This window comes from Falco rusticolus, chromosome 4 (genome assembly GCF_015220075.1).
Source record: "Falco rusticolus isolate bFalRus1 chromosome 4, bFalRus1.pri, whole genome shotgun sequence".
In the NCBI taxonomy this organism is placed as follows: domain Eukaryota; kingdom Metazoa; phylum Chordata; class Aves; order Falconiformes; family Falconidae; genus Falco; species Falco rusticolus.
Window position 1 is genome coordinate 81,184,622 of NC_051190.1, and position 144,179 is coordinate 81,328,800.

The 144,179-nt window shown below is 38.3% G+C and overlaps 1 protein-coding gene across 4 annotated transcripts; it reads right to left on the bottom strand.

The window, feature by feature from the left end:
• Window positions 1–46,103: 46,103 nt before the first annotated feature.
• ETV1 (ETS variant transcription factor 1) lies at window positions 46,104–112,889 on the bottom strand. 4 transcript variants are annotated; one of them, XM_037385849.1, is made up of 13 exons: window positions 112,732–112,889; window positions 112,044–112,177; window positions 111,149–111,236; window positions 109,316–109,363; window positions 99,353–99,406; window positions 78,599–78,728; window positions 76,874–77,062; window positions 72,804–73,051; window positions 60,636–60,704; window positions 58,138–58,206; window positions 54,911–55,080; window positions 51,213–51,314; window positions 46,104–48,647 (listed from the first exon to the last, which is right to left on the bottom strand). In XM_037385849.1, the coding sequence occupies exons 2-13, from the start codon at window positions 112,086–112,088 to the stop codon at window positions 48,426–48,428; spliced, it is 1,434 nt and encodes a 477-aa protein (XP_037241746.1). In that variant the 5' UTR covers window positions 112,089–112,177; window positions 112,732–112,889; the 3' UTR covers window positions 46,104–48,425. The 4 variants fall into 4 exon arrangements, with proteins under 4 accessions (XP_037241746.1, XP_037241747.1, XP_037241748.1 ...); XM_037385850.1 differs by lacking the exon at window positions 112,732–112,889 and adding an exon at window positions 112,371–112,558; XM_037385851.1 differs by lacking the exon at window positions 60,636–60,704.
• Window positions 112,890–144,179: the final 31,290 nt, after the last annotated feature.

The window sequence follows — 144,179 nt, forward strand, 5'->3', positions numbered from 1 at the left end:
ATTTGCAATGAAGCCCTTGAAAGGGCTTTCCCATCCTGGAACCAAAAGATGCTAATTTTCGATTCAATAACAAAAAAATGCACCTTGCTGACATAGCAGAATGGACTTTTCCAAGCTCCTTTTTCCAATCATGTGTGGAAAGTTACTGATAACATTAGGCATGCTTTCTACACTATCTTCTACCAAAGTGGTCAAAATGCTTCCCAAATAGTATAGAGGCTCAGTGCATTTAGACAAAATAGATTGTCTTATCACAACCTCTTTCGGTATAAAACGTGGATAGCGAGTAAGATTGTCATTGTCAGTCAATGGTTTCTTTAGCAGAGGGCATATACTACCAGCAAGCCAGCAGCATTTAGTTATCTAGAGAAATGATGACCACTCAGACTTCTTGATGTTCTTTGTGCTTATGCCTTTGAAACTACATTGCAAGGTGCATTGTAATTCATCAAATTTCTTCCCTATGTCACTGAATATTCCGTTTGCATTTTCAAAATGTTACTCCTATTGGAAACATAGTTTAACCCACACAGAATAAGTACTCCTGCTGTCATCAATTTTAAGTAGAGCTATTGAAAAGATTTTTTTCTGGATGGTGGACAAAACCACCTTTTTCTTTTTTTTTACTTCATGCATAGTCATGGCATGATATTTTAAAATTAGCTTTATGACCCAGTCATGAAGAATAATTCTGAAAAGTTTTTGGTACCGTTCTAGTCATTCTTCATAAAATAAGAATGCAAGAAGTGTTGCAATTCTCAACATTTTGTTAGGATTTATAATTGAGCAATAGACATGGAAGAACCAGAGTCATTTCGGGCTTTATTTTGCTTGATTTTTTTTTTTTTTTTTTAATTATTAAAAACAATAATAACTGTCATCAGCTGAAATCAGATAAATACAGAGGAAGGACTCAAGTCTATGTTCAACATCTGAGCTGCCAAAGTTGGGGCTCTATGAATACAGATCTGTTCCCTGGGGGCAGCTCTCTTAATGAAAAATATAAAAATATTTTAGTTTGGGAAGTATATTCTGGATTGAAGATCAAGTCTTAGCATAGCAATTATGTTTTACATAGGTAAATCAGTTGTCCTTATATTGTCAAAAGATTTTCAAATTTTAATTGTATGATTTTTCAAATCTACCTGCGAGAGTTCAGTAGATAACCTAAGTTGTTCTCATCTTCTGAAAATCTCCCCAATATCCTGGCTAGTAGCCTCGACCTACAACACAGTTAACAACAATAAATAGGGCAAGGAACGACTAGTCCTACCATGCCTGCTTAGAGCAACAGGAAACAGTTCCTAAGTGGTTTCCCATATCTCTCATAAGAAAGGAAAGAGGAAAGCATGAGACTAGTCACCATTAACCGCTACACTTATTCATGTCTGTGGTCTAACAATTTCGTTAATAAAAGCTGGAGAGGGATTCTCAGGGAAGAGGATGAAGTTTCTGGGTATATCATGCCTTCATTTAATGGCAGGGAAACAGCTGTAAAAAAAGAAGAAAGAGCAATTACATTTAAAAAAAAAAGAACTTTTACATTTCAATTACTGTGTAAAATAATATTACATATATAACTTGCATGTTCTTTACAATAATATATGATACAATGTAATAATATATTAATATAATAATATAATGTATACTACCATATAGTAATTATGCTAACTCATACTAGATGTTCTGTATTGTAACTTATAAAACTAACAAATGCTTCATGAGTCAAAAACCATACTATAACAGTGAAACATCAAATCCTTGCTTACAGTGGAACATGATATCCTTGCTGAGAATCTGAGAAGATAATGTCTTTTTGTGTGTTAATTATGCAGTGGGCAGATTATCAGAATGAAAATTAACAAGCTTCTACTGTATCATATACTTGTCTTAGTATTTCAGACTTTAGTCAAGTGAAGAGCTCCATCTGGCCCTTATAGATTTAGTAGCACTAACCATACAATAATTGTCTTTTATTTAAAAAAAAAAAAAAAAAAAAAAAAAAAAGAAAAAGTAAGAGTAAGAGTTAGAAATACCACTACATTATATGGTATGGTTGGTCTGTCCTTAGTCCTTCAAAAGATGACTGAATCTTAATTAATTTTAAATAATTAAAATTGTTATTACAATGATATTTTTGAAAGTATCTGCCCTAGTTCAATATACAACTCAACTTGTTTTCTCCTCTTTTTTTTTTTAATATCTTCCCAATGCCCTTGCATATAATTGTTTTGTTATTTACAATAACCCAATATAGCAAGAGATGACTAATCCTACCATGTCCCCTTAGGACAGTGAGAAATAAATCTCTGTGCCTCAAGAAAGAAAAGAACAGTAAGATACATTCATATGGCTGGACGTTCCCGTTACAAATTATGGCAGAGGCTGGAAAAATGGGAGCAGTTTTGATAAACATTATCTCTTTAGTGCTCACAACAGGACAGTGGAGGAAAACTTATTGCTGAAGTGAGAAGACCCCTTGGCTTTTTCTCATCTCCTGGGGAAAAAAGGCGGGTAATTTGACATGGTTTGGATCACAGTTCTTATCTCTGTTTGCTCCTCTGCCACTGTTATGCCTAAACCAGACACATTTGTAAAACACTTTAAAAATTGTTAGAAAGGTGGATCTGACACCTAGGATAGTGTGCAACAGAACTGAGGGTAACAACGAGGACCTTGTAGCTTCTGAGTCAGGAAGAACCATCCTCAAAGATGGCCATAACTTTAGTACAATCTCCATGACCAGAAAAAAGAATTCATCCCTGCATCAGTTTTCTATTCATCATTTTATTTTATTATTCTGAAAAGAACTTCTGGATTGAGTGAGCCACGCCTCTTTTTCTGTCATTAGTAACCAAAAGAAAGGTAAGAAAATAAAACCATTTTTAAGCTGAGAGTATAAATCTTGACATTTTAGCAATGATAGATGAATTTTCTTTATATTCACAGAGAAAACTGTTATTGCTACTTCATGTATTAGCCTAAGTTATAGAATATGCCTTCTACATCTGCTTAGGAAACATGTAAATCAAGTTCCTGTGTTAAGCAGAATAACAGTCAACTTCAATTATGCTTAGGTTTCTTTGAGAGTTATCTGCACTCCATCCTTCCCCAGAACTGAACACCTTTCCTGCTAGGCAGTCCTCCAAAGATCTGAAACAGTTGGGAGAGTGACAGAGTAGTAGAATGCATTATCATAAAACATAGCTGACTTCATTAGTTAATTATTAAGTTAATTAGCCATGGACACAAATATATTAATTTCCTTTTTTTTTTTTTCCCCTCAGTAAAGGTGATATCATACAACCTTCAGTTCAGCACATGACACTGCTGATGTTTTTTTATCATACTAACTTCTGTAGATGTTAAAATTAATTGCACCCCAGGGTTATCATGTTATGCATGAATAGGCACCCAAATGAGAGAGAAGGAAAGAAAAGAGGTTTAGATGTATTCCAAATGATTTCTGCCAGTAACATGATAACTGACTTGATACCTCTGCTGGTTCTGGCTGGGGCAGAGTTAATTTTCTAAATTACAGGATTTCTAATCAAGGATATCAGAGTGAGCAGGTTTTGTCTGTCTAGCTTTTCTTACATTTTTGTGCTTCTGCAAGTTCTTCCATAGTAAAAAGGTTATTTTTCAAAGGTTTTTTTGTAAGAGTATCTGGGTCAGCATCGCAAAAGGTGATCTGAAATTTGAATTTTTTAATCAGAAATGTTAATACAAAAATAAAGATTGAATTAGTTAAGACTGTGGAGGATTCCACAATTAAGCACATTGTGCTGCAAACATCAGACTGATACAGAGATACCTTTATGTAGCTTAAGGCAATCTGGCTCAAACACCAGGTAAACTAGGCAAGTTATGTTAACCTAAGACTGTTATGGCTACACAGTTTCCAGCAGCAAGATGAAAAATTATTCTAGGGCTTAGCTTTCTAGACCCCAGCTGAAACATAGAGGTAGCCTCAGGTTTAACACCAAGTGGTGCTGAAGACCAATAATAAATAAAATGTAGGCCAGCTAAGAAGATGCTCCCTCAGCCCAGGAGGGTAAGCAAGCCAGAGTACGTATGCGGCTGCCCACCACCCTGTATTGTTTGTGGAGACAGGCAGGTAGTTTACGAGGCAGGGAACTACACTTCTGCAAACTCAGTAGAGAGCCAAGACCTGGTGCAAGGGTACAGCTCAAACTGGCTAGGTTTTATTTCTGAACCTTTCAAGATCAAGAGGCCAGGCCCCTCTGAGTTACAGCAGCCCTCGGAACTGCCCTTCTGGTTAATACAAAATTACCGAGCAGTTTGTTCCCTGTCACAGCACATCTTTTTCATAACAGTCCTGCCTGTAAGTCAACAAAATTGTGTTTCAGTTCCCTCAGCAGTCTTTGAGGGGTTCAAGTATACATCTGCACCTCCAGAGGGAAGACTCCATGCAGAACAGAAGAGTCCCAAAGGTGCTGGGACCACCACAGCAGCTGTGCCACCACGGTGGGGGCATGCAGCCCTTCAGCAGTCTTTAGTGGTCTCAGGCAGCGCCTACCCGAGCAGAAGACCAGGGCCTGCTCTCACAGTCCAGTCTCATTTGTCTGTTTGTTTGTTATTCACCCAGACCATTGAATGTAACAAGGCATAAACAGTCCAGTGAACACAGATCAAAATCCAGATCTTGCATGCGTTGTGCTGGTGTCCTGAATCAATAAGCTAAAGATTTGCTGTCCCAGTTATCTGTTTTCATTCTGGCCATCAAGAGTTAGGCAGTGATGGAAAGTAGACTGACTCCCTCTTTTGAATTTAGATATCTACATTTTATCAGACAAAGTGGCCTTGTCTGTACAAATGCCATTAACTGTCCCTGTTCACTGGGAGCTATGATTTCTGTATAGGCCAATGATGCATAGCATCAATGATAGGGTCCCTGAAAATTCGGTCTGGCTGGGGTGGGTGTGGGTTGGCTGCTAGGAGACCTGCCTGGCTCCAGGTGCAGGCAAGAGCACTTCTACCTTCCAAGTACAAAACCATTTATTTGGAAAGAGTAAGGAGTGAAAATATGCTTGGATTTTGTTGTTAATGCTCCTACTTCTGTGAAAGTATCATGGGACTTATTTAAGTGGCCAAGTCTGTTTTATAAAATATATATATATATATACACACACACTTTGTCTAAAGGAAAATATTCCTTCTCCAGTACTTCTACAGTATTTACTGTATTAATTTATGCCTTCCTTATAAACACATTAACTTTATAACAAATACTGGAAGACAAAGAAGTCAGAGCAACAAAGTGAACTTCCTGCCGTGTTACAGACGTGATTTAGATCCCATCTGATCAGTACGTATTAGAAGTAGCTCCTCAGAAGTCCAGGAAGTCACACAGGCATAAAACTGGTGCAAGGCTTCTGGCTGGAGACTCTTACACAAGAAAGTAGTTTTGGTCCTCTGGCTGGTTTACATCAGTGCTGTGTATTAAGGAGAGGTCAGAAATTTATGAAGTCAGTGACTGCCATGTAGAGTTCAGTTGTCAGGGTAAGAACAACCTGACACTGTCTAATAATAAAGCTAAAAGTTCCCTGTATGTTAATGTCCTCTACCTGAGACCTTTGAAGAGAGTCACATTTTATCAGATCCGAGATAGTTAATAAATCAAAGTGAAGGTAGAGAGCATGACGTGGTCAAGAATCTGTTGCTACTACTCCCAGTTTTGTTAGCGCCAGGCACCTCTAACCCTCAGCTGGAGTCCCAAGACCTGTGGTAGACATCATGACCTCTCAGAGCCACTTAGGTGAAAAATTAGGCACCTTGAAAAGATGCTCCCAAAAAGAATCATATAATGAAAGGAAGCTTCCTACGGAGCTGGGAATCTCCTATGTCTAGCTAATAGGAAATGCCAATCTTGTCTGCAATCCCTCCTCTCCTCTGGAATTTCGATTCCCAGGTCTGGGCTGTGAGCAGACAGACACTCCCTTTTCACTGGGGATCCTCAGCCCCAAATCTTCTCCTGAGGAAAGCTTTAGCAATTGCTCTTTGAGCAGACCTCATTGTTTTATTTCAAAAATATACCCAAAGGAGGAACCACATGTAATAGCTTAGAGGCTAGAGGTGCTCCCCGAGGAGAGTGAGGGAGGACCAGGCCCTCCTCAGCCTGAGGGGGCATCAAATTAGCAGCTCCAGGAGCTGCTCCAGCCCCCGAGCCCGAGGGGTGCTGGCTGCCTCCCACCCCCTCAACGCTGCACACAGCTGAGCAGCATGTGGCTGAGGGCAAAGCAAACACAGCTCTTACGGCCAGGACTGAACAGCAGGTTGTAACCAACGAAAAGGGTGACTGCCCACAATTTGTACTACCTTCTTGTTTCGACTTCCTCAGGAGATTTTCTAATACACCATAGTCCTACCTGCTATACTGCAGCAAGGATCCCTGCAAATATATTTCTTATAGCAACAACCAAACCTGATTTATACAGCTGCACTGTGAAGGAAAATGTGGAAATATTAACATCTCCAAAACTGACAACATCTGAACAGTAGCACCCAGCTGCTGCTAATCATTGCTACTGTGTCAGTACCAGCTTTGTAATATTGACATTCTTTTTACCTTTTGCCAAAATTATTTTGCCCTTCTACCCTCTTCACTTATGTAAGAGCTCTTTTAAGGTGCATCAGCATCTTAAATATTTCTCACACCATGCTGCAATAGAGAGAAACAATAATGCCCCACTGTACTGTAAAACAATTGACAATTCACCAAACCAAACTAGCTAGGAAAGCAAACCTCACTGGTTTGTGTATAACAGCATCTAGTGTTTTGCAATTAAATTAATATTAGTATTTTTTTAAAAAAAAAAGGTAGTAATCTGTCAAGATTATTCATATAATCCTTTTTATTTATGTGCTGTGTATCTGAGCACTCCAAAGACCTATCTAGCCACATTTCATCATGTTCTCTATATTCATTCACTATGCATTATGTCACATCAAAGGTCAGAATAACTTTTTTTCCTACTCAAGAACAGTAGATTCTAATATCAAATAACTGTTCAAAGAAAAAGTGGATAGGATAAGCAGAAGATTTTATCTCCAGAGAATTCACTCCTCACAGATCTCTAATTAAACCAGAAGAAACTGCATGATGTGCATATGCTGTTAAGCGTTAGCACAAGCAAACCTTGAAGAGGGCTGGTACAAAGTGATACAGGATATTTTATTTGCTTGTTTCTCAACACTTCACACAGACAAGACCTCTACTTTCGCTTCAGCTGTTAATCAGCTTGTCTGGTAACCAGGATGGTTTTTGTTGGCATTATTAGTAATTATTTGCGTTGCCTTCGTACTTAGGAGACCTATTTACAAACTGAAACTATGCTAGTCCTGCCAAAAAAACCAGGCTCTTCTTCAGTGAGCTTACAGTTTAAGGACACGTCTATACTGTACATGAGACTACTGCCCATGACAAAACCATTTCATTTGAAGTTATTTTAGGTATTTTGTCTCTATTCTGCAGCTAGCTTTGTAAATATTATGGAGACGTACCTGAAGTGCATGATAAGGGAGAATAGCTACATACAGACATATGGGGGAATACAAGGGGAAAAAAAGAGACAATATTGGTCACTAAGATTGATAGGGGTCAAAGCAGATTCACATCATAATTGTTGTCAGCTGTTTGCTAAGATTTATGGCCCCAAAGAAAAGGTTTTTAAGGAGGGAGTGAAAGGAGGATGATAAAGTAGCTGTGTAGCTACAAGGAGTTTTTCCCCAGCATGAAGAGCGGAGGGAGAGAAAGCACAAAGGTGACTGAAGATACAAGAAGTGAATAGTGAAGACTCACCTGTGAATAGGAAGGATATGGAGGGCTGGAGACAAGCTCTGGAGAACCTTAAGGGTGAAGGCAAGCAGTGCAGAGCTCCCATAACAAACATGGGAAAAGATGCAGAGAAAGGACAAATGTGATCCTTTAAAGGACTGAAGAAATGAGTTAAGGAAATGATCATAACAGCATTTTGCATGACACCCATGACACCTGACTGTGTTGCCAAAATTGGATTAAGACATGCTGTCATTAAAGTCTTAGATGGCTAGTGCTTGTTATGCAAGTGGGAGTGGTGGGCAGCAGGCAGAGGTGTTATCTCCTGCTTGTCTAGGACAGCTGAACTTTCCTACAGTATGTCATTGTTGGTGGTTATTAAATATCCACAGGAGTTAGATTTGCAGTGACCTTAAAGCTATAAAGTTATATTAAGGCAGTGGCCAAAGCTACTTCTACAGACAGAGGAGTAAGATTGGCAGTTCAAGAAGGTAATTCATCTTCTCCTCTAAGACAGCTGCTGTGAATCTCCTTTCTACTAATAGACACAATCAAAATCTTTCTAAGCACATTTTCAAATGACTGTGTTGAGTTACTTTTTTTTTTTTTTTTTTCATTTTTTAATGCACTGTCTCTGTTACATCCAGGCTTCCTGTCTCTTCCTGTTCTCTAAAGGTTATGAAGTTAATTTATCAAAGTGGTTTTAAACATGAAGTGGTAATGAATATTTACACACGCTATGTCTCTCTTTGATGAGATAAAATGTGAGGATTTATTAAACAATTTTCCAATTAAAGATAGTCTGCAAAGAACAAAAAAATTCAGCATTGGGCAAAGCACAACAGCACACGTGGAGATATTAAAAGCATATGAATTTAGGGAGCATTGACCTGCAATAGTACACTATTCCTGAAAAATCCAGCACTATTTATTCAGATGCTACTAACTTTTGATATAACTTGCCCTTTCTGTGAGTCTTGGTGGTTTTGTATCCTGTGGTGCAAATTTCTTAGGATGCTTCCAAGCCAAACATCTGTTGTAACCTATGGATGATTTTTCACATCAAAATGTACTTTCTTGCTGATCAGAAGATATAGCATGCAACAGGAGGACAAGCAGAAAAACATTATTACTTTACCTGTGTTTCAGAGGAAGAGTGTTTTCTTGTGGTGGTGATAGTGGTGGCCATGCATAGAGATGTCAAGAGCTGAGTAAACAGTTTAAATTCAAAACAACTTGTTTTACTGGTTATATAACATCTGAAAAATGGTACTGTGAAGTTCTATATTATGTCTGGTTTATATTGAACAAAAATACCTATGTACACACAAATATATAGGCCTTTTGGTTCATTCCAGTTTTTATAAGGAAACTTGTATAATGTCAGTGTTCCTGAAAAACAGTGGGCAAGTTCACAGAACCACTGTCAAGTTGACGAGTTCACCAGTCTTTTCCTTCCATTATTCCACGTATCCTGAATACGAAGGATCTCTCATTTCCAGCTTACTATAACGTTTAGCTCAGCTGGTGGTAGGAACAGGGGAACTGAGCCCATATTCCTCTGTTTGAACTCAAAATTACACTCATATGCAAGAAATCTTTCAACTTATACATTTATCAGCTTTACCCAGCTCTAAAGCATTTTTGTAACTCTATAACAAATGGTGAAAAAATGTGGTTTTTTGGTCCTGTTTCACATGCGACACTATTCTTATTACTAAGAGGGCTGCAAGTGCTAGCTCACATTCCTGAGCCATTAAAATAAATCAGGCAAGTACAGTGAAAATGAGTTATTTGTCAAACATCACTGACAAATACATATAAGGGTCAAAAGGCATACAGATCTTTTCAGTTTGGAAAAAAAAAAGATACCCGCTTACTATTTAAATACAATAAGCTGTAAATATAATCAAACTAGGTTCAAATAGTCCAACTTATCTGTAGGCACTTTAAGCAGCAAAGCATGTAACCTCATATGGTAGCCTTCTCGCTGATGGGTAAGCTACCACCCACATGTGAAGGTATAAGAATATACATAGCTGCGAAGTTATTAGGCATTGCCAATGTATTACACATTGCTGCTCTAACTCAACCCCCAGTAAAGCAGTATTATAGTTTTTATACTTCAATATCAATATCAAGACATGCTGTGTCTTCTCAAAATATGATATGGCATGTCAAAAAACAAAGTCAAGAACTGTCTTACAAATGAAGCAAGAATTTTCTTCAGCAAAATGAACACCATCCAGTTAGGATTTCTCTAAAATCTACTGGTGGAGGGGGTGGGGGGTGTTAACTTTTTTTTCACCTGTCTGTTTTCAATCAGGAAAGGCAAAATCTCAGTGTCAGCTTCACACATACCGTCTGAAGCTGATGCAAATGAAACTGGTTATTAGCTTGGGATAAAGGAAATGCATATCTTGACAAATAAGGTTTTTTGTCAACTGTGTACAAAAACTTTGACTGATACATATTCACAACTGGGCTTGAAACTAAACGCAATTTTCTCCTTAAGCACAGGTGGTAGAGCACAAAATTTAACAGAATGAATAACTGATGTGATTTTACCTTCCAAAATACGAGGGTGATATCAGGCATTTGGCTTAATCTGGTCAAAAGAAGTAAGTAAAATTCTACTGTTCTTGTCAATGAGAAGCCAGTTGTCAGCCTATGTTTGTATTAATGTGGTTATTAGTGCATAGATCCTGGCATGAATTTCTGCATTCAGAAATCACATATTGAGCAGGACTGATCCGTGCAGTAGTCTGAATAAAAGAAAATATATGTTAAACTGTGATTCAGTATCGTTCTGATGTTTCAGACTGAACACGTCCAGTCTGGGAAAGTGTCAACTAGGGCTTAGAGCCTGGTACATAGTGATAGAGATTGCTAGCATTTTGCATCAGGCAAGACTCTGAAATCTGTTGTGTGACAGCTTTTCAGCTATGGGATAATTTCATGTTGCATCTATCATTGCAAGTTTCTACCGTATATTTAAGAGGCAGATGGGCATCATCTTTTTCAATTATATGTGGGCCTCAAAATATTTCACTGCCACTTTCTTTAACAGAATGCCTTTAATACATGAATACACTCACAAAATAATAGAAACATTATTTAACGTTATTAATGAATGCTAATCAATTAATGAAGTCATAAACAGGTATAATAGTAAAAATGTGATTAATGCAGAGTATAGCTACTGATAAATACTTTGTAGTTTTTCATAAATATTAAACAAATGGGAATCATAACACATTTTAGCAAAAAAGATTGGCAAGTAAATTCAAGAAGGGATTGCCTGCAATTTTACTCACTTCTGGCATTTTGGAAATTATCTCTACTAATTATGTCACAATCTCTCAGGTTCTCCATGGAGATCCTAGTTGGCAGCAGCAAGATAAATATGTACCAGATAATATTAGTCTAAATTAAAACTGCTGTCATTGTAATTGAAGGAAATGTGAACATAGGCAAATTCAGCTCCCTGAAATTTAGAGCCATCACCTATTCAAGTCAATGGGTCAGCATTAAATTAAATTTAGGCCTGTATTGCAATAGATAATGAAATTTTAGAAAGCAGCAAAGAAACAGATTACATGGTTAAAGTTTTAAACCCAAACAGATATATATATCAAGTCCAATCTCACACAATCCCAGCTCCCCCTCCCAACTCTGTCCACGTTCTCCTAGAAGCATATACTCACTTTCTGCTGCTGCTGGTGCCAATACCCTGGCAACTGGCTGGTCTTTGCACATAGTCCCTCCCAAGACATGGATGCTCCCCAGTTCAGGCCAGTCCATAGCAACTGCTGGCAAGACTCAACCCCAGGAGCTCCTGAACAGAAGCCGACATCCCACAGCACCTTGAATGAACTGAAGAATAATCTCTTTCCTACCCTCAGGACTACTTTTTTGTACTTACAAGCTCCCATTCAGCTTCACACACACACTTCCACCCTCACTTTAAGGGAAAAAAGTAATCAGTTCAGTTAACCTTAAATTGATTGTGAGACCAGCTATTGGAAAACATTAACTGTCCTAGTCATCACTATGTTGTTCAGAAAATTCTCATATCTCGAAAGGGTACAAGCAAGATCACTTCAAAACTTGGCCCCAGATGAACGACCCAAATGCTGTTTGGTGAACCTACATGCACAAAAGTGTGACTAGGGTGGGGAGGATGGTGTCCTTTTCTTAACCCACAACAAGGATCCTTAGCTAGCCTAAAGCTGGCATTACATACAAAGGACAGGAATAAGGCTCCAGTCACCCTGATACAGCAGTATTTTGCCCCGATTTCTAGCTCTGCCACAGACCTCCAGTGGGAGTGTGGACAAATTCATGGCCCAAACTCTGCCTCAGTAGTCTGTTTTTAGACCAGAGGCTGTGCTTCCTTGCATCTGCAGGAGTAAATCATTCTCAGCCATGCTATAGCTGTAGGAGAGCTGGATTAGATATCCCTCATTTACTTTTCAGAGCAAAATAAATTAGACAGGATGCAACTTGAAGAAATTGCAGCTGGACTGCTCCTAATTCCTCCTTTAGAGGTAGCTCAGTTATCTCTACAACATGCTTTATATTCACAGGCATTGCTACACAGGCTGGTGAAAAACATCAGACTTACTCTCCTACTAACAGCTTATCTCTGCTGGGCTGTTTGCTTTTTCCAGCATACATGACACCCATGTGTTTAGGTTGGTGCAGGGAGGGCTGACCCCCAAGCAGAAACAGTGCAGTCAAATCCAGTGAGTTCAATGGAAATATTGCTGTTTAGGTCAGTGAACACAGGGTCAGACTCTCTTACACCAAAATAAACAATTAACAGGCAAAGAATAAACTGACACGTGTTCCTGAAGGCTTCAAGGAGAAGAATGAGAAGGAAGCATCTCTTACAGCTCAATTATCAAAGGTTAAAAGCTTAGGACATCTGATTGCAGGACTTCTAAGCCTCATTGATCTAGGACATACCTGCGCATTAAGCAATGAGAAATCTTTTAATTGATCATCCCGATTAGACATGAAGCGTAAGGCTGAGCCAGCTGGGCATTGAGCTCTGCCCAAGCTGAAAATCAGATTTAACGGGTTTTTTTCCTAGTGCATTTTACTTTCATATTCTGTGTTTATCCCTATCTGCCAAAAGTCTTAGCTCCTCTGCACACTAACAGCTAGATCTCAATATCAGACATTCCAAACACAGACAATGCAAAATCAATTTTGTGTCCAACACTTGCCAAGTCCACAGACTATGGTTGTGTCAGCTTTTTAAGTCATCTGACTTTTTCCCCCATTGCCCTGTGTACAACAGTGAGGGGCTCAGCATTTTTTTTAGGCAGGATTTTTTTTTTTATTTTGTGCTAGTACAATGTCTTTGATGCAGACATCCTCAAATGTCTTATAACCATGCAGTTGCCTTATTCATGACAAAGGGGTTTTGTATACATTTTCCTACATTTATATACATTATATATAATCCATATAGCACATACAGATATATGCACATACGTAAAATAATACAAATAGTAGTATACTTTAGTATTATGTGATCATACAACTCTACATGTGAATGCCAACTAGACATATGTAATCCTTCAGGGTAGTTGTGAAGCAAGATAAATGCATGGTTGTAAAATATGTGAACATTTCTGAGTCAAAGGTCCTGTATACACAAAATCATAGTGATTGTTCCTACTCATATCTGGATAAACTATAGTACATAGTAACTTTGTCAAGATTGTTTATCAAATCATAAGCACAATTGGGAATAGGCAAACCCAGCCAGGAGGTACACTTTCTGTGCTGTATATTGCAAAATGGAGGGAATTAGAGAGGGTACTGATACACCATTATGAAACAAGTTTCTTTCTTTCTTTCTTTCTTTCTTTCCCTGATTTCCTCATTTTTGGCAGAAGCACTTTTTTTTTTTTTTTTTTTTTTTTTTTTTATAACGCTTATATTCTCCCTGTAATATAGTGCTTCAAAACAAGCATGTTGGGAAGTTAAAGTGCAGGAAGATCAATGAAGCTTTTTAAATGGTTTCTAAAAATGTGATAAATCTTTCTTCTAGTTTCTTCTATAATAAGCACAATATTTAGCAAAGTAGTTAAAGCAATTTTGGGCTCCTGTAAATCTGACTTAAGCTGTTCTAGCATTAATATGGAGAGGAACATTAAAGACTTAGAAGCATATGTCTCAGCAACTCTGACTCTATAGCTGAATTATTCTCAACCAATAAGCATATTCTAAGGCATTCAAGGTAGCTCCTTTTTGTCTGATTAAGCCTCAGTTGAGAAAATATACCGTTAAATAGTTGTAGCCTGTGATTCATAATCATTGTTTAGTAAGGTAGCACAGAGATTCCTAATGGCAAGCCAGTTACACAGAATACTTGCTTAAGAGAATGTTAGTGTGCATTTTTTTTAAAAAAGGGGTTATAGGTTGACAGCTAGCAATTCACCAGTCTTCTGCATTACCTATGCTTCACTATGTTAGCACCGCAGCTTTGCAGCTGTTCAGCTCTTTTGGTTGCTACATGCACCGATGCTTTTAAATACAGTTAAATTAGCACTACCTTGCAGTCTGTATTACATGGTCTCCATAACATCAGATCACCTAAGTAGTATGAATTGGTTAACATATTTTATGACTGAGCCATGTTAATGAATATTAAATGCATTTTAATATTTGTTTTTAAAAAAAGCACCTCAACATTTTGGAAACTAAAATGATTTTCTGTGCTTGAAAACAGAGTCATCTGCTTGTTTGTAACTGTGTGAATATGAATATTCTGATGAAACTGGTGTAGCTGTTGCTTTCTGTTGCTCTCTGTTACTCAGTGTTTTCGGAGCTTGGGAAACAGATGGTGCACCACCTGACTCTGCACACTTTAATGTAAGATTCATTGTGCTTCACAGGAAATCAAAGATCAAGCAACATTGCAGAAGGTGAAGCAGCACCTCAGCAACCAGCAACACAGTACGATACAGTCAAGTGGTGGAGCGAGAAAGTAGGGAGAGAAGGGGAGAAAGAGAAAATAGAAGCCAGAAAGACTTTGCTTGGTTTCTCAGGTTTATTTTGCTTTCTTTCTCCTTTTATTTTCTGCTTTTTCTTTTTATTTTTTTCGGGTTTTTTCTTTAGCTTGAGTTTATTTTTCTATTCTTCGGGAAACAGATCAGCTGGTTCCAAAGAGGAAACCTTAATCTTTAGGTTGTCAGAAGTTCAGACCTGCCAATCAATGTTTAGAAGCAACAGTTATTTGAATTATTTGTTTCAATTTCACTGCAACAAATGCCTGTTTGTAACATTAATAGCTTTACAAATGTTTAAAAGTCCATTCAAAATTTCAGATGGTTTTATAGTTGTAAAGAATTGCAGTTACTAGACTGCTGTCTCTCTCTCCACTTGCTGGCCACTCACAGTATGTTACCTATCCTTCCCTGACTTTCTCTGCCTGGGCAGCACACTGACCCCTGGGCCACTCCTTTAAGGAAGCCCAGAGTTAACAGATACTTTTTGCATGTGATAAAGCAAACCCTCTTCCCTAGCCCCCAGGTTATATGAAACCAACTGTAGGAATTAAACACTGAATTGAAGGGTCCTTCCTTCAAAATACTTGCCATCCCTAAATCTCTTGGATGAAAGCTGGGAGCTCTTGTCTTGGGCACCTCCACTGATGTGAAGTGATACAATTGCAAGTGACACTGAGTGCCATCCTGAAACATCCTACATGCACATATTCAGGAACTGAAAACACCGCCTAACCCAGCCGGCATTTTCAGGTAGCCAGTACAACACCACACAGAACACGAAAATCTTTCACATCACTCATAAGAGGCAGGTAACTGTCTGAAAGGATCATCCCCTACTTTCTCATTACTAAAATGCAGGAATTTGCATAACTTTATATCCTTAAAATATATATCTGCCCTGCCCCAGCATCTAGGCCTAACCTAAATCTGAGTGAGGTCAGTAGGAAAACTGTTTTGTGCTCAATTTGAAGTTCACCAGAACAGAACTTACAGTAAAATATCCTAAGGGTGTCTGTTTCAAATGGCTAAACACTGCAGCATAACACATAGCTGAAGCCTGAAGTAGGGAAAGGCAGGGATCACAGCAAAGGAAACATGCACTCAGTCCTCAAACCTATTTGTGTGCCCAGCCTGCATCTAGGTATCTAATGCTCATTGAATTAAAAGTGAGGTGGCACATAAATCCCTTAGAGCATCTGGCCAAGGAGACTAGCAAGTCAGCAAAACGATCAAAGGCATTCAAGAAATACGAAAAAGGTGTGATTACAGAACTCTGATGTTATAAAGAAGATCAGATCTAGGCATAAAACTACAGCAACAGACTAGAGAAGCCATGACTCCATCTTTTGCTTATGCCAATTACCAAGGAAGACAGGCTTGTCCCTGCCACTTAGAAAGAGTTTGGAGTGTACGGGTTGTGACTTCTAGAGTGGAGGGATCCCCAGGAAGCATAAGTCCCCACCCTATCCTCTTATTCCTCCAGAAACGTCACAAGAAGCTAGTCCATTTTTCCATAGACTTGTTAGATTTCCCCTTTGGCTCTTCTAGCAGGAGAGTCCTGAACCTTGTCAGGTCCCTGCTCCTCATCCTTGGCACAACCAAGGAAGGAGGTAAATACCAACTTTGTTTATGAAGGTTTACAACAGCTCTATTTAAGTCCTATGATGTCTGAACAGTGGTATGAAGAAGTGCTAAAGAAAAAAATAAGCTAAAGGAAAAGATTATCCTATAGAAAGGAAATGCATGTGAAGCTCAGCACATTTCAGTAACATACAAACACAAGTTACACAAATCTTTTTAAAGACAATTTAACATCACAGAAGACAAAGAACACATAAAATGTGTTGCATCAGTGTTTCACTGTGCTGCATGGACAGGTAATGAAAGGACCAAATCTTACACTCCTCCTATGGCATTCACTTTTCAAACGGCCTGATTGCCCCTATAAATATGCTTTCCAGTTGCATGTGTCATCTTTCACGCATACACCTCTCTTACACTTCTAACAGCCCCCATATTTACAGGAATGATGCATGAAGTGGTGCTTACCTCCAGCTACAGCAGTTCAGCACTTGTGCAGGACTGAGCACATCTGATGCACTGTCAGCTTCAGTTCACTGCAGGTTGTACCTGAGGCGGTTATAATGGTATAGCTAAAGAGATTAGTGTAATTATTCTGCCTGTTTTCCATACATGAATAAGGTGGTACGTAGTTGCCTTGGTCAGACACACAGTGAACAACAGCTTGGATGATTAAGCCTTGGGATTTATAAAGTATCTGGTAATACAGGGGGATGAAAATACAGGTGTGCTGCTGGTATGCTAGTCATGACAAGAAATTTCATTGGTTTCATCAGTTCAAAATGGCTCCTTTACCCCAGGCATAATAATAATAATAATAATAATAATAATAATAATTAATAATAATAATAATAATAATGATGATGTTTCAAATTTTATTTTTATTATCAGTTTTTTTATGAAACCTTCACATACCTTAAGACACAGCTTAAAGCAAAAACTTATTTGCAAGTGTATCATTGTTCTTTGACTACAGTGCCTGAAACGATATTTTTTTGCTACAAAGACAGCAGGCTTGACACTCTGCATGTAGAACCAATTTGAAATTACCAGGATACATTACATTACTGTAAGCTTTTCTTTTTTCTTCTTACTTTTCTTTTTTTTTTTTCCTTCAGGCAATTATATTGTAAGCTTTTCAAGTAATCCTTCACAAATCACTGCCCATGTAGGGCTCCACATTGTACAGTTATGTGGTTGAAATAACAATGTTTCTATTAAAAAAATAAAAGGTGGGAAAAAAGTTAGAATATACATGGCACGAGAGAAAAGATACATAAATTTCTTCTGATAAAATCCAAACCAGCTGAAACAGCAAACTCAACAATCACTTCGGTCTAATCCATTTTTATATTCTTACAATGTTTGCTCACTTACGTTAATAACATAATTTGTTACTTCTGAAGTCACTGGGTTTGACTCTTGTAGATGAGCATGACATGGAATGAGAGAAAATACTTTAGCTTTAATTTGTCCATGATTTATGAAGAAAAATACTTAACCTCTTACAATAAAAAACCTAAGGGTATAAACCAAAGAAGATAGTAAGTTTGGATAGGAAAGACATGGTTATCAATATGATTTCCATCATTATTTATACTGTGTTCTACCTTACCCTGCAATAGCAATAGACTATTTTTAAAATTCAGTAAAGATACATGAATATAAACCTTGTTTAGATGCCAAAGGCACTTTGTGGACTGAAAGAGGAATCAGCTCTTCATCAACATGTACCGAGATGAGAATAATCTGTATTTCATCTTTTTCCATAGCATTTCAATTCTCCCTATTATATCAAATGTATGAGACTGTTAAGTCATATTCAAACTACCACAGCTCTGTCTCCCCCTCATCTCTGCCCCAGCCATACGGTTGCACTCCTTCTCATCTATGCTGCTGTTTCTGTGATCTGACAGTGAGCTAGTTCATGGAGCTGAGCCAGCAGAAGACTGCTTTCTTCTTAAAGGCTGCGGGGGGGAAATACGCAGCCCTATGGCCTTGGCTTGCTGTGTACTGCTGTGAAACAACACCCTGAGTGATGGGGTAAATACATGCTCACACCAAAGCTTTTCAGTCTACTTGTGAGTTCCCAGTGATTTGTTGCACACGTTAGTGTACAGCCTGCTGCTTCAGTAACGGTTATGAAGGGGAATGGGAGGAGCATTTTCAGAAATGCAGAAGTTAGATTTTAAATATAATTAAATATTTTCATTATTGGAGATATTCAAAAGCTGTTTGGACAAGGTCCTGGGCAACTGGCAGTAGGTGGGCCCACTTGAGCAGGGAGGTTGAACCAAATGACCTCGGGGGGTCCTTTCCAACCTCAGCCATTCTGATTCTGTGAAAATTGCCCCTACGCTGATATTGAACTGTTTTCCAAACGTGGTGCTCATAGCACCTTGTTTCATTCCAGCTATACATCTAAGCTCATGCCTGTTGGGACGGCTTATTCATAAGTATATGTTCTTTAATTAGGCTCATTAAAAACCTAGGGATACAGTATCTTAAAGATTGAGTCATGGGTCCTGAATTACCTTCCTAGAAGCAACAGAATTTAGAAAGTTACTGTATAGGCCTGCACTGTTCATCACCAACCTCAACTTTCAAGAGGGAATTAATTTACTTTTCCCCCTTTTACCAGGAATATATTTATTACCACTGCAAAGCAATTTGCACACATCGGCTTTGAAATGAATACATAGAGGACTGGCCTTGCCAGGAAGAAGCTGGGTGATTGTCACAAGCAGGGCTATGTATTCAGTCCAGAGAGGTCCTTCTGCATTACCTTTCTTTGTACACCTAGTAAAGCTGAAGCACAGGGTTAATAGATTCCACTTTTAAAAAATCTAAACTGTACACTGACAAAAAGATAAAAATGCCAATATAACTAAAGTGGTTTTCTTGCCACAGGTATATAGTAAATATTTCATCTAACCTTGGTGCCAGAGAACTGACTTACTTTAGTTATACAGTTCTTTCTTAAGGTGCCTCTGTACAGGGTGCAGTTATCAAAGTAATGAAGAATTTATAATCAAAGGATTTCAGAAGTTTTAGTAAGAAAAAGTATCTGGTTCTCCTAATGTAAAAATATTATGTCCTCTCTACAACAACATGGCTAAAAGCCAGTATAAGAATGAGTGGGTCAAACCCCAGACTTTCTGTATTTCCCAGTGTCTTCAAAAAATCATATTCCTTTGAAACAGCAATGTGAAAATTCATCTCTAAATGGCTTCTCTGGAAAAAAAACCCCAAAACATTATTGGAGTCATGCCTATCTTTTCATCAAATATTTTGCAGGAAGATAGCTTGATCAGCCACAGGAATGCCTTCCTTCTCTGGCCGATATTACCTTTTTACTCCCAATGGAGTTAAAAAAACTGGAGACTCGTGAGTCTTCACTTCCCTTCTCTATAAAGACTTCCACGTCTACTCTTCCCTCCCACTATTTTATCATCTCTGCCCTCCCAACTGTCAATGGGTAACCGCTTTTCTCCCACTTTCCCTGGCCTACCCACCTGTCCTGCATGACTTACACAGATTTCCTATCTTCTTTCGTACATAACTCATCATCTGCACCCTATTTGTCTTTCTCAGACAAATATCTCACGCCAAATATTTGCCTTTCATTTTATCAGGACTAAATAGCCTTTCTGTTATCCTGTCCAAACCCAGACAACAACAGTAACAACACACCACTATTCTCATTCACAAACCGGGTTGAGCCCTGTAGGTGTCCACCCCTGCTTCATGTCACCATCAGATTAGCTCTGTAGGCCATACCAGATCTGCTCCTGTCAGGTTTTATCAGCTCTGTGTAGCTATTGCTTCTTCCTTCCCAAAACATCAACCAAAGAGACGGCACACAGCTTCAGGACTGGTTTTACACCAGACCCCCAAGAGTTTTGGTGCCACCTAGACACTATCAGTGAGAAGGAATCTCTGCTCCCTGGGAGGAAGCTGGGATCCTAGGCACTCCTCGTTATGGTATCTTTGTGTTGGTCTTCATAGTAAAATGCCAAATAAACGTAACCATGTTGCCAGATATAGATGGGGAATATCTGTCACTAATGGCTCACATAGTCTTTATTGCTTGAACCAGGACAGAGGAAGGTGAGGATTTCAGAAGACTGTTCTGTGCATTTTATTTACTTATGTATTCATTTTGCAGATGGTACTGTCTCTCTTCCACATTTTCCCTCCCAGGAAGAAATTATGGTAATTGAATACAGGGGCTGTCTGCCAACAACAAGCAGACCAATGTTTCAGGAGCTACCGGAATATACTTAATCTATCTACATATGAATGTATACAGATTGAGGCCTCAAAACAAGAAGACAGTAAACATGGAGGAGCTGCCAGTTTCTCTGGCTCAAGATTTCTCGACAGACAACTTGGAAGCTCTGTCTTTGTGAAGGTGAGGAGAGCGAGGGGCTGAATTTTATCCAAAGAGAATTAATAGCAATTGCAAAACCAAAAAAGCAAAGGAAGTAATACCTTCACCTCCTTGAGAAAATGTGAGCCTCTTCAGGATATATCCAGATCTTAGATTCTTGATCCAGCCTCTTCTCTTTCTGACGTGTTAACAGCTTTTGCAACTTTCTATTATTCAAGAACAAAATTGTTCCACAAGGAACTTCTGCTTTGTGCACCCCAGGACGTAGTAGTACTACGAGCCTGACTTGCGTTTAGATTTCAGACAGATTGTTGGAGCTACGAACAGATATTATAACACAAACTTATAGGTCATGGCAACTTGTTAGTGTTGTTGCTGTTATTTTATAAGTCTTTTTCATACTGTCCTTGAAAGTTACAAAAAGAAAACACTAACCAAGAAGACATATTGCTGGAAGCTTTTGTGCTTTGAAAATCATGATTTAAGCCTTGACTTTTCTTGTTATGTTGTCACTGTTCTCAGAGCAGGGTGGTGACTTGCCAACTTTGCTTCTTGGAGAATAATGAAGTAAAGTAGCTGAACATCAGAAACAGAGCTCATGATGAGCTTGTCATTTGAGTTTAACAGCAGGGGCCCTGCACTTGGTAATCATTACTACTGCCTAATCTACTGCATGTTTTCTTAGTCAGTAGAGATTAGAGCAATGGTGCTTCAGACATCTATTGGGAATAGAGCTAAAAAGGAATCATGAAAATTATGTGTAAAAATAAGAACATATATACACACACTAATGTTTCTTTGCTGAATGTTGTTGGCCTAGTAAAAATGCTGCTTGCTGCTATGCTGGAGTCCCACCTTTGGGAGTTAACCGTAGACTCTAACAACAAAACATAGAGTCTATGGGCTTTTGAGGCTTCTATAAATTTAGAAACTCATTGAGAACAGTTGTCCACACAGGGGGAAGTTTTCTAAGTTACGTGCTTGGGATTAGGCTGCGTGATTGCCAACAATGTTAATGGGAGTTATTCTTGCCTCTGAAAATATCAGCCTAACTCTGTAATAAAGTAATTTCCTCCACTATTGGTTTAAGTGTTTCATGCCAAATTTCTGACCTCAGTTACTTATTTGAAATCCAAGGTTATTTTTTGGATTGGGATGTAATGAATCAGTGCCTGCAGGCAAGAGAAACAATTGCTCAATAAAACTCAGAGGCAACTAGCACGTCTAGGACTAATATTGTCTGCTTCTAATACATATTTTTGTACCACTATACTCCACAAATAAACCACCAGTAGGGGACATTACATGCATTATAAATAGAAAGCCTGGGAAATAACTTCACAGACCAAAAAAAAAAAAAAAAAAAAAAAAAAGAATTATCAGCTAAAGGAACAGCCAGATGAATGAATCCAATGGTTAATCAAGGTTAGTTTCTGGCCCTTCTCCTTGGGGCTGGCAGAGCTGTTCAGCAGAACATAAAAGAAGGAGGCTAAAATGACAAATGCCAGCTTTGCATTTCAGAAAGTCCGGTAACTCTCGGGATGTTGTGGCTTACCACCGCATTGCAGTGAACCAGACGCTGGCCCACCACAGCAATCCAAATGGGCTGTGGGAGGCCGTTTTGCTGTTTTAGAAAATGTTCACTAAGATGCAATGGCTCTGACAGGCCAGGAAGAAAAGGTTTTGAAAGCTAAGTAGGAGTGAGATGCTGCATAGGCAATAGCCATATGTCAACATTTATCACGATTCCAAATCAGGGTGACAACTTGGAAGAGAACTATTCATACAGTACAGTGGGAAAACATTTCTGTCATGGTACTAAAGGTGAAGCAATTTGCTTCTGGTCATTTCAGCACCACACTTAATTTCATTATGATAATTCATTGTAACGAATAGAAGTGAAGCTGGCAAACATTTTTTCTTCTACGAAACTGTCTAGTCTAATAATGTGTCACAAAGCCATGTAATACTGCTCTACTTTTTCTGGGTTTCCAAAGATGCTGTAAGCAACTGGTATAAATGGAATTCCACTTTCCAACATAGACAAGACAACACTCTAAACCACCCAGGCCGTGCAAAAATTAGTTTCTTGAACTATTGCTCCCATAAAGTTAAAACACAAACTGCTATTTAATATTAAACTTAACTGAAAAGAAATTAGTTTGATTTAGTTTAACAAAATCAAATGTTGTTGAGAGATTATGATTTATCATACCATAATGATATATGTAGTTTTGATTTTTTCCTTCAGCAAAAAAATTACTTTTTTTTTGGTGATGTCTGCATTTTTTCACAGATTTAATAGTTAATGGAAAATAATGTAACCAGATCTAATTTAAATGCTACAAGAGCTTTGGGTTTGCATAGCACTGAGCATCTTGGCTTTGGTCCAGTAAAGTACATAAGCATATCTGACTTTAAACTCAAGAACAATCAAGCATGTATACTGCACCTGCATAGTTTGCAATTCGCTGAGGTCTCCAACTGACCCTTTCCCACCAGTGGAAACACACTCCGTAGGCCACCACATATCCTGGTCTTCTGATTATTTACACCAAAGGAATCTGTTGGAGTCACAGATGCTTTTATATTGCCTATATATCAGTATTTCTTTACAAAGAAGGGACCACACCTGTATCCCATCCTGACACATAGTCAGAAGTATGTTGACTAAGGCAAAAGCTTAGGAAGGAGTGCAGTTTGCACCTCAGAGAACATTCACGCTATAGCATAAGACATCTATAATGTAAAGACATTTTACAAACATCTTTAGCATGGCTTTGTGGTAAACTACACTAGCATAGGTGTCCTGTTAGATTAGGAGAAGAAATAATAGAGACTGTCCACGTTACAGTTTGGTGCATACTGACAAAGTTGTCCCAGGTGTTGGGCCAGGAGTTGGGGGGGCTGGGGACGACACGACGACACGGACACACGACACGGGACAGACGGGACAGGGAGCAAAGACAAAACCCTACACTGTTCTAGTCATAATGCCACAATCAAAACTCCGAGGTAAGAGTAACACAGCTACATAGCAGTGGAAGAGACAGAGATGGGCTTTTAGGCAATGCGGCAGATACACTGCAGCCACTAATGCCATTGCAGTGTTAGATTATCACTATTTTTAAAGTGTTGCCTCACTTCCATTAATATTTTGCAGCAGAGACATATTCAAATAAACATCATTTTTCCCATCAAAGTGTTTTTTAGTCTTTCAGTCTGTGCACATGTGTGTGTGCACTATTCATCTCTCTTTTCAAAACTAGAAGACAAGATCAAGAAAAGGAGAAGGAGGCAGAGATGTGTACCCAGAAGGGAAGAAATGGTTAAAGGTGTCGTATGGATTATAGATCAAGCAGGAGAGGTTGTCACGGTGTTCACAGTCTCTGGAAATGGAAAGAAGGTCCCATATTTATTATGCTGTTCAGCAAAATGTCAATTTGAGAAAATTAGATAATTGGCAAGAATTAGAGTTAGTAGCAAGTTAGCAATACTAAATTTGTCTGCTGGGAAATTTGCCTTCTGTCAGTTTCCCAACTGAAAACTGAAAATGCAAGTTGACTAGATAGAGTGAAGAAGAACCAGCATTTCCAAAGGGGGATGTTGCCTTATATCTGCTGATGAAAGACTAGATCTTTGGTCTTCAGTCTTTTTACAGTATGTTATTTATGGTGTTCTCTCATGTCAGTCCTTTTATCTCATCAGGTTTCACATGAATTATTCACTGAAGCTCTGGCTATATGATTTGATTGCTCTTCTAGAATGTATGTTAAATTTAGTTATGCTGCACTTTTCTTAGTGAAGCCTTATTACTGAAACTCACAGTTTAGCAGGATACAATCCCCTCCTCCCACCTTCCAGCTGCGGGTTTTGTTGTGGGTTGGTTTTTTGTTTTTGGTGTTTTGGGCGTTTTTTGGTTGGGTTTTGTTTTGCTGGTTTTTTTTTTTTTGTTTTTTTTTTAACAGAATGCCAAAAGCATAGTGCTAGACAGATCCTCCATTTATACTCTGAGACTGCATTTTCATCTAGGTTTTCACCTCTCAGAAAGGTCTTGAATGTCTTGAACTGTCTTCTATTCAAGTGTATTCCTTGTAGGATGCCAGCTGCTTTCCTGGCATTAGGCATGAACGTCGCTGCTAAATTATTCTCTCTAACACTGTTGCTGACATCTTGAATGCAATCTTTATAACCCTGACCCCCTCTCTGAATTGAAAGGCATGTTGTGGATTATTCTTGTTCTGGCCCATTCTTTCTCACTTTCACTTGTATTGTGTTAGATAACTGAACTAATGGCTGTGACTCAGAAATGTCACAACTTTGCATGTAGGGACTTGTCTTCCTCCCAGACAACAATCATGAATAATGTTGTATCAGCAAGGTTTTGAAATAAGGATGATTTTAAAATATTCTTCCTAACAGTGAAACAAGAAAGTCATTTGGAAGAGATCTCTTCTATTGTCTGCCTAATTAAAATTTTATATCAGCATATAAACCACGTGTATCTCTTACTCCCGATCTTATCAGGACTTGCAAGCCAAGGTCTGAGAAACCTGCTCTATGAAATCAGAAAAGGCTTTTTGCGTAACCACCCATTGAAATAAGGGTGGCCAATAAATCTTTTCTGTATAGCTGATGATTCAGTCAAGTGTCCTCACCCCTGAGATCAGCTGTGTTCTGCACACCCAAATTCTCTGCGCCAGCACAGCTCTGAGCTTTCCTTTCTGACCTGAGCAGTGTGGAGACCATGACTTTCTAGAGCACCCTCACAAGTGAGTGACTTGGAAGAGTGCAGAGTATGACATAGAAAGGAACCAAATAATTTTCATTAATTGCATAAATGCATCAACATTTTGATGAGGCTTGAGTGCAAATGTTTAGACTGTCCAAGATCAGCATTATAAAGAAACATCTAATGTTTGTAACAGGAATGCCACTTGCAACTAACTTTCTTCTAAATGATTTGAGACAACTTTCTTTTGTTTATAATTCTAGTTTGAAATCAAGAACATCTACAACCCCAAGGACCAATGCTCTTCAACATCTAATTTCACAGTTTTCTTAACACATATCTCATGTTATTTATTATAGTCAGTGTCATCCCAACACCTTTGTCTATTCTTGCTACATTTTAAATGGTTTAGCTGGCAAGCCATCAATCATAAATCATGAGACGTATTTTAACTTCAACTAAAATCAGTTTAGAAAGAAAACAAGTCTTGTATGGCCTAATTGGGTACATTACTCACATCTATAAGTGATAAATGCCTGTTCTGGAAAAGAAAGCTGGGGTTTTTTTCAGAGTTTTGATATATATCTATAGACAGAAACAAAATTTTCAGTTTCTTTATGGCCTGGAGCAACATAGCTATTGATAAATCCAGAGCTTTTAATGGGAAAAAAGCCTCTTCAGAACTAAATTTCAGTATTCAGAAATACGTCTATTGTTTCATTAAACACTAACATTTATTTTCCAGTTATAGTTTGGTCACTAGGTAAATGGAGGAATGACATAATTTTAGGAATAACTGAATTTCTAAGGACACAAAGAAGGCAGAATCAACATTTTTATTTACTCAGTGTATTTTAAAGCTTCCCCTGCTATAAGATATCATATACAGACTGGTTCTTCAATTGTTCTTGTCTGACTAGCTTCTGATGTTATACAAAAACAAAGCTATTTTTAAATATGAACCCATATGTGAATTGATCATGTGGTTTTGTCTGCCTGGTGCTAAAGAACATTACAGCAATACGAAACTCACAACATAAAACTGTGGGAAAAAAAAAAACCATTCAGTTTTATAGCACAAAGCAAGCAAGTATTTGGGAAAGATGGCTATAATTTCTAAAATGCAATTTTAAGTCAAAAGAAAATAGGTAATTTTACTTATTCCATCAGGTCAATTGTACTAGCCGCATTAACCAGGTGATGCTCATTTCATTTTGCAGGCAATTTATTGCAACTGCAACACTGACTCTGAGACGGTTCACAAAAATAATTTACCTTAAGTAAACACCATTTGCCACTAATGATGGGGCAAAACAAATTTGCAGAGCATGTATGAACAGTAACATCTCTCTCTTTCAGTACACATTTGCAAACCGATCTCTGTTGTTTGCAGATGAATTAAGCATGGCTTGAAAAATCATTAAAGCCATCTGCTTTGATGAGAGAAAAAACTGCTGTGATCATTTTATTGCACTGACAGAGGCCAGGGACCATTTTACAATATTTTTTAGCATCATTTATCCTAAATTTGACATCCTGTCTAAAAATGAGCAGTATTATCAGTTCTTGTTGTGCCTATTTAGAACTACATTTACAGAGAAAGCAGCTTGTACAGGTAACTTAAGGTATTTGTTTTGCTGGTCTCCAACAGATGGATGAGCCTGGTTTTCAACCATTAAAATTTGTAGTTACAACAAACTAAATGTTTATAGGTTCTGTGGAAAGCTTAATCTTCCTCTGAAATGATAGGAGATAATAAGCATTAAAATATCATCGGTGGTTTAGTTACAAATTAGTTCCCATGGTCTGTTTAAATATAACTTTTTTTTTTAGCCTGGAATACTCTACCGTTATTGAAAGTGTAACAAACTGGTAGGTTAATATTGCTGGGGTTTTACTTTCCAAATACATACTTCTGAGACCAAATCCATCTCATATAGCTAGCAGCAACTTCTAGTAACTTTCAGATTCTCAGTATTCCTCTTTTTAAAATTCTATTTGAACTCCTGTCATTTCAGCAGGTTTTCATCTCAAGCAACTTTCAGCAGTATTTCATTGACTGGATTCCACCACAAATGGCTCAGCTGGAAAACTATACATTGTGCACAATTGCAGCATTCCTCCACCATTAACAACACTGTCCTACTCTGTATTTAGCTTTTATACAACTAAATCTACTGCATATAGGAGAGTTAGTAAAATTTGCTGATGATAAAGCCAAAAGCCTCCTTAACATTAAATGAGTCATATTATGGTGCTTTTTTCAGTTCCACAAGGAGAGTGGCAGATGCACCACCTAGAAAATGTCACTTACACCATCAGCATCCTAAAGAGATACTATGTGCCATATAGGACTAGAGCTAGGAACCGAGGAGCAAGAACTGAGGAGCAATTAGAGGCACTAGCTGCTGCCTAGAACCACAGAAAGTATTTATAGATGCTAATCATATGCCATTTTCTGTAACCACTCATTCAAGTCTTTTGGCACATAACAGGCTCTCCAGTCCTGTGACCAATCTAGAAAAGAACAGGCCCTGAGTATTTTTTTTCTGTACATCCATCACAGTTACAGGTCCTTTTGGAAGTACATAACCAACACATCAAAACACAACGACACTGACGGTTTTCGATTTCTGATGGCGATAACTTCCTTGACCTAGTCTAGAACCATATTTGCTTTTCCATTACCACATCACATCTTCCTGCAGGAGGTATTTATGTGCACAAACTACTGCAAGGCTAGATAGAAATTATTAGTATTCCTTGGTCATGTGTATCTGCCTTTTTCACTTAGGACTTTCTTGTTCTCTTCTCTCCATTCTTAGCCTTTTCTAGATATTCTCCTAACCTCTAGTCCTTCTCCAACAACCCTTATTCTTCCTATGGCTCTAGTCACAGCATGATTCTTTCCTCCTTTTCTTTACTTTCCCTGTCACTCCACTTTCATTTTCCCATTGTTTCCCCCTTAATAATCTCTACGGAAGTATACATGTTCCTCTGTTCCCCTACTTGTCAGTTCTCCACCTTTCCCTTGTGGTCATACACTTAACTTGTGTCCTACGAATGTCAACAACCATGCTCCAAAAATCAGTCAACTGTTTAATAAAAGTTACTGAGCTTTCAGTGCTTCTTGGATGCTTAGATGTTCTTCCCTTGACCACCACTTGAGCCATTTCTGGAAAACCTTAGTCTTCGTAGAAGGCTGAATAATCAATTGCTATACTTACGGCACTGTGGCTCATTCATTTTTTCTAGCTGCCTGTAGTTCATGCGACAAATAGTTGACAACAAATTTTAAGATACTTTCCCCCAATAAACATTAAAGAAAAGTCACCCATCTAAAGTCTTTCATACCAAAGTGAAAATATATAATCTAGGAAGAAATTCCACCGTTAAGTATGAAAACATACTGCATCACTGATAATGTTACACAACCAAAAGAGTTAAACTGACAAGGAACACAGCAAACCAACCACACATGCTCGTGTTTCTGGGTTAAGAATTGAGCCCTTGGGCTCATTCATTTCTCATCTTTTCTCAGATGGTTGACCTGTAATTGCCATCACTCTACCTTCCTGTCAGAGAAACATATCTGCTGATATACACACACAGATCTTTGCAAGGTCCTGCAACCACAATCCAGCTGTATCTCTGACGGTGCCAATGAACTAGAAAGAGATCGCTAGGGATTTCTTTGATTCTGTACAAGATCACATGAAATGTTTGATGACTGCATAAGAAAAGATTTGACGTTTATTTCAGACATGTAATAGTAGCTGTTAAATTCTATGCAGTATCAGCTATACAAACACAACAAATTACCGAGCTGTCATTACCTATTCCATACTACTTCTAAGAATAAATCATCATATTTGCATGGGAATATTTTCTTAGTTACTCAGGATTGTTTTTAAAGGCAGATTTGGAAGTTAAGTAGTGATATATTTTTTTTTTTTAAAGTAGAATAAATATTGTATGAAACAGTCACATAACAGAGCTGGATGAGATAATCCACATACAGTATTTTTCTGTCTCTAATTAATGATTTTTATAAGCTTCTGTGATCAGGCTTCTGTACTCCTTGAGTGACAGAATTATGCAGTTGATCCCTGAACACCTTTACCTGACTGTTAAGATCCACTATTTTAATTAGGTAAAGCTCTTTGGATCTGATTGCTTTTATCCTAAAATGTCAACTTTGTTCTCACATTGCATCTTCTTTTTAAAAACTTCTTGGTTGTGTCATATATGTACACACACACACACACAAACCAGCACCGCAGGCTTTCAAAATAAACTCTGAGGCAGAATGTTCTCATGCAGGGTTTTTATGGGAAAAACCTCATCATCTCTATATTCTTCTGCTGTTCAGCTAGTCTCTATCAAACGAATTTGTGCTTTCATCCCCCCAAAAAACTACTGAAGAATGGAAGCCTTACCAGCATCTTGCACTAGAAATAAAGATTCACATGCTTGGATGAGATAGTAGTTGTTCCCCATGTACAAGATACAAAATATAAAATATACAACATATAGTGTATAAATAAAGAATTTTATATGTATATTAGCTAACCTTATAATTTCTTTTCATCTTCAAACAATTAGTTAATATATTTTCTTTTTTTATTCTGCTATCCTGCAGAATATAAATATTCTGTATCCAAGCTTACAGTCAGAGCCAACTTTTTCCAGCTGGTTAAGAGTTTAAGGAGCACTGCCAATACTCGCTGATTCACAAAGTCGTGTTACTCATTCTCTCTCTGTCTGTCTTCCACATTTTCTCTACTCTTTTCTCTACTTTTCTGATCAGTATTTTACAAAAGAAGCAGTCTTTTCTTTGTTTGCATATTTGTTCTGGAAAAAATAGTGTTGATGGTTCTGATAATGACCAGAGTATGATTTGTCTTGAAATATTCCAGGTTTATATTTCAGTAAAAAAGGACACTTTTTCTGTCCACCCTCACATCTTCAATGCCCTATACAAACAGGCAACTAAATTCAGGTTAATTTAATTTACTTTGAATAGAAGCCATCTTTGTTTCTTAAGAACCATCCAACATTTTCCATCTTCTTATTTCTTTGCTTCTTACATTTCCCAACACTTAAGCATTGAGATTTTCTTGTGTGAATATGCAAGGAGAGTTACAAATAAAAGTTACAGACTAGAAAAAGTTAGAAGCTACAACTGTAGGTTCCACAGTAAAGCTCAGTTTTTGCAAAGTACATTACATCACTGCTATTTTTAGTGCAGCAGCAGTAAAAAAACAGATTCCAGACCCCACTTCACAAAACACTGCATGAATATACAGCTTTTACTTCAGAAATCTTATTAACTCAGATCAACCTACTATGGATGTCAGCAGAAATAGTCATATTAATTTTATTTACCTCCATGTTGATTTGGGCTTAATCTGTAATTTGCATTATAATGGATGCAACTCACATATACACCTCCAGAAAATCCAAAAAGCTTTGTGAGCACTGCTAAGACAAAACAAAAAATAAAGCAGCAGAGAATATTGTCTCTATCTGACTTTGGGTAACTAATTTAGGCATGTGCATTGTTGGTGCTGCTTCTAAATGCCAGATCAGAACAGCAGCGACAGGAGAATTGCACTACCTGTTGGCTCTGGGACAAAACTTCAGTTTCTGTTCCAGGCCTATAATAAGATATATGAAGTAAGAAGGTGAGAATTACAACTACAGGAGGAATGGAAGTAGAAGAGAACGATATCTGGACCGGCATGCAGCTGGGATGCAGGGCTCAGCACTTCGTGGCATGCACCGCAAGCACAGTCATGGCTGAGCAATGGCACCTGCAACAGCCCGGCAATTCCAGCAGTTACTATGGAGTCAAGGAGGGGGCATCACCCACTGCAGTCATGAGAAACTGCAAGTGACCACTTACTGTTTGGAGAAGCTGGGACAACCAGTGCCTTATTTCTGCTAGAGCAGATGTTTCGTTGCAGCCCAACAGGGCTGGCAGGCTGGACGTGAAATTTCAAAGGATTTCCTCACCTTACGGAAAAGCACAATAAAAGTGAACAGAAATTTCCTGACACACCCTTGGAAAATTACTAGTTATCCTATTATTGGAAAGATGTTTTTTAGAAAATCTGTACACGTTATTGTGCATTCCACTATATTCAGACTTTTTTATATTACATTAAAGTCAACAGAAACCTAATGTTTTCAACCCTGCTAAATTCTACAGGAGTTTTCTATACAGAGAACTACTATTGTATTAATAGCAGTATCATATCACTGATCTATGATAAGCCTTGACCATGCCTACATGTATAAGGCAAGAAAATACATGCTCTCTGCAGAGCTTTTTCTGCCCAAATTTGAAAAAGTTAACTAGCTAGTCATTTCTTCTCCATGAATTTTTACTTCAGTAAACGGTAGATGCATGAAATGTCTGAGTAAAGAAACAAAAGAGAAAAACTCTAGGAACGATTTTCTATCCAATGACTCAAATGATTGCAATTAACAGCTTTCACATTTTCATGAGCTTAAGAAAGAATATGACCTTCTTAACTAAGAATCAGAAACTGTGTACCCTTTCTCTTAATCTCTCTCTGAAGCTGAGCTAATTTAATTCCTGGATGGCACTGATTTCTTTGCTATGAGTGCGTAATTTGCCTTTATAACCATATAAAAATTGGGTTTCAGTGTAACTGCATTGGAGATGATTTTATACAGTATCAGCTGATGCTTATTGGAGGCTGAAGGGCTGACCATTTAAAGTTGTGGTATCAGACATATCTTGCTTGTGGGCTTTTGCGACATGACAGCAAGTACAAAGACCATTAAAATCTCTTTGTGAAAACACACAAAAATCAATCCTCTTCCACAAGGAGGTGCCCTCCAGCACAATCAATACAAACTGGTACAACAATATCTTATGACATTTGTCAGCTGCTTTAAACCTTTTGGCTCGGTAAAGCTCACAAAGTGCTGCTGTCTTTCATCTCTGCAGGATTGTGCCAAATGAAGATGTATTTCTAAATGAGTAGCAGGGGCAAATGCTGCCATCAGTTACCCCCCTGCAGATGGCTTGAAATTCAGCAAGGTTGTAGAGGACTGAACTCAACCTGGATTTCATCCAGTAAAGAAGATTAATTTGTTTACTGCTTTGAGACTTTTCTTCCCTTTATTTTAGTTATACTACAGGTTCTCGATGGAAATTTTTGTTCTACATTTTGATTTTTGCATGCTAGAGAGCCCAGAACACCAAACGAATATGAGTAACAACAATCGGCAGGTTCTTTCACCTTTCTTCTATTATTAATCAATTTTATCAGCTCTAATTACAAAGCTGCTTCTTCAAGAGCCATATGCCTTGATCAAGAGCATATCTATCAACTACTTTAACTTTGTTTTGTTGGGGTTGTTGTGTGCTTGTCACCACACTTTTAATGCTTGACTGTGGAAATCTTCCCCAGTGACTTTGTAGCAATCAAATATTTCCCCCAGATAACTATGAACCCAGGACCTGATACGTGAAGCTACTTGGTTCCTACCACCTATCATTCAGTTCAATCAGTTTTATCTTCTGGTACGCATACCTTGAAAATAGACAGCACAAAGACCAGAGTGATAAAGAGTTCTAGGTTAACATAATGTTGCTAAGTGTTAGATGCAGGAAAATACTCCACTAGCCCAGGATAACATAACTGCACACACATTTAAAACAAAAAGACACTTGATAGGCTTGTTTAGTGAAAAATTAAACAGTATTCTCTGTCCTTGTGCTATATTTCTTTGTGCAAAGAGACATCACACACCATGACTGAAACCAAATCCCATAAAATCTTGTCCAAACAAGCCCAGTCAAATCAAATCCCTTTTATGGAAATTAACCTTCTGTGAGAAGAAAAAAAACCTCAACCAAATAGGCAGCTGCATAACACTGTAAATTAGTACATTAGCCTTTTGGCCTTAGGAGAACAGAGTTTAAGTTCTGGCATTAGGTGCAAAAGCAAACAAATTTTGAGGTCTTGTATGAGCCACGCTTATGCTGTTTGTTTGATAGCTCACATTCAAACAAAGGTCATTGTGATTTGGGCAGTTCACACAGCAGATTTTTAGCCCCTGTTTTTATTAACTACTAAATTAATTTATTAGAAGTAAGAGTGAAATACAAAGAATTGTCCTGTGTTCCCCTCCTCTATGAATAAAAGCTATGCAAATGCAACAGATGCTGGTTTGTGAGGCAGGGAATGGTAGTGAAAATGTTACTTGTTCAGTATTGCTCCATCATTCCTTCAACACTACAAAATACCTTAGAGATAGATGGAATTGTACAAGGACACAACAACCTCCTAGTAAATGCAGAGTATATCTGATGTGCAAGCACTCTGTTTGAGCTTGTCTCTTACCAAGGTTATGAAACCTTCAAAATCACCAACTTGATCCTACCCTTTTCAGTTGCGTGGAGCTGCCGTTATGGGTCCTGCTTAGCCGGAGATGCCTGTCTTGACAGCACTCCTTCGGAAATCAGGGATTGGCCCATATGTCAGATGCCAAGACATCTTGTGGGAATTTCAAATAGGAGTAGCACCAAAACATGAGAGTGGAGTACTTGGCTCCCATAACGGCTTGCAGCACACAGTAGCATGAAATTGCTCTCAACCAAAACACAGCACTGGGCTTTCCACAGGACCTGTATCTCTCCCTTCCCACCAAACTCCTGCCAGCTATCTTGACCTCCAGTCTAGGAAAGAATGGCAGTCTGGGAAACCACCTCTGCAGTGCTGCTGGATTCCACAGCAGACAACCAAGGTGGGATTGGGATTCAGTGCAGGAGCTTTGCCTGAATGCACTGCTCCTTACGAGGGTCTCTTAGTCCCCATCAGAAGAATTCCTTAGAGACCCTGTGTGTGAAGTAGGACATTGCACCTGGTGCACAGCCACCAAACTGGATGCAGCTGCATTCAGCTCCAGGTCAAATGAATCCTTGTGGGACCATTCCCCACCCATATCTCAATATATACCTATAAAGCAGGAAATACACTTTCTGATCCCATAATATTGTGAGGAAAAATTATATAGCACTCGGTGCAGTTAGGAAGCTCATGACTGCTTAAGAATATGGAGAACCCCAGGTAACTGCTTATCTTTTTCATAAGGCTGTATCTCCAAAGTAAACAAATGACCTTGACTCAAGTGAGGTCGAGTGACTTTTAGTGAGGTAACGTCCTCTACAGTGACGTTGTACATGGTGGAAGGCTAATCATGTGCTGAAACACATGCTAGGAAAGGAATCGGTTTCTCCCACTGTCTCTGATGCAAACACAGTTTTATACTGCTCCTGCAATCTTCATAATTTATTAGTTGCAAAATAGATACTTAATATTTCCTTAGGGAGCTGCTGTCCAGTAGTACTCTAGGTGTAAGCAGGACACGCTTCAATGACGAAACATTGTTACAGCTCGATCAGCAGGTAAGAAAAAGGTGAGTTGAGTGAGGCTCAGTGAAACTATTTACATACATAAGCTATATACTTCAGTTCTCTCAAACACCATTGCAGGTTGCCTGATATCCAAAAAAAATCTGAGACGTGAAATACAGTGTCAATTTTAGGTCTTTTAGGGTTTTCTTGTTCTAAGAAGAAACTCATGACCCAAAGGTATTAGACAGGACTGAAAATTTGCAGGTTGAACATCAAAGGCTGATACAATCAGTCAATAGCCTTAATTCTTAGCTGCCCCAGAATATTTCTAACTGTAGATCTCAGAGCATTTTACAAGGGCAGGAGAATCCTGTTGGTCGCAAGGGGTAACAGAAAAAGAAGGAGCTTTGCAAAAGGGCATCAGCAGTGCTGTAAACACCAGGCTGTCTGGGTTGCAAGTTGATTACGAACATCCTTCCTCTCGATCTGGTAAACTGAGTAAGGGTTGTAAACAGTTCTGTCCATACGTTTCAGCAAGGAAGATATATTTAATAATGCATCGTATCCTTGTATTGACTTATAGTGGTCTTTATGCTCAAATATTTCATACACTAAGACTAAATATTGTAGATACTTGCATTTCGTATTCTCTGCCACAGTACTCTCTGTAAGATGTGTTAACTCATCTGAATAAGTTGATCTGTCTGCCTTAGCTTCCTGAAAAGGGGATTTTCACAATGAAAGAGTGTAAAACACGGAAGAAAAACCCAAGCCAAGTGAAGTACATGGGAAAAAAAAAAAAAAAAAAAAAAAAAGATTTTTCTCATCTGAAGAGAAGAAACAGCCGTTTACAATGTTCTGGTGGTGACAGAGATACAGAATAAAAATAAGTAGTAGTCTGTTACAGCTTAAAATATACCACAGAGGCGGCAGAACTATTGGATTTGCATGGAGAAGATAGCAAACAACTGGATGCCAAGCCCAGTTCTTTACTTGTTATCTTCATTTGCATTTGTGTTGATTGGTTTGACCTTGCTCAATTCACATCCTTTATACAAGAATAAATGTATAAAGAATATAAATGTATAAAGAAGAGGCAGAGGCAGAATGAATCAGTGTTCTCATAGCAAGTAAACACAAAAAAACCAATAAGGCATACAAGATTAGCTTCATCCATATGAAAATGAGGTAGAGTAAGGATATCTTGGGCCCAGTCCTGTTCAGGGTTCATGTTTTTTCTAAACTGTACAGAAAAATTCGTAGCACCACTGCTGGAGATCTTACCAAGCCATTAAATGGAGTTGCTTTGCCAGCAAATGTTGACAAAAACTGATGCTTCTGATTGTGTTTGGCCCTTGATCTCCATCCCCTCACAGTGCCGGTTTCCACCTGCGCAGAGGATGTTCACACGTTCAGGAAACCAGGTACCACGTGGAGGTATTAAAAAGGCAGAGGGACACCAAGCCTATAGACCTTAAGGCAGACTGAGAAAGCATTTGAAGTGTGTACATTAAAACATTGTGACTAAATATTCCTCTAACTTCTTTTGACAAAGTTAATTATATTTGCAATCCTGAAGTCTCTGCTACCTGTTGTAATTATTATACTTAACCTTAAACTCACTAATTATTGTTTTCTTGAAGTCTTGTGAAGACATGCTGTTTTACAGTTCTCAGGGGAAGCTGAAAGTTGTCTATTGTTATGCAGAAATTTGCAGCAAATAAATGGATTGTCTTATGGCAGTAACAGGAATCTGTTAAATGCTCTTCCCACCAGAACTGCTTCTCAGTCCTTTTCTGATTTCCACATCTATTTTGAAACTGGACAGAGAAGCAAAAAGTTTTGTATTTTTCACTCTGAACATACTATGTACTGATGCAGTTCTTCCCCTGGTCTGTTACTAGAGATCTGACTGTTGTCAGTGTATTTTAAGTTCTCCTTGATCCACTGCCAAATCTTTTCTACATGTCTTACCAAAAATTGGCCCGTGTGCTCCCTTTCCAGGGCAATGAGACTGGTTGCTTTCATACAGTTTAATTAGTAGATTTTATGTACTGGGAACAGTTTACTCCAGCTTTTTTGTCTAATTCTGACAGACCGGAACAAATGAGTGATGGGGATCACAGTAAGTTGTATCTTACAGCTTCAGGATGGCAGGATCATTAATGACATCTCTTAATAGAAGCACTTCTATATTAATAATGTATGCATTAATTACATGGCTATTATATAAAGTGCCTATAGAGTCTGTGTACGTGAACAGTATCCATGTAGTAAATCACAAAACTATATGTCAACTGTAATTATCCATGCATTTTAAACTTTTTCTCCTGCTCCACTGGGCAACCTCACATTCCAGCACCCTGGAAAACTTAAATCTTCCTTTCTTTTCTTTTCTGATAAAGTTTCCCTCCTTTTCCCACAAAATTTGAAGTTTCCTTCCAAAATTACAACAGACTAAAAACCTATATAGACTAATGTGGTTTAAGCTCAGATCCTCCTTTAAAACAGCTTCTCTACATCTAGAAAACCATGCAGAACATGATAACTGACAGCTTAAAATGGATGATGACGGTGCAGTATAAAAAAAGTCTCAAAAGCTCCATTTTTTGCAGGTGGAAGGTTTCTTTCTTCCTGTTGCCTTTCTCTCCATTTCCACAGCCACAACTGAACTGCAAAGGCTTTGGGCAGGCTGGTGGCTGAGGAACCCGTGCATTTCCTCAGACAGCCTGGGCCCAGGGAAACCCACGACAGGAGAGAGCCAAAACAATTTTTGTTGTTTCAACAAAACAGAGCAAGAAAACAGCTTGAGACAGATTCAACCACATTAACTCAGCTTCTGGTAGATTAGACAAGACAGGATCCATCAACATCTCTCTTATAAATGCCTGAAATCATTGATAACTTTTCTTGAAAGAAGCACTTTGAATATGTGCGTGAATACACAAATATTAGCTAACACATCTGTGCTGCTTCTCTGAGACACTCTACCTTGATGTCACTTTCAAATCCTTTGTCAGGACTTGAGACTTTCCATCACAGCCATTAACTTCACAGGCAGACAAATGATGACACCTGTGTCATTAATCAAAAATTCTAAACATTCAAACAATATTTTCTCTCTCTTTTTTTTTTTTTTCTTTTTCTTTTTTTCCCAGCATATAGGGCTCAGAGAGAATAAAAGATGCTTGGGAACGTTCCTATAAAAGCCTTTTTATGGGGGGGGGCGGGAATCTGTAAAGTGTACTTCTGCCTTCGCAAATAAACAGCATGGAAATAACAAGCAGCTCGGGCATGGTAATACCTCTCCTTCACATCCGTGTCAATAAAAACATTATACCATACTGCTCCATGATGTATTCTGTAATTATGGCATAACAACAGCTGCATTCAGTAAAGAGTGGGTTACAGGCTTCAGCTTTAGATCTGAATTTCATCTTTCAACAACAAGAATAAAGAAAAAGATTAGGAAGTTTGATAGCTATTGATTTTTTAAGGGGAAGCTTATTTTTCCATCATAAAGCAGGGTCATGCAAAAAAGGAAGCTACCGGTTTAAACATTAAAAAAACTGAGACATTGGACTGGCTTGCTTTTCTTTGTGTCCTTTTTGCTATGTATATAAGTACCCCTAGATACTTGCTTTAGCAATAGTGGCACTGTCTATGTACTGATTCTCATTTTTTATCTTATTAATATAGAGATGCATTTTTTAACGTGATGGCTTTTTTCTGTAACACGTCTGGTTGAACGTTCTAGTTGGGCTTTTTCTTGGCAAATCTGAGACCACTTCATGTCGTGCAAAAATTCATTGGCTGGAGTCACATCTCCAGATAGAAGGGAGATCCTGGGTGTGCAGTCCGACAGAAGCTGAACTCATCTGATGCCCCAGAATAAAAGGTCTCTGAGCAAGCCATTCCAAGCTAATTTTCACTTCTGAGTTTACAGCTTGCAGTTGCCAATTTGCAGCAAGACTGAGAACTATAATCTTCTTTTCTTATGCTTAACGGTCTCAGGATAGTTTATTTGCTCTTCCCTACTGGATACAGCCATATGTGATACACTGTCCTCCTAATGTATGGAACTGTTGTCTCTCCCATTTAGGGCTTGTATGAGAATTCAGCTCACACTTGCAATGATATTTTAGACTGATACCATTTTGGGACAATGAGTCAGCAGGTCACACCACTGGCTTAATCCTTTTATGTAATTTTTCAGAAATACTGATTTCCCATTACAGCTTATGTACAGGATCATCCCCAAGTAACACAAATCAGCCAAATAAACCTGCCTATTGTCTTCCAACAATATTACTAACTGAAGACCCCCAATAGACAGTATTTCCAGAGCTTTTTCTGTTATTTTACATGACAGATTTAGGTCTTTTGCTGTCTGTGTTTGCCATAATCATCCCATCAAACTCCAGCCCATCTTCTCATAAGAAATCTCTGTGTGGATCCGCACATACTGTCAGAGAGTCAAGATACACTGGTCTGTTGATGCAATTGATACAAATGCATGAAGTCACCAAAGGTTTTAAGCAAGAGTCCAAGTCTGATGAAATTAGGATATGCACTGCTTAATGTTATCTGTTGAGGATGGAACTTAGAGCATTATGGAATATGCTATTGATAGAGTTAGAGGCAATATGAGAAGGGAAAGACATTCATTAGTGTGTTTTTTTCTCTCTCTCCTTATTTTGGGGGGTTATAACTTCTGAGTCCTGCTCCAACCCTGCATGTTACTAAATGGCCTTAGCTTGCTACATGCAAAAATGCCACACAGAGATAAAGCATCATGGTGAAATGTTAGGTGTTAAGTGTAGGGATATGAAATTAATATTACTCACTAATTGGTCAAATTTTGTTCTTGGTGGGGCTTTTTTGTTTGTTTCTTCTTTTTTGAAAGACATGCAGTTCCCAGCTAAACACAAATGGGCCAATGTTTCTCTTCTCCCTTTAAAAATAACTCCAACCCCAATGTCAGCAAGTCGACGATAGCCCTTTGTAAAAGGTGTGTTTGTTACCAAGGAAAACAAATCCTAGAGACAAAGAATTCCAGGTTCAAATTTACAGATTTAGTGTAAAAACACCCAAACTATGTAAACCAGTTTTGTTATAACCTTTTTAGTACAATCACAGGACCCAAACAAAATGAAGGATATACAAGACCACCTTGTGCCACCAGAACTTTCTGCCTTCATTTCAAATAAAACTGACTACTAAGGGATACCCAATTGACCTGTAGGCAAAGGTCCATCCATCCCAGGATAGACCAGCATCAGCGTTCAGAGAGTATGGGAAGAAGGTGACCGCGGCATGTCCTCTGAAGGTCTGACATTCTCTGTGTTAGGGACTCGCTAATGGGGATTTGGAGAATCAAACCTCACCATCATAGCTGAGAATGATTGTTGGCTATTTCTTCCATGGATTTGTCTAAGCAATTTTTCTTAATTTAGGACTTGTGCCATCCAATATAGCTTACATCAATAAATTTCACAAATTAATAGTCATGTTGTGTGATAAAGCGCTTCATGTTCTTTAAATGCCTCAACTGTTTTTTTCCTATTGCCCCCCCAATTCTTGTTATGAGACTCAGTAAATTTTGATTCCCTGCTTTTCTTCTCCAAACAATTCATTATGTTATACTTTGATTTTACTCCTTTTCTCAACTATCTGTCCCAAGTTGAATCCTTTGAAGTTTCTGTTAATATAAATGCCATTTTTAAGCCTTGCTTATTCTTATGGCATCTCCCAGTATCTTTCTAGGTGTCCCATAACCTTAGGTGTAGGGATCAGAACTGCAGAACTGGTTAGAGGGGTGAGAGAAGGTAGACGTGTGGCACTGCTTTCCTGGTATTTAGCTAGCATAAAGCATTAATAAGCCAACCTGAGGTTCAAGGACTGTTTTTCCCATAGCCAAGCTACATCACTTACCCAAGCCTAGATTATCATAGAAACTGCTCAGTTTAATGGATGCAGTTCCAGGAACAGACCTTTCCTGACATGGCTGTGCTTCTTCAGTCATAAAGGCTAGATTCACAAGGAAAGTTTCTATACTATAGAGTATTATAGTATCTAAAAGTTAACTTGTTACTGGGCAGAATATACTCCTAATAAATACGAAATAACAAATTAATGAAAGCTTTAGTGAGTACATGCATGCACTGCATAAAACTATCAGTCCTTTTCTGGGTGTAGGAATCTATTCTGGGCTCCAAGGAAACATCTGACTGCCTCAGCTCCTATGTACTCCCTTCCTGCAGTGTCACACTGAAACTCTAAGATCATAATACAGAGGTGTTTTTCATTTTATTTCTGTGTAGATGTAGATCTAGGTCTTCACTCATTCTGTCTTTCCCACTTTTCATTCCTGCAGGAAGCAAAAAACCCCTGATTCAGCTGACCAGCTTTTGAAAGGTTTTGTGGAGGCCCTTAGATATCCTAAATACTTACAGCTGCGCTCACAGAGACTTGTAATATGAAGCAGAGCACTGGCAGAAAATCCTTTGCAAGTCTAGCCTTTGTGGCTAAATCTGCAATGTACCTGAAATTGGCTAGTCCTGAGATGTCTGAGAGCTTAGTGCACTCCTCAAGACTTGTAATGTCCACATGACCTTCATCAACAGCTGAGAAGGCAGCCTGACCCTCCAAACCCCAGCCACCTTTGCAGAGACCAATGCTGAGCCACTTGTAGCAGGGACTCCAGCATGTACAGTCTGCCAGCACTGGTTACAGAAGACCATTGTAAGGATTAAAGGGTTGCACAGAGCTCCAGCAGAGAGCTTTATACAAAAATGGAATGAGTTGTCTACATCAGTAGAATTCAGAAGACATATTATTTTTTGTTTAATTTCATCTTTTATTATCGGTCTTATGCTACGTCCCAGGTCTTGACCATTTGTTTATCTTTCTGAATAATGTAATAACCAAAAGTGCCCTGTGTATATACCACAATAGGCAGGCATACACTTTACTAAATACAGGCCACAGACTCTGTTAGCATAAAGCTATTTAGCTGACTTCAAGGAAATCCATCTGATTTACACCAACCCACAATCTGACCCATTATCCTGTAAGATATTTTTTTTTTTAAAAAAAAACAACAACACAAACCATAGTGGGACAATAAAGTCACTACTTTTATAGCCCAGAACACTATCTGCATATTCCAATATCTTGTTTGCTTTCTTAACAGCTATGAAACACTGTGCAGATGGTTTTACTAAATTATCAACAATCATTCCAAAGTCAGTTCTGATATTCCCATCTATGGGGATATACTACCAGGGCCAAACACATCCCTTGTGCAGCTCTGTTAGCCTAACACATTTGGCCCACTGACCACAAAGTGCATTGCCTCCAATTACACTCTCTCTCTTGCTCTTATCTCAGTTTACTGACTATACTTATCTTAGTCCTTTCCTTATCTAAAACACTGCAATCTTCCAGGTCCCCTAATGCAGTTCATGATTTGACTCCTGTTGTCCTCATCTAATATTGTTGTCCCTTTCTGTGTTTTACTTTCTCTCTTCCTTTTCCTGAAGCACTCCCACAAGCACCGGGGTCTTAACAAATCACTGCTGTTTACAGAGTTTATTACTTTCCATCATTTCTTATGATTCTACTGCAGTATGTCTTTCAAGTAATTATCTCTGTGATTTACTATATTGGTCATATAACCTCCTCCTTCCTGTACTAATCAGCTCTGGATTAGCTAGCTGGTAGGGCCAGATTGCCCCTGACAGACTTTTCCCCATCTCTGTGTTCACCCAGGCACGCTGGGATCACGTGCTCCCTGGCTTTCTACATGCACTCATAGCTCCTCGCCAGCTCTTCCAGAACAGGCTCACCCCAGCCGGCCAGGCAGCAGCCTTAACTCCTTATTTCAGCAAAAGCCTCAAGCACCGACAAGCTGGCACCTCTGCAAAAACACCTCCTTTTGCCTCTATTTAGGTCACGTAGCCATATGCCACTCCCCAAGCGAGGGTTTGACTGAAAGCCACCACAGAGGGCTCTTTGAGTACACCCAAAACACTCTGTACCTGAGCTTCTATAAAGTGCCACTGTACTAACAAGCAAGCACACTGTTCACTAAAATAACATGGGTGAATAAAGAATTGGCTTAGTCTGTCTTCAAGTAGATCAGCCGGGTCCTATCACAGAGGGGAGGTGGAAACAAAACAGTGAAATCTCCTCTACTCTTCCCCTTTTTAGGGCAGCGCGAAGGAACTGCCACAGCTTGTAGTGTGGATTACACAGAAAAAGTGCTGCTCTGCACCCCAAGCATCTACCTGGTTACCTGGAGTGCGGAAAAAGTACAGAGACATTTCTTCTGAAACAGAACACATCAGAACTACTCGTGAACTAACATAAAAACCCTCCACCAAACCAACTCCAAGAGCCGTAATCACCTCTCTACCATGCAACTAAAAAGTGTGGACATGGGCAGAAATGCTCACTGAGCTTTGCAAGAGCAAAGACAGAATTACGGTTTACCAGGTATAAAAACGTTTGATTGTGACCCTGACTCAGGGCCACCTTCCTGTAACCTTTACTAACAGCAGGGAAGCACACTGAAAAAAACCCAAAATCAAACCTAAAACAAACTGCAGGCTGTGTATTTTTGAGGTCAGTCCAATGGAGTACGCAACAAGGATAATACTGCAGCAGTATTAAAGACGTGATACATTTCTAGGTCAAATAATGCTACAGTTTTGGAGAACACGCTGTATGTATACCTTCTTGGAGTTTATTTACCACTTCTTTTGGTGATGTTGTGTCATTTTCACACAAAAATAGTTCCTTGGGAAAATGTCAAAGACACTCTTCATAGGCATTTTCAGATTATTACATAAGAAGATGGCACAGATATTTCCTTCCCACAGAAATTAAATTGGTGTTCAAGAGGGAAACCACTATTTCAACCTCCTGAAGTAAAAGATGAAGTTAACTTTATCTACCTACGCAGTCACGAAAGCTGGGTGGTAAGGTACAGCACTTTGCTGGTGCATTTATGATTCTTAGGGATGACAGACATCCTGTGGGTAATCGTAGTTTTAAAATGCTATGACCCCTAGCTTCCCATCTCCCTGCCCTGCCAGAGATTACCAGTCCAGTAAGCAGAAGCAACAGGAGACGATGCACTCCGTTCCCTCTTCCGCGGAAGAACATGGAGGTTAGGGCTCCACTATCTACTGCAGATGCTCCAGTTCTCAGCCTGTATCTTAGCAAAATGCAGGGGACTTGGAGTTTCTGAGGTGCAGGCACCTGCTCCCAGCTGCTCCCTCCTTTCCCAGCAGAGTAGCCTCTGCTTTAAAAGAAGCCCAACAAACCACAAAACAAACCACACACAGCAACAACAACAAAATCCCCAATAACCAGCAAAGCAAACTGAGAAATTTATCTCCTAGGCTTTCACAGCTACATCCAAGCGGGGTATTTCAGAGTGATGATTCTTAAGAATGTAAGATACCATGTTAATTAAGACTCCTAAAACATCTTTAAAGATTATTTGGGAAAGTCCTCTGTGCTATTAATTCAAGCACTGAATAGGGCTGTTCATGGGTGCTGTTACCTCTAGTACATGAAATGAAGCTAACGGTCTTCTGAGGAGAAAGTACAGCCATTAACAATTCAAAGATTTCCTTGTAATACCCTTTGCACACACTAATCTATTACCTGCTCTTAAAAAAAAAAAGCAAACAAAAACCCCACAAACAAGGCAAAAATATTTACTAGACAATATTGTCCTGCGAAGATGAACTTGCAGCCCAAACCAGCCAGATGTCAAGGGCAGTAAAATTCTTAAGCACTACTCCCTGGGGTGCCAGGTACCAGAGAGTCCCAAAGATGGACAGATTCTGAGTAAAGGGCTCTTTAGGGGGAATAACTGTAGAAAATGATCCTTAATGTTGTTGTATCCCATTTCCCTTAGTTACCACAGCAGTCAACTGTAAGTAAGCAGGCAGATTTGGTCTGACGACATATGAAACATCAAGATTTGCACTGTAGTTGGTGTGTGGGAAGTTAAGCCTGGTGTGACCTTGGAGAAAAGGCTTAGGCTCTCTGTCATGGAAAGTCATATCCCTACAGCAGAATTTCTGTGTTGCCCTAAGCCTGTAATCTTAACCCTCTCAAATGGATTCTGAGGGGATCTGCCAAGTCCTTATCTAATTTCACCTCCGCTCAGCTACCGGTGCAACTGAGCCGTCACAGCAGAGGAAACCCGAGCACCTACAGCCACAGCCTGTGCATCCCACAGGGATGCCTCCCACATTTGCTTCAGGTTAGCACTACCCTGGGCTGCCCACTGCTCTGGCCAGCAAAAAGACACACAAGCAAACATGCACAAGCTAACTTCATTACAGCTTTTCCTGAAATCAGAGTTGAGGCCTGCGTTTTCTTCCACTTGTGACACACCTTGAAAACAATAAAAAAACCCCACCCATCCACCCAACCAAAAGAAAATATACCACCCCCACCCCAGCCCCAAACACCCCGCATTCAAATTCAGTAGGGTATTAAGATGCCCTGTGAAAACGTGCCAGCGTTTTTAGTTGGAATCAATCTTTCTCTAAATGTACATGGGCCATCCTCCTTCGTCAGTCAAATACGACACTCTGGAAATCTTAACTCCTGGCTACAACTCATATATATGTACACATTAACTGCACACGCTCCTCACTTGTTTTTGTTTGGGTGTTTTGGTTTTTTTTTTCCTAACATTTTGCAGGAAGCCATTCTAAGCACTGGGAACAGACCATCATCTCCTCTTTCAAAAGAAGAAACTTACTGCAGCGGCCTCTCCAGTCCAAATGGTTAGGAATCCAATACACAACAACCTTGCAGAAATCATCTGCCAGATTTATTATTCTACCTGAAAACCCCAAACAAACCAAAACAAAAAACAAAAAAAAGAAAGAAAAAACCCAAAGAACAAAAAAGTAGAATAAAAACAGATTTTAAATAAACTTCTTAGGTACATTTTTAAAAGGGTTAATCAGTTCAGTGAAAGACTTGTATCTTCTGCTGAGAGATCATGTAATGTTGGTCTGATTGCTTGCTTTGTTCAGTGAGTCACTACCATATACAGACATATATATATATTTCTTCTTAAATATTACACATTTGATGCACTTTTTCCTCTCCTTTTTTTTTTTTACTTTTTTTTTTTTTTTTTTTTTTTTTACTTTTTTGTCCAACCCCTTTCCCAAATACCCACATCCTGCCACAGGCAAGAGGCGCTCCATGCTGACATTAAAGAACCAAAACCAATCCAAGAACTTTTGATCAAAGCATGTTTCATTTGAACCTTATTTCAATGGAAACCACATTTTTAAAACAATTTCACTCAACCTTTTCCCTTTCCTTTTTGCCAATTCTGCAATTTTAGACTTCTGATTCTGGGATTACCAAAAATTTAAGTGCCATTGAGACTTACAGATGACAGGTGACATATTAAGGCATATATAAACTCCCATAAAATATGTTGTCTTATGGATCTGAGTAAACTGAATACCTACCCAATTTTTTCTATGCACCTGTGGTTTCTAGTGACCACCGTTTCTTACCTTTGATTAACTGCATATTAAAATATTCATAGCTTAACTACTTTCTTAACTGACAGGATAGAAAATTAACCCACCACCTAGGATTGTCTTTGAAATCCATCCATTATGATGAAAATTCTACTTGTTGTTTTATGTTTATGCACTCATTTTCCTCCTGCTTCTCAGGAATACAGGAAAATGAGGTACTCCATATAGCACCTATTTAAATTTCACTGGGCACAAAAAGAAATCCAGATCTTACCCCCGCTCTTTCCCTTCAAACTAGGAAATACTACATTTCAGAAAAGGTGCTCATAAATATTTAGAACTTTTAGGGTTTTGTCAGGGTTATTTTTTGTTTGTTTGTTTTACATGTAGAATAGCATGTGTGGCTTGTGTTCAAGATTACCCCTCTCAAAAAAGAAAACAATTTGGAAAAATAACAAACCCCCCCAACCCCTCAAAATTTAAATTGTCTTCTGAGCGTATCTGATCACATTTACATTTAGCGTCCACAACAAGTTGATTGGTAACATCAGTGCCAGCACTACAACGTCATACAGCGACTTCATGGTATTCCTTGACAGTTCGTCTAAGTCTCCGTTCCACTGAAAATTACAAAAGGTTCTGCAGAGCTTTCCTCAGCGAGCTGAAGCTTACTAGTCATTTGTGGATGCGCATAAAAGCTGCTTATAGCACAGCTATGGCGTAAGCTATTTTCTAAGCAATAAATGGTTCAAGTCATCTATTTTGTCCTGAAATGCTACCTGTAGTTACAGCATTGCTTATAAATGGTCATAGTAAATTCAGCATCAAAGAGAATATTACAGAAAAAGACAGCAGCAGAAGCATTAGCATTATCTAGTATTTATATATGTTATCAACATAACACAGCAGTAAAAGGTTTAAATGCATATTAATGGGTACCGTGTCTAAAAATTACTAAAGTACCTATTTAGTGTATTGGATATTTTTCTCAAGGAGTGCTTGCTGTGTCTAAACAGCATTATTAGATATGTGACTTAGTACAGTTAATTCCTATTGATTAAATAACTTATTTATGTACCAAAGGAAATGGAAGGATACAAAATGTTTTCTCCCTCCCAATCATGATCCTGTATTTAATGCTGACATGATCATCAGAAAGCCTACCACATGTAATTACTACCCTCAAATGGATCTTGAAAGGTCTAAGCCATAGCATGGGACATATATGCATAGCAACGTGGCACCAGATACAGCATGCAGCTTGCAGTCTGAAGTCTGGGATTTTGCTGCTTGGTCACTGTACTTATGGCCACTCTGTCGCCACTCTGTCATTCAGTAATTAAATAGGATTTTTTTGTAGGCCATACTGAAAGAAAAAAAAAAAAAGACAAGAAGAAAAAAAGGGAAAAACTCTTGTGAGATCTGGTTGTTTTCAGAGGCAAGGTGCAAGGTCTGCCGTGCAAGCTTCTAAATTAAATGCTGTGGTATATGCTTTCTTTCTCCTTTGTAACTGCAGAAAGACAATTAAGAATGGCAAGAAACAAATGCCCTAGGCATGCTGTGCTGATATCATCATCAAGTGGTTATTTTGCACAATAAGAATTAACTGTACTATGGATACCCAGAGAAAATGTACAATATCTTATGCTGATATGAAACAAAACAGACATGATATAGCTTTTTTTGTACTTAAAACCTGTATGTTCCCTTCCCAAACTTAAGTAAAAAGCAAACCCACCCTTTTCCTCCTGTTACACAGAATAACGTTTAGGTTCCAACCCTCCCCTTTCAAATAAAGTGCACTGTCCATGGCAGACCATAGGAGTAATGCAACAGGAAAAGCCCCTTTTAGTGTACTATTTAAAAAACAAACTGAAGTCGGTTCAGCTTTCCTCTGGGTCTTGTGAAAGAGGAGAAGCCCAAGGGAGGGGGAAAACATCCCCTTCACTGTCACTGTTGTTAATAGACATAGCCTTCGTTATAGGGGTGGGTGTTGCAGCAGCCACCGTCCTGCATGTAGACCATGCTCTCATCAAAGTGGGACAGAGGCACAGTGTCCTCCTCATTGATGTGGCGCTCCATGTCAGTCTTCAGTAAGGGACGCTGGTTGTCTGGAAAAGCCATGGAGAAAAGCGCTTCAGGGTCGCAAACAAACTTGTAGACATATCTTTCTCCAGCCACCTTAGGACAACAGAAGGGAGAAAAAGATGCAGCGTAAGGCCTCAAGGTTTTGCAAGCCCACGTTCAACAGTCTTGTGAAGAACTCACCTTTGTTACATAATTAATAATGCAATGGCAGAACTGGTAAGGCAATGACCTAGCCTAGAAAGCAGGAATCTGCAGAAGCAGACTGTGCATAACACCCTTGGTTTTGCCACATGTAATATCCAGTTGGAAGAGGGACTAGGTATTGTACTTCTAAACATTTGTTTGCAATCGTTTCCTACACTTCGCCACAAATGGAGCTGTTCTTACTGGGAAATGGAAATGTAAACAAATTGTCACAACAGTGGCAAAATAAAATGACGAAGTCCAACACTTTATGTGTGACATGGAGGAAAGAATCACATTGCACAATAGAGATCTGAATCTCCCTAAATGCAGATTGATTCATACTTACGTATAAAAGCACTTAAATTAATAGTGCATGCTGATTGTACAGGGACAGCGTAAGCAAATACGTAGGCTAATATGTACTTAGCAATTGCTCATGCAAAGCTGGGACATTTGGATTTGCTTATGGGGGGGCAACCTGTCCAAAGATCCTAATGTTTTTGCTTATTCAGAAATAGCACTGAATGTCTGCTCTTCATCTTCCTAAAAGCTAAAGAATGATAAAACCAATACAGAACTGTTGTTTTACTTAAAAAAAAAAAAAGTCTATGTAGTGTCTTTTCAAGCACCTTATTTAAAAAATTTTGAACTATGTTGCACACTCATGGCTTATTAAAATTATTTTAAAATAAAGACTGGATTGTCTGCTTCTTGTAATGCCAGCTGGCAAGGCACTGGAAGTAAGTCAATGAAGGTGGCAAAAGTGTTGCAAACTTAAGTCTATTCCTATGGATGCAAAATAGTGTGAAGCACCTCCTCAAATTTTCAGCTTATTTATTCTACAAATAATGCAAATTTTTGGTTGAGGGTATATCTGCAGTAGAATTTTTTTTTTCAACAAATTCATGTCAGCTCAGACATGACTGAAGGCTGCATTCAGAAACTGGGCATTTGTATAACCCGTTTTACCATTGCCTAACTTAAAAGGGGAAAAAAATGTGCATACAAACCTTGCAGTAAAGAAACCTGCTATCAATCTACGACCACCACTAGTTTTTCAACATATACTAAATGGCAAGATAGGGTGATCCTAGGGCAAACCTGAAACATTGCTATGTCAGAAAAATAAGCATCCAAACTAGCTTTTAAAATGTGCGTTAAATACAATCTTGTAGTTAATAAGTAGTAGTTTAAGAGGCAGCAAGCTAGCTGTTGATAGTATTTCTAAATTTTCCCTTCTAAATGGATGTGTGGGTTGGGCAGCATTACCAGCCTTATAGAATTCCCATTCTCACCTTTTCAACTTATTTCACTCTGATACTTACTGTTGCCTCCATGCTGCCTTTGAACGGTGCTGCCACAACTGACTATGCAGCTAAGCTGTAACCTGCAACCAGCAACTCCTCTGCCTGAAGCACCACCCAGCAAAATCAAGCACTTCTGCTTCTCCCGGACCAGACCCAATCTACAGTCCACAAAGACTCAATGCACAGTTACATGACACACAGAAATGGATGAGGCACTGTGCTACTCAAGTACCGTGAGCCTATGCTAGCCCAGACTGTTGTCCAAGTTGACTCCTGGATAGTGAAAAGAAGAGAGCACTATAACGATGCCATAATCAAAGCAAGAGAACTTGTTAACAGGCAGCTCTAAACCGAGACTTCACAAAATCTACCAGAAAAGTTGTCCAGTAACTTGAGCCAAGAGCATTGTTTCCATTCATGGAACTGGCAAAAGGCAGGTTTAAACATATTAGTCACCACAGGTCACAAAACTAATGTGAAAAGATATGGAACAAGTTTTACAGCACAAGGTGTTCGTTATGATCTTTGACCACACCTGCCAGTTTTGTAGATGCAGCAGACAGCTCTCTCCTGTTGATTTCTCAGTCTATCTACATAGTACTGCCCAGCAAGACTTAAAAACATACATTTAAATCAGCAAGACACAGTAGAAGGATGGGCTGAATACTGTCAGCAAGACCAGGCTGTTATATATAAATTATTTTTAAATGTTTCTCATAATTCAGCCTATTATAAATTATTAAATTCCACTTAAAATCGTATTACAACACCACTATTGGTAAAATATTAAAGTATTTGGTATGTTAATAGGTATCGTTTTTCTCCCCTGTTGTGTACTTACCAAAGAAGCCAAGCGCTGGGCAGCTAATTTAGATCTACAAAACATTATTCATACTGTACTCTGTTTGCCTTTCCCAGGTACCAGGAAACTCTTTTGGATATTTTTGAATGTTACCTCTTTCCTTACAATGATGACATGCATTGTGTGAACTAATACCACAGGTATTTTTTTACACAGCAAAAAGTATCTTGATGCATATGCTGGACAGGGTAGGTGAAAAAGCTTAGTGTTTGCCTAAGTAGATGAAAAACCTACTTAAGCAATAGAGTTACAAGTACTCCTTGCAATACACTAGTGAAATCTAATACAAAACTAGCTACTCACCTTTTGCATGATTCCCTTTTCATAGTAATAGCGAAGTGATCGGCTAAGTTTATCATAGTTCATAGCTGGCCTATTTTTCTGAATCCCCCAGCGACGTGCCACCTGCCACAAAAATGGATTAGCATTGATTTGTTAAATGCACTTAACAAGCAGATCTTATCATCAGATACTTTATTTGGGGATGGAAGAGAGGGAACCCTGCAGGTGCAATTAATAAACAAGAGAAAATGTTGCCATGACCTGAATTTCCCATGTACTACTATGACTTTTAATTGGACACACAGTCATCCATTAAATTTGAAGCAGACTTAATTATTTAAAAATGCAGTGGAGGGTTAAGGTGTTTTTTTTCTTTCTTCGTTTTTTACTACAGGAAAATAAAGCATACAAAAAGATGACTAATACAGACTGTACATGGAAAGACAGCAACGCTGAGATTATTAGGAGGTACAAGTCAGAAGACAACTCCCAGACTTAAATATCACTTCAGCAAAGAAAAGGAATTATCAGAGGAGGCCAGGTAATTGTTTGGAAGAACTATATGGTAGTATGAAGAATGGGACAGAAAGTTCATGGTTGCAGTTGTATAATCTGCCTTAAAAAATAGTAATAAAAAGGGGAGTTGCAAGCAACTGGTGAAGCTATTCCATAGGTAACAATATGCCTTCTGCTCTGACTTACAATTTCTACTTGCCTTTACGCTTCCCGTTTTATTGCCAAAGGTAGTACTGGATAAAGAGACCTTTTGTTTAAAGAGCTTAACTGCTTATTCCCCACCTGAAATTATAATCAACTGTTGGTGACATTTCAATTACTGGCTGTACAAATGACTATCATGTCACCAGAGGGAAAAAACCTCAGAGCTTATGAACTCTTTAAAGCACATTTCATAAAAATGTTTGAGGTGCATATGCATACAGCTCTGGAAAAGAGAGTAGCCGAGCAGCTTCTCTGCAGAGTGCTCTATGAAACTTTCCCATAGGTGTCTGGAGCCTTTTGATTAAAACCATAGATGACACGCAGCACTGAGAATTGAAGGGGACTAAGTACCAACAGCAAAATCCACTACTTTGATCTCCATCTGGACAATAATTTTTAAGATTTATTTTGAAGGCATTATTTCCTTTCAGTGGTGCAGCTTTACAGGCTTATGTACATTATCATGGCTCTCTAACTTCAGCTGTTTTATAGGTGTATTGAAACATACCTCCAATCATGTAAATTTATTCCAGCTGTAGATCTGGCCTAATGTGTAACCTCGATTCACCTATTTATCTTCGTAACACATGCTCACATCACTCTTTGTTCATTCTTGCCAAGTTTTTTTCTGCATTAATTATTGTCCTAAAAGTCCCCAAGATAACAGGGTTGCGTAACAAATAAATACACAACAGAGATAACAACCAAATAATGGTTGACAATATGCTATATTGTGTAGTATTTTGACATTCCTAAATAAGCAAGCAGCTCCAGAAGAAGTCTTGTTAAGCGAGTCTTCCTGTCCCTGAACTGCACAGGACTTACCAAGTCTTGCTCCGTTGAAGGGATTTAGGCTTCTAGCCTTCCATCCCACCTTCCTGCTTAAGGTTACGGTCCCTCTAACAAGGCAGCATCAATGAGCCTATGCCCAATTCTTAGCTTTGACAGTTCACAGTTACCTACTTTCTGAATGAACTATGGTGCTCAAGGAACTGATATACGTACATTTTTGTTGTCACCCTTTCTACAAGGGCATAAAGCTCCAGAAAGAGATGGGATCTGAAAGTCATGCCATTGACATCCTAATCTGCCACAGCTGAACCAACAAGCTCTCTGACTTCAGTTTAAACTTGGCAACCAACGGAAGTGTGCAATTTCCCATAGGCTATTCTTATTTTAATCGCCAGTTTATGTCAGACCCATGACATTAGTATGAAAACAACTTAGGCTCCTCTGTACTTCCTAAGAGCACACAGGAGCAAGGTAAGTTTTCAGTAGCCTACCTCCTTCAGATCTTGGATGCAGTGTTGCTCAAAAACATAAAGCAACTGCTACAAATTCAGACAAGCAGATGATCTGGTTAAGTTAAATCAGAAAATCCAGTTCTTCAGGGAATTACTCAGTAAGGAAAACTTTAGGGTTTTGTTTTGCTACTTTCCCTTCCTCAGCTAATAAAATCTATAAAGTTTTTGCACCATCTGCTGGAAAGTATTTTTCAATTTCTTCAATTCTGAAAAACTTTGGGCATTCTTTAAAGACAAAACAAGAGGGTAAAAAAACCCACCGAGACTGGAGCAGTGGGAAAAATTAGATACCTCATTCATCAAAATCAAACAAGCCTTTCCAGAGATTTCACTCAGCTCTAGGCTAGATAACACAACTAAGAAGTCCATGTAGCTTGCTGAATCATCAGGCTTGCCAGCAAAGTTTTGGTATCAAGTCCACTAAGACTGTTCTGTGGTCAGATCCTCAGATGCACAATACCAGGATCTGCCACGGTGACTATCAGTAGTAGAGGTAATGCTTGGACAAAGAAGAACCAGCGCACAAATCCTTGAAGCAACCTGTCCCCCAGCCAGACCACGTCAGGAAGGAAAGGGACATCAGTCCTGTCACCATCCCCAAATACTCTGCCATCCCCTTTGGGCTGCTGGCAGACGATGTAACTTAAATGCAAGAAAGCTTTCAGATTGCTTATGCCAGCAGATGGATGGCGAACAGCAGAAATAGCTGGTGGAACGCAGAAGCAGCCTTACACCCCCGAGTCTTCCTACTCAGCCCTAACTCAACTCAGTGGGGACCCTGAGGGAAAATTTGCTGCAGTCTCCTCTATTACCCAAACCTGTCCAAGGGGCAAAAATTAAACAAGAATAATACTGCTTTTTGACAACCTAATCAAATCACCCACATCAGTATTACAATAAAATTCACGCACACCAGATTTTCCCAACAGCTTCCATGGCTGTTTAGAACACACGATAGATTATATAATGTTACCTAGTCCAAAAAAAGTTTACATAATAAAACATTCAATTTATTCCTGTTTATCACACAAGTGAACCAAGTTATGCTTCAGCAAACATTCATGAATACAAGTAATTTTATCTACCCCATGAGTCCTTCAAGGTTCATGAGAGCTGTGCACATGCATGAGTGTTTGCAAACCTAGGATCTAAGTGTGCACTAAACAATCTAATGATACAGGTAAGCAGGAAGACTCTGAAGAAGACTAAAAAGTAGGGGAGTTGTATCATTTTGATGGGATTTTATGGCTTAACAACCTTAATCTCCTCCCCTGCCACCTGTCAGACTTGGGGTCTTTAGCTCTACAGCCTAAAAGTTCCAAGTTCCCACATCTTCATGCTGAAAAATATTTGGTATTGAAAGAATATTCAGGGAAAAGTTTTCAAAGGATTTTGGAACACACCTCTATTCATGAAGTCGTTCTGAAAAATCCAGGCCCCACAATTAATGCAGACTATTTTGTAATTCTAGTACTTGCAGTATTTTTATTATTTTGTGGGACCAGGAATCAAGTCTATGCTTAACCACACCTCTATCCTAACTGAAGCACTTCCCTTGCCAGTCCTTTCTGTCACCCTCCTAAAGGGCTACTGAAGCAAAATACTGAAGGAAAACAAGGCCTAAGTCCAAAGGAACACTATTAAATTTGCAGGACAGGGCAGTAAATGTCAGGGCATGCTGCCTGTCTAACCCACCTCCTCTGGTTCAATCAGCTTGAATTCCATGCCTCGGCCAGTCCATGCTATGAAGTGAGAGTTTGACGGGTCATCAAGAAGAGCTACCAAGAACTGCCACAGCTGAAGCGAGCCTCGCCGTTGATACGTGGGTCCCTCACGGTACATGCCTGGCTCCTGTTTGACGTCACCTGCACAGAATAGTGACAATGTTAGATGAGCAGTGCGTAAACGGCATCATCACTTAGTTTGTTAGATTAACCACGAAAGCAATCATTAGGGCTAATAAAACAGAGAGAAAGAACTGTTACTACCCAGCGACCCACAAATGCAACATTCCCCTGAATGCTGTTAATTGCAAACACTCTTACAATAACATATTAATATACTAAAGAAGTACCTAAATTCAGTCATAATTTATGGAAGCCTCTCTAACCCTATCCCCATTTACTTCTGATCCATGCAAATCTCGCTTGCAAACCATTTTTTAATATCCTCCATTTGCAAGAGCATGAACTATTTTTGTAAGCAACTCTGATGCCTGGAGAACTGCATTTGTGTACTATACTTCGCACAAGCCCCAGTTTTGGAAATGTAATGTACGCTTCATAAAGCTGCAAAACCCTATTGAGTGAAACTTCTTTTGCATGCAAATGCTTCTAAGGAAAATTTGACAAAGTATTTGACTTGGACTTAAACAGCATGTGCTTTATGTATAGGTATGCAAATCCTGCAGATACGCAAGTTCCTCTGTGGCATACTGGACTTGCATATAATCACATATTACTTTTATTCATATCTACATACAGGATTAGTATTCCCCCTGAAAAGCAGTAAGTTAATTTTTCTAAAATTTCAAGTCCAGAGGAAGCTTCTAAAAAACAACAATAATAAATAATAATATTCTGCTAGCTGTTCCACAAACTGCCAATGAAAAAAACATCTTGCTATACCCATACTGTGTCTCTGTTGTTTTTAAATTATATTCATACTAAACAACGCATGCAAACAACAACAGCTGAGAGGTCTGATGCTGAAGCAGAGAGTATTTCTTTCTCCACACTATGACAGCCATCCTTAATATGCTGGTAAAATTCCTCATTTCAACTACCAGAACAGCAATACCCTCCAATAAGCAGCATGACCTGTTAAGTATGGAAAGCCAGGACTTTACATTCAACCACAACATTAGGATGCTCTGATTGCCATTACAGAACGGCTCTGTGTAGTGAAAGTAAGAATAATAATATTAAAAATGGAGCATTTCCTTTTGTAATCAGGAAAGAAAATTGAGTCAATAGCTGTGGAAAACAAATAAATCAACACAAGGCTTTTTAGTTTATGTGAGGTTCAAGTTCCAGTCCTGAAAGGCCTTCTTTTTCAAGGACAGGATTTTTCTTTTAATGATAGCTGAGCAATGTGCAAATACCAAGTACAGTATTAGAGAGGATCAAATTCTTCGCCTGTGCCGATCTTCGATTTCAAATGAAGCAGCTGAGAATCTACTTCTGAAACATCAAGACTAGTCCTGGTCTTACTCCACTTTTGCTTTACTGACCAAAACATGATGACACATCTGCTATTTTTTCCTCAAAAGTCATCATGCTAGCAGTATAAACCCACCTATTTGTATCACAACATCAATCTTCTAGAGTACAAGGTGTTCTCTGAATGGACAGTCATAGAAGATAGCAACAGACTGCAACACAAATATTTCCAAACATTTATTTCTTTTACTTTATTTGTGTTTCTTCTCCATTTTCAATTCCTTCCCTGTACATAACCCAAACAAACAAAAAGGATTTTCAAGAAAGACACAGACAATCCCTACTCCTGAAGAGTTTTAACTTCTTCAGTACAGGGTCTGACCTATTCCAAGAAATGTAAATATGAATTTGCTGGTGGTACTGAAAACAGATCAGGTCCACAGTCATTTTGAGGGAAGAAAAAGCCCTGACATAATGTGCTTTGAAAAAAAAGGGGGGAGTGGGGTGGGGTGGGGTGGGTGGGTTAGTGTACATTCCAAAGCTGGGCATAAAGTAGACTTTAAATAAATCACCCTTTCAGTGAACATGCCAATCCAGTGACAATGCAATACTGGACTGAGCAATCTTCGGTTACATCTATCATTATTTAAAATACTTTTATTTATTTCTTCCTATTCCTTACCAACTCTGAAATGCACATAATACTTCCATTAGGAATGTGTAATACTTTGTCTTACTTTCATTTTAGAGTTTCCCATTTTTCAGCAAACGCAACAAATGATGTGAGGCGTGCAGCAGTTTTATAATCCATGCAAGTGATTCTCAGGGGAGAACAAACAAGAGAAAAAACCTCAAGAGTTCTCCAGCTCTACTTTTAGCTATGGTCAGAAAGCTGTTCACAAGTTTATCAGAAATTATCTACTCTTTCCTGCTAAAATAAATAAAGCTGGAAATACATACACTAACACAGAGAAGCCACTCTAGGAAACGTAAGTAATTGGTGTCCAAATTACTTCCCAAAGTTGCAGGCTATACAGAGTCACTAGCGAGAAATACTGAGTCCATCTACTTTGTCTATAATGAAATAAATCTGATATAAACTGGCTTACACCAGGAAACTGATTTTACATCAGAGTAACTGAGGATAATTTGGGTCATTTATTATAACTGACCTCAGAATCCCTCTTGAAAAAAATCTGTTGCAATGGGTAGTGTTGTGAAAAGATCATTGATTTATCAATCCCACTGAAAAATAAACCACTAGTAAAATGTTTAACCTAGTGCAAATACATTGACACAAACACAAAAATGCCCTATACACTCACTCCCCACTATTCATCACTTCACAGACAGCGAGACAAGAGGCTTAATCCTCAGTAAAACCAAAGCTGCTGCTTTCTCCACCGTTTTGTTAATTATAAGAAGAGCTTTTCATTAAATCTGAAACAAGCAGTGGTATGTGATCATCAGTGCAATGGAAATCCTCCTATTACTTCTCAACAGTACAGGAACTGAGCTCCTCTGCCACAGCTCTGGATACAGCATCTTTCACTGGCAAAAGTTGAACGACATCCTATTGAAGACGAGACTTTGGTTTCAAGAGGCAAAGGTCAGCTTTGGTTGGGCGCACCGCAAATGGTGTGTTAAGGAATCCTAAATTGGAATGTTACCAAGCTTTTTTGATCAGCAACGGAGAAAAGTCCCTCATCTCTTCCTTTTTCATCTCCCCACACAAGAAAAAGAAAGATGTGTCATACATACCGTCAAACTTCTCTGGAACAACGCAAGTGTCATCATAAAACTGCCTAGGTCCCTTTTCATACATACAGCCTGTAAGTTAAAAAGAGAGAGGAGAGGTGTTTATATAAAAGATGCATGGAGAAAGAAGAGATCATAGGCTTAATGCCAGAGGGAACACTAAGTCATAGAGGAATCAGATTAATATCCCACATCCTTTACACACCGCCCAATCACAACATTTTGGCCTCAGTACAGGGGTGTTTAATTAATGTGTGCATTCCCAAAAGACTGTTAATCTCCACCTGCAAAAATGAAAACGCACCCATTTTTCTCTATGATTTATTCCAAAATGTTTGTCTCATTTCCTGTTTGAACTAGCATGGCTTTGACTTTTAACCATTAGTTCCTGCAGGTCTTCTCCCTCTGAGACTAAAAAAGTCCTGCCCGTTTTTCCTCCTCACACTCACAGAAGCCCTTCACCTGATGTTTCCTCCAATTAAGATCATACTGTAGAATTTAATTTTTGTGGTTAAAAGACATTCTCTGCAGTCCTGCATTCTTTCTAGCACTCTCTTCTATACACACTCCCTACTTTTCAGTATTATTTTAATGTTTTGCTTAATCAGAACTGTACTGCATTGCCAGTATCGGCCTCACCAGTGCTTCTTAGCGAGACACAGGATCTCCTCCTCTCCTGCCTCCCTGTGACCCTCCTTTTGACTGTACAAATATTACAGAAGGTCTTTTTGCCATACAGTTGCAATGTTTGGTTGGGCTGGTTTCCCACTGTGAATCTGAAGAGGAGGAGGGCCCATCTCAAAAATCATTTTTTCCAACAAACTCTTTCCCGGTTCCATAGGCCTCGTCTACATTCAGCATATTAAAACCTCATCTGGTTTCACGTGCCCAGATTACCACACAATTCAAGTTGCTCTGTGTGACTGACCTGTCCTGCCTGTTATTTACCACTCTGCCTATCTTTATGCCATAAAGTTATCTATTAACTTCATCCTGTATCTTTAATGAAAATACTGAATAGCAACACTCCTGATATCAATTCTTGCAGAAATATAATAGAAACAATCTATTCAGAGATGACTGCCCAGTGACAGCCACTTTTAGATCTGTCAGTTGGCCAGGTCTTAATGTATTTAATGTGTACTTCATTGACACTACTTTGTGCTAACTTCTTAATCAGAATCTAATGCAGCAGCAAACTGAACATCATAAAAAGCCTAACTATATGATACAAGTACCTTTATCAAGCAAACTTTTAATCTCAGCAAAGAATAGAATCAGATTTGACATGACCTTTATTCCACAAAACCATGTTGACTGAATTCCAAATACAGAAAACAAGTATTTATAGAACATCACTTCTTTTTCTACATAATTCGTAACAATTTTACCACCTCACAAGTACTTACAAGTACATAACATGGCTCAGATTGTTTTTTCCCTATCTGTACTGTGATTAAACCTCAAATCTGTTGACCTTAACCCTCCCTGCTGATCGTGGATTTTTCTCCGATGGCTTTCACCTCCCTTGACAAGTTTTTTATACTTCATATAATTTCATATACCAAGACTGTTATAAATTTCCATTTCCTGTTTCACCCTCCTTGTGAAACTCTACCTTCCATTTCTATTTTCTAAATTTATTCCACCCCTTGAAGCACTTGGCCTTTTAGCCAGATTTGTTATCTTTCTAGTTGTTTCTTTTTACTAGCGAATGAAGTCTTACTAGAGGACTCCAATTCACACATCTGTCTGAATTTTCATCAATTTCAAAAACAACTTCCCTCACATTTGTGAAGTTTGTCCCTTGGAAGAAAAACAAATAGACTCTAATCAAACAAACAAAAAATCACATATTGACAAGAAAGATACACCCAAGCAGGAGTGCATGGTACAACCTCTCTTCCAACATTCATTTTTATTTTGTTCTGTTGGCCTTCTTATTTTTAATACATACAAACTACTTTTACTCAGAATTACTAATTTTGACAATGATCTAAGTTTTGCCCTACTGAGGTCACTGGGAGTTTTGGTACATATCACACGGCTGTAGAATTTGGGGTTAAGCAGCATCAACACATTGCAAAATTTTTAACAACAGCAAAAGCCAAAACCCTTCACTGAATTTAAAATATAAAATGGATTACTTAACAGTTAACTGAGCCTGTCACATAAATAACCTGGAAAAATATCACTTAAACAGAATGGTGAAATGGATAAATTTTTAAGCGTCTCTTCCTTTCAACTGCTAGAGGCCTTGAAAAGCACAATGAGTAAATTCATAACATTGCTTCTATCCTGACCAACCTGTAGCACTAAAAGAAGCTACCAAAAAAAAAAATAATAAAAAAATCAGTGCATCAGAAACTTGAGACTAGGAAGGGAAAGATGATGCAAGTCTTCCCAGCAGCACAATTAAACCAGTGAACCCCAAAACCCTCCAGGCTTTTTAATTTTCCACATTCCTCTCATACAAAAGTGATACATAATAGAAAACTTAACTTCTGTTCTGTTTGGGTGAGCCAGGAAGCCTTCTTGCCTCATGTAAATGGAATGGCAGCTAGGCACTTCTGAAAGGAGAAGACGACAATGCTAATCAAAAGGTTGTCTGGAATTAAAAGTGTGCAGGTTATCAATGAGACAGGCTGCAGGCAGAAGAGCAACAAAAAAGGATGCAAGTTACAGCGAGGGGGAACCTGTCAACACAGAGTCAGCACTTCAGAGCAGCATGCACAAGGCATGGCAGAGGAGAAAATCACATGAGGATCAAAGATCCCATCTCACATAGGCACCTGAAGTAAAACCCTTATTGTAATTAATTTTGCTAAAAGCTGACTTCCATGACAATTACACTTTAGACTATTCACAGACCAAAAAGTCCACACAAGACAGTACGAGCATTTTAAACCCTGTGATTGTACTTCTATCTTTGTAACTAATTTGACATCAACTGCACAGAAAAGCATGCCGTCACACTGGAGATTTATAAACGCTGCAGTAACACAAGGAATGTCAAAATGAATTTAGAGTAGGATATTGCTTTTTAGACTCTAGTTAAGGATTTGAAGGGTTAATGAAATTTTCTGTAATTGCTAAGCATTTAATCTAGGAATTAAGATGCGTCAATTTCACCCTCCACTGGTACATCCTTAAACAAAAAGACACCACTTCCCCCCAAAAATTACTGCGTATATTCTAAGTAATACAGATATTTATTTGCTTTTCCCCACCTCTACTCAAATCTGTAAGAAGAATGAGGAAAACCAAACAGAACTAATGAAAATGGTGTTCTTTAAAGGTCTTTCTATTTTTTTCCTCATGCCTTGCACTGTCCTCAAGTAACCACATCCTGTGCACTGGGACTTGCAAACAGAAATAGACCATAAATGTTTGCCCTTCTAAACCATGTTTAACCCACTTCTTGGGTATCAAAAGTCTTGCTTAACAAAGTCTGTTTGATCTTGTGATAAACTCCTACCCCAAGCTATGCAATCTGTTACCAGTAACTTGTAACTCTTTAAGAGATGCCAACGGAGGTTGAAAGACCAGACATTATTTTTCAACAACTCTTTCAGACTGTTACAGACAGAAATTCCAAATTTCACTGTTCTCCGACTAGTGATGAGTATCAAAGACTTGGCAGGATAAGAAAATGAGGTTTTACACTGACTTCACAGAACAAGTGAAACACAGGGCAGTAAGTTTCCTGTAACAGTCCACTGTCTCTCTTGCACATCCGTGCCTAGTGCCTAACTCTTCATCACCTCCACTCTCACTGAAACACTCATTGCCGTCCCCTCAGGCCTGCACAATCTCTAACCTCTCAGGCAGCTGTTCTGATCAAAGATACGAATCAGTGATTCAGCGATCACCTGAGTCAAGTATAGCTCTATGGACCAGAAGTCAAGGCTGCAAGTAGTGGCTCACCTGCAAGGAATCATTCATGTTAACAAGTAGATTGAATTTTAAGAAGAATGGAAAAATCTACGTAAAAAAGGAGGAAGTTGTAAAACTGAAACAGATGCTATTTTCTATTTTAGGTAAAAATTCACTAGTATTGGCAGCAAAACCATTTTTGACTCATGAACTCCACTCTTGCAAAGTGATACAGCAGAGTGTACAGAATAAAGAATTATGCACACATCCCAGAAATTGTGTTCTTAGCCAATTTGGGGTTTCATCTCCCATGCTCCTAAGTCAATTATAATTAACATCTGGAGTCTTTTTAAGGCAAGCATTGTTTGTACCAACATTACTTAATCTTCTGGTTAGCTTGTGCTTAAACAGTCCACAGAGGACTGAAGAATACAGCAAGGAAGAGTTTATTTCTCGTAAAGTAACTAGAGTCTTGTTATCCTAAAGTGCTATCAGTTAATTTATGACTATCAGAGTGGGTCAGACTCTAATCAAATTGTAGAAACATTTCCAAAGTGATTATTCAATCAAATGACTAACATGGTTAATTAGGAGCCATAAACATTGCTCTGAAGTTCATCAAAGTAATGACTTGCCCAGAAAAATTACTGCTAATTAAATTGCCTGCTGCTTTCATTTCTACCTTATCTAATAAAAAGTCCAACCAATGAAATTTAGTGTTGCAGTTTTAAATTGTACTAAATGCTTGACTAAGACCCAGAAGTATTTTTACAAGCTAAGCAGAGCTACTTCAAAAGAAAACATTTTAGTGCAGAAATTACAGAGCAATTATATGTTTTCTTCTCCTTAAAGCATTGTTTCAAGACAACTAATAAGACAGAAGCAAGGGCAGGATCCAAGTGTCTCAGCTGACTGATTCTATCACCTTTTAGCAAAAGAAAACCGCGCCTTCATTTAGGACACACAACAGGCATATTCCTTCAGACTTTTAATGAAGTAATTCATATTGTAAAGGTACATCATCTCTAGAACAGCAGAGTCCCTTTAAAAAGATCAAGCTAACTAAAAATATGGAGACATTAAAAAATTAACTTATCTTTGCTTATTAATTTTGAATACTTAAGAGGTCATTTCTTCATTGCTCCTCTTGCTAACAGCAACATAGCAATCATCTTAAAAGAATGAACATGGTCCTTATATCACATTGATTTGAAACCATTTTTTCCCAGTAGGTGTTGTTTTAAAATTACATGTAATCTAGAGACTGCAGAAATGCCTTCTCATCTGGGACTGTCACAGAGTAAAACACTAGAAATAACCTCTGCCTAGGCCTTAGTTAAAATACATGAATACAGAAAAAGCCCAGACTTCCTCAGGACAGGAAAAATCTGCTACTGAGTTTACCAAGCACAGGTTCTAGGTTTCATTATCGAGTAAGACAACTGAGTGGGTCCCTTTGTAAGGAAGTATTTCACATTAATTATCATATCAGAATTTAAAGGGCTACGTTGTCTCAGCCCTGTATAACTCAAAGCAGGTAATGAATCCTTAAATCCTCTTTTTCAATTGTTTTTCAGAGATATGGACCAGGTTTCAGACCCACAATCACACCCTGCACAGAAACAGAATTTCAGCCTGCATCCCTAGCCACATGAGGCATAGGGAAGATGAAGCTTCTGCAGGCAATGGGACAAAGTGACTGTCTTCTCCTGAATGACACAGAGCAAAGCAGGAACTGGAAACCCGATCCAGGATTTATTCTTTGGCCATTCCCGTTTCTGACCTTACACAGCCTTCCTAACTAAAGGACACATTGTTACACTACCCTGTAACTCTGAATTAACTTTTTCCTTCACTTTATCAACATCAAGATTTGGAGACCCAGGGCACTCACTACCCACGAACATGTGATGTGACAAAGCACAATGCAATCCAGAGGCACTGCACTGTGTACGTGCACTTGCAGAGAGACAGGGAGGCCAAGGCTTAGCAGGCACGTACAATCTGGAACAGGGTGGCTGAAGAAGCTGAGCCACCTGCCTGTCCTTGGTCTCCCCGTGGCAGCTCAGGTGAGTGGTTGGTACAGTGTACTGGCGAGCGGCTGCCTTATGCAGCCAGCCTGCTAACAAGTCACTCAAACTCATGAAACAACTCATACGTGAAACTTGCCTACTTCCTTACAGGTATAAAACAAAGTGATGACACTAAAACCGGAGCCTTCTTACTGTTTGCCTGCCTCTTTTTTGATTTACACTTTACCACCAGCTAAGTCTTATTAAGAACAGTTCTCAAAAGGAACTGTTCCCAAAGGAGCAGTTCCCAAAAACTTTGGAGGGACTCCACTGGCAGTGGACTCAGCCAGTCCTGTTAATTTAACTTACATTGTATCCTCCTCAATTGCCCTTTTGGTCTGAAAAGTAATTACATGGGTTTTGGCTCCTATTTCAGCAATCCAGAGTTGGTATATCTATACAAACAGACTTAAGTGTGCTGTGCCACTGGTCTTCCCACAGGCAAGAAATACAGCACACGCAGATCCCTTCCCTTTGTGCTACCGGGCACAGAAGGGCATGCACAAGCCCCTCGGGTATCTGTGACCAACACAGCTCCCACACCTCACTCACATGTCAGCCTGACCCTTTGTTACACACTGTGAGTACGCCAGTCCTTGCTTGGGTGCCTTGCAGAGCTTTGCACAGCGCTTCCTTGAGCAATACAAGCATTTCTCTGGTACACGGAGAGGTGGTTGGTGCAATGGAGATATTTTTACCAAGTGCAGAGACAAAGGTAGCCTTTTAAAAATAAAATGTTCAAGCTAGAACACATCATACTTTTGTCCTCAAACTTAAAACATCACAATCGCACTGCAAGTAACTTTTCTGTTCATTGATTTCTAAGAGCACTGACAAGCTGTTTACAAAGAAGTGCTTCACCCACCACTGAAACATATTTAGCCTCCTGGTGGAAAGCAGCTGTTTACCACCACCAAGAAGCTCTGACCAGCTCAAGGGTGAAGAGCAACTGAAGTCACCGGAAAACAGACAGGGTTTTTTAGGTAAGCAAGGCAATTCTTCAAACTAGATTGCAACAAGTGGCTAAGGCAGCAACCAGGCATCACTAAGAAAAATGCATGATGTGTGTTTTGCAGGGAGAAATACCAAATGTTTTTTTTTGGTCATGAAACATATGATTTTGTAAATCTGCAGAACACATTTAGATTAAAACTTGTATGTCTCTCCAAAAAGAGACATTCAGGTAGAAATACTAGAACCAGTAACAATCTCCCTATACAGGAATTGTTTAAGCATATTTCACAACTCGGATGCTGGTAGATCAGGTTTTAGTTCAACCACTTTTAAAAGAACTATCCCCTCAGAATCTATGTAATTACAACAGAGTCCTACAAACTGGTAAAATCCTAGCAATACAAAAGTCAGCATTTTTTTTATTAGCAGATTCAGCATGAAAATGTAGGTACACTGAAGTTACATGGGTGAAAAAAGCCACTATCTTTTCCAATATTCAACGTAAAAATTAAGCATTCTTTTCCCAAATCGTTATGCAGTTTAAAAACATTCAGAATGGAAGGTTTTGTTCATTGTTTTGTCTGTCACTAGCCTTTGTAACAGCAATTCGGGTAAAAAAAAATGAATCTACAAGTATGTGTGCTCATAGATACGCATACATGCCCTTCTAAAAAATAGCTACTTAACATTTAATTTCTTACATCTCACTCCACAAAAACCTACCAGAGAATGAGATTTGGCCCTACCAGCTCACGTCTAAGTGGAATTATTACACACATACAGAAAAAAAACCTTAAGCAAACATCTTCCTTTCCACAACTTTGGGTTTTAGATCTATGACAACATCTAATGCATTTTCTGAGACCAGATGTCAACAGCCTGTCTAGGCGATATGTAACTTTTTATACAGCAGAACAGGAAAACAAAGGCTCATACATTCAGCTCTGAATTGAAATTCCACATGGAGTTGATCTTTTGAGCATACTTTAAAATCTCTTATTTGCTTTTATTAACCTCAGTAACTGTAAAATGTATTTTAAACATCGCTGCTCTTTGAGTCCAACAAAAGGCAGCAGTACTTTCTCTCTCCCTCGCTCCTTTTGTTGGTGATCTTACTGCAAAAATGTCTGTGTTGCTTTTTCTCCCCCGCCCCATCCCCTGCCTGTAAAATTGAAGTTGGACAAACACTGCACGGCTGAAGTGACATATTTGAATGGAATTCAGACCAACCAGTTCCTGTTTATGTTTCTGATTTGAGAATATAGCCTTCTCATTCACTATACATTAGAAACACACCACGGCCATAAATGGAGTCAGGTTACAGGCAGGCAGGGCCAAGGCGCATTAATCATTACTTTAAGGCAACTGGCAAAAGCAGCAGCTGAGGGAACACTACACCCTTCAGCTCCGCATAAATGGACATTCCAGGGTTTGGCGAGTGTGGGTTGGGTTTTTTTTTTGTTTTTTTTCCCCTCCCCTTCAGCATCCATTTTATGAATGAAACTTCAGGCTGCACAGAGTCCATTCATATAAAAGCTATGCTCACAGGGCTCGGTCTCTCGGGATCAATCAGTCTTGGGTAAGGCTGATGTGATTGGTTTAAGGCAGGCTTCAGCCTTCCATTACTGATTTAAAATGCAGCCTGTGTCCATTTGACCTGCGTTAATGCACAAAGAGTAAATCCAGACTGCGCTCTCAATCCTCAAATCAAATCATTAGCCAGTGCCACTTACTGTAACTGTAGATTTAGAGGATATTTATCCATTTCTTTAAAAAACAGGGACTACAGGACAATTTTTCAGATCGTATTGTCTGCTTTAAAAGAAAAAAAGAGATGCATGGTCTCTTGCCTACATGCTCACATTAACTTGGTATTCAGGTTTTCCTTCATTCATGAAGGTAGTATAACAAAAATGAATTCTAACTACAGATTTCTTTCAGACAGAATTAGGGAACAGAGGAAATCAGCTAGATGGGAAGCAAGTGAAAAGTTATAATTTTGCCTTTCATAGCAATCTTCTGAAGTCCAGGTTTCCAAAGTCTCCCCCTCAGATGCTCTTACTTTCTACTGTCACACCATCCAACAGCAGATTTGTGTTTATGTGTTTTAAGGGCAAGTACAAAGAGCTGTGCAGTTTATCTACAACAAAATCCACGCTCATTCACTGAAGCAACACAGCAGACAAGCTCCTGAAAAAACAGGATGAAACATTTTGAACCACAGAAGTGAGACTCAGGAAAACTGCAAAACCAAAAATGAGGTGGGGGGAGACTTCCTAAACCTATTGAACTCAAGAGGAAACCCCTATCCCTTTGCCCCTCCTGCCTTTATGCCAGCCGGATTTTCATTGATAAAAATTGTACTCTGTTAAAAGAATTCCTTTAAGGCCATAAGGAGATGCAGTTTTGAGATGCATGTACTGAAGCACCATATATAGGAAAATGATGGAGTCGGTTCTACATCACAGAGCATTTTATAAAACTATGTTCAAAACCACTGCAAATATTTGCAGTCTCACCATTAAAAAAAAGGGGGGGTGGGCGGGCGGGAACCTAGAGATAATTTGAGGAAAAGATTAAGCAGCTGGAGGACTTATGAAGCAAGACCTCAAGAACAAGTCACACAGACAGACTGAGAGTATACATGTAAGCTGTCTACAGAGATTTAGAGGTGGTGTGTTAATACCAAGGAATTGTTTTGCGATGAGCCAAAGATGTGTAGCTACGAGCAAGGGAATGAAACTGATCAAAGGGAAAATTTAGGCTTACGATCAAGAAATTTTTCTTAACTGTGAAGTCTATTTAGTCTCTGAAATAATCTCCCAGGGGAATAATTGTAGTAATAATACTTAGCACTCATACAACGTTTTATGTTTTCAAAGCACTGTACAAAAATTAGCCAATATAATTAAAGACAGTAGCAGAAGCACCATGAGTGCTGTCATTTTAAATGCTGCACTGGTCAACGCACTGAAGAATATCCTGGAAAAAGCAAATCTGCACTGACTCTGACAGCTGAGAGTTCCTTTTTTCCTTCATACTAGCATCTCCAAATGTCTAAACTTTACCTCCAAGAAGTACAATAGAATATACAAATGTTGTTTTAAAAAGTAAAAGAAAAAAGCAATCTGCAACTAAATATAATTCTAAGAAATAAATTTACTTCTTTTTCCCCTTGAAGTTTTAATTCAACACATTCTCTTACACTGTGTGCAAACTCCCAAATTTAAGGACATGTCAGCTGATCTCTAAGGAAGAATGAACTACTAGGGATCTTTTTCCACATTAATTCACATTCATCTGCTTTTCAAAAACCACCACATGAGGTATTTGAAAGGACTCTTGTTTTTTATTCTGTTCCCAGTCAGTAGATAAATGCACATTTGTAACAGGACTGTTAGCATACTAACAACATCCTATACCTATAAGAGCAAATTTAGGAGGTTAAGAAGTGTCATAATTACAACTTCCTGCACAACTCTGACACAACTCCTTTGTTGCAAATGAATTATGATACAGCCTTTTGTCTTGGCATTCTTGCCTCTTGACTGCACAGGTCAAAATTGTTTAGGGGAGGGAGAGCCCTGCTGTAAACATCTTTGCAGGTGGAGCCCCTACTTCATTTGTAACAGAGGCTGGAAGTTGTGTACTTAATGAAGCAGAACATTTCAAGAAAGGGAAAGATGACCTCAAGATTAATACAGCTAGATGGTCAATTTTAGGCCCTAACAAAACCCATTCCAGCCCTAATGAAGTTTTGCAAAGTAGTCATGTCGCTTCTGCCAGATTTTTCATTTTACTTATTATTTTTGCAGTGCATGCACAGGGACCCTCATCTGATGTTCTTGTACTTCCTCAGCTAGAAATACAAAGAAAGGTTCTAGCAGCTAAGCTTTGAACATATGTATTACATAATGTTCTTTAGAAATTATCCATTCCTGACTGGGTATCCGAAGTATCTCTGCTGTGTCCCTCCTGCCTCCACTCATCCCTCTGTTTAACAGAGGGGTAGTTCACATATGGAGGCCAACACAAGGTATTTATTTGCTTGTGAGGCCTCAGGAATTAAAGGGATGAGCAACTCAACAAGATGTGGAGGCTAATAATTCTATCTGGATTGTTCATTCTTTATGTGATGCAACTAGTATCTTGGAAGAAAACTTGGAAAGCAACAGGGAGAGAAACCAAATTTTCTAAGGTCCATTCAAGTGTATGAATGGTGAGGCTACCCTGAAATGTAACTGTGAGAATATCCCTGTTAATGCCTCTAATGTGCTTAGAAAACACTAAATCTATCTAGACTTCAACAGGTAAATTCCTGGCAATCAGTAATAAGTACATGCAAACAACAACTCCTCCTCTACTTACCTCTAGCACCTCTGTTCAACACATTTTCAAGTTCCCAAACACATGGTCACAAAAGAACTTTCCAACCAAAATAACTTTTTCAATTGGGGGGGGGGGGGGGGGGAGAAGATATTTAAACTTAGTAATTTAAGATGTCATTTTAAAACTAGAATTTTAGTATTAATCAATACATGTACATGCATAGCTACCATTGTATGTTAGCATATTTGCAAATACGCCACATTATGTAGAGAGGATCAAGCCTGCAAAGATGTTGCTTAAAAATAAAGCTCAGAACAGATGAGTTATCTTGTTTGGCCTTTTTGTTTAAGTACCCAAATACATGAACTGAATTCTAGAAGTGCTAATTGTACAGGAATGCCAACTATTAGTCCTTGTAAACAAAGATCTTGGGAAGCCTTCTGGAGTATACTCATTAATAATGGAAAATCAAAGCTCTCTATGTCCTTAACTGCATCTTTGTGCTTCAAGTCGTTAGATATAGCATCAAGTACTAGATACATCCGACTGGTAGCCATGGGAAAAAAAAAAAATCCATGTCAGAAAATTAAGGTCTGATCGATTGAACACGTATGATGCACTGTGACTTCTCGAGGTGTAGATGGATAAGGAAAAGCTTCTACTCTGTTGACATTTTTCTTTTTCCATTATCTCAAACATTTCGCAGTAGAAATTGCATACCTGCAATTACAATTACAACTAATTGATCTGCCATTTCCCATGTCATAATTAATGTCATGTTTTAATAGAGTTATAATCATTCCATAATAATGCTTTTCATTCACCAGCTTCCCACAAAGTATACTGCACAAAAGCAATGAACTTTTATGAGGCTCTTTCAAAAACATCCCAAAAGGAACATCTCTGTGTATTACAATGAACTTTTGAAGTATGTTTCTATATTCTTATCTGAGCTGCAATAAAATACCATGCAAAAAAGACTTTGTCACTTGTGGCATTCCCTCGTCCCTGAAGATCCATAGGTGAAAAATGAAATCAATGAATCAGTGACAAATACATTATGTTTCCTAAGGGGTTATTTAATGTACTCTTAGCAAGGATGGAAAATGATGGTTTCTAGAGAACAGATGGTAACAAGACAAAATATCAACAGACACAGTTTGTTGACTGCAATTTACAGAGGTGGTACAGATGTGTCAACTTAAATGCAGTGATTCTGAGGCCAATAAAAGTACTTCCTGATACCAACAGATTAATTTTTCATGACCACTGGTTACACAGCTATTACATTTTTAAAAACTAATTATTCATCTACAAAAGAAACAACAATTTTGCTGGAACATCATTACTATAGAGTGGAATGTTCTTGCCGGCAGAAAAAAAAAAAAAAAAAAAGAAAGGCATGACAGAATTGGATACAAGTTTGCACATTTTCCTTTCAGAATAATAAAATTTCCTGCTTTAAAGAATATTCCAAAGAAAGATAAATGCTAGCAGGCAACCCAGATTTAAAGTAATAGTACACCATAAGGAGATCCCACTTCCTAGCCAAATATGAAGCATGCTTACAAAAGGACCTTTTTTCAGCCTTTAATTTAGCAGGATGAATAACGGTGCTTGTGAAGGTTGCAAGGGACTGGCAGTGCCTGAAGCTGCAGTCCCCCATTTATTATCCATTGCTACATTAACTATGCAGACAGTCTCTCCCATGCTGCCCTGTACGACTGAGGATACACAACTGTATCCTTAGTCTGAGATACGTACATACCACCATGTATCTCAGAACCTTCATCAATGATAGGGCCGAGTTCTAGATCTGATTCTTGTAATCTGAACTTATTTTCAGCTTGTCTTGTATTTCAACTTGGAGAAGTATTTCACCTCTGGTTCCCTCCCTGTTTAGGCCTAACCCAAATTTGCCTAAGGATTGGCTCTTTGCTTGTCAAGAGCAAGGGAGGAGAAAGCAGCTCTACTTTCCCAATTTCCCCGTTCTAACATAGAGGTCAACTCTAAAACAAGCACTTTACATTAACAGTAACACAAAATACCCCACTAGACAGACAATGTTAAGTCAGCTATTGAAAAGACAATAAAACCCAGTTCTACACTGTATCAAATTGCAAAATAGTTTGTCATGGGCTAAGCTTTGAAAGGAGACCTCAACTCAGCTGTCATGTAGCCTCTGGGAAATAAAGTGCAAAAGCATCTAGCCAGAGACTGAACCAGCAGGAAAGCACTGCAGGTACTGCAGCATCCAGAAGAAGAATCAGACTCAAGTCAGACAGGGCTGCCCATTCCCCCTGCTCAATTCCGCATGGACGTGTATGAAAGCAATGTACTCTCCTCCAGAAGCACAGCAGGGACTCGCTGAAACCCCTCCCTTTCAGTGTGGCACACACAAAGCAGGAAAAAAGCAGAGACTGAAGAGAAGCTGCAGAAATCACTTAGACTGAAACACGTGTTTTGATTTTATTTTCTTGGCTCCATACTGATCAACTGTCTACCCCATCTAGCCCACTCCATTCTGTTTTACAGTTGGCTTCTCTCCTTAACACCCTTCCATCTTCCTTCTCCTTGTTTCCTGGTACTCTAAACTCTTTCTTTTGCTTCCCTAATTCTCTCTTTTCCCAAGTATAATGTAAATATTTATGTTTAAATCGTGGCAAACATTTACAATGGTATTCCCTTGATTTATGTTTTTATCCTTTCTATCCCTTATCTTTTCTATTTTGACCAGAAGCTATTGAGAGCAGGCTCTGCCACCATCTCCTCTGTTTTGTACTGTCAGTAGAGCAATAAGGCTCCATTCCAGCTGCCCTATAAGCACAATCATAATAAACATTATTAATAGCAACAGCGTATTCTCTACATCAGCAACCTGGCATCCCAGATTATGTACCTCCACAAAACACAGCAGTATGCACAAACTGAGAAGCTGACACCAATTTGGCTGATTCTTCTCCCTCATTGGTTTTATAGCTGTATAAACCCCACTTCAGTGGAGCTACTCCTGATTTAAAGTAGCGCAAGCAAGAGGAGAGAGTCCTCTATTTCTGGCAGACAAATGAAAGAGCTTGTAAAATCCAGCACGCAAATTCAGAGGTCAGAGATGAGATAGTACAGAACAAACCCTCTCTTAAGTAAAACTCAATTTTGCACCCATGATTTCTACTTCTGCAGCTTCTTTAACGCGTGCATTTTCTGGACAGAGTTCTAGAAAACAAAATCCTTTACAGAGCAAGCAACAGTGGCACGAGTCACACTGTACTATGTAGCAATCTTACTACTTTGTAAGCAATCTCAGACATAAATTACTTTGGGAGACTGAGAAGCCAAAAGAGCAAGTTTCAATTCATATGATCAAAACATCAATAGCACTGGCTTGGACTCATTTATGATGAGTCTTACTATGCAGAACTAAAGGAGAGTCTCACCTACCTGAATCATATGCAAAATCTCTAGGTTCCTGTTTAATCATCAGAGGAGGGGGGAAATTTTGACTGGCTGCACTGCCAACCATAGCGTTGTGTTCATAAACTGGATCGTGGTACTCCTGCTTAAAACCTTGAGGCGGGAAAGGGATGTTTGGCTCAGACATCTGGCGCTGATATATTGGACGTCCTTCCCTTGGCATTGCAGGCAAAGGTGGGAATGAATTGCAAGGTTCAGAGAGCTGGCGGCGAAATCTAGGACACAAGTTAGAGAGGTCATGTAAGGGACTTGAGCTACATTCCATTTCCCAAAGATCTTCACAGGTCATGACTACTGGCTGTATCACTTTCTCAGCAGCAAACATTTTGCTTATGATCATGACAAATGCTGCTACCAGGATGACTTGCATTGTAGAACAGCAACCAGCAAAGAAACAAAACACCCCAGCTATTAATACCAGCTCTAAGACCTGTCCCCATCACCACCCTCTTTTGCTTTCAGTAACTTCTCTCAACAGAAGAGGCAAAGAGGAAAGGCACCACCTTCAAATCAGTAGAAAGACTGACATTCTACCACAGTAACACTACAGATGCTTAGGTAGAGAGCTCTCTGTTCTTTCACGAGTATTAGCAACATATGGCTTGTGCTCTAATTTACTCTTACCATTCTTGCTGTCACACAGAAACCATTCTGACCACAACAAACACAAACATTTTGAATAAAGAGTATTGTCTGTTGTAACATCTGGAATCATTCCAGGGTAAAAGTCCACAGTTCTGTCCTCTTGGGGATAGTGCCGTGGGAGATCTACCTGCAAGGCTGGCACTGCACTGCAGGCCTAATGTGAAGGGAAAGTAAACACCCTGAAAAAGGACAGGGTGCAAATTTTTGCTAACAGAAACAATGCTTAGGAATTCTCCTCCTGCCTTAACCTGTTCCCTTGGTCACTTCTACATGCAAGAAGTCATCCATGCAAGCCATGATGCTATTTACTACTCTCAAATGCTCTTCAGTAGGCATAAAATACGAGAATTCAGTTTTAAATTAACTTCATTTACATGCAACACTACTCAAGAATCTATCCTCATTGATTCTTCCATAAACCATACCTACCTGAACTAAAAGGCCTGAATGCATTTACTTGGGTATCTGCAAGTTCGCAAGCATAGAGAAGAACACAAGGATGCTATTTTCCCACCGTGCCCTAATGAAGCGCACGAAGTCTTCCTGTCATCTCTTGCAGATTACCACAGTAGTGGTAACCACCACTGTAGTAATATTGTCTGCACTAATCCACAGCAGATGCAACATTCTTGCAACAAACTGCTTACTAGTCCTGTTATCACTCATCATGAACAAGACACTAAAAAAACCCCACCAAATCCTGTGCCTTTCTCTGCAAATTTCTCACTGTCACACTAAAAATAAAATAAATAAAAAAACAAACACCCCAAGAACTAATCATTCTTCACCTTCCTGTACTTTAGATCTGAACTGACTTTGGTTCCTGCAAGCAAAAGCGGACAATCTCTTGGAGAAAACTGTGTGAATGAAGAAGAATGCAAGGGCTTGACTGCACAGGCAATACAATCCTTGACTATCAACTCGTATGTAGTACATGTTTCTGAAACAATTTAATCTCTACTAATGCCTGTCGTAATACTGAGAACTTGGTCTGACAAATATTTACTGTCATAGTTTAATTACAAATACTGTGGGAGCTACAGAGATAGAAACTATTACAATGTAACAGTGGAGATAAAATTAATTTTTGTAATGCTGGTGTAAATATTAGATTTTGCAGTAGAAAGAGTACTGCACTGTAACACTGGGTTTTGCAATTCCACCTACACCTGCAGAAAATAAACTTAGAAACTCAAATGTATTATGAAACAGTTAGGCTGACTGGCACTGCATTCATTTCCCTCTTTTCCTTTTTTCATTAGCCAAAAAAAGAAGCAGAAATTATCATTAAGAACTGTCAAGGAGTGAATCAGAAAATTGCAACTTGAAGTTAAAATAAGAAACAGGCTCACTCACAAAGCCTCAAAGGAAGTTAATAATACTTGTTGTACTGGAAGCTTTGTATGGAATCAAGCCATTTGTTTATACAAGTGGATCTGATTCCTGTTGGTACTTGTTAGGACCACTTATCGTTCATATATTCATGCCCTGTATGAAGATGTATGGGCTGTATGTTCTAGATACTAATGCCATCTTATGCCACCAATGCATGTTCCAAAGAAATAAGCTTTGAGTTACAGATTTATACATGAACTCACATTTGTATGCCATTTGTTTAAACGACATTTTCTCTCTCATTGCATACACTCATTGTAGTAGCATATCACCTTTTAAGTCAGGAAGCTCTGAATTTCACAGAAATACAACGTACACACTTCCTTCAAACAACAGGAAGTGAGAAGATTCAAAACAAATAAGAAAATGGGGAAAATATATCTTCCACTACAATTGTATCTTCCTTAAAAAAGGAGAAAACTTAGATCTTTTTGGCTTGAGTCAGCTGTTTTGGACTTCACTAGAACACATGATGTCCTATTACAGAAGGGAAGCATTAGTGCAAAATGCCCTAAAGAACATGAATATCAAAGATGGGGGGGGCGGGGGGGCAGGGGGCAGGTGTATGCAAATCTCTATAAACACTCGAATCCGGGATGACATACAGCTTCAGTACTCTCTTTACACGTTGCTCTAAAACAAAACATTTTTTCATCTGAAGAATCGTATTACCGCTTTCTGCACAGAAGCCATTTAGCTTCTGGAGATCTCAGTCTCCTGACAACTTCACTTTGGTGTATATACAGAAACACAATTTATGCACCATCCTGTAATCGAAACCACTGCCTGGCTTCACTGGGGGCTTGCGTGGTTAGACCACAGCCCACGGAAGGGGAAAAGATGGTGACTATGGCAGCTGAAGGGGCCGATTCAGCGTTTCTTCACCACCAGAAGGGCTTGTATATAACCTTGGGTGGTATTTAAAACTATCTCAGCAGAACACGAAACAGCAATCCAAACCCTAGCACCCCCCTTCAGAAGCGATATGCACAAATCCCTGGAGATAATAGCCCTTATTAGAGCAGAAGCATGCAAATCACACTCCCAACAACTGATTTCCTTTTCAGGCACTTCTTAATTTGCTCATGTTTAAAAGCTAAGTCGAATTTCTGAACACACAACTTTCTTTACATACAGCTGAAGTTTTAAATACAGCAATCACACAACACAACAGACCAAACCAGGTTCATGCAATACAGGTTAGGATAAACAGAATTCCACAAACAAGTGTTTGGTCTCAAAAATCAGGGAAATCCACTGAACGTTATCTGTTGCAAAACTGAGCTAAGAAAGACAGTCAGTTGTCTGGGGACTTCTAACGTATCAAAACAAAACAGGGTGACTTAAGGACAGTTTAAGCTTTAATTCTAGTCTCTAGCTCTTGTGGCTTTTACTCAGACTAATGTTATTTAAGCACAGTTTATGTTGGCATCTTACTTTGTTTGAAAGGCTACATTTCAAAAGGGGTTGGAAAAATGATCCACCCTTCCACAGAATATTCTGAAGCAGTAACGCCATAACGTGGCCACTTATCTCTTCGGTGAACTGCTTAGCAAGAGGCCAGATATTTATAGCCAAGATCATGCCTGCTAGTGACTTCCTTAACTTGTAGGGCTTACTAGCCTCAAATGAATCACAGAATCCTAGAACAGCCCAGGTTGGAAGGGACCTTGAAAGACCATCTGGTCCAACCTTTCATGGGAAAGGGAGCCTAGATGAGATTATCTAGCACCCTGTAATCACACAAGACAGAAGCAGCTGGTCATTAAAACTCTGTCACTGCCAATATAAACTGCTACTGAAGTGCACCAAGCCAGGTGCTAGCCCTTCATAAAACACGTATTTTTGACACTCTGAACCTTGCTGGTTTTCACCTTGGTCCCCCAATCCAAAAGGCAATAGCTGTGAGCAGGAAGCTGGTGCTACCCTACGTAAAAGACTTGCAGTCACAACTGAAACACCACCCGTGTGTGTCTCTCACGTGTTTTGTGTTTTACCTGTGGTCCATAGGGAAGTTGTTGTCTTGAATGGACTGGGATGGAGGGAGATGAGTAGGGAAAACCCGGTCAGGTTTAGGAGTCTGAGCTGAGTTTGGGGAGGCATGGTGCAGCGGTGACACAGGAGTGCTGGATGGCGTCGGTGGGTTGGAGGGCCTCATTCCCACTTGTGGCTTCTGATCATAGGCACTATGAGTAAGGGGAAAGAAGGTCAGGTTATTTTATCTGAGGGGGAAAAAAAAAGGTGGTATATACATCCAGAGTAAACCTGTGTCACATTTATAAGCTTTTTATTATAGTTACCTTATTTACCAGTCTGGGGTAGAGGAATTTTCTACTTTACATTGCAAAGAGCACAGAAAAAGATCATGTTAAAGGCAAGTGGTTCAACACAGCATTTTCTTCTCTGGAGCACAGAAATGTATTTTTAAAGGATTCAGTCTTAACAATGACATTTTAACAGGAGGTATACAAAATACATAAAAGTAGAAACACCTGGAACTAGAGCAACAAAGAGGTGGCAGTGCCTGTCAAGACTTTTTTAGAGCTTGCACAAACCACAAAGTTAGACAGTAAAACAATACGGCTAGAGGGAAGGGATCTGACCCAGAAAAACAATGGTGTGTTGGCTTAGCTACCCACACTAGGATGTCAGCAGCCTCTCCTGACAGATTCCCCTCCCCCAAAATACTGGTCCTACAAATAACGCAGATGCTATTTTCAAAGGTGTCCCAAATCAGGAAAGGACTTGAGCACACTTTGATCATCCCTCTTTTTAAACAGGAAAATCGCAAACATTAGGCAGATAGTAAGCATGAACTTGCATACTTTCCTTTTGTCAGGTCCCCTAGTGCCCATCAAATCCATCAATGTATGCATTCAATTTTTGAAATCAGAATCACTCCTCTGTGACTGCCAAAGGTGCCAGTCCTCTTTAATTTTTCCCTTTTCCTATCCAAAAAGTTAAATGTAAATGCTTTAAGTGCTAACAGTTTTTGTAGTACATTAATGACAATAAAAACTCACAAGCTAGATGAAAGATTCTGAAATAGACTGAAACGTCAATAAGAAATCCTTCACTGCTGACACTAAAGGAAGGAGTGACATGTAAGTGCAAACCAAAAGAGTCAATAAAGAACACAGTGGTATCAAGCCCCTCCACTACCCAGAAATAAATAAAGCTTTTCTTATCGATCCCTAAAAAAGAAGACAACTTGATTTTTAATAGGTAATAAAGGTGCAGAGCCTACTGAAATACTATTTTAAATTTTAATCACCCACAAATACACACATGTAACATCTGCAAAACTTGTCAAATACGTAATGTGTTGCTCAGACCTGCCAATCTCTTGCCTGTTACACAGATCTCTCTCTCCTTCCTAATGTGTGCAATGCATTTTGGAAGTACTTTCAATACAACTCTCAGCAAGCAAGACACTCCTTCCTTCTATTTCATGCCTGCACCCTGGGTTTTTAAACTCTGGCTATCTCCCATGGAGAATATGCATTTTGATGAAAAACACTGCTTTAAAATGGTTATGTAAGTGTTTGATACAACTGTAAACAACTCCATCAGTGTTCATCAGCTAAATGCATTATCTCATCAGTCTGTTATCTGCTGAAGAGGTAACTTTTGTAAGATCTCTATTACGGTTTTATTACTCTTTAGTCAGTCCTCATTTAAATCAGCAGTTCTAACTGCAAACATGCTCCTGATTGCTTTACCTGACATTGTACAGGCACTTTTCCCCATAACTGAACTTGAATGGTTGCTCTTGACTGCAAGAGGAGCCAAGTTCTGAACATGGGCTATGGGGCTCCTTCTTGATTTTCACAGGGAGACCATGAAAAGCCACTGGAAAGAAAAAAAAAAAAATTAAAATCCAAGCACAATATTAACAATGAGCTTTCTCAAGTAAGCTAGACACTGCTAATTAAACACATGATTAATTAAACCACTGCAATACTAAAAACAATATAGGAAATAAACATTTCAAGTATTTATTCAGGTGTCAATTGAAAAATAGACACCACAGATCCTTCGCATTGGCTATTAGCACTTTTATTGTTTAATAGAATGATGGCCAGGATCCCATCTCATTAACAGGAAAATAACAGCCCACTTGTATTTGGCTTAACTACTGTAAATGTTGTCAAAGGCAAAATACTTCCCAGGAACCAAATGTTTCTAAGTAATGTTAGTGAGGTAGCTTTTAGCTATAAATGCAACAGTAGTTTACTTCAAAGAGTGCCACACAAATGACTCCAAAATAAATTTCTCCTATGTCAGCCTCAAATACATGATCAGTAATACTTTTGTCTCACAGAACACATGAAAATTTGCAGTGAAACTTATCAAACTGGATGACTACATGTGCCTTTAGTTATAAGTAACATCTGAAAATAATACACAAGAAATGGCTTCATTAATTTTTCTCAAAAATACACAAGAAAATCCTGGTCTCACCAAATTCAATAGTAAATGTGATACAGACATTAATGTATTGTAATAATAGATGTTATTAAACGTTTTTTAAAAGGTAAAAGGAACAGAGGGAGTATGACAGAAACGCAGCATTAATTAGAAGCACAAATTGGTCTGGATTAAGAGAAAGGCCGAAGGTAAAGTCAAGGTTAACCAGCATATTAGTTTAAGCCAGCCAACTTTTCTTATTTCATACGCAACCTTTACCAAAATTAAAGCAGACAAAAATTCAAAGTTCAACAGACACACACAAATCTAAAGCAGCTAGTAGGACAAAGGACTAAAAGACAGGTATGTAACAGCTTGAAAACATACCCATCAAGTTTTAAATAAAATGCGGTTGTAAATACATTTTTGAACTCTTGAGAAGCCTAGAGTTCACAGATCAATTTTATCACCAATTTTTTATGTTGTCACCAAAAGACTGTGGTTTGAACATCACGCTCCAGCCTGACACAGACACTTGTGCCTCTGTGGAAATCTACATATGTGCATCAGTCCCTGGTAGAGATCCTCAGCACAAAATCAGGCCATTATTATATTCAATCAAGTAGCATCTTGCCCCTCCCTTTGCACCTGAACTTAGGAAAGACAATTTGTTACACATTATATATTTTCTGATACTAATGCACCTGGCATATACATGCATGTGTCCGATGGGGAGGGGGAGGTAAATGAAACGCTGTCTAAGAAGTAAGCATCAGAACTAATAAACTGATTTTTAAGTATCTGCGAGTAAGATCTGGATTTCAGATTCTCACCACAGGTTTTCTCACAGTTGGGCAATGCTCAGAGGACTCTCACAAATGGATCCTCTAGTACCCTATTACATGACAACTTCTACTACTGCCTTTCACCCAAGACATTTGCAAGAGAGCACTGTATTATTTTGCCACATACTTTCACAAAACTTGGAAGAATTGTCTCTAAAACGACTATCCAGCTATTATATTTGATGGGTAACAGTCAATCATCTAGAAAGATTATAAAGGAAAAGCAGACAGTAAAACAGGTACACAAATACATACGCACAGCACAGTAACTTAAGAAACAGAGATGAAAACTGGTGAACATCACAACACGGAAAGAACACTTTCTAAATAAAACTGCCTGGACTTGCACTAATGTAAGAGACCATACAGACTTCCTGAATAAAGATTCTCAAATTCAATAACACGTCAAAATGCAGCCCAGTCAGCTTTCCACCATAACTGCTAAGCAGGCTGTCATCCAGTAGTTTGTTTCAGGTTCTGCTAGTGAACTTCTGCTGCTGACTCTCCTTGCATGTCCTGGTCAGGTAACGCACAGCGCACATTCCATGTGTACGATGGGCCCCACAACTACAGGATGGAGGCTCCGACGGAAAGGTAGACAATCGCTCTGACTTGAATCGGAGAATTAAAACACAACTGCAACAAGATTCTTTTTTAAAGCCAGTATCATATACTCGCACAAAGGCCCCATGCTGCTCTATTTTTTAATATTTTTTTTTTAATTTTAACTTTGCTACTTCCTTGGAGTTAATCCGTTATGAAAAATTACTTCCCTTATTTATTTTTAAATAACGGGAGTACAGAGACTCCCACACCACAGCCCTGTGCGGAGAACTGGCTGGGTATTTCATCACAGCGCTGAGAGCCTGAACGTCTGCTAACAGGCAGTTTTCCAGCTCACTGGCACAGGCACAAGTGAAAGCAGCACATTCATTTTGTGCAATTTGCTTTACCTTCCCACATGGAGTTGGTGCATGTAAAAGGCTGTTAAGTACTAAATTATTCCTTATCAAATCACCATCATCTGGAGTCATGATCAACACTAATTAAATTACTTTCACTGAACACGGCTCCAGCCTGCTGCCTCGGCTGCGAGGTACGTTTTATTTTGCTTACTGTACAGTCCTAGCAAGGTACAGGGCAGAGTGCTAGAAGGCATCTGTGCTACAGTTTTAATTAAAGTTTACCTCACCTTCCTTCCAGCTTTATAAGCAGGGTAAAGTGTATCAAATCAAGTAGGTTAACACCTTCATTTCATTTAGGGAAAGCATTACAGTCCAAAGTGATTTTATATTAGATCTTTATCTTAACTACGGCCAGAAAGATAATGTAGCTGTAAAATTTAAAGCCTTCCTCAGGCAGTCCCCTGACACAGTCACCATGCTAAGCTTTATCTGTAACTCCTTAAGTGTACACTTCTAGAGGCAGAAGAAAAAAAATAAACAGAAAACAAACAAAAAAAAAAAACCCTGACAAAAATACTTACTGCATTTGGATTTGGGGGGGGCTTTCTTGAAGGTTACTTGACCTTTCAAACCACATCTTTAAGTGTGGCTGAAGATGACAGACTTATTCCAACAACAAAATTTCAAATATTCAAAGCAGTTCTCGTATCATCACTGAAACCCTCTACCCATCGCCCTGCATTTTAGTGTGACACTCACTCTATAGTGCACCTATTAAAACAGATATTAAACATACACCATTTTGTTAAGCTGGATTTTGTATTATGTTTTCAATCCACTTTCTTTTGAGGAGAGCAACATTGCTTATTTATACAATCTAATTTTAGTGCAGCATACCAAGCTACCAACACATCCAAATTAACAAAATGACATTTCAAACAACCAGCTCTTCACCACTTCTTTCTTCCTGACGGCAAATTCATTTTACTTAACCCCTGAACAGTCTCAACCCTATTAAAGTTAACGGGCACTCTGCCTTAATAACGATCTTATTAAGAAGTGACCAAGGGCCAAGATTTCATCCCGAGTGATTACTTACAGATAACTACCTCCCGACTTGAAAGGCAAACAATCTTACAAGGTGTATTTAGATGGATGGCTTCAACACCTCATCTCAGCTACTGGGGAAAGTCAGGCTTATCGGTATCAGAACGGACTCAATCCACAGACCCTGCCCGGAGATCCTCTGCAGCCCCACATGCAGATAGAAGGCAAGCAGGACTGCTACCATCTGCAGCAAACTGATTAAGGTATAATACGTTACTGTATGCATATTCTCTGTGCATAAATAGATCTATATTTGCAGAAAGAGAAAGCTTGCGTGTTATATATAATGTGCTGTTGTACAGACCTAGATTTTATATAAAATAATTTCACCATGAAGTAAATTCACACAGAACTTGCAAAGGCTGAAACCTACTACCCCTCGTTTTGAAGTGCTGCTCTTCTTTGCTATCTGTCAACAGCCTAATCCCCAAATTTTGTTTCTAATAACACCCAGTTTAAGACTCAAACAAAGAACAATTTTATTAAGAACTCTGAAATTAAAGGAGGAATCTGTCTCACAGGAGACCGATTTGTATACTTCCTAGCCTGAGAATCAGGAAATGTACCACCTCTGTACAGCTAGAACCGAATCACTTCTTTTGAGAAACGCCAGAAATGCACTGCATCAAGTATAAAAGCAATGGTTTATAGTATTTTTCAATTCAGGAGATGATTATTCAAGATGAAGAAGAAATAAGCAATATTATACATGAAATTGCAAATAATTTTTCCTTTGAGCAAAAAGTTATTTTATAATTTTCAAACTTCAGATTCCTGCCCAGAACACAAAATAAAATCCGATTTTATTTTATGAAGAAGAACTGGTTTAAACATATTTTTTTAAAGGCATGAAATATTGCTTGTAATTCAATGACACTGGCTAACAACAGGCAAACTAGACTCCACTGACCAAAGAGACAAAGATGTCTTTTTGTCAACACTTGTAGGGCAAGAGCATTTACTATATAGTAGAAAATCAACTGACAGCAGCAACCTTGCTTGTGCCACTGAATTCCAATGTCTCCTAATTAATACTACATTTGTATATTAAGTGCAGAGAAAAGGAAGTAACTGAGGAGTCACAGTATGTCCTGCCCTAAAAATTTCTGCTGCATGTTTTCTAAACCGCTTTTCACATTTATGCTCTCAAATCACCCTCTAAACCTGATTTCGTAAATAAACTCATCCATTTTTATGACTGAATGAAGCAACACTGTCAACATGCAATGTAAGTTTAGAGAGATTTCTTGAACACATTTGAATAGAGGGGACTTGATTTTCTTAACAGCAAGATGAAAAGACAGAGGATGTAAAAATATTTAAGTTACTGCCACAACTCCAGGTGCTAAACTGATTGAAGTGACCCAAGTTAGTACTTTGTGTCAAAAGCAAGAAAAGGCGGTCCCTGTACTGATAAAGCACTGTCACACTTTAAATCTATCTCCCAATACACACAGAAATGCACCAGGCACTTCAGATATATCAGAGTCTCTCCAAGATTCTTTTCCAGTACATTTACCTCTGCCAAGCCCTCCCCTTCCCCCAACACACAAAAATCCATTACTAAAGGGTCTAATCTCAGCTATCAGCGCAGAGTGCCTTTTATGGAGCCATTAAACCATTTCTCTTGTTTACAGTGCCTGAAGAAAGATGTGAATTATGTCTGTGACAAAACAGGCGATAACATTTCTAAACTGCTATCAAAATGCAAACTGAAATACACTTAAGGAAAGGGACCCTAATTCGTGTTTTTGCAATTTTCCTCGCTCACTATAACTTAACAGCACTCACCTGATGATTCAAACGAATTATTTATGCTGTAAGTACAACAGGTAGGCATTTTAATAAATAATTAAAAAAAATATCTACTTTCGAAAACCAACAGTTTATTGAACAGTTCATCAAGGATGGTAAAGTGCTGGTTACTTCTGAGGTGATAGTAATGACCTAGGTGCTTTTATCAGTAGACATTTTAAACAAATCCAAACACAGCATTGTAGGTTCACACGAGGCCCAAACCACTCTGTTTCTGCAACAGTTACTTACCTTTTGAACCATATATTCAGTAACAGGTATTTGGGTATCTGATGAAATGAGCTACGAAACTAATTACTTTCTATATGACCTTGCAGGTGAGACTGCCAGGCTTTCTACATATTTTCTGATAAGATTTCAAAAAATGCATATTTAACTCCTAGAACAATAGCCTTCTGCATTCTGGAGGCTATTTATTGATTATTTCTAGATCATTATGATTTGAGCTACAGACCTTTGTAGACAGCTGCACTCTGAATTTCAACAACCATTTAACAGGCATCTGATTAAAGACAATGGGATGCCAAAGTAGCATACTCTTTCCATTTCACTCCACTATACATTAAGATGAGAAATTTTACCAGTAATCTTTGGGATGCACAGGAGGAATTAGCTGAAGCAGGTACTAGAGCCAGCTGACCATTCCTTCATACTCTGGAGGTTACTGCTGCTGCAGCTGAATGCTGTACGCAGCCTAGTATAGAACCAAAAACTGAAATAAAACCACCACATTGGAGAGATGGCAGATGAGGAGAGGTAGGAGGATGGAAAGACAGTAAAGGCTGGCACCCAGGTCTTTCCAGCTAAATTGTTCCCAATGTTTTTGAACTAAAGCCTACACATACAGACCACTGCAACAGCTGAAGGCAGATGGATGACTGAGGCAAGATCTGCAATTGTTTTCACCCTAAGCAATCTCTTGCCTAGACAATGGCAAAAAACCACCCCTTTGTTTCTGACCACTGCAACAGCTGCATAGATGAGCAAGACTTGAAGACTGGGGACTGATTTAGAAGTGGCTGTACAGATTACATCTACACAGGCTCCACCAAATTCTTTGACCACTTGATCTATCAAAGTCACCTCTATCAGATCTTAGCTGAGCTCCAGTCAACTGGATTTCATCTAGGTCCTGCTCTCTGCCAGATACTGGAAGAAGCTGGTGACAAATTGGATATCTGACACACAGATGTGTATCATCACTCTGGCTTCAGAGACAATCTTGGCAGTTTATATAAAAACTGAACATAGACAAGAGAATTGAGCTTTCACTACCTCACAAAAAAAGCTGCTAGAAGGGGGGGGTGGGGTGGGGCAGAGGGCACACACTGACACTGCAGACACTGATCATGTCAAGTAGTTTTTCAAAGACATGCATGATCTTGTTCTTACCCTCCAGTGTATGGTTGTATATTTGTATATAGAAAAATAGAACTTGCTTAAGATGCAGAATTCGGCCCTAAAGACAACTGGCCTCCATCTAGTCCCACTAAGTGGTAACAATTCATCTAAAACAGAGTCTGCATGGGTATTTGTGTGTGCACACAGAGTCACATGGCAGTAAGCATACCACATGTGCAATCACGCCTCTGCAATGATACATTATGTATGGTCAAAATACATGCAATACCATAATAAAGGGCAGTAAGCCTTTTCCTCTTCAGATGCATGTATGTAACTGGGGAGAAAATGAGGAAGCAGTATGCAGAAGGAAGGAACAAGACATAAATGTGCAAAAATGCATTCACCAACAACAAGAGGCTAGTTCTTTCATGTGGTGGCCTGACTACGCCCAGGGAAGGAAATCTGAGGATAGCTGGTATCACTGCAAATGCTCTTACCACCCCTCGCCTCAGTGCTCTTTCCCAGAAAGTGGAAGTTCATGACTGGGCAGTACTTGGCAAACCCATTAGATATGATTCTATCAATTCAGTCTTTGCCTTGGCTTCAGATCAGATCCTTCCAGCCCCTACCAGCTCAATAGATAGAAACAGCATGGGACCTCATTTTTTGGAAGCTAGTTCTGAAAGATGAGCCCAAGCACCAGCTTTCAAAGCCAACTGGCAAGAATAGAATATGTGGGCAAGATGGATCTATTTGAGAACCTTATTTAACAAAAAGAAAATACCAGCTTTGAAGTAATCTGTCACCTTTACTGGAAAATACGCAACTACAAATGCACTTTAATAACAGTTAGAACTCACTCTGCAAAATGAAGCAAATTGCTTATTTTCTTTTCCAGTCTAAAGTATACGATACCGTGCATGTCAATTAACCATCTACTTGAATACTGCATGCACGAATGCTACATAATAGTATAGTCTTTAAATCCTCAGGGGGTGGGGAGAGATGGGAGGGGTGAACAATAAAAGACAGCCCAAAACTGTGGGATTTTGTCCTTAAAGTCTGCATGGACTGTTCTCAGATAATATGGTATAAGAAGAAAAAAAATATTGATTCTGAATTTGAATTAGGAAAAAGTAGCAAGCAGGTGAAGATGAACTGCACTGAGAACTGAATTTATTCCTGTTTACCACTACAGAGCTTCAAGATGGAAAATAACAGCATTTTCCTACAAGTGATATTGGGAAATTCTGGACCTCAAAATCTGCAGTAATGCGTCCATTTTAACAAGAATTGTTAAAATAACTTTCTTTTGCTTTGGAGTAAGAGAGGTTTTTCCTTTCCTTTTCTTTTTAAAGCAAAAAGCATTACAGATTAATGACTAAAAGACAAAAACCAAGTATGGATTAAAACCAGTTTTAAATTAATTGAATCAACTGTTCATCTCTAGAGTATGTTAATTCTAAATATCCACCATAATTTCCCCTCCATTTTTACTATGATCTGAGATCAACATAAAGCCTTCGATGGTAACAGGTGAGGCCCAAAAAAAGGCTGAAGCAGAGAACAGAGACAGGTTCACTGTACCTACAGCACATCAAAGCTGCACCACTATCCATAAAGCGGGTTTATATGAGGGCGTTTGTACATGGAAGACAAAAAAGGAAGAAAAAAAAACCCAGACCAACAAAATCGTCATTACAAAGCAGACACACGCCACTTCTCCACAGCACAGCTTATTCTGCCTTCTAAACATGATACTTCTGCCCCTATTCAGCAAAGAAATTGTTCTAGATGCTTCTTCACAAATGGAAATAAACGTTATTCTTTAACTGAAACGTGCTTTTCTAAAGCTTGGGTGTTAAGATACTAAAAAGTTTTGCCAGTTTAGCTATTTCTGGGCAGCTAATTCAAGACCCCCCCTGCCATGACAGATGCAGCCTTCCTAAGCAATGGAGGGGTTCTCAGCCAGTGTGGAAGACAGGGCACAATATTAGAGGTTGCACCCATACAGCTTAATAATTGGTTCAGTGCTATAAATCCCTATTTTTAGTGCAAGACATCCCTTATTTGCTTGTCTGTGCAGTTGCAATTTCTGAAATATTCATTAGTTACTGAGGGTAGGTACACCTGCAGCTTTCTGATGCTGGAAATGCTGAAAGCACCACTGAGATAATTCAGATATTTGTAGCCACTTGGCTTCTCATTTAAAAGGAACGTGTCGGTTGAAATGTGAAGTCTGTGAGTATGTTCAGTATAGTAAAACCTAAAAAGCCCACCCAGAAGGGTAAGCCACCTAGCTAGAGAAGCAGGGGCACAGGGGAAGCTTTCAGTAATTATCAGTAACAGTTAACCTACTCCCTAAACCCCAAAATGAGCAATTCCAAGCAAACTTTTCAAGAGGCTACTAGTAAACACCTTGTTAGGATACTATAGGTCCTTTGGCCTAAACTGACACTGTATTAGGGCAGCTGAACTGCCACACAGTATTCTAAGACTTTCTCTACTCTTCTACCCCCAAGCAAAGGAATGGTTCGAAGTGATTTTGGTTAGCTGACCCCTCTTCTCCTCCACCCCCAAAAGATTCCAGCTTCCAGTTTTTGTCTAGAAGATATTTTCATGCAGTGGGAGCTGCAGTTACTGACATGGTTTCTTAGCCTGCGAAAGCAGCAATCTCACAGAAATGCTGTCACGGCCACTGTTTTATTGTGACTTACGTCCCCTTCATACAGTGCTCTCTCTCCTTTCCAGACAGTTACCTGTCTGGCTGTAGGAGACTCGTACTTGCAGGCAGTGGAGGGGAAAGGGCTGCCAGGGGAGCTCTGCCTCCAGGCAGAGGGAGCAAGTCCCTCCAGGGCAGGAGTTAACCTGCTGACAAATACCACGGGCACCGGGAACTCTGAAAAGAATACAAGGAAATTTGCAGAACACTGGCGGGAGGGAGAAAGGGAGGATTAAGTTAGGAGGAGCAAACTGGCTTGCTTTGATGTCTGAGGAGTAGGTGAGGCAGGAGGAAGAGCTCTCCCTCTCCCCCTGCCCCCAAAATAAACAGCAGCTTAGTGCTCTCTGGAGGAGGAAGCAGTAACCTAATAAAAATTAAGCCAGCTGGATTCTGTAGCAATTGATCTAAAACCTGTGAATAGCATAAGATGACTGTAGGAGAAAAAAGAAATCTTGAAGAATTTTTAACCCCTCTATGCTGGATCTGCAACCTCCAAGACCCCACAGAGAAACAGGGTTGCTGTTCATCTGCATTAGCTTTCAGTGTTAAAATCCTGGGAGGAGGTCGGGGCACTTGTTCCTACAGTTACTTGTAATATATGTGGCTCCAAAGGCTCCCAGGCGGAGAGTGCACGGAGAGGAGATCCACCTTTAGAGATCCTGCTAAAGAGAAAGGCTTTAATGTACAACCAAGCCTGGGAGAAAACCTAAATTGTATTCCTACCTGGGAATTACCAATAAAGTTAAACGCAAGGAGAAGAGCTGGCCACTAAATCAGGATCTGTGTGCTTTTCTGAGGACAGGATTTCCATTTGCAGCAATTTCCAAAATTTAATTTAAATTGTAAGAGGTAATGGCTAAGCACTACATAACTTCCATTACTAAAATATCCAAGTGAGATAATATCCCAGCGTTTTCCACACACATACACTTTCCACTTCATGTAAATCTGCAGTTTGACAGTTTACGTCTGGATTTTAATAGGTTTGGTAGAAACAGAATTATGAAGAAAACTTTGGAGGCTGCAACAAGAATTTTTGCCAGAAGTAACAATAAGCTTTAAGATAAACTAGTTCATATTTTTTGTATTTATTGTTTCAAAGGTATCAACAACTTGGTATCTAGGAAAGCATGCCCACAGCAGAAAACAAACAGGAACTTACTCTGCCTCATTTCCTCTCTTATGGAAGTTTCAAGTTATATCAATCTAGTTATTATTTTTTGTTCTTTTCTGCTGTATCCGTGCTAAGAGCCAACAGCCAGCTATAGATGGGAAGGCTGCTGATCTTGTACTTGCAGCTGGACAAAATGTGAAAGAAACTGGATTTAATCTCTGGTTCTGCCATTTGTTGTTCATAACCTAAACAACTGGTGTCGGAAGGCTGATTCTAGTTTGAAATAGTCTTAGGATCCTACCTTCTGAGTTTCATAAGCAGTGTGTCAGTTTGCTTCCTTGTAAAAACAGGAGTATCATCATAATAAAAGATTACTCTTAAGGATAATCATGCCTGTCAGTTAGCTACTTAGGAATATGCAAAAGCAAGAGAAGTCAATGAATAATGAAACGGGCTACAGTGAGCACTCTCTAGCATAAATTAAACAACTAATTTAAAAATATTTATAATTTTTTTTTATTTTAGCAACTCTCAATAATAAGCACTAAAAGAAACAAAATTGCATTTTGAGAAGATGATTTTTAATTTGATTTTGCCTTTAACAATAAAAATGTGTATACATTCATAGAACAAGTATACACTAACTCAGGGTAGCTAATGGGATTTTTGTTTACTTTCGTTCTCTAGTTTTTTGTTTACTTTTCGTACACTCCTTCAGAAGAACGAGACTGTCACTACTCTAAATACATGTGTCCTTCATGCTTCAATGTTAAGTTTTCACAAATGCCCACCAGTAAGGCAACTCTAACAGATCTAATTTATAATTCATAAGAGCAAGGCTGAAATCTAAATCTTTAGTCCACTACTAAAAACCACTGCAAAAAACTGCGGTCTCCACTGGAAAAGGTGCTGGCCATTGCACTAAGTCGACAATAAAATTCAGCTCACAAGTTTTATCACTGATTCAACAGGGAAACAAAGAAGCCATTGTCAGAAGTGGTTACCTCTAGGAACAAAGTCAGGGCTTAAATAAGTAGCCCAATATTCAAAGACTCACAGCAAAGTGCTTTCTGAAGCTGGCGGAATTTTGACCACCTGCAAACAGGCTCATGGTTCTCAGCACAGATATTTAAGGCTTCTGCCGCTACTTAAAGCATTCTTAACTGTATATGAGACTTGCAACTGAATATACATTACCAATATGCACACTGCACATTTTTTCTGAAGCCAATTGCTCCTGAAGTTGTATGACTATTTCACACATGCTGCAATCAGTAATACCGATGATTACATGGCATGTATATTTCTTACATGTGTGCATGCATATATATACATACATATACACAAAGAATATGTATACACAGAGTATACACTTTGCATATACACATACACTTGTACAAATCCAGCTCCCAGATTCTAATCCCAAATGCTTTAAACTTTCGGTCTTCACTGAATACTGACACTTTTCAAAGTCTCTTTTGTCTCCATTTATGTTAGTGCTTTGGTCATGTGCGATTTTATTTACAGATGGGTTAATAAGGAAACACTGCACTCAGTTTCAGCATGAAGACAGAGAATTAAAAAAAATAATTAAGTATTTTTGTTAGGTATACATTAGAAGCAGAACGGAAACAATATTTGAGCAAAGAGGATCAAATTAGCAAGACTGGGAATTGTTTTTGCACATGTAATTTTTCAAATGCCCTTGATGACGACTCATAATATATAAATTTAAAGACAAAAACCTGGCCAGTCAGTAACCTTCCTATTCAGTGACTGCAGGACTTGGCAGTAAATGTCACTGCTAAAAAATATTTCACTACATTAACTTACTGGCAACCACATTTGCTGAATAAGTTCATAAACAGCCACGGGAAAAAAGACAGCCAGAAATAAAGCTGCTAATGATTCACTCTTTTCTAACATGCATAATCCTCAGCTTACAGAACAAATAGATAGGAAAGAATAAAGTTATCCTTTACCAAGACAGTTCACTTCCCTATTCACCTCACCAAGGTCAAACTATAATCCAGGAACGGGTAAGACTAATGTATTGCAGACAAGGAGACCATGAAGAGTAAGTGAAAGGAAAAGAAAAGAATCCTTCTCAGGGAAAAAACTAGAGCACATCTTGAAAAAGTAATCAGTTTTCCATTTGCCAGTTTAGACTAGGTTTAGATCATTCCTAGGAGAAACACTTGATGACTTCTAAAACTCAAAAAAAAAAAAAAAAATCATTTCCGCATATTTCTCTGCTTATAAATGGCTCCACCATAATTACTTCTCAGTACTGAAATGCATAAGACCAAAACAAAAGGACACAGAACCTGAAAAAACAAAAGGCTATTTTTCCTGTATGCTTACAGCGGGCTAGCTATACCAGTCCTACATGACATGAACATGTCACAGACTCTCCAATGTTTAACTGATATTTTGAGGACTATCACTCTCTCCTCCCTCTTCTTCCTGCTGTACCCTTTGAAAACTTCATGGCAGTCTGTGGGAGACTCTGACTTCTGTCTTCAGTTGCTGAGGCAGCAACCAGAAGAAAAAAGACACAGAAATTATACAGATCGTAAAAACATTTTACTTAAACATATCAAATATGAAATAAAGAGAAGTAGATGGACTCAGCTTGCAGACTGCCTCCTTATTTTACACCATCTCAGAGCTCATGGATTTTCAAATCATTATTTAGGCTGCTCTTGGAATACAAAACACATTTTGCAAAAACACTGCATGGAAAGCAGTTTAGGGAGAATAACAGTTTTGTATCAAAACAGAATCACAAAGACCCTTCAATCTGCCTTGTTTGGTTTCTGTGCAAAAATACAGTTGAAACAAATTTTGCATACTTTAATACAACTGGAACTGAACAGATGCTCTAATACATATACATACTCCTGATGAAATTAACTAAACAACTATCTGTTTTAAAACAGAAATAACTGTAGTGTTAAGAAAATACTGCCATGACTACAAGTCACAATGTGAGGCTTGCTTGTATTTCCACAGATGGGATCTTCACAGAGTCCTTATGGGGACCGGAGGAGGGGAGGCTTCCTCGGAGAGGAAATAGAAGGTTTTTTCAAAACCAAAAATTCAACATTTTGAATAAAATATGTTTAATGTTTTTGTTTTTATGTAAACAGACTTTAGGAAGTGATCTGACAGCCTTAAGAAATTACCATTTGAAAGAAAAAAGGTCTACATGCTTCATCTTTGATCTAGGAGGCAGATTTATCACAGGACAGGATGACTGAAGTTTATTCATTAGCTGATAACGTCCACATGCAACCCAAGCCTTTAATCTGCAATAAAACAGCAAACTAGGATGAGGCTCTGAGGAAAGGAAATCAAGTCAGTTTGGCTGAGCAGGGACATGCCAATGGAGGGCCAGGGGGCAGCCAGGGGGGCAGCACCCCACAAGAAGAGCCCTGTCCAGGTGCTGTTGCTCCTCCATGCCCCATAGAGCTGGTGACCATCAGGTTCACAGTGGCCCTGTGCAGTTAAAATCTGCATAATGTGGCTGCCATCTCTGCTGGGATGCCCAGTTGTACTTTTTCGTTAGTAATAACGTTCACATGGCATACAGGGCACTCTGAAAGGAATAGCTTCCACTTAAAAAGTTTTTAAAATCAAAACCTGTGTATTTGATGGGGTCTTGTAATTCAATTCACAGTGCTATTGTTGCCATTAGTATTTACACAACCTGTGTGCCACTACCACTACTAGAATCTAGGAGAGCCTAAGTCTTCACCATTTCAAAGCTGGAAAATTCAGCATGACAACACAAGCAGAAAAGCAAATAAACAGAAATTGCCTATTAAAATCAAAGCAAACCCACAAATTCTCTACTGTTAAGATCACAAATTAAAGGCATTATGGTCAACAGTCTGCCTCTTGGTAAAACTTTTCCAAGAATTAAATCTTGCAATTATGGAAAAGGTCACGATTATGGCAGTTTTAAATATTTCCAAAAATCCTCTAGAAGAAGAAGAAAAAAAAATAAAATCTGTATTAGCACAGGCTGATGCCCAGTGATGAACCACAAAATGAGCCCACAAGGTTCTCTGAAAAACACCAGTTCCTAATTTCTTTTGAACAAGAATTTAACCAAAAAAAACCAAACCCCACAACAAAACAAAACAAAACAAAACAAAAAAAAGAAAAAGAAAGTTAACAGCTGGTAACAGTTTCAGTCCTGCTTTAAACAAAGGAAACAAGTGCCCAGGGACACAATGAAAGAAGCAAGGCTATCTAAGGCAACTATGAAGGGAGATAAGGTGGTCTGCATGGACTCCTCAGTCTGACCTCTCCAGCTCTTACAACAGCAATTGCATTGGACACTCTTTGTAAAATGCTTTTGAGATCTCTAGATAAGTGATCATTAAGAAAGCTGTATATCTCACAGCAGCATGATACATGCATTTCTGTACCTACTTCAAACCGAGAAACAAAGATGTTAAGCAACATGCCCAAGGTCATGCAAAGCTAAGGGCAGAACAAACCACAGAGCCCTGACTCCTGCAGCCCTTTAGAAAGAATCCGTCACAGTCGGGCATGCACTAAAATAAATAAGTAAATGTCTCTGTATTTGACAGTGTCTGACCTATGAAAGGAAGTAGTTTCAAGACAAGTGGCAAAAACCAAAACACAGCTGCAGTAGAAAGCCCTACTAGGGAATAGCTAAGCACCAAGAATAACTAGCACCACCTTGTAGGATATTTATCAGACTGCCTGCTACAGTACCACACTTGCAGAGCTACATTTGAGACCAGCCACATAGGCTCTTTAAAAAAAAAAAGAAATAAAAAGGGAATTTGTAGAAAAAAAAACCCAAACCTGAAAACACACTAGTGTGTGCAACTTGCCGTACAGAGAAAACCAAAACACTACCAACTGCAATTTCTAGGACATTGTGCACTACCAAGACATGACTACCAGCTGCCTACGTAGTGAATCACCACGTTAAAAAAATGTCATTTTTTTCAGTCCACTAAATTTTTTTCTAGAAGCTGCAAAATTAAAACATTCTGCATCATAAACAAAAACAAACCCAGTAAACAGATCTCCCTTTGACTTCAGCAGGCCCATCAGAACTTATATCATTCTGGTGTTTTCTACTGTTTTAATCATGTGGGGTTTTTTCTCCAAAATATGTCAAAATAAGTGAAAATTAACCTCTACCAATTGCTCACCATCTTTTGCTATACTAAAACAAACAGGAAATGCTCTTCTAGTTCTGAAATTCCCTTTTGGAATTTAAGCCACAAAAGTAAAGAGAACAAAAATAAAACAAACCAAGCATTCTTCACCTGATCGTGAAAAAAAAAAAAAAAGTATGATTTTGGATGCTATGAACATGTAAATAAATATTAAAGCCTTTCCTCATTTAAACCGCATTTGGAATATCCTAAGCCATTAGTTAAAATGACAGAAGAATACAGCTACCTGAAGCCTATGTAAAGAATCTCTCTTTAACAGGCTTTTAAAGATTGCAAGCCAGAGCATCTAAAAAGCACATCCCTGAATAATTTAAGGCTCCTGGAATCTACGTTGAAAGAGCTCCTTTGCTAACCCTGGAGGAAAAAATCCAGAGGTAAGTGAAAGAATAAAGGCTGTGAAAGATGAGTGACAAAATCACTACTAAAAAAGTGTTTTTCCTATCTTAAAGTTGAATCAGACATGGAGGAACACAGATTTTACAGCCAGCCCTTCCCATTTACTGTCAACAGCTGTGGTCTAACATTAACATTTACCCCTCGGCAGTGTTAAGGCTCTGATGGTCAGGGAAACAATACAGGAACAAAATGAAAGACAAGGAAGGAAACCGATCAAGAAGGTGAAGCACAACACAAATCCTCATTAGCAGAAACTCAGTAAGAAATAAAGAGCAAAAAGACAGAGTTTATCATTAATTTTAAAGGAGTAAAGTACATTTTGGGGCAAAAGAAGAAACGGAAAAAAAGCATCCCAAACTCTGGAAGAACAGAGCAACGTAAATACATATTATTCAAACAAAACAAAACACAATTATGCTATTAACACACCAGGCAATCTGGTTTGGTGCAGGGTAATCCCCATTTATAACCAATTGTACCAAGGTTGATTTACAAATCAGTGGATTGTTGACAAAACAGAGTTTTCTCTGCCAACTACATCCTTTAAACATCAGCAAATCCTACCTACTTCCTCTTGTGTCTGTCATAGAAACCATCCAAACAATGGGAGCAAGCAATCTTCACCTCAACAGCTACTGACTTCAAGCAAGCTGAACACTTTATTCATTTTTACTCCTAGACTGGAAAGTCCTTGCTGTTCTACAGTATCTGAAAGCCTCACCACTGATTACAACAGGTTCAGGATCTGGCTCCTCCTCAGTATATGAAAATGGATTTGAAACAATAGGAAACCTTATCTGAGGAAGTTAACACAGGTCACCCTTCTCCACACATGAATACTGACTTTATACAGGCAGAAAAACAGCTTAACTACGTCTTAGGAATTAGATAAGAATTTGGGAACAGTGTCACATACAGAATGCTGATTTTTTTTAAAAAAGAGACATCCACCTTTTTGGAGAAACAGATGTTGTGGTTTTGCCTTACACGATTTTTCATGTAATTACTAACAGAAGAGTCTTTAAGAAGTCACTTGAATATATCGCAAACAGGTCAGCTGAAGTGTAGAAGCAGATTCAGAATGGGGCAAAATCAATCTGCCTAACACAGAATTTCGAAGCAAATGCCTGTAAAAGTGATTTCCTCCCTCTTTTTGTGGATTTTTTTCTAATGAAAATGGAAATGAAAGAGTAAGAAAACTACATTATTTAATATGCAGTTGTGGTATTTCTCCACTGTAATTGCAAGCCGAAAAAAATACCCAAAAGTCTTTCTGAAACATGTTTTTCTCCCTTAGAACTCAAAAAGTTCAGGCACTGCAGAAAGCAAAAGGTTACAAGAAACTAAACTGCGATTTGTTTTTCAAATTTCATCCGAACAGGCTAGCTGTTATCTACTCTTCATTCCGCTCACACTGAGCTAAACTACAAAAAGGTTCTTTGTGATAAGTATTCAAAGTTAAAAAAATACTTAATAAAAAGGTAATACAAGATGGGCAAGATGGGGTTTTGGACGCTGTGAAAAAAAAAGAAAGGATTGGAAATGCAGACATTTCTAAGATTATTATGGCAGGAAGAACCACTTTCAAGAAGACATAATGGAATAACAAAATAAATTCCGCTTTGAACAGGTAAACTGAAGCTTAAAACATTAAGGCAAAGCTTATGCTGGATCCTTAGCTAGTAGAAATATGCACAGTTCTAGTAACGTCAATAATATCACATGAAGTCATGCTAGCTGTTGATCTCACTCGTATATCTAAAGCCCACACCTGAACTATAAATATATGTATTATGTTTGCTTTTTGAAAACTGAGTGAAGTTTAATAGCAACTCATAATTGAAATATTCATGGCTTCCACACTAGCTCTGAAGTTAAATCCCCAAAGTGGATAAAGTGGACTATGTATCTAATCTAAACTAAATGTTTCCCTTAGTTACTAATACCAGTGCAGTTTCACTAGTTAAAATCATTATTACAGAAAAGAAACGCAAAACCCATGGCACTTTAAGGGGCATTTAATCCTGCTCAGCACTAGGACACAGCACATGATCTTGGCAGTATCAATTCCTCTACTATGTTCCCTATCTTTGCTTCAAGAGTTAACTAACTTGGTGATTTCTAGGCAAGAAAGTTTTTACCACAGCTTTCCAGCACTGCTACTGTTACCAAAGTTTCTTACAAGTTCTTTCAGTGCTAAAAATTTCCATTTATGACCACAAACCTACCTCAGGTTTAAAGCCCATTTCTCTATCAATGACACTAGAAATAAAACCTCACTAATTTTTGTACCTGGACTGCAGACTATAACTGTTTCAGTGGAGCACTTGTTTTCTTCACGAACTCTGCACAATACACACACACACCCCCTTACCTACACACGGCTCCATAAACTGAATCTGTGCAGCAAACAACAGTTTGGTTGCCTGTGAACTAAAGCGACTGTGACCCCCTTCACTGGCATACACTTCTGTCCTTCACTGCTTATGGCTCAGTTAAGTGTACTAAAGACTGAACCTACGAAAGCTTGCCCATCCTCTCCCATGTTTCAAAACAATAAACATTTTTTAAAATAAAAAAATTTAAAAAAAGCGCCAAGTGTTCCTGCCAGGCTGCTGCCAGTAACAGGGCAAGTACTTATAGATTATATAGTCATTATAATAGCGTTTGGAGGCAGGTTTGGATCCCAGAGATAACAGTCACAATTGTGCTACTTCTGCAGCAGTAATTTCCCCATGGCTTTGGTTATGTTGATCTCCGTTCCTGTTTTGCAGAGCCCACAGCAACATACATTATATCCAAGTATATGTCTGAAACTCCACAACCTTTGCCAGAATAACACTCCAGGAAGCTCTCCTGACCTTTACTTAAGATAAAGAAACCAACTGAAATGAAGAAATAAATGTTCCTTTGATAGTAATGTGTAAGCTGTGGCTAAGGAACTTTGAAATACAACAGCATTAATAAAATAGCCATATTAGGAGAATTTCTTTATCACCAAAAGCAGTGACCAGCTTCAATGAGGCTTTTCATTCACTGTTCACAAATTATTTTCCAGGAATCATTGACTTGTTGTGTAACGATAATTGCGGGTTAATAGAAGCCCTAACTGAACTTTGTACTCTTACACAAAGGATGTATGCATACATGACTATATTTGGACACAGCTTCATATGTAGGATAACATAACTGATTTTCAACTTACAGACTGTTCTGGCTTTCATAATATAGTTTCATTTTAAAAAAAAAAAAAGAAGTCTTTGAAGCCAGAGGTGGGAAAAAAAAAAACCCAACTGTTACAAAAGCCAACTTTCGAAGTTTGAAAGTGACCATGACTGCTGGTTAGTATATGTACAAGAACTTCTAGAGAAAAACAAAAATAAATTGTTGCTGTGCAGGTATACTATTAAGAGTACAGGGGACAAAAAATCATCTTTTTTTTCCTTTTCTTTCCCTACAAAATGTTGTTACGAATATGCTCAAATTCTTCTTAAAACAGTTTCTAAATAACTGGGAAAAAATCCTCTAAAAGATTTATAAGAAAACAAGTCTGAATTTGGTTGTGGGGTTAAAGACTACTCTAATGCAATTCTTTTGAATCTTTCTAATTTTAATCCTAACATTTCACTACATGAATGCTGTATTCAACAGCTATCTGGTTTAGTGAACTGCAGAAATTCACTCTGATAGGATAAATTACTTAAGTTATTTAGCAAAACGCAAAAGCTACCAAGCGCTCTGCTGCAATCAGCAGACACTGTTTAGAAGAGACCTTCGATGACAAAGAGAAGCTTTGCCATGAGGAAGAAAGATGCATAAAGAAGCTCCAAGAATCCCGTGACTTTGGCAGATAAAGTTTCTCATGCCATTTCTTTATTAGGCCCTTGCAACCACCCAAAATCACAGAACAGCAGGTACAGCGAAGGGGAATCAGTGCTTAACAGAACAGCAGCACTTCAGCAAGTAAAGGCAAGATTTGAGGAGCACAGGCTAAAAAAAAGTAAATTGGGGCACATACTAAGTAAAGTAGCAAACCAAACAATGCAAAGCATCCAGCTTAACGTAACTCCTGCTTCCTCCCATTAATTCAAAGGGAAATTTTGTTAGAGCAACAAAGTGCCACATGCTAAGACAACTTAAAAATGCTTCAGCAGTGACTGTATTTGATTGATTATGTGGTGAATTTATTTATACACAAAACATACTGAGCAGCCCTATTTCTGCTCAGCGTATCAGAGTATCACACAGCATCTGATCTTGTCCTGCCTCAACACATTCCACTCCTCACTCTATGGACAGAGAAACACACCCCCATCTCCACAATCTGCGTCTCTCCTTGCTTCCCTTGGGGCTGGCAGGTGGGAACTACAGGAGAGGGCCAACTGCTAAAGGTGGTACCTTCAGACCAAAAAACCTTCTTTTTAGCTGCATGTCAAAATGCCACTTGATTTATCTATTCATCATTCTGATGTCACCGACCAGCAAAAGGAGCTATCACATGACTGCAGATGACACAATAAATCACAAATATGAAAACTCAAATATAAATATACTAATTTTTAACAAAGTGATGATTCATACTATACTTACAACTTTCAGCCTGATAGTCTGGCACAAACTGCTCGTCATTGTCAGGTACCTGAGCTGAAGAAAGGAAAACAAAAACAAAAAAAAAAAACAAACAAAAAACAAAAACAAGGAAAGAATTAAAAGAAGCCATTAAAGCATAAATAAAGACTCTTGTGCTTAATTTGAAACGCAGCCAAGATTAGAACTAACAATTTTTTTTTTCTCATTGTTGAGCATGAAAATTAGGCAAGCATGCCATTTTACTATCAGATGAACCCTGGGGTGAAGCTGTGCGGTACACTGCGAGTCCAGAGCAGCCCCGGTGCAGTGACAGGGGTGGGAGGCCGTGAAGGCTGGCACTGGCCCTGGCCCTGCCTCACTGCCTGCATCAGGGCCCGGACCTACCATGCCACTGGTAAAACTTGTCAGTTTCAAAATAGGTACACATGAAGTCTACATAAAGTGTTTAACATTTACACATCTTTAACCCCAAACTACCACACCTTCATCTTACTTAAAGTGATTCCAATTTCTCATGGCAGTCAGCCAACACAGTAGGGGGTTTTTTTGTTATTATTTTAAATACTCAAAAAGAACTGTTTTACCAAACCACAGAATTCCTGGTTCAACGACAACATTTCAGGCATCAAAAAAAGTTATTTACTTAAAGCAAGAATCATTATTAACATCCATTCACCTTGCGTAAGATCATCTGTGCTTTTAGGAAACTTTTATCACAAATCTGAGCTATAAAATACAATCATTTCACGGTCTGCTGATACATAATTTTGCGTCTGTGGTACCACAGTTCCTTTTCATTATGTGTCTAAGACATTAGCCATCTCTCATACTGTGTTCTAAACTCTGTAAACCATTTAAGCTGAAATACCACTGAATATACATTATAGGTGAATACATTCGAACAACTGCAGAACATGACACTGAGAAGCGGCATCCTCGGAGCATGACTCGACATCCCAAGAGAGATCCAGCTTATTGTTTCTGAACTTTGTCATCTTTTCCTCAACATACGCTAACAAGAATCATCACAGCAAAGCTGCATAAAATTATCTGTTTGAAAATACTATAATTTACACAGTTCTTGTCTAAAGACAAGCAAGTAATTCATATGATCTTAATTAAAAGTTAACATCTGCCATGATCTGGTTACCCAATAAGATTTGAGAGGTAAATACTGGTTATATAATCTTTTATCAAAACCATGACTATCAAACCATTAAATAAAATACGCTAAATGATAAAATGTAACTTTAATGCTCTCAGAACACTTTTTAGTTTAGGAAGCGTATATTCCCCCTGATATATGTGAACTGCTACTAGTTTAACAGAATTTGTTTGAATGAAAAATACATATTTAATTATAATTACTCACAATTTTTTTGAATGTGCACTATAGTACTCTTCATGGACCAGACCTCCACTCCTTAACTCAGGAAATATTTCTAATGACTTAACTGGGAGTTTTTTTCCTGGGTAAAGAGTTCAGAATCAGGCTCATTATACTGAAAAATTATTTGCTCTCAGTTTTAAAATAAACGTTTAAAGTCCTAATGTCTTAACTGCAGCAAATACCCTTTAAGAACAAATGACCTTAGGAAATCTGCAAACCCAGATTTGAAAAGAAGTGTAAGATAAATACAAAAAGTGTAATTAGGATTACCCTGGAAAAAAGCACAGCTACTGTTGCTTTGTTGTTTGGGGTTTTTAATTCAAAAAAGAAAACAACACAATACAGTAACCTATCCTTTTTAGGAGAAACCAGTACCTCTGAGGACATGTTAGCTCCTCGAAGTTTGAAGCTGTATAAAACATGTATTTTACCGACCCAAATATTCCCAATATTTTTCATGGATTACATTTCTCTTTCCTCCAGAGAAACCACAGAACTTTTACCAAAAATTAACACAGGGACAGCCTAAGGCCAGACACTAACGCTCCACAATTTCTGACATTTCAGGCAATTCACTGCATGCAAATGTTCGGCACCTTCCTTACAAAAATGCCAAATGTTTGACTGTCACAGAAGAATCTGACCATGAAATCAAGGTCTCCTACTTAAAAGATCAGTTTCTAAGGATTTCTTACATTTCCAATTGTTTTTGAAGGGTTTGTGAGTACATTCAGTTAAAGGAATTGTATCAAGTAATTTCTTGTTTACAGAATTCCCATCCCACGCATTTTCTTAAGCCAGCTATCCTTTTCAAATGCAGCAAGAAAGCTAGTATGCCTAATTTTTTTATACACATACATGCGTGTGTTTTACATATATATGCGTATATATATATATGTTAATTTGTGAATCCAGGATATCTAAAAAAGTCTTAAAGAAAACAAAAACCCTCCTGTTGAAATCAGGAGGCTACATTTAGTGATTGCAGAACCGGGACAGCAATCTTACATAACTTTCTAAAGCATACTCTGTGCACCAGACTGCTTCACCGGTGCTTTATTCAGGTTTTATCCGTCTAACTTGACTTACTCCAGAACAAATAAGGTCCTTTTTTTCCCCACCCAAAAAGTAAGAAAAAATAAAATACATCTGGTTGAACTGTCATGGAAAACCAATATATTACTTTAGAGAGATTGTCATTACCCCTGATTTGGTCTGGAGCAAATAAGAAAAATATACTTAATTCATAGATGCCCCAAATTGATGAAGGCATATTTAATAGAGATCAAAGCGCATCACTTTATCAGTACTCTAGAAATAGATGGAGACTACACTGTCAAAATGTATTTTAAATACAACAGTAACACAGCCTTAAAGCCTCTGTAGGAAAAGAAATACAGCAAGTTAAGAAGTGTTTAAAACCCTGCCAAATATAAACAAAACAAATAACAACATCCAAAGTGTTCAACCCAGGAACATGTATTTCCTACTGGAATCTAATTTTAGCAGCAGCAGTACCTTAGAAACGAGCCCACAAGTCTATACAAAGAAATTAAAAGGGCCTGTTAACTGTTGGAAATGAGAACTTCAACTATTCCTTCACTTAATCTGTTATTATTTTTAAACTAGCAGAACTGAAACTCGCTCATGATCATACTGCAGAAATGCAAGCAACCACCATCAGGCCCAATAAATACACGTCTTGCACCAGCACCTTGCTACAAGAGGGCAAACTGCTGGAATACATCATTCTGTTACTCAAAGGGAAGAGGGCTTTTGTACCTTGAGTTTGGATAAGTACAGGCAGACTTCATTGGAAATTAAACAGACAGGTAAGGACAATTCAACCTGAATGTCTGAAAGGAAGATTTAACTTGCAGCGCTGCAACTGTCTGCACATTTATGTATGCCATTCATTTCCTTTCTTCTTTTACTCACAAATACTGCAGTTCAATAAGGCTGCCATAAAATCTTCACTGGTCTTCGGTTAACATACTCAACACAAGACACAATGCATAAATCACCAAAACTTTTTTTTTCCATTTTGCCATTCAGAGGAAAATTGAAAAAGATATCCGAAATGATCATCTAACTGAATGAGAATATTTCCCTGAGCTACTTAATTATGGGGGTTTGAGAAGGCAAGTATATTCCAAAAGACTAATAAAAGGTTTTGAAGGATATTAAGCACGTGGCTTTTACTGCTAATAGCAGAAGCAGCTACATTAGTTCATTTCACATTCAGAGCCATCAAGTCTCAGACTCCTGAAGCAGACAACATCTGCAGCATAAACTATCCAGGCTCAGCCTAGATTATTACCAAAAGTTTTCTTTTTCTTCTGATAGCTATAACGTCTCAAGAGGATTTGGGAAGTGTACAGAAATGTTAATGATGATCTTGAGGACGTTATCTGTTTAGATTTTACAGTTTCACTACCTACTGAGTTAAAACCAGTTTTCCAAAAGCAAACATTCACAGCACAAAAATACTTAAAACTTGTTTGTAGTTTTTAGAGCTTTAAAAAGCCTTTGGAAAAACTGAACTGACGGCTCATTTTGAAAATGGAAAGCAATTTGAGAAAACAAACAAAAAAAGGTTTAGAACTAGGGCCTGTTAGCTGGCTTTCATTGCAAGTAAACAAAAATAAAAAGTCCCCGCTAGCAAGTATCCAGAACAAAAGGAGTTAATATTTAATTAAAACCAGCTCTATCCACTGTAACAATGACCTGGAGCCAAACAAGGCAGAAGATGTATGAGTCATTCTTTCTGCCAGTGAATGAGACAGCTGATCTCCGAAGCAATTCCTCAAGACAAGCAGTCAGAACTGGAGTTCTGCCTCCATTCACAAAAACACAGTCCAGCATGAACCATGTGGCCCCAACCACAAGCTTTTCATGTCACACCCTTCCAGAAAGCTACAGCAAAGTAAACTTGAACTTTAGGCATAAACACACTGATTTCACTGCTTTGTCTCAAGATGCAGCACAGACCTGCCGAGGAACGTTATTTAATAAATGACAAGTTAAGCGAACTATAAAGGGCTTAAATTTAACTCTTCCTTCTCCCAATCACAAACAGCTTCCAAAAGCTCAGCTGCACGCCAGGGAAAGGTGTTCCTGTTAAAAAACGGAAACTTTCCAGAAAAACAAGAAGCTGCAAACCGCCTCGCTTCACTTAAAAACTTTATTTTGGGCAGCAGAACACTTCCTGCGGTACTGTGTTCTCTGACCTCACACTTCACTTTTAGAGCTAAGAGCAATTTGTTTTAAAATATCAATCATTTATTCAAAGCGGCAAAAGAAATTGGCAGGAAATTATATAAGAACAGCAGTATTTTGGCTTCAGCTAAAATAAGACTTCAGGCCTCAACAGTAATGACTCTATTGAGTTTTCTTTGATTCATTGTCACTTCTGAGTATCTGAAAGATTGTGTAAATTGGAAGTATCCCTGAAAGAGCAGGGGCTGGGGGGGGGGGGGGGGGGGGGGGGGGGGGGGGGGGGGCAGCGGTGAGGGTGTGTGTGAGGGTGGTGGTTGTTGGTTGTTTTTTTCCTACGGGAACAACTGTTTCTAACAAAGGAGAATTCAGAAGGCAGAACAGTGACAAATTTCAAGATGGTAAAAAATATTATTTCCCATAAGCACTGGATTTGCTGTCAAAACAATCCAAACCCCTTTTTACATAACGTGAGATGCTCTGACTAATAAACTCAAATGCAGTTCAAAACTAGCTCCAGATTACAAAATTCTTCCTTATGTGAATAATCCCTAGGAATATGAAGATGGGTTTGCAGAATCTGCTCTTCATTTGCTGCTACATTAAAAATGAGGAAAAAGTTAGCTTAAAAGGAATATTCGCATTTAACATTTTGCTGCATCTTTCATGGATCGCAAAACTCACTATACCTTTGGAAATTATTGTTTTGAATAAAAGGCATTTACTACTCCAGCAAAAAGGAATGTTAAAAAGTTTGTTACTACAGAGACTTTCAGACTTGTGCATTTCTGGTGGTTTTATTTCTTTTGGGTTTCTTTTTAAAAGAACGCACACACACACACCTTTTTACCTAATTAACTTTTCTCCTTTTTTTGTGCACATATATTTAACATCAAGAGTTACAAGTATTTGAAAGCCAAATGTGTTAGGTCACTAGAATAATGATACTAAAAAATGGATTTTTTTTTTTGTATTACAGATTCCAAAATGAAAATCTTTTCACTGCTTTTGAGTGTCTGCCCCCATCAGATAGCTCTCAGCCACGGAGGTGTAAATTACCATCTCTTCATTATTTTTGCTCCTATAAAAACGTGGATAGTTCTCGCATAAGGCTACATAGCATTTACCTTACACTGGATAGATTTTATAACTTTTTGGCAGAAGAAAGCTAGTCAGCCAGAGTAAGATGCTACACATCTTCACTGATTTAAACGAAGCCACTCTAACTAGGCTAATATTTGAAGATCTAGTACTTTTATTTAAAAAAAAAAACTTTAAGAACTATAAACTACTTATTTTCATACCTCTTCAATTAATGAAAAAACTAGAAGTCAACACCAGCTTAGACATCATAACACTGCTGTATCCTTCACAGTAGGAGAACAGGACAGAAACTTATTTCCTAAAGTTCACTCCAAATTCGGGTATTACTTCGGAGGAGTAACTTTGTGATAACAAGAACTGCCATTTAAATACCGGTAGCTTGTAGTAGCCCATCCATTGTTTAGCTAAACTGCATTAGAGGCATGAACCTGTTACCTGTAGCTATTATTTCAAACCACTTATTGTTCACGTAATCTTTTTGTGTTTTTTCAAGTCACCCAAAAACATTTTTATTTTTCAGTTTATTAACATCTGAGAAGCGTACTATCTATTGCTTTAAGAAGCAGATCCAGTGCACAAATTCATTATTTGTCTTTGCCTGGGATGCCTTTTACATACCTTTAACAAGCTGCAGGAGAAACTAGCCGCTGAAAGGGTAAGTTTAAATAAAAAACTGATTTGTTGTAAATCCATTATACCCCAAAACCAAATGCTTTCACCATGGAAAGGAGACATTCACTCACTAAGAATTTTTTCTATCTGTCCATTTTATTTCAGAACAAGAAGTAACAGCTACCATGATAAGCTAGCATTAGATTAATATTTGAACTATTTTTATCAAGTCACTGAACAATTGCAATCTGCCAAAACCTATCTGATTCCAAATATATGGAATCAATAGTCATTTTATAATATTATCATGACAAAATGTTGCCATCAAGTTATTTAAATATAAAACAAAAGATAGTATCCGAATAATATTTGCCTTCATTAGCAATAGGTAATTTTAACTATTTCCTTTCAAGTTTGAAGGTTGAAACAATTATTAAAGGCTCCCCCCACTTTCAAGTTTCTGGCATCAGGAAACTGTTACAATCTATATTCTGTCCAGCGTAACAACTGCCAGAGGGAATCTTATTCAAAGTAAGTTTTATATCAAAATCATTTAGATGTTCTTACATATTTCATGTTAAACAGAGTAAGAAGAAAAACTAATTTCCATAAAAATCTAGTATGCAGCTAGTGGAACACATCTGTAAGTTTTCTGTAAGTCGTATTCAGCTTGTTAATTATGGAGCAATAAAATATTAAAGAGGTTACTGAACTGTTTACATTTTGGATTAATTCTTTAATACATGTGAACCTCCTACCATTTTTGGTGGGAAAAGCACACATTTATTTTCTGTTTACTTGTTTACCACCAACTTCTCACAGGTGACACTAACTGTAAAAATCTCCAGGCTAAAATACGTGATGTAGTAAGGATAGCTTCAGGAAAAGCAAACAAAAAGAAACCCACAAGCATTTTTTTGTGTGTCATAAAATGCAACTCACTTTCTTCTCCTAACTAAAAAGTAGATTTTTGACCTGGTTACTCCCCAGTGGGGATCTGAACTCGTGGGAGAAACCTGGTCAGCTGCCACTGCTTTTCTTAAAAAGGGTCAAGATGTTTTAAAATTTCATGGTCATTTCCCTGGCTCCAGAGCATTATGAAAAGAAATATGTAAACATTACTGACGCTGCCAAATTGGCAGACTTCTAGCCTATGAAGGTCCAGAAGAACATAAATGGACACATCTAGCAATGGGTAAACAAGTCTGATTTCAAAATCTGTTTCCTGGCTAATCTCATCCCTGTAGACATTTGAGCAGAGCTATAATATCCTCAAATACTAATATATTACAAAGACTACCAAAAGTGGGTTTAGTTGTTTGTTGTTGGTTTTGTTGGTTTTTTTAATAAAAATATGGGATAAAGTTAATAGCTTAATATTTTGGTTTCTCATATTGACCTTTTATTTCAACTTTAGTTTAGCCTTTAGAAAAGCTGTGCAAAGTCTGTGTTTTATGGAACACCTAAAACAATGGCATGGCCTGAAACACATAGATTTCTTAAAGTATTTCTAGAACACTGAAACACCTGTAAATATTTAGTTGTAATATGCTGTGGGAAAATATAATTATAACATTATTTAGCTTTACTATCCTCTGCTAGATGAAAAGGCAACTTCTGTTTTTTTCATTTTTAAATACTTACCAGATGATGCTATCTGCTTTTACAAAGGCTCCTCAACCTAGCTGACACTGGACTAGACACCTTTCTCTCTCAAAACCTATCCAAATTTAGTCAGTGAAATAGACTCCACTACAGAGAAAAAAAGGCTGTCAAACAATTCATTCTAAAATAAGCAGTGCTTCCAGAATAAAAATTGCCATTACAGTAATCTATGTACCTACAGAAATTATTAAATCAGTTTTAAATTATTTTTCAAACTTTCATTACTATCTGCACATGCATTATGAATCTACCTCTATTTTTCTGACTTATGATCAAAGAAATTTAATCATTTTCAGAAATAAAAACACCCATGCCAGTGAAAAATCAAACTAAAATTTCTCCTCTCCGCCAAGAAATAGTAGCATTTTAACATATTTCTGGCTTGTCAGAATGAATGAGATAACACAAAATAAGGAGTTCCTTAGGCAAATTACCACAGGAAGACAATTACAATTGTATCTGATCATTATACTACAAAAATGATCTCAGTACAGAACATCCTGTTTTCAGTGACTAGGAAAGAATCATATTAATTCATAAAAATATATCCTCTGTTCCATTAATTTAAAGAGAACTTTTTGATTATATATAGAATAACTACATGCTAAAAATAATGCTAGGAGAATAAAAACATCAGCAAAATAAACAATACCCAACAACTTACTTAAAGGTTAAGAACTTGCCTAACTACATATAAAGCTGTTCAAACAGAATCACTATGTAGGCAAGTAATCATCAGCATATTTCTCTTTCTATGAAAACCAACAGCAAGCATTTCACTCCAACATCCCTCCTTCCCAAAAAAACAGAATACCTAGTATATGAACAGCTGTTCACAGTCCAGTATATGATAAAAATTAAACATATGTGAATACTCAGATTCATTTATATCAGGATAAATTTGGAGAGATTATGTTAACTTGCATCAAAATCATGTTTATTTCAGATGCAGTTTACATAAAAATTTGAACCAGAAACACTAAGAACAGACAATACATAAAATTCTTTATGCTTAAAATAAACACTATTATAAATATCAAAGGAAAAAATATCAGAAAACATAGCTGAAGAAAACAAATACACTTCAACAAGCAGAAAGCTACCTTGCATTTTGTTAAAAGTTCTCTTAATGCAGCAGCTCATTTTTTGCTATTGTTAAATGATTCTCTCAACAGCTACTCTAAATTCAGATTTCTACATTATTGTTCTTAAACCTTCTCTCTTCAGTACAATGTCCTCTGCAAGATTATTTGAAATAGTTAAAAGCACAAGCCGGTGTAGAACAGACTGATGTCAGTTTTCCAATCACCCCTTACACAGTCTCACAACTACAAATACAAAGACAAAAATAACATGCAAAATATTTAAAGGTTTCTGGAGGGAAAAAATTAAATAGAAGAAAAATAAAAAAAGAAATAGTACTTTTTAAGTATTCCATACACACCTAATGTTCTGTGCTGTGAACAAGGTGGAAAGAAGACACTTGCACTTAAATCTTGAAGCATCCCGTCCCGATGAACCCAGAGAAACTAATTTCTGCCATCAGAAAAGTACTCCACCAGAACACCAAATAATTATATGTGCTGCTCTAAAGGAAACAGCAAGCCCAGTTCTGGCTGTATGTAGTCTCTCGAGGTACAATAATATAAACCTGATCAATTGCAATTAAAATCTGAACCGAGGCTTAGAACTTGAAGTCTTGGTGCATTAGTTCTTGCCAAAAGCAGATGTGATTGTGAGCTGGAAGCAATTTCTCCTGGTAATTTGTGATGACACTGGGTAGAGCAGCCCCAGAGTCCCCAAAGACAAACTCATCAGAGGCTCTAATGTATGCATGACACATGAGGTGGCTCTTTTAGAGCTCAATTAATTGGGCTGAACATTAAGACAGCAAGTTCAGGACTTTTTTTTTGTTTGTTTTGTTTCTCCCCCTCCAGAGTTTTTTTCCTCTTTTTACAAGCAGTTTTTTCCCTTACCTTCTGCAAGCCATGTCTCCTGTAATTGGCTCAGATCTTGAAAGAGTTCTGCAAAAAGATGAAGACATGGATAAAAGGCTCATACCTTTAATCCCTTGTAAGATTAAAATATGTTTGAAAACACATTTTTCCTGAAGAACAATGTATATGAATTCTATTTTGGCAGTCAAACATATAGACCACGCAGGTATTTTCGGGTTGCAGTTCCTGATTTTTCTACACCTACTAATCAAGAAGTACATACTGAATTGTTTTATCAACCCTTAAAATAATAACCAGAATCTCAACCAAACTTTGTAGTATAAAAGGCTTATTCAGTAATACATAGAAAGTTAAAAATTATAACCTTTCTTAGAAGGTGAATTATTTTTCCTTATACAATTTGGGCCTCCTCCTGCAGTGTCTGCCCCAGAAAAAGCTCTCTCAGACTTCAACAGGAGTCCCGCCGGAGCAATGACTGAGTATTTTTATTCACAGTGTCATAACTATCATATAAAAATTCTGAACCAAACACCTGAGCTGCTGCAACAGCAAATAGAAATGGGAAATCTTCTGTACTTCCCTTTATGTTTTACTTTGTATGACAAGAGAATCACCACTGTTTCCTCTATGTTGTACTCACTGTACTTAAAGTGAAACCACCTTCTCCATGGACAGAGTTTTGCAGCAGCTTGTATTTTTTTGCAATTCACTGAAATCAATTGCTCATAATGGGTGTAAACCAGAGCAGCATTCAGCTTACTTGCAAAGCTCAGAAACTCAGTTAAGAAAATTCTGTTTACTAGGTAGGATATTTCAAAAGATAAATGGTTTATTTTTAATTTACTGTATTTTGAGAGAGACTTCCTCCTTTATGAATGCTGTCAGATAACTATTTACATACACTTAAATGACAGAGGCTACTCATTTATTCTGTGGACTGATACCTCATGTTCACATTGGTAAATCATTTAACTTAAAATCAGCAAGTTGTTTTCTTTTCAATCTACCCTAAAATAAACTTTTCCAAACAAGTAAGTAGAGATTTTGAAAAGTGTATCCATGTGTCCTCAACCTAGGAAGGTGTATATAGGGGTAAACTGTAGGTCCCTATATACCTTCCTGTACGTCTTTGTACTCGCAGGGGTGTAGGCATAGCATCTATACCGGCCATGTAACCTAAAGATGTGTTAACAGCTATTGTTCAACTACAGTTCTCAAGCTACAACCATGTGAGTGTCTACTGATGGGACCAAGTTACAGATCTTTGGCCACCTAAAACTTTGCCCACTCTAGACTCCCTTAAACGAATTTCCCAGGATTTTTAACCCTACCAGTGTTACACAGCAATAGAAACGGGCTGCCAGACACCAGGAGCCTGACTAACAGCACTACAGTAAAGCTAGAGTGAAAACCAACAACGTCCACACCAGCATTCTCGCTCCTGCTAACACTGGTGAATGCACACCAGTGAAAAGGATGTTAAAAGATGGGAGGAATGAGGAAAGCCCTGAATCTCAAGAGGCCTTAAGGTGAAAAAGCCAGGTGCCATAACTAGTGTCAGATGCTGCAAAGGCTTGGCTTCAGTGCATGACATCCATGTGGCACGTGCAGCAGTACCTAAAATACAACAGGGTAAGTCAAGGAAAGAATATTAACTTTATCATTTATTATGTTTGCCAGTTTGCAATCACAGTAGTAAATGCAATTTTCTTGCCTGGTTTATTCAGATTGATTTAGATATATTTACCTCCAAAATAAAGCGGTCTAAGAAAGAAAAGGAGGGGGGGGGGGACGACACGGACACGGGACAGAGACACACCGACGGGGGACAGCCACTGGACAAGCCCTCACCTTCTGAATCATGAGCCAGGTCTCTGTTAATGAATTTTCTTTTCCTGACATTTGTCGGTCTCTCATTACAGTTTCTCCCACGCGGATTCTATAAACAGGAAAGATCAGTTACTTCAGAAATCTTAGGTGGTTTGATTTTTTGTTTGATTGTTGGTTTGTTGGCCTTTTTTTTTTCATTTAACCAAGAATCCTTTACATTTTCAAGCAGGGAAATGATTGTCTTGCAGCCTCCAATTTCTAGCAAAAGATACTGCTGAGCACCTAACACCCTCCAAAAAATTCCTGTGTCTAAATGAAACACATTTCTATCTATCTATGTAGACATCTATTTGTACAGATACATACATAATGTGTTCAAGCAGCAGCAACACAATACCAACCATGTATTTTTAGCAGCTAAAGTACACAAACCTACACAACAGCACATAAATCCCCTCTGCATAAGCTATGCAGGAGAACTCAGATACGAGATTATAACAGACTGCTCTGTTTCCCTGTGTTACTTATAACATTGTTTGCAAAGTCCTGAAAGAAAAAAAAAAGGGGGGGGGGGGGCGAAAAGGAGGGGGGGCAAATGTTAACATTTGCCTCAACTTCATTCTTCTGAGAGTGGAGGCAAACGCTGCCAGAAACTTTGAATGCAGCTGCTGCTGCTCTTGCCTCTCTCATCCGCTAATCATTTGCATGATTTTTTAATCATCCCCAAAACTGTCTTTAAAAGAACATGACGCTTTATTGAAATAACTAAGAAGACAGGCTCATCTCACAGGCAAAGCTCCCAGCTGAAGAGTCGCCCCTACAGTGGTAACAAAGCAGATAATCTGTCTGCAAAACTCCCCCACAGAAATAAGTCGGAGTCAAGTTTATAAACACCAACTTTGAACTGATCACTCACATTGGTGACCATGTAAGGCACTTGCTGGTCATAAAATCCATCCATTCTGCAGCTCTTCCAGAAGTCTTAGCTCAGTGTTTTATTTACTGGGCATTTGATCTGGAGATTTCCTCGGGATCTGGACTTCAATCAGCCTAGAGGGGAATACAAGATGGCTTTTAGATTGAAAAAAAAAACCCACCAAAAACAAAAAAAAACCACCAAAAAACCCAAAAAACACCCCCCCCCCCCCCCCAAAAAACCCGATGAATGAACTGCTTGAATGTGCATAGCTAATTAACCTCAGAGTCCCATTCATAAAAACAACCCTTCCTTCTCTGCCTTCACCTGGGTTACACGCTTCTGCCAGGAAAACACGGCGCAAAGGCACTTCGAGCAGCCGCCGAGCCGGGGAGAGGCAGGGTTTATTTACACTCCCCGCCGTACCCCCGGGCGATCCGCGCAAGCGGCAGCCCCGCTCTCGCTAACGTGTGCTCAACTCGTAATGGCGATCGGCGGGGCTGGCCGCGCACCTCCCGGCGGCGGCGCCCGCCACCCGCGGCCGCGCACACGCACGCACACACACGCGCGCGCGCCCCCCCGCACGCCCCGCACACGCACCCCGCCACCTTCTCCCCCAGGGTCGCTCTGGCAGCCCACCACCGCGCAATCCTGCGGGGCGGCGGACAAAGTTGCGGGGAAGACCCACCTGAAGGCCACGCGCGGCGATCGGCTGCAAAAAATTCCCTCCAAATTTAATAAAAACATTAATTATTCCCCAGCACTTCCCCCTTGGAAGCGGCGAGCGCCACTGACAGAGCTCAATCCCGTGGTTTTTTCCTCTCCTCCTCCTCCAGGGGCCCCCGAGCCGCGCCGGCGGATCCCCGTCGCCCATTGGCTCCCCGCGCCCCCCGCCGGATCGCCGGATCGCCGCGCGCCCGCCCGCCCCGGCCTCGGCCCCGGCCCCGGCCCCGCCGCCCCCCGCCCGGCCCCGCCGCCAACGCGGGGGGCGAGCCCCCGGCCTCCCCTGGGCTCCCCCGCCGGGGGCCGGGGGCGGGGGGAAATCGCGACTCGGTGCCGCCACGCGCATCCCGGCATCCTGCCGCAGGCACACCGGGTTCCCTGCGCCCCCCGGCTGGCACGGCGACCCCCTCCCTGCACAGAACTGGTTTCAAAAAATAATAATAAAAAAAGTTTAGCCTCCCTGACTCCGAAAAGAAAAAAACCCCACAATAAACAAACAAAAAAACAAACACCCACCCCAACAACAACAACAAAAAACCCCACCCCCGCGCCCGTTCCGGCGGCGGAGCCGGCCCCGCACAGCGCCGCGGGAGCCCGGCCCGGGAGAGGGGAGCGCGGCGGCGGCCGCTTGGCGCTGCCCGGTCAGGAGCTGGTGGCATCCCGGAGCTCTGGGGATTTGGGGTTGGTTTCTTCCGTTTGTTTGTTTGGGGTTGGATTTTGTTGTTGTTGTTGTTTTCTTTTGTGTGTTTTTTGTTGTTTTTTTTTTTCTTAGCTGAATCATAGAAAGCAATTGTTATTTCTACTAGGATGACATAATTTCTAGGTTTTGTGGACAGAATTTGGCAGCATCCAGGCACCGGATCTAGGGTGTTGGGTTTTTGTTGGTTTTGGTTTGTTGTTTTGTTGGGTTTTTTTGCTGCAGTGGTGCCAGGACCTATCAATCTCAGGATTTCTGAGGACTTCTCAAAGAAAGTGAGCTTTCTTTTCTCTGTACAGAGTGGCTGTTGGAGGGCTGTGTCCAAAAATTCTTCCCTCTCTGAACTGCCGAAATGCACCAAAGCAGATTGTGTGGTTTCATAACAGCTATATTTGTCCTCTCTTTGAGCACTGAATTCCAGGTATCACAGGAATCAGGTGGTATATTTAGGTATTCACGATGCTGGCTTGCTGCGAGCCATGAAGTTTCAGATCTTTATGCTATGATGTAGTCCTGCAATTAACAGGCAGAGCCCCAAGCTAGCGAGTCCAGCTTTGCCCTCAGCCCCTTCTGAGGGCTTGTTTTATAGCTGAGGGTGTAAAGGCAACTAAAGAAACTTGCTTTTGCATAAATAGCCTGCAGTGATATTAACAATATTCAGGTTAAATCTTCTGTACTACTCTGTTCTGAAAATTGCAATTTTTTCACTGCGGTCTATTCTGGAGCATATTACTTTCTGATGTGATTCCCCCCCGCTTCTGATCTCACTATTCGTACTCACTTGCCACTTGTCCTGTCCAGCCAAGGAAGAGCAAAGCACCACATTCCCACAGCTTCTGTCCTTCCCATACTGCCTTGTTCAGCAAAAGCATCCACCACCAGCAGTATGTTTTCTGTTTTCTTGCTGCTTCTGTTTCCGCAGAAGCACACCTGGAATTACATGAAAGTAATGACATTCTAAATGTTGTATAAACCTATAATCATTTTATTGTGTTCTTGGCCAAGTCTTGGAGTTGCTGCTCCTGTAAGCCACTTTTGTGATATTACAGGGGAATAAAACTCTACCAAATGCTCCAGGTATAAATGAAATTACCTGGGTAATGAGACCATCATTTTTTTATTTATACTCATAGCCAGACTAGAGTAGCTGCTGCGCTTGTAGGAAGGCTGTGGCTATGAATCTATCCTATCCCTGGGGAGCAATGTGGCCACTTTAACCCCTGGACCAGGAGGGCTGATGAAGCTATCATCTCTAATTGTCCACCCCACCCTGCAGAGGGGGTGTCTGAGCCAACCATCAACCAACCCCCAAAGCGCTGGGCTTTTACCGTGTATTTTTCTAAACCAAAATCAGTGATGGATTGTCTTATCTTTAAACAGGGCACTAAAAATTGTAGGTGTGTCAGCCAGACAAGCTAATTAAACCACCCTCAACTGAAGTTTCCAAGGGACCTCAGACCCATCAGGTATTATGTACCACCTGTGAAATGCGCACCACTGGTTCCCATCTTGTGCTTCCCTACACCATAGCCTGCACCTCGGAGGCTACTGGCACGGTAGCAGGGGCACCTTCCAGCACACACACACGGCCACAGGCTTGGCACCCTAGATTACCGGGCCGGAGGAGGTCAGCACTCTGCAGCAGCTGAGCTCTTTGCACTCCCGGCTGGGCTGGAACTCCAAGAGAAGCCATGCATTAAAGGTGTCCTGACAGGAGGCATGCTGTATCGCTTGCTGTTACTCCTCACACCACATGCCTCTTCCTTCCCTCCTCCACCTAGCTGGCCCTTTCAGACATGCTGGGGAGGAAAGAAAGAGTAAAGCTATTTTGAAGACCTCTTTATCCTCATGTCTGTTCATCCACTGTGCTGAGTGCTACTCAGGGAAATTTCATTAACTATTAAGAAGTAGATGCTTACAGGGAACAAAACAAACAAACAAACAAAACCCCAAAGCACCCCACAACCAACCGACATACCTACTGGCAATGCACTCCAGTATCTGTGTGCAGAAATGCAGAATTTTACTGTCACAGGTCACACCCATCTACTTGTAAATTGGTGTGGCCACCGTAATTATTTTGTAATTTTGCATGTTTGTCCAAAACTCTTGCAACTTTGTTTTGCTGGGGTTTTTTTGTAATAAAGTTTTTATGTTTTAACTACTATTTTCAGAAAATAGTACTCTTAAATACCTTTTTTTAAAAAAATAAGCCTTTTAGAAAAAAAAAAGTAATCTCAAAATCACTTTATTTTTTAGCTTAAAAGACTGAACAGTTTCTACCAAATTGAAAATATTCTAAAAAATATGCTAAAAAAAATCTAAAAAAAAAATTACTAGAAAAAATTGTTTTAAAAATCCAGCTTTTCTAATGGTACTGCTTTAGAAGCAAGATACTTGTTTTCTTTTAGAAACAGACATGTTCAATTACACTGTGAAGCTTCACTATATATTGAAAATTATATATTATTTCCATTTCATAATTGCAATATATACTTCACACACTAATATGAAAGAGGACAATGAAATATATATTTCTTGCTTGATTTGGCACACTATGGAGCTACAAATTATTGCTGTAACATAAAAAATAGAAGTAAATCCAGACAGATAGAGCAAAGAGAAGATTTGATAAACACCAGTCTCTTCTGGAAAATGTGAGAAGAATTTAACCATATTTTCAAATGAAGAAAGACTCCATCATAATCCAATATTATAAAATCTAAATTCAATAATAAAAAATATTAACTGACTTTATAACAATGCAAAGAATCACACTAAAAATGCTTTATGCTGAAAAATAAACCTTTTGGGACACCTTCATAAGATATGCTTACGCTAACGAAAATCCTTCAGAAAAAGGATAGTCACCATTTAAATATACTACACAAGTAAATTTCAAAATATCAATAAATTAAAAAAATCCTACTTGTTTTTCTGAAATTGTTTAACCTAACCACTCCATCCAGGCATTTTCCCAGTAAATGTGAAGTACTTATGGGTCTGATATACAATAAAAGGGATGCCATCAATCTAAACAACAGTTTAGCAGCAACTTTTAAAACATAATCTATAGCAGACTCAATAAAATAACAACTAACTATGGGACTGAGTACAGCAAAACCATGAAAATCTAATGAGATTTCTGTCTGGTAAATTAACCCTTGACCACATTTTAACCTTCTGATGCTGACTCTTACAGGAGGTTAACAGTGCTTATTTTATCATGACGCTACTGACATACAACAAAGCAGTGTATAATGGCAAAATTAAACAGAAAAAAAAAACAGAGAAAGGAATAGGGCAGATACTTGCCCAGCAGCATGGCTTTTTGTAAAGCCTTTGATTGAAATGCAGCATCCAGGACTGAATCTTAAACTAGGAAAAGGAAAGTACCAGTAGGAAGAAAACACATGATGATTATATTCATATGCTAAACTATCAGATGTGGAATTAAAAGTACATGCAAACAAGTATCTTCAAAGAAAGAGGAAGGAAAACAAAGAAGTAATCCCAGTTTAGCTGTTTTTAACACATTGCATACATCATTATAATTCAGAACTACCATTGCACAAACCTAGAGGCCTCCATAAGTAACTCCATTTACATGCCCATTTACCTGATAATGCAATGCTAGGCAATTTTCAGTAAACATTTATGTACTAGAAAATTATTCTAGCCAGGAAAACTAAAATTAAGATATTTCACAAACAGTGCAAGAAGGTAAAAGCCCAAACAAATCTTTTATTGCAGAAAGGTGAGAAATAAATTTAGTTTAACAGTATTTTCAGCCTTCAGTGTAACTAAGACTTCAAACTTAGGGTTGACTAGAAAAGCTTTAGAAATGAGAAGGCCTGGGAACTGGCCCATTTGTTGCAGCAAAGTAATCTCAGTATTGTTCAGGTTCTGCTAATAGTCTTCTAGGTAATCCTTGCACTAGCAACCCCTGTCATCTCATTGGGGGGTTTGTGCCTATAAAGTGAGACGACAGTTTCTTCACTTGAGAAGAACTGTTGAAAATAATAGAAAGTCCATTGTGGAGATCCTGACTGCACATAGCTCCTTGGAATGTCCTAATCTAGATCCTTCTGAATCAGTGAAGGGCCAAATTCATGCTACACATAGGTAATAACTTCAATAACAGTTGCTACAAAGGAGGACTATCATCTAGACCTGTGAACTGATGCTCAGGAAAGAACACCCAGCTCCACATACCATCACAGGCAAAGCAGTAAGCAGTCCTCTACTACAGACTACCAGAGAACAAGTTACATGAGTTTGATTGACTCATATAAACCATCACTGCCTTGTCTCAACAATGTTCATTTCCTGACTAACTGAACAAATCAAAATCAGATAAAAAAGATACTAGCCCGGGACCTAATATAGCAATATATCGGCCACTGGAAGAGCAAACCAAGTAAAAACATGGGAACGTGAATTGTAATAGGTTCTTGCAGGGTCAGGGAGGTTCCCAGCTTGCTGTCCTTACAATTACACTCATGAAATGGCCAGCCATGATTAAGTGATAATGAAGAAGCCTAGAAGTCATTTGGATATCAGGCCAGTCAAAGAATTTCTGCACAACCCCTAATCACACAGATGGCTGTAATTTGCATGTCCTCCCTTATGAATACCAAGAGAAAATCATGCAAACACTTCAGAATCCTTCACATATTTTATGGGAGATTTCTGCCCCACCATATTTCATAAGGGTTGTACAAAACCTCAAATCTCCTGATGCAGTTATAGTCTAAGACAAACATGAAAGAAGGAAAAGGAAGAGAAATGCTTAAAGTTTGTGTTTACTAAGTTTGCTGGAAAATCTGTCATTTAGAAGTTGTTCACTGCACGTTAAATGGCTTTTTTGAATTTAAGCCCTTCTAGTAGCCTGAAATCCAGAAGGCACAAAAATGATACAAAGTGCCCTTTCAGAATTACAGACTCTCACTCAAGATCACTACTGGACATGCTCAGAGCTTGAGCACAGATATTAACATAGCAGCAAGAAGTCTGGAGGAAAAAGCAATGCCGTTTATTAAATGGGTGGCTATAATGACAAAAAAACCAAACAAGCTTTTGAACCCAAAGAAGGGCCTTAAGTTTATCTTCTGTTCTTCAGTAGCTGCATCAACTGGGCTAGTACAAAATACTTCCTCTCTTTACAAATGTTCATTTATGTATTTTGGCTGTTACAGCAACTATCAAAACTATTACTATTAGCAGACAATGGCTATATTGATACTACATCAAATTGGCATTATCATACCTGTATTATTAATGTTAACCACCTGTTATGCTCTCCTCTTTATATACTAGTCTTCCCTTCTGGAGCTACATACACACATGTGAAACCATAAACACCTATAACCATTCAGACCTAACCATCCTTTTTCACATGCATACCATCCTTAAACCCAGATATCTGAATATAGCGTCTGAGTATTCCAAGAGAAACAATACTAGAGTCAAAGAAAGAGGACAAAATCTTAAGCTCAGCTCCATGCACTTAAAATAGCAAGACACCAAAAAGCAGGTATAGATTACTTAAAGAAAGAAAAAATTAAGAGGCAGCGAGTTGTGTTTCTTAATTCTTTTTAAAATAGTAAAGAGTTGACTGAACAGCAGAAACAATGAAGACCTAAGTAAACCATGACGTTAGTTGAAGAGCACACTTGTTGCAAATGCTGTTTCAGAGACAAACCCTGCCCCAATCTCCAGTTAATTAGGAAGCTACTTTGCCAGCGACGGGGTAAGAGAGATGTTTTGCCCTTTGTGTTCAGGTGAGGAATTAATTTTTTGTGTTTATTGGCAGTAGGGAGGATGTATTTGTTACAGAGTAGCTAATATAGGAGAAAAGGACTATGTTAACTTCTGTCGGGATAATCAGATCATATACGTTATGTTCTCACGTTTGCCATATTTAGTAGGTTTTGTAATTTTTGCTTGCTGAGAATGACAGCCTTACAGTGGGGCTCTATTGTGCCTGTTATGGTGCCGAGTAAAGATGCTGGTCTCTGCCCTAGAGAGCATAGGTGTTCCTTCATTAAACAGCAATGAAAATGTGTCCTCCCTCCAGCCCCAACCCGGTACCCTTGAGAGGCAGAAGCAATGAAATAGGCAGTAGCTAGGTATGGCTTCTATGTGTCAGACAGAGGCATTTTAAATCAGAGGTTTTAAGGCAGTGTTTGAAAGAACACAACTCATGAGGTTCCTGCGATTTCCGTGGGAACTTTTCCCGTGTAATGCAGAAAATAAGCAGCAGATGCGGGTCACTACAGGCTTTTATTATTGCTTGTTTGGCTATTACAGCTATTGGGCAGCTACCTAGAGCAGACAATATCACAGTCAGGTTGAACTACATTGCAAAGAGTCAAAAGCAGGGTGCTGCTGTGAAAGATGGTTGAGAAGAGCATGGAGACCAGGGAGAGGATGGCAATACAGGGAAGGAACTACTCCTTGGCAGCACTACCGTAGTAGGTAGAGGTGCCACCAAAGCAGAAAGTGAAGTTCAGAGATAAGAAAATTTCAGGTAGGCAGTGACTGGGAAAAGCTAATGTTAGCAAGGTTCAGATGGAGGACTAAATAATTATTTTATCCATGTGGTAAGAAAAAATTCGAGGTTGGGAGAAATCACTTAAAAATGGAGCCTATGATTATATGTACAGATGAAATAGGATGTACAGGAACTACGAGCCAGAGTCCTCCTAAACGAATTGTGCAAGTCTTCACAGAAATAATAAATGTCACAGAGGATATACCAACACAATAACATTTGAACCCATAGAAAACATAACAGGCACAGAACATTTAGAAGCAGGAAGTGATCTTTTCATTCAGTGAATTTAATGTGCTTAAAAACTTACATTTGCACCTCCCAAAATCTGTTAGCGAGGTAGGAAAGCATAATTACCCCTGTTTTTAGAAATAAGAAAATTAGGCACTTGCAAGTATACCAAGGATCAAGAAGAGGGACAAATGTTGCATGCTGGGAGGGTTTCAGTCATATTCAAGGACTTCATTGCTTCTCTGACCTAGCTATATTGGGTCACCAAACTCAGCTCTGATTTTAGAGGCTTCTTCCACATAGAGTGCACAAGGTTACCATCATTCGCAACTTTGCAATTCATTATTTTCAGTATTTGAAGAAGAGGGGAGAAGGGAAGAACATGCAATCTTTGAACGTTAGGAATTTCATTTTTTAAAGTATCATGTTTTAATAAGGCATTAAGTTACTGGTTCATATTGAATTTTATTTTGTCATAAATATTTTTTTTGTCTGGTTTGAAGAATAAATTCTATTTTAAAATATCTCCTGCATTCAAATAAACAAACAAACAAGGAACTGAAAGCAGGAGGTGGAATTGAAGCCCCGTTACATATGACAAAGGCCAAATATGGCCTAGCTCTATCTGCTGCTGCTGCTGCTGCTGCAGCTACAGGTTCACCATAGGGAAGTAAGAAGATGGCAGGAGTGCAGCTTAAAGGAAGCTGCCCAGAAAAGGAACATCTTTGCTCCCTGAAATATCTTGCTATGGATCCACAGTTTTAGGCTTTTCAGGTCTGCACAAACATAGAAGAATTCACCAGTGACTTTCCATTATTGTATATTTTTAAAAAAATGGTTCTATAACTAAAATAGTACATATTCTGAGAACTCTCTACTGCCTCAATAAGTAAACAGCTAGAATTTTAACAAATTTTCCACTCGTCTTATTTACTCCTTACTGTAGCTTTTCATTTGGTGTCTGTATTTCTTAGGTTGGCATGGTGTTAAATTGGGTGGTACCTGCTCTACATATAAGTTTGGAAACAACACAGACCAAGACTTACAACTGAAGTTTTTTGTGAAAGGATTTCAGAGCATCTGCAGGAAAAAATGTACTATTGTGAAAAAGATCTGCAGAAGCAGCTGCTTGTAAAGCGTCATACATAGACACAGCAAGGGTTGCACAGTTTCAACTACCTTTGAAAGAAAGAGTGTTAAAATAAAATAATAATTAAAAAAAATAATCATTTCAGCAAATGCCAGTCAGTCTGAATGAAAATTTTCACTTTGGCAGATTTTCAGAAATGGAATGGCAGAACAGAGGCAGAAGGATTTGACATTTATTTGCTTGTGTTTTGAAATCACATCTTGGTTGAGAAAGAGGGAAGGAGAAGAAATAAACGTCTCTAAGAGAAACGGCAATATAAAAGGTACAGTGTATATGTGATAAGGACTCAGATTATTTAATGACATTATACCATTCATATAATGATAATTTTATTTCTTAACTCTAGATTTAAAATACAGCAATTGTGTTTGGCTTTTGAACACAATAGGCTTCACTGGCATTCATTTTTTCAATTTTGGTTTGGGTTCATTTTTATTTATTGTAATTTTAGTTTCAAGTGCTAAGTTTAGCTCTCTTTCAATGTTAATTGCTATGTTTATTTTTCTTTTTAATTTTAGAGGCCTGCAGTACAGTTTGAACTGGAGATTAATTAAATTCCTGGTAAATCACATTCTAACAGGAAATGTTGGAATCCCATTGTGAGCAGGGCCAGGCTATATTTATAAAAAAAAATAATAAAAAATCTTATTCAGTTAGGATCCAGCACAAATAAGAACAGAAGCTCAGAAAAGCATAAAAGTCCTCAGCTTGTAGATTTGCCTCAGGAAAACCATAAAAATATAAGACTTCTTATATCTAAGGTTACAATCTCTGAAATCTGGTACTTTATTCAGAGTGTTACCATTAGAAACTCTGTTGACTCTTTCTATTATCATCGCTATGCTTTTGATGATGGCCTAAGAAACGAAGCTGGCTTTTATTCACATCTTACAAAAGAAAGATCAAATTTACTAAGCACAGCCCCTTGAGTCATTGTGATTTTTAATTTTTTTTTTCCACAGGGAAGATACAAAGGAAAACATACCTGAATTATGGCACTTTCTGTTAACGTGGTTTTATCAACTGTGATTACTAAATTACATTTTGTAAATGTAGTTCCTGGCAAAAAACATGTACAAAGTGTTGGAGGGCTAGCAGTGAACTACCAGTCAAAGAAAACCTTCCAAGGAGGACTATCAGTCTTCTAAGTCGGTACAATGATTTTGTTGTTTCATTCTCTAGCCTAGATGCTATTCTTAACTGTCAAGTTCTCTTCATAGGGTGTCAGAATATTAATTTCAAAAACTAAAAGATACAGGATGAAAGTTATTCTTGCCTCCCAGGGAGGTTCATGTCATCATCATAAAGATGCCATCTTTGGTACAAGTTTCTTGGATGACAGACACAAAGGAGCAGTAACATAGACAAAGAATCACTTACACACAGACACACCTAAAATTATTGAAAACCTAAATATTCCATTCCCAATCCTATCCTTAGGATAGTAAAGATGGTGTACCTGACAGATACTGGTCAGTTTGTTCAGACATTCTTGGACAATGATCAAAAACCTAAGCAATGAGGAAATAGCTCAACTACTGAGAACAAGGATGCCACAGGTAATACATAAAGTCAAATTAGTTAAGAAAGCCATTAACAAATTACAATGGTAAAATAACAAAATACCTAAGTATTTTGGCTGAATCATACAGTAAAAATATGGATGTCCATAAAGCACATATCCATATCCAGAGTTGAATGTTGAATCCAGACCAGCAAAAGCAGAAAGAGAGTAAATTTAACCTTGAAGCTGAGAGCTTAAAAATTTAAGAAGACAAAATCAGAAGTTACTTCTCTAAAATAGGTGTCACCTCTTAAAAGACAACCTATGTTAGATAAATGTTTGTTACAAAAGCAGGGAAAAATTCCCCCCTCTCCTTATTTAACATATTTCCACATTTATTCATACAGGAATGTATTAACACCTTTTTATTATTAGATGGATCTGAAAGTTTCCCATAAAAAGCTAGTATAAAACTATCTGCAATTAAGATTTCCTGATTTGTGCTCTATATATCTCTATAGAGTAAAAGAGAGAAAATAAGATTAACCTTAAAAAACAGGAAAGCAAATATTTGGAAATTCTGGATGTTCAAAATTAGCAAACTATTTAAGAACATTTATATTTCAATCGTACCATTGAAAATTAAAAAAAAAAATAAAAAAAATATTGAAAAATACCAATCTGTTGATTAGGCTCAAGAAAACATCTTCCATAGATCCTATCATTTCAGACTTAAAACCACTTTGTTCTCTCAAAGGTATCAGTCAGCAACCTTACAATACATACCATGAGATTTATTTCTTTTCTTAGATTCTGTAAAACTGACTTTTCAACTAAGTTCTGCTTATAAAAAACATAATTAGAAGGACTTTTTTCTCCCTTTTTTTCCCCCCTCACAATGCTACAAACCTGTGGCAAAATGTTAATAACAGTCATCATGATTCATGAGGTCACTGAAATTTCATATTTATCACTTATTTACTCTGATCAAAGCATCTTCTCTTACCTTGATCAAAAGCAAGATGAATCTACTTTCTGCTAAAAGCCTGCATTTCAGTAAGTCAAAAACGCCTTCATCATCCAAATAGTAGTTATTCTTAAGCCAGATATTGCTTACTAAGCACCAGCTTAGTGTACTATTTAAAGAAACTTCCACTACACAAACTTGTTACATACACACAAAGCAAATATTTTCTGTTCAACTACTTGGTATCTCCTAGGCACTTGGGACCTCCATGTATTTGTGCTCATTTTCACTGACATGAATATAGAAAGATTTATCTATACTTAAACCCCTTTGCACTAGTTGATTAAAAACACATTTCCTCTCACAGTCTAAAGAGGATCACGAGAGATTCTGTTGGTCTATAGGAGTAATCTTTCTATGCATGTAGTCTCTTTTGTAGGGACCTTTGCCTAGATTTGCTTTCTGAACAGTGATTTCTGACTTGGCTTGAAGATTTAATTGAAACTTTGCTTCCCCAAAGAAATCAGAGAACTAAAATTGAATTTAAAAAAAAGGCATTTATGAATAAAATTATTACTTAAAAGGGCTGTATAAGGATCCTAGGAGATCACCCTGAATTTAAAAATAGAAAAACTCCTCTTCCTCCACCTGTCCTTGTACCAGCACAGAGAAGCCAAAGACTTACAGGTTTGCCAAGACATTCTCCTTCCACTGTTCCTTTATTAGGGTTATGCACATACAGTGTTATTTCCTCACCCAGAGGAAATAAAAATATGAAACAAAAAAAAAAAGGCAACTGGAGAAATCAATATGGCTGCCTTTTATTTTCTTGCTTCTCATATAAGAAAAGCATTTGGAAGTTCACAGAAATTAGAGAACTTCGCAGATATTTACAGATATTTTGTTGATTAATGTTGCACAGTTCCACAAGCTTTATTTTCATGATGCTGGCTAGTTTTTCCAGATCTGTTCTCCTTACTTCTACCCTTTTGCTTCTGTAAAATAGAGCACAGAAGGGGAGTGCTTGGTGTCTTACTGTGGGCACGTCCATGATCAGAACCTGTTAGAAGCCATTGTAAATTGGCTGCAGACCATTTACTATGCCCTGAATGTTATCAGTTACTGAAAAAAAATGGATAGATCATCTAAATATGATGCTAAACATTACGAAATGTGTCACTGTCTCATTTGCTTTAACAGTTTAACCAGGACCGTTTGGCATCTCTAATGCTAAATTGCCTTATCTGTTGGGTCTTGGGCAGCTCCTCAGCATGAGCTTAAAATACTTTTGAGACCTTGGCTCATATGTATCACTTGTTCTATTACTTCTTTACTCTGTTTCTTTATTAGTTCAATTCATTCTGGGTTTCACTGTATATTGTATACTGTGGAGAACTGGAGGGCATTAAAGCTACTCAGTCCATGGGCTCTAAATATGATCATTTCTCTTCTGTAATAGTAATTCATCTGTGAAATTCTCATAGTTACCATCATGACTTTAAAACCTTTCCACCAAGCCATTAAGGAGATATATTTGCTGTTGTTTTTAAAACATCCCTCACAAAATTGTACATTTCCTGTGTGCTGTTGCATATTTGATAAGTAAACCAATGTAGACCTTGGATGGATGATTGAGCTTCAACTCCACTTTTAAAGGTGGTAGATTAGATACTCCATGTAGCAGACATTCTGGTGCTTTCCAAATCAAATTTTTCTAGTTTCATCAGAAGTATTTTGCTATAGTGGTTGTCAGTCAAGTTTATTTGATGAGATGGGTTTTGTTGCAGCTGAGAAGTCCAGCTTCATGTATACAAAAATGTATCATTAATTTGTTGGGTATTCCTGATTTCCTCCCATTAAAAAAAATAAAAATCAAACAAAAAAGCCTACCATGTATGAATGACTACCAATGTCTTAACAAATCAAAACATTTTTGGTTTTTCAAGTAAAAGATTCTAGCTTTCTTTTAGAAATATACAAGGCACTTCTTAAAAATGTTTGAAAATAGTAGGTAGCAATATTTGAAATTACCTGAAATGACAGGCTTTAAGTTTATAGATACTTTTGATGACTGAGTTTTAAAAAATATTTTAGCTGTTCTGGAGCAAATTCACATTTCACATTTTTGGAACTGCCCCCCCCCGAGAAAAGTCAATCGTTCACATAGTTTTAATCTGGAATGACCAGTGGCTACAAAGAGAGATGCTGGCCTAATTTCCAGTATATGGTACAGTAACAAAGGATGATTGAACTAGTGCTTCTGTAATTGTTTTAACTTTCCTCCTTCCTAGAGGAGAGCAAGTGTAGACTGCACTGTTTTCTTTAGTGCTGAAGAAAGGACTTGATCTCAGGTCACAAAAGACTGAGCTAGTGTTTGTAAAATTCCTTCGACAGCTTTAGAAAAGGGATGCGATTTCACCGTTTTCCAACTAAAGGTTGCTTCCTAGTGGCTTTTGATTCTGAGGAATGCACCTGATGATACAGAAATAGCTTCTGCATAAACTAGCACAGGCTCTTCAGATAGTCTTTCCATGCCACTTTACAACAACAGTGTAGTAAATTAAGACTATTAGAGATAATTTATTATAACTTCTAAATATTTCTCATTTATTCTGTGACTCTTTTTAGCAATAGGTCTTTTATTGTCTGTGAGGCAGTCAGCTAAATGTAGCTTACATGGTTGTGCAGCCTATGAAAATTTTGCAAGCTCACTCAGAGCTTAAATTCAGGGCTTTCTCCTGAAAGCCCAAGTACCTCCCTGCTTAGAGGTAAGACAGACCAAATACTTCTGGCATTTACTTAACAAAACCAAAACAAAATCAACAATGAAAAAACATCAGCTGGTAGGGAACGGAGTGCTTTGGGAAAATGCTGGAATGGCAACTCTACATTGCACATTTTAAAAGTAGCAGTTTTCTATTAGGTTTTATATAGCAGAAAATCTGTGTTGCCAGTACTGTCTGACAAACATCCCTCAGCTTTTCCAAGGGGAACACATCTATGGCAAGAGTGCAGTTGAGTCTTGATGAGCATTTAGGCTTAGGCTTCTGAGCAAAGACTGTCAACAAGAAAAGTATTCTTGCCAACTCTAATGGTGCTTTTGCAAGACCACTAAACACAATTTATTTTTTCTGCCTGAATATAGCATTTCTTATATTTGTTATGCTTTCCATATGGATATCATCTGCTGTTCTGAATGTTATGATGCAATATAAGTATATAGAAACATGTTCAGAACCCCTCTCTTATCTGTACAAACATCTCCAGAATCAACCATTACAAAAATACTACAGATAGCTTTAAAGTGAAACACTAAACATAACTCACCTCAGCATGAATACAGAACCACATTCATCCTATTTATCAATGTTAAGATAAATTAGTAAATACCAGAAAGACAAGTAAAAAAAAAAAAAAAAAAAAGTAGCTTGCTTACTTACTCTGATGATGATAGTGTCATATGCTGTTTATTAATAGCAGGGGTTTTTTTAAGCAGTGGTTTAGTAACTGTTATAGTAAAAGAGAAAGAGCTATCAAAAATGTTAAGTATCAAATGAGCCACATCTAGCAATCCAAAAGAAGAGATTTGGAAAACAGCAAGAGCTGACCAATTCACTCCAAGGTCATCAGGTGCACACTTTATTTTCATTGTAATTATTGATACTAGTCTGATTTTCTAGCCTAACTCATTACATTTCTTGTTCTGAAAAAGATTTCCGTAGAGGTAACAATTATGCAGAATGAGCTCAGGACTTTTTGTCTAGTATGACAACTAGAGGGCTGTCCTTGGTAATGCCCAGTGTAACTAATATTAGTGGGGTCTAGAGGTCTTGAGATGGGACAAGGAAAGCATGTACTTGTCATATGCTATTATTCAGCTTTGTACTGAAGGATAAAAGGCAAATCATTTCCTATAGCCTTTACGTCCACCAAAACTGGGAAGAGGAAGAAATTCTCCTGAAAGGTGGTGGTATATGTAGAATATCAACTGAGGAGTCTGATTTACAGGAATTACTTTTTTTTTCCCCCCAGGGAGATGGGCAAAGCAAAGAACACATGCAGTAAAAAAATAACGCGATCACATCAATGCTACACAGACAGATAGAATGGGCATAGCCAAACTCGCAGGTACTTGACATTTTTACAGTCAGAAATTCTACTTAAGCTTTCATATATACTTTAGAATTTCAGTGAAAAGTTTTGAAAAATGTTGAGGAAAATGGTTTTTTAAGGAAAAAGTTATTCTCTCATTTCAAGTCAAAACAAATTTTGATTTTAGATTTCAGCTTACACACACCACACTCTACAGACGAGGTGGTGGCAATGACCATATTTAGAGCTGAGCTCTGTTCAGCTTAGCAAGCTACGTTAATTGCATGTTCCAGTTCACCTAATTTGCCTAGCATTTGGAGCAAATTAATTCCTTAAAGTGAAAATAGAACGCAATTCAAATGTTTGTGAGGGTTTTATGCAATATGGTGTATTTTCCTTTTACTGTGTTTGAACAAAACAAGTGTGTGGAAGGAAACAAAAAGACAAAAAAGCAGCAGAGTGCATTGTATTTCTCCCAACCATATCAAACTAAAGAGAGTCACAGAACTTCCCTATGCTTCCCAGAAACATCACCCATACAAGGAACACAGCCCAGCATGCCAAGGGACTGAAGCCCAGACCTCATCCCTACAAGTAAGAGTCCTCATAGATTCACAGTTTAAGTGCTTCTGAGAACATAGCTTAGCTCTTTGGTGTACCACAAGTATGCAGCCGTTTTGTTAAAAAGTCCCAGCTGTATAGTAATCAGCACACATTTTTAATCCATCCGTTCTCTGCTATGAAACTGCAACAGAGTAGAATAGAGAATTTTAACAAGCATCCACTGCATTCAGTTATAATCTTCACTTGAGCCAGCACTTCATTTCTGTAGGTGATAAATCAGCATACCACACAGAGATTCAACAAGACTGTTAAATCTTGGATCTCTAACAGAGGTTAGACAGGGATTTTGGGGGGCAGATGACATCCTTACTACCTTCCTACTTTTATGTCACCAGTGCCAGACAATACTACTCAGAATTCTGCATTTTCCTTGATGCATAATAAGACAACAGCTACAGTACTACATAGCACACCTCCTTCTGCCCTCCAACGCTGCAGCCATGTCCATCTGTAAGAACAGAGGTCAACCCTTGGTAGCATCATACAGACATTCAGTCTGTGCTGTTTGCAACTGAATGTGTGTGTGGGCTGTTACTGGTTGGTTTTTTTTTGGTTTGACTTTTTGATTTTTAAGGAATCAAATCAATAGGAAAACCTGGGAAAGGGTTTCAGCAAGATCTACTGTTTAAAGTACTATCCTTAAACAGCAAAGCAATTTTTTAGAGCACAGCCCACTGCAAAATGGTATCTGATAAAATGGTCTGGTATTTACCTGCACAATTACATTCCAAGTTTGCCAATATCTTAATGGGAACTTCCTGCAACTTCTCATTGAAGTAAGCACTTTTTTTTCTTATTTGGAAATGAAGATTTTTACATTTCTAAAAGTGGATTTTTTTTAATTTTTATTTTTTAATAAGTAATATTCTTTACAGCGAGTACCTCAGCTACTCCGTGCCATATCCCAGAAGGTTCTGCCAACTATGCATGACTACTTGCTCCTAGGAAAGGTCTAATCTCCCCTTTCATCTGGAAGGTTTCCCTGCCCAGTATCCAGCAGCCATGCCAAAAGCACATAAGCGTCCCTTTTCCAAACTACATGGCTTTTAACAGACTGCAACATAGAAGCTGCAAAGAAACAAGGCAGATAGCCTGCGAGGGAGAGTTCTCAGCCATGAAATCACACATATGGCTGTTTTTTCCCCTGAAATGTCTGAAGAAATATTCAGTTTTATACATATATGGACTTGAAATTGACTGTTCCGTCCGGACACGTAAAACCAGATTATCCGCCCTTGAGCTATAATCTTTGTTCACCTGGATATATTGTGCAACCCATCTGTCATGGTTTAACCCCAGCTGGCAACTAAACACCATGCAGCCACTCACTTGCTACCCCCCACCCCACCTGGTGGGATGGAGGAGAGAACTGAAAGGGTAAAAGCGAGAAAATTTGTGGGTTGAGGTAAAGGCAGTTTAACAGGTAAAGCAAAAGCCACACACACACAAGCAAAGCAAACCAAGGAATCCATTCACCACTTCCTACGGGCAGGTGTTCAACCATCTCCAGAAAGCAGGGCTCCATCAAGCATAATGTTTACTTGACAAACGGCGTAACTCTGAATGTCCTCCCCTTCCTCATTCTTCCCCCACCTTTACAAGCTGAGCATGACATCATGTATGGAATATCCCTTTGGTCAGCTGTGATCAACTGTCCCAGCCGTATTCTCTCCCAGCTTCTTGTGCACTCCCAGCCTACTCACTGGTGGGGTGAGGAGAAGAAGAGGCCTTGACTCTGTGTAAGGACTGCTCAGCAATAACTACAAAGATCACTGTATTATCAACACTCTTTCCAGCACAAATTCAAAACATAGCCCCATACTAGCTACTATGAAGAAAATTAACCCTGTCCCAGCCAAAATCAGTACACCATACTCTGCCAAAAAAGCAATGCAAAACCAATAATATATGAAAATATTTATAAAAATATTAGAATAATTCATTAATGAAACCTGACAATTGTGACTTTTAAAATATTCTAACAGAAGTAGCAGATTTTGTAACAGTAATAAGCTTAAAGATAGCCCATGATTTGCATTTTATAGCAATCTGCAGAACTGTTGGCATCATCTTAAAATTCTCATTGATCACAAAACCCAAACTGGTGAGTAAACTATTCCACCTCGGTCTTATCTGTGAACAAATATATTTCTCACATAAAAAAATTAGTTAGTTCTATTTAAAACTCTATTAAATAGAGACTAGATTGTTAACCAAGAAATAGAAAATTATTAAAACATTTCTGATAGGACGCTACAAACAGAAATTGCAAACAGTATTAGTAAGTACATCTCATGTATTTGCATGTAAATGATAAGTTTTTAAAATTTTGTCACAAAATATAAGTAATAGAGGTTATCTTTCTATACTCTCTGAATTTCAGTCTAAAAATGAAGCTGAGAAGTACTTCAAAATTATTTGAGAAAATTACTTAGATCCGTATTTACTAATGAAAACTAAACTTTTGGTTTAGAGCATCCATTCTTGTAACTCATTAACAAATTGATGCAATTCCTGTTTTTGAAAGGAAGTACTTTGTATTCAGAGAGTTAAAGCTATGGTTTTGACAGGTATAAAGGTGTCTAGAGACAGAGGGATATGAAGCTCCTAACTCATACTGAATTCAATAGGAGCTATGCATTACCAACATATTCAGGAGTCTAACGAAAAATATAAATATAATCCTAAATGTCAACAACTTGGAGGAAAACATTATTATCAATGTATGTGAATGAGATTGTGTTCTCTATTTGGTGAATTTAATCCACATCTACTCAAAAAAGTAAAAAAGACACTCCTTCCTGTGGATTTTACAATAGATCACATACAAACTTTATCTGGTCTTAAGTTGCAGCACTACTACCTACTTGAGAAAGTGCTGTGTATTAAGTTCTTTAATGTAAAGAAGAAAAAAAAAAAAAAAGCACTAAAAACCCCTCACCCCTAAACACCACCATCACTTTGCAGTATGCTAAAGGCTAACCATAGTTTTCTGGTTTGACATCCGGCTATGTCGATGACTTAAAAGGAAGTGTCTATAAAAGTATCTAAGGATTTTGAGAAATAATTTAAGAAAGAAATTACATGGAAAGAAAAATGCCATTTGTGCTTCACATTGCCGCGCCTATTGGGTTTTAGAGACTGATGTTTTTAGGTACTGTTAATTATTACCTAAAGCATTTCACTTTTTTCTATTCTTTTGATTTGACTGCACTTCAACTATAGGAGTACTTCCTTGGGAAGTCATGTGTGAAATACAAGCATAAATATCTGGCATCTTTTCCAAAGCATGGGCTGTGGTGCATCTTCTGAACTATACAAGCATATAAACTGCATCTTGAGAATCTTAAAAGTGCTTAAAAATCAATAATTGAGTGTTTTGTATGAGCATCATCAACTCCGCAGTGATGGCTTAAGAGGACTTTAAAAAAAGGTCATTGTGTAATACTTGAGAAAGTGTAAATCCTCTCACCTTCAGCATTAAAACACCTCTTCATCTTAAAAATAATTGCATAATAATGGCATATGAAGCAAATAGTTTACTTCCACATATAGATATTGCATAGCAAAGTAGGTACCTTGTAGGATGACTAAAATTTCACTGTAGCTACTAGACACACAGATACAGGGAAAATCTTGGTATATTGCTTTTGGAAACAGCATAATCCCCATGTATATCAAATCTAATTCTATAAAAAACTAATGTGCTCAGAAATTAATGTAATTTAGTACACTGGAGTGGACAATGGCTTTCAAAAACATGGAAACTGGTCCACTTCAGACCAGCATAACTTGTTTTAATCTTAGTGCCGTAGCTTTTTAGACACATGCGGATGAAGTCACATGATGTGTTTGCATGTGCCAACATAGGGGATGTAACCAGCTGTAACAAGCAGTGGCATGGACACAACTCCTACTTCTCCAGAGAAGGCTTTAAGAAGGCTTGCTCACTGATTGCATGTTGCTACTTTGGCAGAAAAACATAGTTTCTGGATGCCAGTTAAGCTTTGTTGCACAGTGATTCTTCAGCTGCTCTGTCCTTTCAATTCTACACATTCACAGATACCTAAATTCTGGGTAACTTCAAAACAAGAAGGAAAGAAGATGCCTATTCTATTGACTTCCTCTAGAGAAAGAGAGAAGAGATTTAGGAATCTGTAGTTTTCTACTTTTGCAGCAAATCTACCTACACCCAGTTTAAGTTACCAAGTTATTTGATCTGTCCCTTAGATCTTCATGTAAAGCTATATTCAGTTGGTGGAAACATTTGTTAACTTCAGAAGAGTTTGATCACAATGAAAAGAAACCTTCATATGGTTTATTTTTTGACCCTTCTACTACATCTTTTCTAAGGAATATTTACCCTAATGTCACATATAAAATGTTTATGTAGTTGTCATATGCTTTGCTGCTCATTAACATTTGTGGAGGAATTGGAGTAAAACTTGCTTTCATAAGTGAATTATAAATTTGTAGCATTGTGTAGGTGAAGGTAGGGAGCTGCTTGTTTTAAACTTAATTGGAATGGAAGCTATATTCCCTGAGTCTCTATTTAGCTCCAGTAGCAGATTACCAATTCGGCATAAAGGATCATCCATTTAAGTTTCACATTACGCTTAATTTGTGCACTTGTGATCTGCTCCCCTCCCCCCTCCCCTAAAATAAACAAATAAATAAGTAATTGTCAACCAAAGACGAGAGCAAAAGCACTAACACTGAATATTCAACTACCTTGGCTTTTGTCATATCATAAACATGTTTCCAGTGATTGTTAATGCTCAGCATAAACCAGTCACAATAAGAAGCTTGTTACTGTTTCACCAAGGATGCACACTGTGACAGGCATTTTAGTACTGTTTCTCTGGAGGACAGGGCTAAAATGAACGGATACCAGGAAGTTTTTGCTCTGAAGATGTTCCCCCTCAGCCCTTCAAAGCCCTACGGCCCTCTGTTTCACTGGTCACATCCATATTAAATTGCTGAGGATGCGTAGAGGAAAGTGGATTGGATGGCATTGTGGAATAATGTGGTGTCATAAAATGGCACAGATGTGTTAGATGTACATTCATATCTCAGGGGTGTCTCATGATGTTGCAAACTAATAATCACTACAGATTATACCACATCTATACACTTCACTGCAAATTTCAATACCTCTACTCTCAATGTTCCATCTTTTTGCTTTGTATCAGTTGTTTCAAAAGAAAGCCTTCAGGGGATACACAGTATAGAGGCACACAGGTAAACAAGGGTTTAGAGTTGGGTTTTTTTAATAGGTATAATGCACGCTAATGAATGGCTCCATAGAAATGTGCCATAGTAATTTTTAAAGCAAAATTGCTTTATTAGTTAACTTTTGAACTTTCAGCAATTCAGTTCAGAATAACAAGATTTCCTAGGTTATGCTGTATTAGAGCAGTCAAATGCCTGTAAAGTTTGGGGTAACAGGACTTGCTAATTGTAAATAACAAATTCACAATCATTTCTTTAATTCTTTACAGGATATGTAACAGGGTGCATTCAGTTTTCAGGTGCATGACTGGCTGATGGTAATATTGGGCTTCCACAGTCTCCACACCTTACAAAAATAAAATCCTACCCCCTGAAATTTTATTACTAATGCAAATATTACCAGTCTAATTACATGCTGCTATTCTAAACATATGATGCAAGTTGTGCCTAGTTCAGGCAAAACCCTAAAATAACCTACCTTTCTAATGGGAGGAACACGTAACTTTGTGCTTGGATTTGATTTAAGGACTGAAGCTGTCAATCTTAGAGGACAGATACTCAAACTGTAAGAGACAGAAGAACAAGGAATGCCAAAACAAAATAATATCATAATATTCTGATTTTTTTTTCAATTGTCTTTTAACTTAATGTTTCTTTTTTCAGAACAGAATTTTCTTCCATCATTTTTAGTGTAAAATACTTATGACAGCATCCATGTAGAGAAAAAAAAAAAAAAAAAAAAGATTATATGAGGGAATCCTTAAGAAATGCACCTCTAATCACTGATTTACCAGAATCTAAAGCAGATTCCAACTGAGATTTTTCTTTAATTTTCAAGATCTTGTAGCTATCTGATACAATTTTTTTGTGGCTTTTTCTCCCATTCCAGTTTTTCATAGTGCTACTATACAACATAACATTTCTGTTTTTAAGAAATTCCTATTAACATTACTGATAGCAAACGTATGATTAAAAGAACTAAAACTTCTGATATTGTAAGGACATCAAATGTAGCTCAATCAAAGCACTTCCCCTCGGGGTGGTGGAGGTTCTGGAAATCATTGTCAAGGCTATCTAACATCAGCTGCACACCACGAGCCCTCCATACTGTGAGATCTGAAAGGTTACTCAGGCCAGTAAAGCAGCGCTGACTAGTCCACTGAAAATGCTGAATGGATCCATCAACATAAAACCACGATAGGAATGGAAGGGCATGCTACAGGTGGCGGTTACCTTTTTTGTTGCTCTGAGGACTGGAGATGGCTACTTCTTCTTACCCAGTCAAATTTAAGTAACAAAGGAATCAATACATAAACACTTAGGAGAGAATTAGATGGTGAATGATAAATGACAAGGATCAATTTAATAAAACCTATCAGGCCACAATAAGCGTAAGCCATTTTGGAAAAAATTAAAAGAGATGGTCTGCTGGGTAAAGTGATTGTAATTGTTTTAATAGATTTTAGTAAGGGTTTTCATGCAATCTGTCCTGGAAGCTTTACAGAAGAAATGGAAAAACAGAGCTGGAATCTACCTCAGGAGGCCATCTAGTTCATCCCGAAACCCAAGCCACACATGGCACAAACCCCACCTCCAACACATTTGGGGAAACAGTTCCTAAAAACCTCCAACAAGGACTCCACAATCTCATAGGTGAACTGCTCCTGTGTAACTGTGCTTTACAGTAAGATTGTTGCCCTTAATTGTCAGACTAATCACACCACTTCTTGACCTATCCAGAGACAAAGAGCTTGTTCTTTCCCTTTTAGCATCTACTTTTTTTACATATAGAAGTCCTAACATTTCTCTGGAGTCTTCTGTTTTCTATACTAAACCTCAATTCATCCATCTTTGCAGACAACTCATCCTGTAGCCCTCAGAGTAAAAGCAACTGGATAAAACACAAAGGGAACTACTGCAGATAGAGATGTAAAATAGTAGTCATTCAAATATTAATATCGATAGACTACAGTCATGTATTGAGAACAATAATGAAAAGATATCACAATTTTCTAGGCCTGTGCTTCCATGAGGGCAAATGCAAACATATCTAATAGTCTTACAACATTCACCATATTTTCTAATCGTTTATGCAGGTATCATCTCCTTACTACAGAAATGGAAGTTAAAAATCAGGTATAATGACAGTACCTTTTTTTCACATATAGGTATTTATAGCTGCTTGCATTCAAATGAATATCAGCATTAGCTGCATATAGGATTTTAAGTAACGTAGCACATAGATAAAAGCTACATTCTAAACTTTTTTTTTTAGAACAAAGTATTTGAGATGTAATAATGTAAATGAATCAAAGAGGTTATTGCAGTTGTGAACTATATAAAAGAAACTATGACTTCAAGTCATAAATTAGTATTTATTAGAAGAAGCTTCTTAATAGCACGTGTAAATAGACATTCCTTGGGACTTTTGTGTTATCAGCTCTACCGTCATCTTCTACAGAGGTTTTGTTTTTCATATGGCAGTTGCTTTAAATTCCAAGAAGGCAAAACTTGTCATGAAAATTGTTAGCCAAATACAGGATTTTCTTCTAGTTACATTTGTTTTCTACTGACATCTTTCCAGATGTAGTCAAGTGCAGTATTGCGTTTACTCTGAGCCAGCTGCTGAAAAAATATAAAATAAAATACACACACTTTTTCTTTCCTCACTTAATTTCTTGATTTTTTTTAGCCATACAGAGTAACAATTGATTACTGCCCTTCATATTTCATCTTGCACTATGTCAGTAGCTTTACTCACGTGAATAGGCTAGTTAAGGTCTACAGCACTCTTCATGCATCTGAACTTGTTAAGATAATGTTCTATAACAGGTTAAAAAATATATATTATAAAAAGTCATCATTTTAAAGAAAGCTAATGCGTATACACTGTAGGTAGTTTTATTGTCTTATACATTACGTGATTTAATTGTCAAAGACATGCAGTAATGATTCAAAATTATATTGGACCAAGTCCATAGATGTATTCCATAGACATCTGTATCTAACACTTCTGAAAAGTGACTTTTAGACTTCCACTGAGGATGCCAATCACAGAGTTTGTGTACTTCCACTGATACTGTAATAGATCACTGTATCCTACACTTCCTTTGACTTCTCAACCATTGTGATGTCAATGGAAAAAGTCTATACATGATTTGGCTACTGAAGGAAAGGAGAAAGACAAATGACATTTTTAATGCCTTTCATTCTTAAAATGTAAATAACTGGCACGTTTAGATAGGCTAGTAGCATAGCCTATCTAAACAACAAAAATGGAGAAGTTCAGTATGAAAAATCACTTTATATTTCCAATGTATTCTGTCAGTTATGAACAGATAGCTGAATGATGATTTTTTTCCAGAAGGAAGGCTTATTTTGCTTCTGTAGTAGAAATGCTGAGTGAGAGATTATGATTTGAATGACACACATACACACACAAATATACATGAAGAAAGGAAAGAAAGTAAGTAAAAACTTGCTTTTGCACTTCAGTGTAGCTTCCTACGTCTTTGTTAGGATTTTCCAAAAACAAAGGGGAAAAGAACTTCACAGCTGTTATGTCACCCATTCAAATAGAGAGAAACAGTAAGTCTGTTTGCTGCTCCCAGAAAAAGATACATAATGCATCTCAACCAATATGGAATTGGTGTACAAACTCCTTGCAAATGATGTAAATCTACTTTGGCCAAAACCCAAGAAATTCTGCTTAAGGCACAGACCCATTCAAAGCTTTTACAATGTCAAAGAGCAAGCTAGCCATTACTGACCTTATATAAGAGCTGCAGATTAGCTTTGAAATAATGAAATACCACATGGCAAATGAAATCTGAAACTCTTTACCTTCCTTGGCTTAAATGAGACCATTAATTTAATTTTACTTCAGGGTGTTTTGCTAGTTAATTAAACGCAATATGGTAATGCAGAGCCCAATGGAGATCTTTTGCAAGTACTGTTCTTCAGACAGAGCACCTGCCTCTCACACGCTAGTAGCTCCTTCACTATGCAGCAGCCTCCAGCATTTGGGAGTGGTGCGCCAACATACATGGAGACAGAAGTATGACCGTAACCTGAACCTTGGTATAGATCTGTCTGCTTCCTACCTTATTGTTAGTTTTCATGTCTCTTCACTGCATGCTGTATCTCACTTGACTCTTACTTTCTTTATATTGATGGAGACTTTGAAAGCCAAAAACCACTATAAAGGCAGGAAATGCAAAGTGTGGTCACTTTCTGCAACCTATTATAAAGTAAAATCGCTCAGTATCCTTTGTGTAACATGAGGTTCATTTATTGATTCAGAGTAGCATCATCATACCAGAAAATTCTGTAATATATCGCTACCTTTCAACAAAACAAAGGGGGGCAGGGAAAAAAAAATTAGGGAGAAAAAGGAGAGAAAGAGAGAGATAAATGTAGCCTTGTTCTCTGTTTTCTATACAAGTTTTATCTATCCTGTATAGTATACATCTGCAACTGCAAATAGCTATGAACTTCTTTTTATCAAGCAGACATTATCTTCCTGTGGACAGGCTCCAAAATGATATCTCTAGAGGTTCATCATTTTTATGTGCTGAAATATGGGCATTCCTGTGTTTCATACACTATCCTTTAAAGGTTGACACCTCTACTTATATCTTCATAAAGTAATCCTGCATATTCAAAAAAATGAGCATGAATATATTTCATTGAAATATGTCTAGCCTCCCCTGCCCCACCCTCCCCCCAAAAATGTAATAAAAAGATGTACAGAAAGAACTGGCTGATAATGGTTGATAAGGATGTGCAAACAGATAAAAGCTACCTCACCATATTCTTAATGACCCTACTCCCATGGTGGAAATACACTTGCCTTTGTGTTAAAAGTTACCTTCTCTCTAAACTGCCTTTCTCTAGTTTCCCTCCACCCAGCAAGAGACCCTTTATGTCCCCTGAAGGTTATGCAAAGAATGGCAATGAACAGGACTCCATTTCTTCATATTTATGAAGACATCAGTAATTAATGACTAATGATATATTTTAATCATGTAGATTCAGGTAACATTCAGATTTAAAAACCACTTCTTTCCTATTAAAAAAGTGAGGATACACCTATTTTTTACTCCATTCCTAGGAACAGTATCTTATATCTTCAGGATCCTGGTGCCTATCAGTCAAGGATCATGATAATTTTTAATGGACAAGGTAATTACAAAGAACTCTATAACATGGATTTCTGTTATACAATTTACATGACCCAAATTAAAGTTTTATCTTGGCATTGGTGTACAAACAGGTTTCAGGACCTTTCTACACTTGAAAATATTGTTTTTCATAAGTCATTCACAGTTTCCTGATGGAACCATAAAGGGCACCAGTCAAGAAGGCTGCTCAGGCACAAAACAACACTAATTCTTATTCTGCTATCCACAACTTGCTGAGAAGGAAGTCAAAACAGGTGAGCAATGAGAAGTCTGAAAACATGGAACAGACAGAAAGGCTGTTCTGCAGTAGATGTTGTGCTGCTAGCTTTCTAGTAAACACCAGATGAGCTCTAGAAAATGTTACATTTAATACCCATTGCAGAAAAAGGATAAATAAGGACTCTCTATTAGTCTTGGCAGCCAGATCAAATGCAGTGAACCCAGAAGGGGGAAAAGGAAGGATAAATCCAGCATGATAACAAAGCTCTCTTGTGTGACCCTGTAAGTGCAGGGGGACAAATTAGACATTTTTTTTGTGCCTAGATTTTCAAACATGTAAATTTAGATTTTTTTTTTCTCTAGTTATCTAACTTGTGCTCAGCTCTGCAAAGACATAGCTAATCTGCCTGTTAGGTGCCATAGGGAAAAAAGGAAATTAGCTTTATTGTATGTCCACTACTACAAATAGAGGAAAAAAAGTTTTAAGTGTAAAGCACAGAAGTAGAAACAAGGGGTTCTACATGGTCTAAATCAATCTCAGAAGGTGACTTCTGCTGTTACCCTGCTTTCTCAGGTAAAGCATGACTTGGTACATATATATAGCTCTAAGCTATGCTGTGTAACATTTGGAATTTTTCAAAGAATTCCTCAGGTGCAAGGTGTAACTCATTATAAATGTCTAGCAAACAAACGCTTATCTTGCTTTTCAGTTGGACTAACAAGGTGAAAAAGAATTGTATATAGAACTATGCAAGAATCTTTGGGACAAGACAATGCTGTTGACATAACTTTTCCTTAATATTTCTAAGAGTTACGGGGGATTTTTAGTATTGGGTCTCCCAATGGGGTAAACAACTACCTGATTTCCAGCGAATGACTTGGCTCTAATTTCTACAGAATGTTCAAAACCCTTCTATTTAGCCTTCAGAGGTTTGGTTGGGGTTTTTTTTTTGTCTTTACCACCAACCTATAAATTTATCAAGACATTCATTGTAGCCTTACCTAATATTCAACCATTATTGACTGTCTGCCTGAGGTTTCATCGATGAGCAATATTTATTCACTGAAAAGTATAGTGCTGAAGCAATAGTTATGAACCTCTGCAAGTTCTGTTCCTGCCTCTAGCAGAGGGAAAATGTACATTTGCCTTTCTGGAAAAAACCTCAAGCTTTATTCTTTCCCACTTCAGTGATAAGAAAAAAAAAAGCTGCTTTGAAAGCAACTGCTTTATTTTCAAAGTTGGGTATATTGTCACCATTCACATAGCTTAAATAGTAGCTTCAAGATTATGACTCCTGAGCTTGTTAATTGGAACTGCACACCTAATTTATCCTACCTCCTTTAACCAATGCACAGAGAATGAGAGAACAAGTACTGCATTATCATATCTGTTCATATTTAAGAATAAATTGTGTATAGATGTTAAATCAAAATTTCAACTTTGTTCATATCAAAACACACATTAAAAGTAGTGTTGTGAAATGTGAAAGGACTGGCAGAAAATATAACAACATGCTTAATACTATAACAAAGACAATAAAAGTTACCGAGTAGCAGGCCCAAGGAGTTTTTTCCACTTGGATGGTAATGTATGTTAGGTCAGTTGTCTTTTTCTAAGCAGAGGGCATTTGACCTTTCCAGTGAATAGAGTTCACTAAATTGCTTCCTGTTCCAGATTCTGTGAAACCACAGGGTGAACATCCTCAAGAAACCTGTGTAGGTTGAACATGGGCAAAGTGGATGCTTCACGAGCTGCTTGTACTAGAGGAAACTTGATTTGCAACAGAGTAAAGGTTGAAAGATCAAAGATCATGAAATATAGACAAAATAACAGTACAGGCAATGACTCTTCTGCTTTATAAGTTGCAAAACCCTTAAGTACAGAAAGGTATCTGGATTCATCTTCTATATCACAGTGAGAAAAAAAAATATTGAAGTAGAAAATGCTTCTCTTTGAACAAAAAACTTACAAGAAATAACCCCCCCCAAAAACCCACCAAAACAACCCACAATTATGCTAGCTTGTTTCTAAGTCTCTAACTCCACAAAATAAATCCTGTGCAAGTAATGAAATAAACTACATATATAAGTGGTAAGTTTTAAGAAAACAAGGAAGAAAAAAGAATAGGGCTTTTTGAAACTGAAGTTTCATATAGTGCATATATTCTGATGTTTGAGCACTTTCTGTCTCAGTTTTGAGGCACCCAGTGTGGGCCATTAAGTGACAATAATCAAAACATACAGGGAGTTCACAAAAAAAGGAGTTGAAGTATGTCTCACAGTCTGATAGCCAGTAAATTAAATTTTTGCTTTTAAGGCATGCCTTTTCATTGCTACTGGATAGGCTCTGTTGACCACTCTCCCCCCACCCCAATCCTGTACAGGCATCTTACTGCTGAATAGTGTCCAACTCCACAAAAATATTGACAGCATAACAAAGTGTTGTAGGCAGACACACAGAGTTGTTGTTAGGTATTCTCTTTTAAATGTTTAAATTTAAATATCACTTAGATCTTGTTTAAATGTTTAGAAGCATTATTAGACATTTGAAATGCTAGGTAAAACCGTACTTCTAAACTGGAATACTTGTGGAGGTATTTAGTTTAGTTTTAGGTCAGCAATTGCCTGTAGCAACAGTTACACATATCACATTACACAAGTACTCGCTTGTTCTTTACTCATTCACTTTCAAACTAATTTTCTTAGCTTATTATAGAGAAGCAAGATCTGAGACAGTTCCCAGTCACTGAGGACAAGTACTTAGAAGAATATCAAAGAGTAAAAAAACCATATTTTTTCTTCTATCCCTCATCTAGTAAGACAGCATGATTTAAAATGTTTTTCTCCGAGGGTTGGTGTGTTGGTTTGGGTTTTTGTTATTTGAAAAAGCTCATTTTTTTGTTACATTTTTACATCTTCTCTGGCAATATTAACAGGGGGCTTGACATACTTAGTATTCAGTATTAGTGGCCAGTTTGTACCCAAGACCAACTTGAACTGAAGTAGTACCAATACCTATTGTGCCTGCTCTGGGAGTATAAAATTTGCCAAATGCAGTCCAAAACTTTAAGGCAGTCACTGTTATGTCCATGAAGTTTCTGTGTCCATTGTGTTCTTGTAATGTGTGAGTAGGAATGACACACATATGTTGCTCTCATTATAAAAGTGCCACATAACTTATTTTAATAGGTACAGTTCTGTAACATTTTTAACTTTCTTGGCAATACCATACTTCATCTAGAAATCTTGTGGCTGAAATTTTCATTGAAGTCTATCTATAGTTCAGCACATTGCAAGAGAAATCTCAGAAAGCATATTTTCCTTTGCAAAAAGAGATCTCTTCCTTCCCCTGTGTTGCTGGCAACACAAGTTCTTCTCCAAAATTCCTCACAGACAAAAAACATAAGTGATATTCTGCTTTAAGGAACAGTTTCCTCAGCTGGTTTATATATAATATTTAACCAACACTAGTGCCAGATTCACTAGCATAAGAAGATGAACTGAACTCTGTAAAAATGGTGCTTACCGTGCTGAGACATGCACGGACTTCTGTGCATCCGGAGAACTTGCATCCTCACTCACACTACTGCTGTCATTTTTTCCTTACCATTAGTAACCCACTATAGCAGATACTAGGGCCAACTGTGCTGTCCAAGGGTATGTTCTTACATTCTTTCAGGGGACCAATTAAGGATACTTTCACATAGTACACTTCCGTTCTCAGAAATACTAGTCTGGTTGGTAAAACTGCTAAACTAATGCAGACTACAACAGCGCTTACTAGGCTATTGTGTGACCTATGCACACAAGGAATATGTGAGCTGTATCTGTGCAGTCTACTAATTTAATTGTACAGGAGATCTAGATGTCCAGTGTAAAATATTTAGTCTGCAGACTGAAAAAGCGCTTTTCCTTGTGCTTGTTTCAAAACAAGGAACCTGTTAGACCTACCTCATCCCCAGGTAAAAATAACATCTTTCCAGTGACTTCAGGAAATGTTTAACCCTGTGTATTCAGGATACTTAAGATTCAACTACCTTAAATACAAAAGCTATAGGTTGGGAGATCTTTCTTCCTTCTGACCTACTAAGTAGCAGCTATCATCTTAGTATCACTATTATTCTCAGCAGGATGACAAATCTCACCCTAAACTGAGAGAATCTATATTTAAAGCCTGGAACCTAAGGATTCTGAAACTCTTAGTAAAACATTCTTTTCTGTGAAGTACTTTGCACATGAAATGTACTTGATTCAAAGAAAAATAGATGCCACAGAGTCAGCTAGGAATCCAAAAGTCAAACTATGTCCTCCATGGTTATCATCATCACCAAAAAAGGGAAGTAAAAATTAAATCTGGCTAATGGTTTTATTGATGTAGAAAGCAGGAAGGAAGTCAGTTGATACCACTACAAAGTGATAAATACAGTAAAGCAGTCCCTCAGTCTTTAAAGATTAAATGAATAGGTACATTCTTAGTAAATAATGTGCACTACACCTGTTGAAATAGAAAAGAGCATTCATACATTAAGCTTCTAAAGCAGCTTTGTACAATGTGCGTAATGTGTGGCTATAAATGCTCTAAAAAAAAAAGAAAAATGTTAATATGGTAGAATCTACTAAAAGACTTCTCAAAGCAGGTGTCAGAAATTATCGTTAATATCATTCTAAAAGGTTATGTTCTTAATTCAAAATAGACATAACTGCATGTTATGTTCCTAATTCAAAACAGACATAACTGCAGAAGTTCCCCATGCTTATTTTAACCAAGGGTATATGCTCTCAAAGTGAAAGTTTAATGGTGATCATTACGCTGTTTGAAGGAGTGAAAAGCTTTAGGAATAATTCTAATCAGCTGCTGATAAACACCATTTTATTTCCTATTCATAGACAAATCATTTAGGTGGATACTGCAATGTACGTCAGAGTTTAGGAATGTGAGAGGTTTTGTTAGATTGCAA

What these genes read in the sequence shown, in the direction of transcription:
- ETV1 (XM_037385849.1), bottom strand. Translation starts at nt 112,088, where the DNA reads ATGGATGGATTTTATGACCAGCAAGTGCCTTACATGGTCACCAAT. An exon ending in GGAGACATGGCTTGCAGAAG is followed by an intron (nt 99,407 to 109,315) that starts GTAAGGGAAAAA and finishes TCCTTTCTTCAG; the next exon opens with CTCAGGTACCTGACAATGAC. An exon ending in AGACTATCAGGCTGAAAGTT is followed by an intron (nt 78,729 to 99,352) that starts GTAAGTATAGTA and finishes TTTTCTTTCCAG; the next exon opens with TGGCTTTTCATGGTCTCCCT.